Source organism: Tasmannia lanceolata, unplaced genomic scaffold (genome assembly GCF_043159265.1).
Source record: "Tasmannia lanceolata isolate RefF3 unplaced genomic scaffold, GAP_Taslan_0.1 ptg000013l, whole genome shotgun sequence".
Lineage (NCBI taxonomy): Eukaryota > Viridiplantae > Streptophyta > Magnoliopsida > Canellales > Winteraceae > Tasmannia > Tasmannia lanceolata.
This window is the reverse complement of record NW_027518690.1, coordinates 21334773-21478951: the sequence shown is the minus strand read 5'-3', so window position 1 is coordinate 21478951 and position 144179 is coordinate 21334773. Positions and strand designations below refer to the sequence as shown.

The following is a 144179-nucleotide window of genomic DNA, read 5'->3' as shown; positions in this document are numbered from 1 at the left end:
GTTTCTTTCTTTTGGTCCAAATATGATCACTTTTATCCCAAACATAATGCTCAGGGAATTCTCGATGAAGATATTTTTTGCGTCATCATCTACAACATTCATATTAAAATATTCTGTCAGCATAGTATGAGTGAGATGCTCCTGTTCTAGAAGTTGTGGTAGCCTCTGATTTTTCCAATAGGTTACGAGCTGTTGGTTAGGCAAATGAATTTGTAAAGTTATAACTGACGGAGAGATTTTATACAAATCAAATGCATAGATTCTCCAAATAGCTTCAGGCGGAGATACCCATCGAGCATTTTGGAAAGATTAAATCTCGTCAATCATAGCTTCGGCTTCATTCTGTACGATTTGCATTGCCACTTTATCATTAGGGCTGCAACTTGGGTCGGGCGGGTCGGGTTTTGGAGAACCCAACCCTACCCGAGAAATATCTCGAGTCGGGTCGGGTCGGGTTTTTTTTCCGGAAAACCCACAATTCCCAAACCCGGCCCTACCCATGATAAATCTCGGGTCGGGCCGGATCGGGTTTTTTCACGTTGACGCAATTTTTTAAGGAAAATTCTTGTTTGGCAAGGCAACTCAACTCATAGAAGTAGAAATTACACTTGAATCAAACAATGATGTAATTACACTCACATTACACTTGAATCAAACAATGCTGTAATCAAACAATGTTGTAATTACAATCAAACAATGCTGAATCAAACACTTGAATCAACTCGACTCATAGAAGCAGAAATTACACTCACATACAATAACAGTGGGTGCGTGGGTTTTCACTTTTAACTTTTAACTAACAATCGAAAAAAATGTACATACTATAACTTATGTAACTCGGGTCGGGCCCCTTCAAACCCGGCTCGACCCGAGATTCATGTGGGTTTTTGAATGCTCAACCCGGCTCGACTCGAAACCCATGAAACCTGAACCCAACCCAGGCTATTTTCGGGTCGGGTCGATGCGGGTCGGGTAAAACCCGGCTCGAGTTGCAGCCCTATTTATCATGCCCTTTGTATATATATTTATACAAATACTTAACTGCTTCGATGCTCGAACAAATCTCAAATTTATATGGCAATTATAATGCCTAAGCAGATAAGGATTATATGGAATGACCCATCTATTATCCAAATATTGATTTCGAACATATAGTTGTCCATTGCATCTTCTGCGATAAGTAGCATAACCGTCTCCGTCTTGTTTGGTTGTTTCACAAAATGCTCTTGGATAATGAAATTTACATTGCCCATCTACCATACATGGCGAAGTTGGTTTCAAATTCCCACATGGACCGTGCATCATGTGTTTGACAACTATTTCAAACAGTAGAGGTTCAGTATTTTCGTCTGGGAGTTCGGCACATACAATGTTATTGTATTCATCAGGATTTAACATCTTGGTTTCTTTTTGCATTATAAGTAATAGATAAGCATGTGGTAATCCTCTTTTTTGAAATTCAATAACATGTGCATGAGCTATTACGTGATCGAGAGCATGCTTTTCAAATAGCTGTTTATTGGGATCTTCAAATTTTCCTTTAAATACCCTTGTTGTTAGATCAGGTCTATTGTATGCGTTTTTTCCTGCTTTTAAGTGCAACACTATCTACTCCCATTCTGGATTACATGTCATTGTAAGGAAAATATCAGGTTTACCATAGTGTTGAACTAAAGCCATTGAATCTAAGTATCGACACCTCATGTCTTGAGGACCTCCAATAAATGATGCCGGTAACACTATTCTTTTACCAATTTTGCACCCTTTTGTCTCCCCAGCAGCAACACTATCTACAATACCTTGATACAATTATGCACGGATGGTACTTTGATGCTCGTAGAAATAATTTAATCGTCATGTCTCAATTTTTACATATATGTCGCCCACATATTGTTGGAATAATCTGCCACTGTGGATAATATTCCATCTATAGTTATCTCTCATTTGGAACATAAAAGCATAATATTCGCGGCAAGAAACATCCTTTGTGCTGTCTCTTTTGTTGGTGATTGCTGCATAATAATTTGTTACATATTATTATAATGAATAATTTTGTGGAGAATTATTATCATAAAATTGAAAAGATACATGCATACCATTCTCATGGCATAATAATGTTTCAAATTTAGTAAAATTATCACAAGGGACAATTATTGTGCGTCTGCCAATATTTTGCTGATCGGATCTTTTTATGCCTTTATGCCAACCTGTTTCTCCATGTGGGAATAATAATGGATATTGCAATGGATCGTAACATCCAAAGTGAGATTGAATTCTATAAGTACGTCCAGAATGTGATTGAAGGATAATATCTCTTATATGCAAGCTGTCATTGTTGACTCCTTCAATCCATATTGCGGCGACTTGTGACGCTGTAGGAGCATTATATACTCGTTGATCCAATTTACAATCTTTGTTGATGATGATGGTACAATCCTCTGGAGAGTCATGATGTTTTAAGCTACTTAGAAATTGAGAATAAGGATTTATTTCCAGAATTGAAATAAGTTTATCAACGACATCTCGACGAAGATCAAGTATGTGATGTAAACGATTATCACTTTCATGGTCAGTATCATAGAAATATAACTGCAGAAATTTTGGACAACTATCTGTTGGCTGAGCGATGGAATATAGTGGTGCAATTGTCCATGAATTTTGAACGTATATACACCCTTCTTCAAACTTGTCATATTTTTATCCACATGTACTCCCATTGAAGTAAAGGCAAAAGCACTATTATATCAGCGAACAAGTTCTTGAAAATTTTTGCAATCTGCTTCTTGTTCAGTGTATAATCTATACGCTCGTCTGGTATTTCATTAGTATGTAAGAAAACATGTCCCTTTTGACAACAAAATGTTGGAGGCTCTCCTCTGAAGCGCTTTGCTTTACAATAAACACAGTCGACGTCTTCGCTCAACTTATGCACATCCATCAATTCTTTAATGATATAAACTTAAATGAATAATATTAAGAATTTATTCTTATTATGATTAATCATCAATTATGTAATGATTTTTCTTCACCTGGAATCTTCTTCTTCTCATGTCTCTCTTTTTTTATATATGTTCATTTTCTGCATTTTCTGCCTTCCTTTTTAAGTATGCTTCTCTACTTTGTGCTCGTTTCTTATCTTTTTTTTCTTCTGCCCAATTTGCATATTTTTTTACTTTCTTTAGAATTCTTTGACATATTATTTTCTATAATAAATTGTAAACAGTGAAAATTAATATATTGAAAGTCTATATTGAGTAAACAAAATCATAAGATTTTGTATAGAAAACTGAGGGAAAGATAAACCCTAGATCATTAGGAACCAATAAACAAATAAAAACCCACAACAAATACACCATAGATCTCCTAGGAGTGATTAGGTTCACAGATTTTAATTGAAACGAACAACGAGGAATCAAGAAATGGTCCATGGTCATAAAAGGTGGTGAACAAGAACCATCGGCCAGATCCAAGACTGAAATAGTGAAACAAACTCTAATCGGTGATAATAGACCAGAAAACCTCAGTAAAAAGTAGGCCCCGATCTGACAGCCGACAAAACGGATATAAATCCGAGATACTGGAATCATATGATAAAGATGACATGGTAGACCATGATCTGGATGATGACAAAGCAAGAGCAAGGGTCATCGACTAGGTCTGAAAGAATGGTATGACTGAAATAGATACAGAAACTTAGTCGAGAAGATAGGTCTTAATCTAAGAATAATGCACTATACACACACACACACACACACACACACACACACACATATATATATATATATATATATATATATATATATATATATATATATATATATATATATGAGGAAAGTGAAGCTACACCGCCGGTGTAGCTAACTTAGCTACACCGCCGGCTTAAAATACAATGGGCCCACATTGTTTTGGTGATCCAAAGAATTCATTTGATTGTCCCTCACATAGATAGGGTGTCCACCAAAAATCAGCTCCATAGGATCATCCCAACCCTACGATTTGTGGAGGCAAAAATGAACGTGTAAAAACCTTCACAAATTTGTCCATTTTTACCTCCACAGTTTGAAGGGTTGGGATGATCCTATGGAGCTGATTTTTGGTGGACACCCTATCTATGTGAGGACCAATCAAATGAATGGTTTGGATCACCAAAACAATGTGGGCCCATTGTATTTTAAGCCGGCGGTGTAGCTAAGTTAGCTACACCGGCGGTGTAGCTTCACTTTCCTCTATATATATATATATATATATATATACACACATCCTAACCAGGGGCACCAGCCCTAATCTAATCTAGCGGAGTCAAAAAAGTCTTGACTCGTGACAAACTAGTGAGTACTAGGACCGTGTTGTAGCCACGCAATGTGAGCTACAACTGTATAAGCAACACATGTTCGTCCCTATGTGAATGCAATATAGATGTATATAAACACAGGCACTTCCTAGTTGGCTTCACTAAGTCAGTAAGTATATACATAATATATAAAACGAAGTAGGGCTCCGGGCTTAATTGATCGGGCACTATGCATATGATCCATATTTTAGATGTATAACACAAGTGCACCGGGTGTTATACATAGTATGTTCATTGCTCATCGATTGCTGTAAACACAAGTGCACCGAGTGTTTATGGGTGCAGCACTGGGGCATAGCTTGAAAATAGATACAACAGCACCATCAGGGTAGTGACATCACATCTGGTACGCATTGAATCTATCCAGTGGAACCAATAATAATGAAAAATAATGAAAGAAATAAAGAATATGATAATGCATGTTGTGTAGTGTGTGATTTTCTCATTTTATTTACGCACCTATCTGGTGCCCCTCGATTCTAAGCGAAAGAGTTCCCATTTAGCTTGATTTTGGCCTAAATTTCTTCAAAATTAGTAAAAATGACATTTTTACAGAGTTAAGCAATGTTTCAAGAACTCCCCAACAGAGTCGCAGCCTGTGGACCCCGATCCGAGAGAGATGGGGGACGAGCCCCAACGGCCTCTGAATCTCCACATGTAAAGCAGAGCTCTACCAAGGAACTCTCGAAATGGATGCCACCCTCATAGCATAGCACGAGTGGTGATAAATGAGATACCTCTTGATCCAAGGATGAATCATCAAACCAAGATGTACCTAAAATAAACTCATAGTCGCCATCCATGGATAGGCCATAGAACCCCAAGAACAAATATGCTCTGTATACCATGGATAACCAGAAATATATATGGGCTCGTGCCTGATTACGAATGGAGAAGGTCCGAAGAGCACCCCCAAATCGTCTGAGTGCAAGCACTTAGTCTCTTATGCCATTTATTATTAACCTTGAAGAGTTTTGGACGAAAATCATGTAAAATAGGAACGAATATCCCCGAGTGGACGTCTACCTAAACATGCATGACCCGGGGATAAAATAATAAGCATGCACAAAATAAATGGAAGAAGTGTCGCCTAATCACAGCTAGGTTATGAGTGACAAGCCTAACTGGTGTTTAAGTTCTGGTGGACAAACACATGCATGCTACAGCTAAAGGTATATGGTATGTACAAGAAAGTAAGAAAACACAACAAAACATACAACACAACTCAATATCACATACGATACAACAAGACAAATCCCTAAACTCTAAACGTACTCCTCGACTCTTGGATGGTCTGATGTTCATCAAAGCCGCCTACGTATCCCCGCCTCCACGAGAATCAGAATCACGTAGTTCTTCGCACCTATTCTAAACATGATGCGTAAGACATCTAGACCTCTATCCTAGACACGACCTAAAAGACCGGACTAGTTATTAAAGCTTCTTGTGCAATTATTTATATTCCAGTGGATTGTGGATTTTATGACACCCTATATGTCCTGACTAAATGCAGGTTTTTTAACCATAAGCTAATGCAAGTGGTTCTTATATCCTATGTGTAACTAGGATGTACGTCCTAAGGATAACAGTGGGTAGATTAACGCATCCTACTTTAGTCATCAGTCGGCGATGTAGATCGCCAACTGACCGGACGGAGGCGTTCCTTGCTAGGACAAACTCCTAATTCTAACACAAACACAAACCAAACACACAACAATCAAACAACACATCAAGGAGAAATTCCTAACTCTAACACAAACACAAACCAAACACACAACAATCAAACAACACATCAAGGAGAAACTCCTAACTCTAAAACTCTTTATCTAGGACAAGCTCCTAACTTTAGAGGAAGAGCTTTTGAAAAATAAGATTTTAAAGTCGTTTGAATGATCTTTTAAAGATTTATAAAGTTCTATTTACAAAGTTTGGCTGGACCTGAGATAAGAATCTCAAGCTGCACTACGTACCTCGTGGAAAATGATTAAGCCAACGTAGTTCGAAAACAAACTTCCTAACTACACTTCTAATTTTTTTTTAGTTTTAAAATATTCCAATGTTTTTGAACCTTTAAATGTTTTCACTCGTAAAGGGAACACGCAAGTAACACCACAAACTATGGCAAAGCCATAAATCTAAAGGGGAAACTCCGAATAAGCAACTAGCGTCTCAAAGAGACGATCCACAATAAGTAAACAAGTGCCCCAAGAACAAAGAAAACGATCTAAAATCCCAAGTAAACAAAGCTCTATTAAGACTGTGGTAGTCTCTAATAAAGAAGAATGACAACCACTCTAAAGGAGAAACTCCTAGCTACCAACACTAAAGAAGATGTGTAAATGAGTCAATGACTCTCTAATAACGCTACCAAAATGAGAGGGAAAATAAGTCAAAGACTCTCTTTAGAAGAAAGGGGGGTTCTAACATGAGGCTAGGTAGGCCTCCTAAAGGGAAAACTCTCTAAATGAAACAAAGCTTGTCTCCAAATAGGGACTTTATAAATGAGGCAAGACATGCCTCCTATACGCAAAGGTGGGCTCCAAGTAACCTTATCATCGCACTTGCAATGAATAAGTAGAGCTAAGGCAACTAACAGACTAAGTTGGTCTCCAACTAGTAGGGGTGTACAAATTGAGGTATAACTTAGAGAGGGTTCTATTAATCAGGCAAGACATGCCTCCTATATGCTAACTCAATACTAAAATCAGGGTATACTCCCTAAGGGTAGGTCCTAAATGAGGCTTGTCTCCGCAGAAGAATTGCCTCAATGAGACAAAGCGTGTCTCCTAGTGAGGGCTCTAGATAACTCTTTCATTGCACTTGCAGTGAGAGGACAAATTCTAAGAAGGTTTAAAAGATTAAAGAAGTCTACTTTAAAAAGGGGAGTGTTACTAGGACTTGGTAAGTTCCCTAAAGACACGTTTGGGCTAACGCCTTTATCGCCCTTTCTAATGATAAAAGGGCTCTAATTTCTACAGGTGCCTAAAAGACTGAGGCTAGTCTTCTAAAATAAAGAGGGGAGTGTTACTTGGACCGAGCAAGTCCCCTAAGGATGGGCTTCGGCTAACGCCTTTATCACCCTTTCTAATGATTAGCAGGATAGGGCAACTAAAAAGACTAGGTAAATCTTCTAATCTTTAAAAGGGTTCTATAAATGAGGCTAAGGAAGCCTCCTAAAGGTAATTTGCTACAAAGACCAAGGTGGGCTATTAAAGGGGGGACAATCTACCGAGAGAAAAATATGTCTCCTAAAGGGGAAGGCTTCGGCTAATGCCATCATACCTCTAAACCCGACAATGTTCCCAAAATCGACGGAGACCCCAAATGCAAATAAAACCTTTCAGAACGAGCAAAAGATAACCTCGAAGGTGAAGGAACCCTTAAAGCCTTAAAGCTATAGAAAATAGTGACCTCAAAAGAAAGGAAAATCTTGCACCCTATTAAAATCATAAAGAAAAAGAGAGAATTTGAAGGGAAATGGATGGGGGTAGCAGGCAAACCCAAACCAAGTAAGCTATCAATGCTTGAGCCGATTTACGGAACGTAAGTTGATAAACTAAGGCTCAAAAGATTCTACTATGATTATCAATAAAACATAAACATCTTGCTTGGGGGAGTCTACCACACGTTATGCTACAGATTTATCATATTACAAGATCTTTAGTAGAATGGGACTTTGTCTTAAACATCCTTGGTGAGAATCAGCAAGACCAACAGCCAAAGCTGTTCCAAGAGCTTTCTGAGTCTCCGGTATCCTTCTTGCGAAACATCCCCCAACATCCATAGTAAGGCTACCTTGGCCATGGGCTCGTAAACATTTTTACTGTTGGTACTCCCAACAAATAATCTTTTTTCATCTCCAAGAACTAAAGAAATCAGCCGACAATCACATTCACATCATACTGCTTCAGTGCCATCTTTCCTGCAGCTCAAATTGACTCTCTTACGATGAGCAAATTATTATTTCCAGTATATTCACATAAGTCAGTGACAATTTCATAGGTATTACTTTCATTTGCCACAACCATCAATATCTCAAGTTTCAGTTTTCTTAACATATGATGATGAGTTGTACTGACAATAAAAATTCTTAGAATCAGGGCCTGCCGATGAATACCAGCCATAAACATGGTCATATGCAGAAATAACTCGACCATAACTACGATAACAACACCACTTGCATGCTGAAACATGTCCTTTACCATCACAATACACACACACACACACACACACACACACAGACATATATATATATATATATATATATATATATATATATATATATATATATATATATATATATTTAGAACTAAACTACTATCAAAACTGATAATGTAAAAATTTGAAGGAGAACTGAACTATATAGCTCCCTCCCCTTGAGTGCTCCCTAAAGTTGGAGGCATCAATTGATAACCATTCTATAACTAAATAAGGCAAACCCCAAACGCATATGATATATGATAAAACAAGAAGCTGAACAAATGGTGCTCTACGCAGGCTGAAACAAGATAATATTTTAAGCTTGTAAAAAACTCTAAATGGACAAGATCAAAGATTATAGTTCAGATAACCATTATCTGCAACTAAATGGACAACCATAAGCTTTCACCATATGCTAACAATAGTTCCACAATGGCTATCTAAACTGTTACTTTCACATCAATATCCAACAATAATTCAACCAAAAATAAGAATTAACAGACATATTTTAGGTTATCAAAGAAGCTAGACAAGGTAAGGATCAACCTACCAAGGAGAATACACACATACACACACATTCATATACACACTTTCACATACACACGCCCACACGCTCACACACGGACACCTACACTCACATATTTGGACAAAATTAAAGCAATCACTTTTGCTCTTCTTTTAACTTTTTATTATTCCAAGCATCTTAACCATTACCCAATGTAACATTATCTAATTAAAAAAATCATACATGCTTGCATCTACCAAGTCATCACATATTTCCATACTAACTAAATGAGAATGGAAATTATTCCCTCATAATCAGCAAAAAGTTTAATCATATGATCCAAATGAAAACAAATGATAAATCGGACAAGAGAATAACCTATAAGAATATGGAAATATTAACTTAAATAAGCCTAGAGCATTTTAGGATCACCAAAAATCATGAAACTTGATAATTCATACACATTTTTTTTTAAAGAAATCAAGTGAGATCAAAACTATTGATTCACTCCCCGATTATAGAAAAAGATTCTCATGTGAAAATTTCACACAGGAATGGAAAGAGGAACAATCAGCTAGCATTTGGGGGAATAGATGAACTCAAAGAGCTAATATTAAAGGAAAAATCAGAAGATAAAATGGAAATCAGCGGAGAAGACTACAAGCAAGCATTCACAGAAGAAGGAAACACCAAAAACTAAGCCAATAGCAACATTGAATGAATCAAATCCTTACCTCTCTTGTTGTCTCCCGTTCAACTCCTTTTGATTATCTCTAGCACTTCTCTCTCGATTTCTCCTCTATACAAAGACCCTCATTCTCCTTGTCTTTATTAATCTTACTTCACCAAAACCCAAATCAGTGGCGATGGCTAGCTTTAGTAGCAGTTGAAGTGAAATTGAAATAGCAATTGGCAACAATGGATGTAATGGCAATGGAGAAGAGGACAGAAGGTTTTAGATCTAGGTGGTATGGGTTTGAGAAATTCCCAAGAAGCAGAGATAGAGCTGATGTGGTATGTGGTGGCTGAAAAGGGGTTTGTAGGAATGATGGTTGGCCGAGATGGTGACTGTGTTAACTGCGGAGGGGATTCTGCGTGGAATTGACAGTGGCTACGTGGAATTGGCCAGAGGTTTGGGTAAAAATGACGTTGAAGAAGAGATTGAAATGGAAGAGGGTTTGGTGGCTGAAAATGAGAGAGGTTCCGGATGGGTTTGATAATGGGTTTCAATGGGAAGAAAGAGGTTAGAATTAATGGGGTTTGAGAAGATGAGAGTAGGGAGTGGAAAGACTTTAATGGAGGAGATAAGGGTAGAAATGGGTTTTGAAGAGGGGTTTCGAAGTGGGTTTTGGGAACCTGAGAGTTGGAGATTTGTTGGGGAAGATGATGGTGATGGGACGAGGGTGGAGAAGGAGATGGAGTGGGTTTGGAGATGGTTGGTGGGGATGAGGTATTGTAGACACCCCATTTTAACCGAACCCCTAAACCTTCCAAGTTTGAGCAAAACCCTATCAAACCAATGCTTTAGGACCCCAAATTTCGCCGCAAGGTAGGTTAGGGTCCCAGCTAGGTCCTCATAAAATTTCGTCAAAATCCGAGCGCGTTTACCTAACGAACGAGTCAAGCAAAGCCGTACTGTAAACCGAAAAAGGGGTGTGAATTTATCCTGAAAGATGGGTGAATTTATCCTGTGAAAGACGAGCATGGGCCGACAAGACAAAAATGGCGGGCGCGCCATATCAACTTTCCACGCGCCCATCAATCAGTAGTGCCAATATCATCAGCTGAAATACATATAAATACGGATTTAAGCTCATTTAAAAAAAAATCTTTCGTTTTTTCCTTTAGAGAGAGAAAAGAGAGAGAGAAAGCAGATCTGAGCCAAAACCCTAACTCTATCCCTTTCCTTCTCCGGCCAAGATCCGATCGGATTCCGGCAATTCTCCGGCTAGGACTTTCTTCTTCTAGCATTGCTAGCTTTTGTCTTCTTTATTTCTTCTTCTTATAATTAGAAAACTCTAGACTCTACTCCTTTTCCGATCTAAACTCTAACCTTTGATTTTCTCCTATGATCAACTCATCAAAGCTCCGGTGAGCCTATCATCGTCATGTTTTGATGCCTCATTAGTACCTGAAATCTTCATAGCTCTAGATCTGTGTATGCCAAAGCATAGAAACCCTAATTTTTGCAAAACCTTAGATCTGTTCATCAAAACCTTAAGATCTGTTCATATAAGCCTTAAGATCTTAGATCTTGAGTTCAAACCCCTAATCCATCACTTCATCTTCTCCGGCTAACTCTTCCAGTGGCTTTGTCTGAACTCCGGCCAAAAAGCTCCGGCCGGTCAAGATCAGATCATCTTTTCTGAGAAGTCGTTATTCCTACGTCTGAGAATTCAGAATTTTCAAGCTCTAATCATATTCTATTTGATTGAAATCGTCATCAACAGATCTCATCTTCATCTTCTCCAATCGGTCACCGGCCGGATTCCGTAAACTCCGGTCGTTTGTATACCTTTTAGCTGCTGTGTTTCTCCTTCTATGCAAAGTTATCTCTTTGTTTTGAACCCTAGATATCCTTCTTTGCAAATATAAACTCTCATCCTCAATCTCTGAAACCTTAGCCTAAGCTTTAAGACCTCCGATCTAATTTCTAAACCTTAGATTTCACAAAGCAGTAGCTAGAACTGGATGATTTTAATTTCAGGTTTTTAGTGAAGGATTTGCATCTTCTTTTCGGTGAAATTGCAAAGGTGAAAGAAGAAGAATTTTGAGAGCTTAAATTTCATATTGTCAGGTAAGTTCATTTTATACAAAGAATTGTGATTATATGGATATAATTCTTGAAGTTTTTACCTCAATTTCTCTTAATTGTGCTATGGAATAGTGTTAATCTGTGGATCAATTTCTCTGAAATTCATAAAATAGGCGATCTTAGAAATGTAGACACCCCATTTTGACCGAACCCTAATAGCATTGGTGGATTAGAAACCCTGGTGAACAAGTGTTCAAGAGTTCCAAATTGTGCCTCAAGGTAGGTTAGGGTCCCATTTAGATCCCTCTAAAATCTTAGAACAATCCGTCGCGGTTTGCCTAGCGAACAAGCAGGGTAGGTAGTGTTGTATAAATTTAGTGTCGCAGAAGGGGTGTGCATTATCCTGACCAGGAGGTGACCTGGTGGGATTAAAACAGGGGTAATTTGTTGCAGGAGGGTGTCCCTGGGCAATTAAAGGGGCACGAATTTATTCCATCATTTTTTCCTTAAAATTTTTCTGTGGACCACCTAATATTGGCAAGAAACAGTTAAAATACACACATGAGGGTTGTCTAATAAACTAAAGGGGGTTAAAAATTAACCATTTTCTTATAAATAGAAGGTCACCTCTCTCTTTTAGAGACTTTTCATTTTCGTTCTTTTTTTTTCTAGAGAGAGAAGCTGTGAGGATTTTAGAGAGAGAATTTAGATCTAGAAACCCTAACTCCTTTCTCATCTTCTCGGCAAGAATCCAATCGGATTCCAGTCACTTCCCCGCCGTCGGCATACTCTTGTGGCTCTGTTCTACCCTGTTGTTTTCGTTTGACCTTCTTATTTTTCATTTTTTGTTTGATACAAACCCTAGCAAAGCATTTTTAGTGAGAGAGAAATTAGAGAAAATCCTAACTTCATCGTTTCTTTGTCTTCTCCGACCAATTCCTCCTTCTCCGGTGAAAAATCTCGAGTTCCGATCAAGACCTTCTCTGGTCAAATTCCGTTGGTTCTTCTGGCCGAAATTTCGGCAGGGTTACAAGCTTTGACCAAACCTTCTTTTTGTTCAAATGCTTTGTTTGTCTTCCCTAGCTAGCATTATCACTGTTGTTTTCTTCTTCTTTTATTTTTTTTAAACCCTAGATCATAGAAGTTAACCACAAAGTTGAACCTTAAATCATAGATCAATCCTTTTCTTTATATGATCAACTCAAATCTCTCAAAGGTTTGAGGATTGCTCATTAATTTCAGAGATTCGGATTTTACCTTTTTCTTTTCCAACATTTCTCAAGGATTTTTGTTGTGGCTTGAGGGATTTTGATGAAACTCGGTCAATTGCTCGAAGAAAGTTGTTTACACTAGCTCAGAGAAGAAGAAATTGACTCAAATCTTTTCAACAGAGAGAGAAGAAGAATCAAAAGCAAGATTAGAGGTGATAATTGTAGACTTTTGCTTAATCAGGTAATCTTTCTTCCTCCAATTTCTTGGTTCAATGATGCTATTGCTTGCATTTTCTATGTTTGAGATAGACAGACAACTTGCTTTTGGTATTTTGAGTATTCTTGAATAAAATAAAATAAAAATAAAAAGGCTGTTAGATGATGGAAATTTTAGGATTTTTGAAATTCATGTCTTTTTCTTAGAGGAATAACGATTTTACAGAGAATGTAGTAAAATTTTAAGGATTTGGGAAATCTTGGCTGCTATAATAGAGAAGCTTTGTTGAAATTCACATGTTTTGGTAGACGCACATGTCCAGTTTAGTTTTCCATCTTTTATGTGCAATGTTTATGATAGTATTACTCTTTTGGAAATAATTGAAACTGATTACTGTAGAAATTGTCTCATTAGAAGCTTAGAGTTGTTGTCTCACGGGTTTTTATACTCTACAGTTGTGACTTTTGTTTGGTTCAAAGCACCTAGCTGCTGTTCTATAGGTGTGTACATTATCAATCATGATCTTTGTTTGGTTAAAAACATATAGTTGTTGTCCTACAAGCCGTCACATTTTTTTTATAGTGATAGCCCACCCTTTTTTTATAATTGCAGCCCCTAACCCTTTTGATAGAAGACAATACATCTATTTGATTGAAGTCTTTTGTCCTGATAATGACATTTTGTTTATCTCCAGTTTCTATTATTTTTTTTTATGTTCTTTATTCTCCGGTTAAGTTCAAATAATTGTATCAATAGAATTTCGTGCTTCGTTAAGTAATTGGATATTTTACTTGACATTTGATAGTAGAATCAAGGGCATTGTTCTATTATTAGAGTTAATTGTTTTGTCACCTGTCATAGTTGTTAGCTATGTTATAGTCAAAGCTAAGGTAGCATAACTTGGGAAAGGAATGTACATGGGGTATGTGTTCAATTGTTGAGAACAGTATTTGCTCCCCCATATGTAAGGATGAGTTAAATCATAGGGTATTATGAACCTCAATACTCTTCATGATTTTTTTATATATTTTAGTCAGGATACTAATATAAGAATAGTTCAAAATAAATATAGTTTTACTGGTTCATTTTTTTGGATTAAACTGGGTTATGATAGATGTTGAATTGAAATCATTTTTTGATAGCTTTGGAGTAAACGTCAAGGTATCTAGACATCATCTCATGTTTCATATTATTGGATTTTTTTATGAGATATTATAATAATTCAGACAGCACAAAACCTTTAAATTTGTGATCTGTTATGCTTGGGTAATTAGTATTCATTGCAATTGACGTATTAATTAAGTAGTTTGTAATATATGCTCATTTCATTTAGATGTGGGATTTTGTTTAGAGTATAAATCAGTACTAGGTTGTTTTATACTTGTACAGATACACTCGACTATCAGTTCTTTGATTGATACGTATTTTTTCATGATTCTTTAATGAAGAATACAAGGTCATGTAATTGTTCAAAAGGTAATATGATTTCTTGCACTCTTGTATTCAGTGTTAGACTTATATTTGAACTACTTTGAATTCCATCATATACATAGTTGAGCATTTTTATTTTTTTAGCAAAATACTTGAAACTTCATCAGCTTGAAAATATTTGGTGTTCTCATGACTTAACAAAAAGATGCTGAAAGTCATAGATTTCAGTTTTGAAAATGATGATCCCTAATGAAAGTAGAACACCGTTTTAGTCCCAAATTCATCATCTTTTGATTCATATTGTCTATTGAATTCTTTCTTAAGCTATGGATATCATTTACTTTATTCACCATACTAAATGTTGATACATGTTATAAAATATAAGAGGTAGAATTTCGTTCAGAAAAAAATATAAGATTGATGAAATAGTGTCATTATTAAGGATACACATATGTTTTATATATCATATTCATGGCTTATGTTCTTTCCTTTTTTTAGAAATCAGTAAGTGGTTTAAGCTAGACATGTCTAATCATTTATTGATGTAGAATAGTTCTGTTGTAAATTACCAGTTAGCTTCAGTAGGTCATATGTTGAAACATGTTTGTCATGAATGAATTATGAAATAATGTGGATTGTATTCCTGCCATGATTTGTTTTTTTCTGATAAGTGTATTAATATATATATATATATATATATATATATATATATATTTATATTTTTTATTTTTTTTTCTTTTCTGATGAAGCTTAGGGTTCAAGTTTCATTTCTAGTATTTGGGTTGAAAATATTTAATTGGGATATAGGATTGATATTAGGTTTAAATTTGTCCTTTCCTTTTAAAAAAAAAAAGTTTATCATTGCAATGGGCGATGAAGGCGTTAGCCCAAGTCCATCTTTATAGGGACCTAATAGATTAGGGTGGTACCTTTTTTTTTCCTTCTTTTTCTTTAGGTAGAGTTTTCCTAGTCGTGTAAATACCCTTGGTTATTAGTAACCTTTATCATTGCGAGGGTGATGAAGGAGTCATCCCAAGCCCCTCTTTTAGGAGAAATTGTTTAAGTCCTGTATCACCCATTTCTCTTCATTTTAGAAGACTTTCCAAGTCTATCAAATATTCCTTTTAGACATGTTTTATCCGATTGATGTTTCATTTGTTTGTGATCATGCTAGTTTACTTGTTTGTGACCACGCTGGTGTACCTGTTTGTGAGCACGCTTGTTTACTTGTTTGTGAATCGCACCTGTTTACTTGTTTAGTGTCTTTATCTCGGAATATGTTTCGAACTACGTTGGCTTGATCATCTTTCAAGAGGTAAGTAGTGCAGCTTGGGATCCACATCCCCAGGTCCAGCCAAACCTTTAAAAGTAAATTTGTCAAACCTTCCAAAAATACAAAAAACTTCTTCAAAACCTTTTTCAAAAGATCTTCCCCTAGGGTTAGGAGTTTGTCCTAGATATTTGGGGTGTTTTAGAGTTAGGGGGCTGTCTTGATTTGTATTGATATGGTGTGTCCTGTCGTGTGAGTGTCCCTAGAGTTAGGAGGCCTCGAGTCGATCGGTTAGACATTTAGTCGAACTGATGGCTAGACTAGGAAGCATATAGTCAGCTCGTGGTTTTCTTTAGGATGCACAGCTTAGTTACACATAGGATGTAGGGCCCACCTGCATTAGTTTAAGGCTAACCAACTTGCATTAGTTAAGGCATATAGAGAGTCCTAAAAACTACAATTAACTTGAATTTAAGCAATCGTTCAAAAAGCTTTAAAAATTAGTCGAGTCTAGTGGATCGAGTCTAGGATAGCGGTTCTATATGGTTAGGCATTGTAGTTAGAATAGGCCATCGAACTACGTTGACTCCGATTCTTCCCGAGGCCGGGATACGTAGAGCAGCTAGGATGGACGGCCATCTTGGTCCGAGTCAAGTCGCATTAGAGTTAGGATTTGTCTTGTCCTGTCATATATAGGATTGATTTGTGCTTTATGTTTTAATGTGTCTTCTTATTTTTTTGTACTGATACTATACCTTTAGCTGTAGCCTGCATGTGTATGTCCACCAAAACTTAGACACCCATTAGGCATGTCACTCATAACCTAGCTTTGCTTAGGTGACACATTTTTCATTTCATTTTGTGTATGCTTATTTCTTTACCCCAGGAAATGCATGCTTAGGTAGACGATTCCTGAGAATTGTTCCTATTTCATATGATTTTTACCCAAAATTCTTTGGATTTAATAATAAATGGCATAAGAGACCAAGTGCTTGCACTCGGACGAATTGGAGGCGCTCTTCGGACCTTCTCCATTCGTAATCAGGCACGAACCCATTCATTTCTGGTTATCCATGGTATACAGAGCATATTTTTTTAGGGATCCATGGCCGTATACCATGGATGGCGACTCTGAGTTTTATTTTTGTTTCGAGAGTTCCTTGGTAGAGCTCTCCTTCACGTGTGGATGATCCAAAGAGGCCGCTGGGGGCTCGTCCCCCACCTCTCTCCCGGATCGGGGTCCACAAGAAATTCATGCTTTAAAATTCATGTTAAGCATACAACAAATTCTGTTTTGAATAACTTTAGCTTGATTTAACTCTGTAAATTGAATTTGTTTTGTTAATCGAAGTATCAATTAGAGGGTTAAGATTAAGGCATTATTTTCATCTCTGGATCTTCTCTAAGTTTAGTAAATTATGCTATTGTTAAAGGCAGAGAAAGTTCGTATTAGATTTTGTAATTTCATTCTGGTTACAGCATTCTTTGTACATGTGTGTGTTATAGTTCAATTTTGACTCTGATAAAAAGTTTTCAGAATATATGGATAAGGCCTTGATGTATATATGATGATTTTCTGAACTTATTCATAGTTGATATACAGGTATATACATAGTCTCATGCTTAAGGAAACTTTGTTATGAATTATTTTGTGACTTGTCCTTGTTGGGACCTATAAGGATAATCATAGCATTGAACATAGGTCAAATGATTTCGTACAATGAATAAATACAGTGGTGCTCCAGATTGGTTTTTTTTTTCTGTCCTGGCCTTAATATAACGAAAGATAGGCAGTGCAATATAAATCAGTTCATTAGTTTGTGATTAGCCTTACCTAGATTTTACATAGATTTTTGGTCATTGCTAAAATCATGATTATGTTATAACTAGCTTGAAGTTCAGAACAAAGTTGTGATGTGCCCCTTTATATTAATGCTCAATTTGCTTGTGGAATGTCTTCACTTGAAGCATGGTTGTGCCTGCAGATTTTTTTAAGTTGGGGTCATGCTTTAGAAATCCTACAAATATTAAAAGATGATGTGATCTTAGAAGATAACAGAGTAGTCTTTGTACCTTTTTCCCGATTGGATGAATAGTTAATTATCAGATATTTAGATCATTATGTTTATTTTTCTTTATTCTGTGTGTGTCTCTTGTAAGATGGAACAAGCATAATCATGGATCACCATATGTACTATATTATTTGCCTTTGTGTGGAAATGATACTACTGTTGTATATCAAAGTATCCTCCATTATTTAATATGAGTTGAAAGGGAAGTGGGCCTGCTATTGTTGTCCAACCATTTCAGATTTGTGATTCTATTCCCCCGCAAAGCATAGGATGCTGTCCAACCTTTGCGGGATATTAGGAGTCTGTCTTACCCTTATGATGATAAGATTTTGTCATCTTGTGTCAAAAATAACAAAAACACTTGAAAAACATCTGAAAAATCTTGAGTCAATAGGAGTAGTTAGGAAAGTCTGTTCCGAACTACGTTGGCTTGATCCCTCTCAACAGGGTACGTAGTGCAGCTTGGGATTCACATCCCAAGTCCAGCCAAACCTTCAAAAATAAACATTTCAAACCTTCCAAAAATACAAAGCTTCTTTAAAACCTTTTTAAAAAAGATCTTCCCCTAAAGTTAGGAATCTGTCCTAGATATTTGGGGTGTTTTAGAGTTAGGAGGCTGGCCTGATTTGTATTGATATGGTGTGTCATGTCATGTGAGTGTCCTTAGAGTTAGGAGGCCTCGAGTTGATCGGTTAGATATTTAGTCGAACCAATGGCTAGAGTAGGAAGCATATAGTCAGCCCATGATTGTCTTTAGGATGCACAGCCTAGTTACACATAGGATGTAGGGCCCATCTGCATTAGCTTAAGGCTAATCAACTTGCATTAGTTAGGGCATATAGAGAGTCCTAAAAATTACAATTTACTTGAACTTAAATAATCGTACAAAAAGCTTTAAAAACCAGTCAAGTCTAGTGGATCGAGTCTAGGATAGCGGTTCTAGATGGTTAGGCATCGTAATTTAGAATAGGTCATCGAACTACGTCGACTCTGATTCTTCCCGAGGCCGGGATACGTAGAGCAGCTGGGATGGACGGCCATCTTGGTCCGAGTCAAGTCTTGCATTAGAGTTTTAGGATTTGTCTTGTCGAGTCGTGTATAGAGTTGAATTATGTTGTATGTTTTGTTGTGTTTTCTTACTTTCATGTACAGATCCTATACTTTTAGTTGTAGCATGCATGTGTTTGCACACCAGAACTGAGACACCAATTATGTATGACATTCATAACCTAGTTATTCTCAGGTGACACTTCTTTCGTTTCTTTTATGTGTGTTTATTAATCATCTCCGAGACATGCATGATTAGATAGACGTCTTCTTGGAGATATTCGTTCCCATTTCATATGACTTTCGCCCAAAACTCTTTAAAATCAATAAGTAAATGGCATAAGAGACCAAGTGTTTGCACTTGGGCGGATGAGGTGCTCTTCGGACCTTCCAAATTCGTAACCAGGCACGAACCTTCTTTTATATCTCTGGTTATCCATTGCAACAGAGCATAGTATGGGATCCAGGGCCCACTTCCTTGGATGGCGACTCTTCTTTGTTTAAGGTACGCCTCGAATCCAGGCTAGTCCCCGAATCGAGAGGTATCTCCAATTGTATCGCCACTCATGCTGTGAGGGGCACTTCTTTCGAGAGTTCCTTGGTAGAGCTCTCCTTCACGTGGATGATCTGTAGAGAGAGACATCTGTCTTCGTGGGGGCTCGTCCCCCCGCCTCTCTCGAATCGGGGTCCACAGGTATTGGCCGGATTTCGGCGAGAAATGAGGCTGGAGAAGAGGGTTTTCTCCTTCTTCTTCTTCTTCTTCTTCTCTCTCTCTCTCTCTCTCTCTCTCTCTCTCCTTCTATCCAACGAGAATGGGTTTCTCTTCCAAGCCCTCATTTGCTTGGGTTTTGAGCAAAGGGAAAATGATATATTCGTACCCCTATTTTTGCCATGGACAGCCGCCTCATGCGTTAGTGACAACTCTTTTTTATACTATAGGGGCGGCTAAGTAAAAGAAAAGGGTAAATAAAAAGGAAAATGGTATATTGCCTCTTTCTTTTATGGAGAACCCCTCTTAATACATTTGCAACTACTCTTTTACACATGGGAAGGTGGTCTAGGGTAAGAACAAAGGGGAAATTTTTTATAAAAAATATCTCTTTTGAAAATTGATCTCAACTCTCCAAATCCTCTTTATGTTCAATGGTGAGGATTGAAGGCTTTTTAACCACCTTCCTAAAATCCTCCCCTAACTAATCCTAGCGCTAAACCTTCATTAATCTAGATTAGGCTCTAATTGTTACTTGCAAAACAAGAAAGGAATCTTCTTTATTTACAAAACTGTCATGCTCCTGGATAATGCACCATCTAATTATGTAACACATTAATCTGCACGCCTGTATATTCTCCCGGACAACCCTCTATAGTAAACTTGAACTAGCTTTCCAGGTTCAAGCGCACCCCCTTTTCTGGCTAAATCGCCACCCTTCTACCATTACACTACGAATTTTGCCTGATTTATCAAGCAATCCTATTCAGATTTTTCTGAAATTTTGAAGGGGACCTACTAGGGGTCTAAACTATCCTAGGATAAAATTTGGGACTCTAAAACGCTGATTTAGTAGGATTTCTAATCTAACGACGCTATTAGAGTTCAGTCAAAATGGGGTGTCTACAATTAGACAGCACGACGGGTAACCACAGCATGACTTACCTAGGGGTGTCAATGGATCCAGACGGTCCGATGGATCGTCCGAATCCGAACGTTAATGAACGGGATCTAAACACATGAATAGGATCCATGGGCATATTTCGGATAATCAAATCGGGGATCCGAAAAATTTTCGATTGTGTATGGGCACGCCACAGATGCCCATTGGATAGTCACGATCCGAAATAGTTTACAAAAATATCCTCCAAATTTTGTTAATGCTAACCGTTCTATGAAGGGTATTTTGATCAAAACCTCATTTATCACTTAATGACTCAGATCGGAATGCGATTTCACTCATTTCAATCATTTCATTTCATACTTTCAGGAAGAAAAAGTGAGGGGTTTCGTTCTTTATGCATCATATTCTTTGATAATAGTTATATATTATATTTGTGTATGTAATTTTGATTAGTTTTATTGTTTACAAGCATTACTATACACATAGATTAAACATAGATAAAATTTTAATTTAGTTGATGAAAATGCATGGAGACACACTAATAATGGACTACCAATTTATCAATTTTTTTAATAATTAATTATTTACTTAGCTTAGTGGGACATAATAAGACACTCCGATGGACGGTCCGAATTAAAATGGATCGTGATCATGACGTGAAAGGTAGGATCCGAAGAACAATCCGACTCCGACCCAACCGATAAGGAATTTGAATGGATCGTGACTGTGCCATAGGTGGATCCGACTAAAGTAGGGCTCCAGACTCAATCTATCGGGCACTACATATATGAACCATACCTTTGATGTATAACAAAAGCACGCCCAATGTTATACACAATATGCTTTATTGCTCATCGGCTGCTGTAGACAAAAGTACGCCCAATGTCTACGGGGGCAGCACCGGCGCGTAGCTTGGAAATAAATTCAATAGTTTCATCAGGGTAATGACATCCCATCTGGTACGCATTGAATCCATCCCGTGGAACCAATGATATTGAAAAACAATAAAAGAAATGAAAATAAAAACAAGATAATGGATGATGTGCAATGTATGAGTCCCTTGTTTTACGCACCTATTTTGTGCCCCTGGATTTCTAAACGATTAAGTTCCCATTTAACTTGATTTTGGCCCAAATTTCTTCAAAATTAGTAAAAATGGCATATTTACAGAATTAGGCAATGTTTCAAGAACTCTCCAGCAGAGTCGCCAGACTGTGGACCCCGATCCGGAGGAGGCGGCGAGGAAACGGATCCCCCATCAGTCCTTTTGGATCTCCACATGAAGGGAGAAGATGAATATCTAAACTTAATTTCTCAGATCTAGGTATTGCAGAGAAGAGGTACTAAATCTAGGGTTTAGAATGAGAAAACGAGGGTTTCATATGGAAGAATTCAAAAGAGCAAGAATAACTATGGGAGGATTTCATATGGAAGAAAAATAAACGACCGGAATCCAGCCAAAACTATGGCCGGCTGGAATGATCTGAGCTCACTCCCTCTTCCTCTGTTTTCTCTCTCACTCTCTCTATAATCTCCAACGAGAATGAACAGTCCCCCCCATTTTTCTTTCATTGGTTTTATACTAAACAAAGGTTATCGATATTGGCACTCCCCCAATTGATGGGCGCGCGAAATGGGCTTGGGTTCGGACGGGATGATTCACCCCCCTTTTACCCCTTCTATCAACAGTATATATATATAAAATGATATATCCACCCCCCCCCCCCCCCCCCCCCACACACACACACACACACACACACACAAAACTTCACTTGGACAGCCCTCCTTAAGTATTAGTGATTACTCTTTATACACAACAAGGGGTGGTCTAAGTGAAAACAACACTTAAAAATATAAGAGTATATTTGACCCCTTTTCATACCTCTGGACAGCCCCCATAGTGTTTACTTTAACTAGTCTTTTGTACTATAGGGGTGACTCGAGTAAAATAAAGGGATAACATTTTGACTCTTCTTTAGTGTACTTTGGGTTAGTATTAACACACCCCCTGCTAGATATCTCACCCCTCTATTACATTATACTACACTACACTGAGAACTATACTCGCTTATTAGGCAAATGATGATGGATTTGGACAAAATTTTGCGAGGGCCTACTTGGGACCCTAACCTATTCTAGGAAAAAATTTTGGACCCTAAAACATTAGTTTACTAGGGTTTCTAATCGAACTAAGTTATTTGGGGTTCGGTCAAAATGAGGTGTCTACAAAAAGTCATGAACATTAAATGCACATTGGTGATTTATACAATCAATGGAGACCCCCTTCATCCCTTTTCTAGGGCACCTTTCAGTTTTAAGAGATTTTATATAGTGTAAGCCTTTATACACTTCAAAAAGCATTGTACGAACCACATCATAGGATGATCCAAACCGTCCATAAGATGGACCACAATGCAAATAGGTTGTTCCCAGAAAATCACTTCAATAAGTTAATCCTAGCCCTCTGATCTATAGAGGTTTCCATAATAAGTTAATCCTAGCCCTTGGAGGGCTGGGATCATCATATGGAAATGACTTACCATACAGTACTGTTGTAAAAAATGCAGGACTGCAAGGGCTTACGCCATATAAAAACTCCAGTTTCAAACTTCTCTTTGTTTTTTTTGAGGGGCTCCTTTGAGTTTTTCTATGATGTAAGCCCTTATGAACCCTTGTGTTTTTCAAAAAGTACCGTACGGACCACAACATAGGTGGCGGATACCGACTGACGTGAATTTATTATCGCCCAGATGGGATTTTGGCTGGTGGTTTTCTCAGCAAGTAAATAGTACACACGTTTTCAATTTGGAAAGGGCAATGTTAAATTCACACCCCTCTAATTAGGGCTGCAAATGAACCGAGCCGGATAACGAACATGCTTGGGTTCGGCTCATTAAAAGCTTGGCTCGTGCTCGTTTGTTTACTATACGAGCCAAACCCGAGCCCAAAAACTAGGCTCGTCAAATAAACGAGCCGAACTCGAGCTTTGTATAGTTCGGCTTGAAAAAGCTCGTGAACTTTTTAAGCTCGGTTCAAAAAGCCGATTATGTTCGTTACAAACCATATAGAGAGAGGGAAAACAGTTGCTACGCTTGAGCGCACCGAAGTAATATGCGCTAGAGTTGTTATTTTAACTCCTGTTGGCTTACACGCTGGCCCACCTCAAAAGCTTTTGTCGATTGAATTTCAATATTCGAGAAAAGCTATTTCGACTGACTTTCAAAAGCTATTCCGACGTTGTCTTCTCCGAAGCGAAAAAAGAAACCTAGAAGCAAAAAAAACCTTGGGCTGTTGCTCATGCTTCGCTCTTCGGAACCCACTACCACAAGATTCGATTCAGAGAAGATATTCTCAACATCCAGGTCAGTGCATCTTCTTTTATTTTTATTTTTATATATTTAGGGTTTAGGTGTATTTGTTTGATTTATGGATGTTTTCTTCCATTCTCAGCCCGAATCAAGCCCCCTTCTTCCACTTCGGGTTGGTGTTTGGGAGACACATTGAAGCTTCGATTCCATATTCTTTCTTCCTTTGCACGAGATCCAGGTTAGTTAAACCCTAGAGGCTGCTGTGTTCTTTTAGTTTCCTTTCCCCCACTTTTTCGGCATATAGTCCCCTTTTTTGTCCGCGGAAAACTCCAAAAACTGTGTTTCTTTAATTTCTGCGGAAACTTTTATAACTTACGTGGAAATTTATAAAAAATTACGTGGAAAAGGGCTTTCCGCGATTTCACGGAAAGCCCTTTCCCCACCTCATACATCGGAAACCTCTAATATTCCCTGACTTTACCCAGACTCTCTCTCTCTCTCTCTCGCGCGCGCGCAAGACCATTGTCGACGTCTCTCTCTCTCGCAAGACGTCCGTCTGGCAAGTCTCCTTTCTCTCTGTCTCTATCTCTATCTTTCTCTGAATATTTTTGCTGGATATAGGGTTTCGGATAAGGGGTTTGAGGGTTGGGATTCGGATTTACTAGTTAAGGTTTCGTTTTTTGTCTTTTTTCCATTATATTTTGGTATTTAGGGTTTCGGATTTTGGATTTAGGGTTTATGGTTTATGCATTTAGTTTAGGGTTTACAGATTTGGGTTAGGGTTTATGATTATATGGATTTAGGGTTCCAGAAACAAGGTTTATAGATCTTCTGTTACGGTATTTTTTCGTATTTGGGTACATCTGTTGCAAATTTTTTTTTTTTTTTTGTATTTTTTTTGCAAATCAACAAGTTTTGTTACAATATTTTTGGTATTTGTTCCTCATTTTTTCATATTTTGGGTAGATCTAGGGTTGGTATTTGTTCCTCAATTCTTTGTATTTGGTACAATATTTTGCGTATTTGTTCGGACCTGTTCGTATTATTTTTTTGCAAATCAACATGTTTTGTTTGGTATTTATTCTCTTTTGCGGGATATTTATTTTGCTTGGTATTTATTCTCTTGTGCTGGGAAATAGGGTTTAAGGGTTAGGATTAGGGTTTAGGGGTTTAGTGGTTTATGGTAAAGAGATTCACATTTCTGATTTTTTTAATACAGAATTTGGGTTTAATGTATTTGTTACTTAGAATTCTGCATGTTAGTTTGTCACAGTTTCTGTTTAACAGGTTTCTATTGAGTTTCCGTGCAACGAAACGCATATTTCTGTAGTTTTTGTTAAGTTTCTATGAGCTTTCTGTCAGGTTTCTTTGCAACGAAACGTTAATTTTTTGTCAGGTTTCTTTTCCTTCCCTTACCTTTCTGCCACGTCAGTTTCCTTCCCTTTACTTTCCTTTCCCGACGAGAGAACAGAGCATTAGGGTTTCTGTGGTTGCCGACCCCAACTAGTTTGGGAGATTGAGCTAAAAAATGGTTTCTCATGCTATGATATGTTACTTTTTTTTTTCCTTGTCTAACCTAGAGCTGAAAATGGGTTACTTTGTTTCTTTGAAGCATTTTAAAATGTTATGATCTGTTACTTTGGTTTTTTTCTTTCTTTGATGTGTTTACTAAACGAGGTGAACCTGAACCTAACCAAACTTGAGCTTGGCTCGGCTCGGGCTTGTTCGTTTACTACACGAGCCGAGCCGAGCTCGAGCTTTGTTGAATTTTGGTGAGCTGAACACGAGCCCATAAAAAAAAGCTCGTCACGAGCCAAGCCGAAAAACTTAGCGAGCCGAGTGCGAACACCCCAATGTTTGGCTCGGCTCCGCTCGTTTGCAGCCCTAGACTCTAAAGGAAAGTATGGCAGACTAACGGTTTTTTGACGTTAAAAGGGGCGTGAATTATCCTACAGTGGGTGCAAATTTATCATCGCACTTTGGAATTAAGAAGACTCAGTGTATTGGCCCCGCTTTTACCACCATTCGCTCAGTCAAATCCATTGATAACACGATTGATCCTTGGTGATCCATAAAGGGGAGTGATATTTCCCCCCCTCCGACGGATAAAATCCCCCCCTCTAACGTTTTCTGTTAAGTTTTAAAGGCAAATAAAAATGTCAAAATGGGTGAATTTATCCTCCAGCAGAGAACCATTCTCACAGAAACCGTTAAAGGGGGTGATTTTATCCATTTAAGGGGGGGGGGGGATATCATTTCCCTCCATAAAACCTACTTAGGGTTTTTTCCAACAGTAGTCTTTCCCATTTCTCTATACTCTTCCAACCCAAACCCTCTCTCTCTCGATTTTTTGAAGAAAAAAATTCAAGTTAGGCGATTGGGTACCTAGGGTTTTTGGTTTTCCACATCTCCATGCCAAGAAAAAAGATTGATGATTTCTCATTGGTTTTTTTTTAATAAATAGAGGATTTGTCATTGTTAGGTATCTTATCTTCTCCATTTTCATTTGATTGGAACCATGAGGATTTCATGGATATTTGTTTGTCTGTATACCTGCTACATGTGATTTTTCAATGTCATTCTGTTCCTTGTTTCAATTTTTCTCTCTCACTCTCTCTGTTTTACAGTGAAGAACAAAATACTAAACCAACACAACACAAGAAGTGAGGTCTTCTTTCAACCCAAGTCATACAAGAAGAGGAAGTGTAAGAAGGGCAAGAACACGATAGTTTTATGGAAGAGATGGAAGGCAAAGGAAAAGATAAAATGAGATTGAGGAAGAAGGATGAGAGAAAGGAACATCAGAATGAGGTTGAGTTTGAACCAAAAGTTGACAAGATAAGGATGAAGAAGGATAAAAGAAACCATAAAAAGGAGGCAAGTTCATCTTCAGCAGAAATTGTTGCCAGAGCTGTGGATATTGGAAATCAAAGGGTTGGAAAAGATAAAAGGATGGGAAATGATAAGGAAAGCCAGGGAGGGAAGGACTGTGAAAAGGTGGAGGATGTTACTGTAATAAAGAAGGGGAAAAATAAGAGGGACAAGGAGGGCAGTGACGGAAATTCTTTTATAATGGAAAAATTTGATGAAACATATGATCAACGAAAGAAAGGGATTGCAAATGATAAAGCATTTGGAAGAAGTAAGGATCGAACTGATGGAGATAGTAGGGAAATGGTGAATGTAAAGAAGGTGAGGACGAAAGTAACGAAGGATATGGATGAGAAAGATACCGAATCTGGTTTAGCTGAAACCCTGTCCAGAGAACTAATTAATGGAAGAAAGAAGATAATAGAAGAGAAAGAGGTTGCAGGCAATGATGGTCATACCGGTTCAAATAGTAAGAAGAAGAGAAAGAGGGAAGAAGAAGTGGCTGGTCTTGAGCTTGGAAAGGACAGGAAGAAAAAGAGTAAGAAGGTGCCAGATAAAGTACTGGATAGTGGTGAAAAATCAGTAATAGAAAAGGTTGATACAGGTTTATTGAGTACTAAAATGGGGAAGGGAAATTTTGATGATTTTGCGAATGCTCGTAGAGATAGTAGGGAAATGGCAAATGTGAAGAAGGTGAGGACGAAAGTAACAAAGGAAAAGGATGAGAAGGATAGCAGATATGCTTTAGCAGAAACCCTGCCCAGAAAACTAATTAATGGGAGAAAGAAGATAACAGAAGAGAAAGAGGTTGCAGACTATGACAGTTATACCGGTTCAAATAGTAAGAAGAAGAGAAAGAGGGAAAATGAAGTGGTTGATCTTGAGCTGGGAAAGGATGTGAAGAAAAAGAGTAAGAAGGACAAGGTGACCAAACCCGTTGGATACAAAGTTCAAGATAAAGTACCTGATAGCGGTAAAACCTCAATTATAGAAGACAAGGTTGGTAAGGAATCATCGAGTTCTAAAAGAGGGAAGGGAAATCTTGATTCCACGAATGTTAAAGGAAGTAAAAAATCTAAGAGAGTAAGTTTTTCAGGTCAGGTGGAGGTGTTCCCTTTGCCCAATGATATGGAATTTGGGGAAGAGAACAACAAACGACCTTTAGTGCAAGGTAAACGGTTCACACCCGAAGAAGATAAGATGATCAAAGAAGCTGTTTTTAGCTACATAAAGGTCAGTTTGATTAAGATTTGCATATCGATTTAAAATTGTTAGGTTTTGCCTAAAACTTCGTTAGTGTCCAAACGCATATTGTAGTTGCTAATAACCAATGGTGATTAAAATTGTTAATTCTTTTTTATACTATTCATTCTGATGTTTGGGGCCCATCTCTAGTTGTTTTTAGATCTGGTTATCATTACTCTGTATCCTCCATTGATAATTATTCAAATGATATCCAGATTTATCATATGAAGACTAGAGATGAAGTTTCTGCTATCTTTGAAAATTTCCGTTAGATGATTAAAAATCAGTTTGTGACTAATATCATGGCTTCTTCCAAACAATTGTGGTGAGCTAAGTTGTTTATTTCATTTTGTTTCGGCCAAAATGGCCGAAAAGATTTGTTTCATTACGAAAATGGAACATAAATTCATTTTGTTCTGTTTCGTCCCTTGTTTTGCCCGTTTCGTCCTAAATAGGGCGAAATGCCTTTTTTTTTAAACAAAAAATTACAATTTTGTTCTCGTAGAATTGCTACATGGTGGAAGAGGAGATAGAATTGACGAGAGAAAGAAAAAGATAGAGAAAAACGTGAGGAAGAGAATGGCGTGAGTGTGCTGTCACACACTCCACATGAAATATATATATATATATATACACACACACATATAGAGGAAACTGTTAAGCTCACCAAACTTATGGTGTGCTAGCTTGCCCAATCACATGGGTCCCACATTTTGGGGAGTGATCCAAACCATTCATTTGCAAGGCCTTATCATAGATGGGGGGTGTACCAAAAATCAGCTCCATAGGATCATCCTAACCCCTCCATTTGTGGAGGACAAAAATGGGGCAGATTTGTGTCTGTCCATTTTTGTCCTCCACAAATGGAGGGGTTAGGATGATCCTATGGAGCTGATTTTTGGTACACCCCCCATCTATGTAAGGGACTTTCAAATGAATGGTTTGGATCATCCTAACAAAGTGGGCCCCCATGTGATTGGGCAAGCTAGCTCACCATAAGTTTGGTGAGAGTTTCCTCATATATATATATATATATATGTGAGAGAACATTTCCTACACACTTGTGTAGGTAAGTTACCTACACACTACCTTAAAATACAGTGGGGGCCCACATTGTTTGGGTGATCCAAACAATTCATTTGAATGGTCCTCACATAGATAGGGTGTCCACAAAAAAGCAGATCCATAGGATCATCCCAACCCTACGATTTGTGGAGGTAAAATGGACGTGTATAAACCTTCACAAATTAGTCCATTTTTTGCCTCCATAGTTTGAATGGTTAGGATGATCCTATGGATCTGATTTTTTGTGGACACCTTATCTATGTGAGGATCATTCAAATGAATGGTTTGGATCACCCAAACAATGTGGGCCCCCACTGTATTTTAAGGTAGTGTGTAGGTAACTTACCTACACAAGTGTGTAGGAAATGTTCTCTCTCTCTCTCTCTATATATATATATATATTTATATATATATATATATAATATATATTTATATGTTTGTGATACAGTGACAATAATACCCTTTAAGTGGTGCGTCTAACACTCCCCCTCAAGCTGGACTGCATATATCATACATTCCAAGCTTGTTACCAGCATCCTCTAACCTAGCCGCCCCCAAAGGTTTAGTGAACACATCTACAAGCTGATATGTTGAACAAGTGAACATATTGCATATCTCGCCTCTTTGAATTCTCTGACGAATGAAGTGGCAGTCTACCTCAATGGGTTTTGTTCTCTCATGAAAGACTAGGTTGGTGGCTATATAAATCGTAGACTTGTTATCACAATATAATCGTGCCGGATCTGATGATGGAGGACCAATCTCGAATAGAAAAGAGCGTAACCAAATCAGTTCTCCACTAGTGTACTCCACTAGTGTATGACATAGCTCTATATTATGCTTCCGCACTGGAGGACACAATATCTTGCTTCTTGCTTCTCCAAGATACCATATTACTTCCAATGAAGGTGCAATAGCCAGTTGTAGATCTCCTGTCTGCTGGAGATCTTGCCCAATCGGCATTAGTAAACCCTATTATTTCATGACCATTTCTTTTGAAGCACAGTCCTTTCCTTGGTTTATCCTTCAAGTACTTGATGATCAGAACTACTGATGCCCAATGAGATGTGCGAGGAGAATTCATAAATCGACTAACAAATCCCACAATATATGAGATATCGGACGAGTAACTGTCAAATAAATCCACTTCCCAACAAATCTCTTGTATCGTCCTGGATTATCCATTAAATCTCCCAGATCTGGAAGAAGTTTGACATTAGGATCCATAGGTGTAGATGCAAGTTTTACCCCCATAGAACCTATCTTCTTCAATATATCTAAAGTGTACTTCCTCGGTGACAGATAAAGTCCATAACGGGATCGTGCTACCTCTATGCCAAGAAAATACCCGAGAAATCCCAAATCTTTGGTGGAAAACTCTCACTGGAGGAAAGTGTTTAATCTCCATATACCAACTTGGTCATTTTCCGTGATCACAATGTCATCCACGTACACTATCAAGAAGATATACCCGACAATGGACTGATAGTTGAAAACCGAGTGATCAACGGCGCATTGTTTCGTACCAAATTGCAGGACTGCATCACTAAACCTCCCAAACCATGCCCTTGGAGATTGTTTTAGCCCATAAATTGCTTTCCGAAGGCGTCAAACCGAGGAATCCATCTTCCCTTGAGCAACATATGCAGGAGGTTGCTCTATATATACCTCCTCAATCAGATCGCTATGAAGGAAATCATTCTTCACATCTAATTGATATAATGGCCAACCACGATTAACTGCAATCGAGATGAGAACACGCACTGAAGGGATCTTGGCAACAGGAGGTTGCTCCATATATACCTCCCCAATCAGATCGCTATGAAGGAAAGCATTCTTCACATCTAACTGATATAATAGCCAACCACGATTAGTTGCAATCGAGATGAGTACACGCACTGAAGGGATCTTGGCAACATGGGAGAATGTTTCCTGATAATCAACCCCAAATTTCTGAGTATATCCTTTTGCCACTAGACGAGCTTTGAGGCACTTAATGGTTCCATATGGAAGATATTTTATAGCAAAGACCCATTGATGGAGAATATTTCCTGATAATCAACCCCAAAATTTTGAGTATATCCTTTTGCCACTAGACGAGCTTTGAGGCACTCAATGGTTCCATATGGAAGATATTTTATATCAAAGACCCATCGACCCCCAACTGACTTAGCTCCAGAAGGTAAAGGAACAAGTTGCCACGTTTTATTAGAATTGAGTGCAGCCATCTTGACATGCATCGCAGCCCGCCAACCAGGATGAGCAAGAGCATCTGAAACTAACCTAGGCAAATAAACAGAAGAGTAACTTTAAACAAATCAACGAAAAGAAAGTGACAGATGGTCATAAGAAACAAACTGTGATATTGGATGTGCAGTAGTGTGAGATCAGGTGCGAGAAGCAATAGGAGAATGAAGGAGGTGGATTACCTGATGTTGTGATATCTGACTAAGGACGAGGATTAGCGGGTTGTGATGATGGCTTGCCTGTAGGAAGAACAACATGTCGTGGTCTTCGAGTATACACTTTGGGTGTAGGTTTGGAAATATCCACTGTAGTCTCCGTCTCACTTGGCACCACTATAGGGGGCTCGACAGGACTAGACGACAGTGGAAAGCAAAGTGGGTACCTCAACAAGACTCGGAGACCTATCAATAAAATAAGAAGTATCCTAAAAAAATGTCACATCCGCAGAGCTAAATGTTTTCTGCAGACGAGGACCATAACATTTGTATCCTTTTTTAGTATGAGAGTAACCCAACAAGATACATTTTTCCGCATGAAGGTCCAGTTTGTCACGACCAGAACTTAGGTTGTGTACAAAACAGGTACACCCAAAGACATGAGGTGTCAAGGGAAAAGGTTCACCTGAAGTATACAGGACAGATAACTCTGTTCGTCGAAGATGATTCGCTAGAAAACAAGCCGTAAGAGCTGCATAATCTTAGGAACTCTCATCTGAAACATGATTGTACGAGTCATATCTAATAAATATCTCAACTTCCTCGTAGCAACACCATTCTGTTGTGAAGTGTAAGCACATTGAAGACTGATGCAGAATGCCTTGTGAAGCAAGTAATTGAGTAAAACCATAACTGTTAGAGAAGTATTATTTTGCATTATCAATACACAAACAAGTAAATAAACACTTAAACTGATTTGTAATTTCAAAGTAAAATAATTTAAATGCATTGAATACTTCATATCTATCTTTCAATAAAAATAACCATGTAGCACGGGAATAATCGTCAACAGAGATAACAAAGTAGCAAAAGTCGGATAAAGAAATAGTTTGTGCCGTGCCTCAAACATCTGAGTGAACAAGCTCAAATGGGTGCGACGATCTACGACTACCATGCGAAGGGAAGGGCACCGGATGGTGTTTTCTCAAATCACAAGACTCACACGACAACGACTCAACAGAACTAATAAGAAATGGTGATTTGTGAAGCTTCTCTGCAGAAGGATGACCCAACCGACAGTGCCACTGGTAGACATTAGCAGATGTGCGTAGAGCAGCACCAGTTTGGGTCGAATGAAGGCAATACAAGCCACAAATTTCATGGCCCAATCCAATCCTCGCCGTAGTCTTCAAATCCTGAAATAGGCAATAAGAGGGAAAGAAGGTCACATTCAATTTAAAAATTTGGTTAATAGACGTACATATAACAAATTGACAAGAAAAGAAGGAACATGTAGGACTGAAGATAAATGAATAGTATTAGAGATGGACAGGGATTTGGTTCCATATGCTAAGGTAACAGTAGAAGGGAGCCTAAAAAATCTGACTGGAAGGACGAAATAATATGAGACTTACCAGTCATGTGGTGAGATGCCCTTGAATCAATGAGCCATGATCCAGAGGTAGAACAAGAAAGAAAACAGGATGAGTTGCCTGGTTGGCCGAAGGTGGCCATAGACTGCTTGCCTTTATCACGGATGCACATAAGGTCCTCATAGTCAGCCTGACTAACAATCATAGAATCACTGGAAGCCGTTGCAACAGGAGCTGGGTGAGGAGGGTGGGTATCATCATACGTAGCTATCGTCGTAGCAGTAGAATGGCGTGGGCGAAGCTCCGGATGGAGATCATAACAATAATCAATATCCTGCCCATTTATACGACAATAGAGAGATTAAAGAAGGTGGAAGAATGTAGTTGAAGCTTTGATTAGAGAAGAGTTAAGTATAAGAATGTAGTAAATAAAGTTGTAAGAGAAAGTGAATGAGACATTGGTGAGAAAATAAGGGTTAGAGGGGCATATATCAAGGTGTAATAGCTTGCAGATTCGGAAAGACAAAAAATACCCTTCCAACGGCTGTAAAACGGTCATAAACAATAAAAAATGAGGGTAAAAGGGGCAAAATATACTTCCAATGGCTGTAATGTCAGTTTTGTAAATTTTTTAAACCCACAAATGGTTATAATGGTAGTTTTGTAAATTTTCTGTGAAAGAATGCATTTTATTGGAATTCCGGACGAAACAGGGAATTCTGCCAGTTTCGTCCGGAATTACGGTCAAAACTGGAATTCCGTCTAGAATGGCCCAAAGGAATTGAAATTCCCACCGGAATATGAGATATAGGTGTTCCATTTCGGTTTTCGGAGCGGAACGAAAAATCTTGAACAGAACGGAATTCATATCTAGGGTGGTATGTAATGAATTATCAGAGACAATGCATGTCACTAGGTGTTCGATGTTGTTAATCAATATGGATGGTTGTCTTGGTTATCCTAACATTTCATGGAGTTTCACTTTAAAATTCTATCATTTGCATATGTTTCCACGTGTTTTCATAATTTTATATAATTTCCACTGAACTTTGCCAACCTAAACGGAAACATTTCTATTTCTGTGATGACAGAAACCGAAATCGAAATTTAAAGCCTTGTATCACTAATAATATTCTTGTTGTATGCTGTTTTTGTTTTTTATTTATCATGCATTTTTTAGTCACGACTTGAATCATATAAAGTGCATCAAATAGGAGAATCAAAGATTGTTAGTAAAGGAAAACGGGGATAAAGAGAGGTGGAAAAGTTACTTCGATAAGCTGTTTAATGGAGAACTTGTAGCGATTTTGGGAGAACTTTATAATGCTTCTGATGATACAAACCGGAGGTTTGTTCATAGAATTCAAACATAAGAGATAAGAGTAGCTATGAAAAATATGAAATTAGGTAAGGCTATGGGGCATGGCGATTTTCCTATTGAGACTTGGAGATGATTGGGTGATGTAGGTTTTGTTTGGTTAAGTAGATTATTTAATAATATTTTGAAGATTAAGAAGATGACCGATGAGTGGAGGAAGAGTACATTAATACCTATTGATAAGAATAGAGGGCATATTCAGAGTTGCACCAATTATCGGAGAATTAAGCTAATGAGTCACACCATGAAGCTTTGGGAGAGGGTAATTGAGCATAGACTAAGAAAAGAGACTAAGGTGTCAGAAAATCAGTTTGGCTTCATGCCCGGACGATCGACTATGGAAGTTATCTTCTTGATTAGGCGGTTAATGGAGAGATTTAGAGAAAATAAAAAGGACCTTCATATGGTTTTTATTGATTTGGAGGAAGCGTATGATAGGGTTCCCAGGAGTATTATGTGGTGGGTCCTTGAAAGGAAAAAAATGCCTACTAAGTATGTTGATGCGATTAAGAACATGTACGATGGAGCAGTAACTAGTGTGAGAACTATGGATGGCACGTCGAGTGAATTCCCAATTACAATAGGACTGCACCAAGGATTAGCTCTAAGCCCTTATCTTTTTACACTAGTTATGGATGAGCTTACAGAGGGTATTCAGGCTGAGGTGCCGTGGTGTATGTTATTTGCAGATGATATGGTATTAATCAACGAGACCAAAGCAGGAGTTAATGCTGAGTTAGAGTTATAGAGAAGTACCTTGGAATCCAAAGGTTTTAGACTAAGTAGGACTAAGACAGAGTATGTGGAGTGCAACTTTATGGATGAGCTTACAGACGGTATTCAGGATGAGGTGCCGTGGTGTATGTTATCTTCAGATGATATAGTATTAATCGACGAGACCAAAGCAGGAGTTAATGCTAAGTTAGAGTTATGGAGAAGTAACTTAGAATCCAAAGGTTTTAGACTAAGTATGACTAAGACGGAGTATATGGAGTGCAACTTTAGTAATATAAGGAGGCGGGGCGAGGATGTAGTAAATATGACTGAATAGGAGGTACCTAAGAGGGATGTCTTTCGCTATCTTGGTTCAATTCTACATAAGGAAGGAGAGATTGAAGAGGATGTTAACCATAGAATGAGAGCAGGTTGGTTGAAGTGGAAGCTTGCCTCAGGAGTTTTGTGCGACTGTAAAATCCTTACAAAGTTGAAGGGATAGTTTTATAAGATAGCTGTGAGGCTAACCATGTCGTACGGCTCAGAATGTTGGGCCACCAAGAAGCAGCATGTGCATAAGATGAGCGTAGCGGAAATGAGAATGCTTCGATGGATGTGCGGCCACACAAGGTTAGATAGAATTAAAAATGAAGACATTTGTAAAAAGGTGGAGGTGACACCAATTGAGGAGAAGATGAGAGAGCACCGCTTAAGATGGTTTGGACATATCCAACGTAGGCCTTTGGATGCTCTAGTGAGAAGAAGTGACTCATGCCAAGTTGATGGAGTAAAAAGAGGCAGGGGCAGACCGAAAACGACTTGCGTAGAAACAGTGACGAAAGACTTGATGGCTAGGAACATAACAGAGAACATGGCCTTGGATAGGGGAGAATGGAAGAAAATGATCCACGTAGACGAACCCAACTAGGGCTAGGATTAGACTTAGTCAATTTGAGCCGGGTAGGTTCCTTTCACCTTCCTAATGAAATTTTTCTAAAGGATTCATTTAGCCGACCCCAACTAGTTTGGAACAAAGGCTTTGTTGAGTTGAGATGTTTTTTTCTGTCACATTTTGTGCTGCTTTTGTGAAATCTCAATTCTTGACGGCAAGTTGATTTGGAAATTGGTAATTTTGTTTGATATACCAGTTCAGTAACATACAAATTCGAGGAACTCTTATATTGGGCATAGTCCGGTAGTTTCCATTCCCTAGATTTTAAGTTGAGCACTAATAGGAGTAAACATGCTTATATTGGTGAAATCGAGTGTTAACTTTCTATCTGGGCACTGATACCTGGGTATCTTTCTGGGTTGTTTTGCACTGCATTATAATTATATAGTTCTGCAATGAAATGTACTGTGCAAATTGTGCATTTAACTACTTGATACTTAACTGATCGGGCTAGTGACAGGCCATGGGATATCTTATGGACAAATTCGAGGAACTCTTATATTGGGCATAGTCCTGTAGTTTCCATTCCCTAGATTTTAAGTTGAGCACTAATAGGAGTAAACATGCTTATATTGTTGAAATCGAGTGTTAACTTTCTATCTGGGCACTGATACCAGGGTATCTTTCTGGGTTGTTTTGCACTGCGTTATAATTATATAGTTCTGCAATGAAATGTTCTGTGCAAATTGTGCATTTAACTACTTGATACTTAACTGATCGGGCTCGGGCTAGTGACAGACCATGGGATATCTTATGGTTAACTGTTAGAGGATGGAATTTATAGTTAATTCATAACCCATGAAATCTGTGTGTTGGTTCATGTTTTAGGCACGTGGCTTGGGTGAGGAGGGCGTGGATATGGTTCTTCACTGTCATTCTCATCGACATGTTAAAAATTGTTGGAAGGATATTGGTGAGCATCTATGCTAGTTATACGAGTTGGGCTTCCGTGTTTATTTATTGATATTCAGTAACAGTATTGCTTTTTCTAAATTCTGACACTGCATGCTGAACTTTTTTCCGTTTTGAAAATGACTTTTATTACCGAGAATAAGCACCAAGGAACAAGATGTCCCCACTTGCAACAGTTACAAACCCATCAGAATTACAACTAATACATTGAAAAATATATTAATTCCCCACAATATCTGGTGCGATAAAGATAGAAAACGACTCCAGTTGGACCCATTCCTTTGCGAGTCGATCAGCCATCTCATTGGCTGATCTCCTCCTATGCACAATTACTGGATGAATTTGATGGATTAAATCCCTGATTTCGGCAATAAGATTCTGTATTTTCCAAGGTCCTTTGGACTGATTGTTTGCCCATGAAATTGCGTTTGACGAATCACCCTCCACAATAAGCGAACCCAGCCTGTTTTGGGAGAACCATTTGAGACCATATAAAAGAGCTCTAACTTCCGCCTCGTTTGCATCACACACGGTTGTTCCTCTCCTTCCAAATATTCCATATTACAATGTATGGAAGGAGTTTCCACATAGATACACCCGTGTTGCCAAAAGATACTCCAGTCCAACTCAATAGCAACCTTGTAATGGTTTTTGGTGGAACCCATGCCACGCCAAATGGTCTGATACCGTCCACCCAAGCTTTGTATGAGAAAGGACAGTGTAGTAGTAAATGATCTAGGGTTTCCTCCTCATGCATGCACAAGACACATGCTCGCCATATGGAACATCCTGCTTTTAAGTCTACCACATGTATTAATGCTTTTATGTACGACCGTCCACGCAAACGCTACCACTATTGGGGGAACCATTGCTTTCCATACGCTTGCTCGCCTCTTCCCCTTTCTACTGCCACTATTAAGTTCCGAAAAGAAAGATTTAACGGAAAAACTTCCCTCGGGATCTGGCGTCCATATTCTCTTGTCAGATACAAAAGCCGAGCAGTAAAGTGAATTGAGAGTATGAAGCATCGTCGTTAAACTTTCAATTTTTTCATCCTTCAGATCTCTACGTAATCGGATGTCCCAAAAACCTATTCCATTCTCCGCATTTCTCACCAAATATTCGCAGATCTTGGAATCAACATTAATAGCAAGTCCCGACAGACTCGGGTAAGAATTTTGCAGTGTAATCTCTCCCACCCATAGATCCTTCCAGATACGAACCTCGTTTCCTTTCCCAACATTATACCTAACACATGACTCAAACTGGCCTCGTGATGCACATATAGATCGCCATGCTCCCGACCCGTTCCTAGATACCGAATCTCTAGCGTTCCATTCTCCGCACTCATTTCCATATTTATCCTCGATAACTCTATGCCATAGACTTTCCTTTTCTTCCCCGTATCTCCAGATTCTCCACAACCATTTACCAAGCAACGCCTTGTTGCGCAATCTAATTTTACCAATTCCCAACCTCCATGTTTCTTTAGTTTGCTTACGTTCTTCCAATTCATCAGGTGCTTTGTTACCTTAGTTTTGCCCCCTCCTTCCAAAGAAAATCTCTCTGTAGTTTTTCTATCCGTGATGCCACTTTTGCCGGAATCTTATACAAAGACATGAAATAGACAGACATGTTAGCAAGAGCGGCTTTAATCAGTGTGATTCTGCCCCCAAATGAGATATACCTTTTCTTCCATGTTGCTAAGTTCCTCTCTACTCTTTCCACCACTGGGTCCCACCGAGCCGCAGTTTGTACCCCGTAGCCTAGCGGTAATCCTAGATATGTGATCGACAACGACTGTTCTTTGCATCTTATACTCTGAGCGAGTCTTCTCACTTCTGCTTGCTCGACATTAATACCAGCAATCGAACTCTTGGAAAAGTTTACTCTTAAGCCGGATTTTTTTTTTTTTTTGGAAGATGACAATTTTATTGATACTATGGAAGTTACATTGGGGACCAGAGGTCCCAACTTGCAATACATAGAATCAATTAAGGATGGCCAGGAGCATACTCCCAGAGCAGTTAAAACCAAAGGCTAATTCATCCACTACAGTGAGGACCACTCATCCATGCGCTGCCATCCTGTCGAGTAACTAGTTTACCTCCCTACTATGTAGAATCACAGCCTAGAGAGTCTTGACCACTCCCCCAAAACTCCATAGCACTACCCCAAGGCTTCCGAAAGATCGAATCCAACGAAAAGTGCCATATTTGGGGGCCTCTCATGCAAGGCTTTCCTCAAAACAGACTTGTCATCACCATTTAGATAGTCATTTAGTTTGGTGATCTAGGCAAGCCATCAAAACCGGAAGAGACTCAACCATGCTATGCTGAATCTGGGACTCTAGCAGATATACAACCCCGGAAAACGGGATCAGAACTTCCAGAGAGTCGCTGATCGCCAAACCTTCCTCCACCATACGGCAACCCACCTCCTTAATGTGGAATTGTTTTTGTCTCCATCCAATACAAAATCCGATCCCCAAATTCCTAGTGAATTCCCAGAACAAAATAGAGAGGGAGAGCTGACTACTTAGGGAAGCTGGTCTTCCCGGTTCCTCAAGGGAGGTCATTCCTACTGTTTTAAGGATCCTGTCTTCAAAACTAGATGGAGAGGGCCTTTTAATAGCAAAATCAAGGACTATAGAGCCTTGGACCCTCCACTCCTAGGGAGGAGTGCTATGGGTCTGACAATACGTCTCCCTTAAGCCGGGAATTATTTCAAACCAGCGGAAAACTCTTCAGATTTTCAACCGATACTCCATCGTCCTCCAGGAATGCAAGCTTATCGTTTGCAAATTGAAGGTGAGTCACTGTGTCCGAGTTATGACCGGGTTTGAGCCCTCTTATGTAACCTCTTTATTTGGCTCTTGATATCATGAGAGTCAATGCTTCGACAACCATAATAAACAAGTTTGGTGACAGAGGATCTGTCTCAGACCTCTTGAGCTTTTAAAATAACCTTCCGCCGATCCGTTCAAGAGAATCGAGAACTTTGTGATTCACTGCATGCTAAACTTTGTGACTATCATTGTAATTTGTCCATTTTGGTTCAGACCTTTCTCTTTATTCAAATGGGTGTAATTCATAAAGGCACAAATACAACACTCTCAAAGTAAAGGCATAATATATGATTGGAGACCCTCAATTAACCAGTGATTTCCTGTGGACCTTCCCTCTGTATGGATGCATGAAACCATAAAAAGATCATAGGAATGAAGAATTTAAAAATCTTTTCAAATATGCTCATTCCTTCCCTGCCTGGTTTGTTTTTTCTTAACTATTAACCATGTAGTCACCTAACCTTGAAGTCATGGGTTGAATGTCATCGCCATAATCTTTACTACCTCGGTTCTCATAAAAAAATACACAACACTTCTGTGACAATTGAAGATTAGACCTTGCCATTCTCTCATCCCATCTTAAATATCTGGAAGACTGGAAGGTGCATACTCAAAACTTTGGGTTTTATTCAGCTAAACATGGGATTTTGCATCTTATCAATAGTGGGATCAAATAAGATGTGCATGTGTTCAACTACAAGAACATATTTAGAAAATGATTTTCCTTCAAATTTATCGTAGTTCCAATCCAATTATTTTCTGCTTTCCAAGCCAAACAATTTACTCAACCTGTGGATCACGTAAATTATTGATGATTTCAGCAGCTAAAATTTAGGGAAGATGGGAGCTATGGAAACTGACTGTAATTGAGATGATTCTCTGTGGTTTGTTGGTGTCGAGATCATGTGTATGGTTTCCATTTAGGGTGCAACTTGAGCCAGGTTTGGTTGAGCTTTATGTAAAAAAGAATTGGATTTTACACATTCCCGACATGAAATAAAGTGAAAGGTCAACCCAAGGAACTCTGAAAACTTGTACCCATAGCATTATGATACTGACTCACTGTAGTCTAGCTGTATCTGTTATACGCCAGTTGTTAAAGGACCATGCTAACTCTTATTTACAGGAGTCGTCTCATTCTATGTTGCTTCCCAATGATGAGAGTAGGCACAGCGTGGTCCTTAGGCCTTGGGGTAGGCTTTTACTATTCTGATAGGGAAACTGGGATCAACCCACTACCTTTAGGCTGCTATGTTGAGCATCTTCAAGTTCAACTAATGGATCATCCTCAAAAAGTGGTGGAAACCACCCCAAAAAGTAACTGGTGGAAACCATTGTGAAGCTTAATTAAAGGGGGATGCGTAAGCCACTTCAAGTGTATATTTGATGTTGCCGACAAGGCCTGGTGTGCTTCTTCTTTGGTGAAGGGTTCAATCTTTTAATTGTTTTCAACCTAGTTCTCATTCAAATTACGGTCCTTACCAACTTTTCTACCTTAATGCTGTACAATATCTGCTGATAGATGTGTATTAACCCTTATCTGTCCTATAACTTCATTGTTTCTACGGAGTGGTTTAATTATTAGCTCACTGTTCCTTTCTTTCGTAGTAAATTTTATCCACGTATAGATTGATGAGAAAGTGGTCTTGAAAAATAAAATCTGGTTAAGGAAATAACCCAGTAATGAAGGGGTCTACAAGGCTTGTTATCCCATCCTGTATCAATAACTCTTTAAATCGACATGTACTTTGTCTTCTTGTCCTTTAACATCTGCCTTATGGTTTCCTTAGCCTTATCCATGGCCCTATACATATAACCCATGACATGTTTGTTTTGGCGATATACCAAGCGAATTATTCTGACCAAAGGTTCACCGACATTGAGAATGAATCTACAGTTCGACCAGAAAGCATTATTAAATAATATACTAATAATTTGTTGACTAAACATATGTCTGACGTACCTACTAATAGAACACTTGTCAAACACACAAACATCTATTGCAGGTCTTTCATATGCACCACAAGACTCTGTATGATCTGGAAATTTGTCGCAGACCTTTTGTCGCAAACCTTATTCAAGTAGAGAAGAATACAAATCTCTCCGATTTGTAAACTTATTTCTCATCAAGTGCAACAACCCTCCATGGTCATATATAAACTGGGTTATCTTCCTAGATCTCTATTGTGCTTGCAGTAATCGGGAACAATTTCGGCTTGTACAAATTTTCTAGCATAAGACATATGCAGTGGGCCGTATAGAGGTCTAGTAGAAAGTTCCATATTTAATCTCCAACTTCTTTCCCACATCTTTATAAATAGGTTCGTTTGTCAGCTATAAATTGCACCATATTCTGTATACCATCTTCCATAACAATCGAATAAAACAATAGAAAACGAAGCATCAACATTCTTCGATATGCAGATGCATCCATAAATTTAAGAAAATTAACCCTTTTGGAGCAATGGACCAAGAAATTAATTAACATGATTTGTTTTGTGCTTGTCCAACCAATCATCTCCCATAATAGACAGTCAGTGAATTTTTATTAGAATTTGACCCCTCCCAACTATAAGAGTATCTCAACTGTATCAATTCAGTTTCCCCCCCTCCTTGGAGCACTGATCTGCTGAGATTACTGGAAAGTGACAAGAGAGGGATGATTTACTTTCGGAAGCCTCAGTGAATTTGCTGTCTGCACAATCCTCTTTTATGTATATCTCTGTTTAGGATTGGTGATCTCCTGTAGTTTGTATATTGTTGTTTTTCTTTAGCCCTTGGTGGCTTGTAGCAGCATGCTAAGTTAGGTCCTTGGTGGCCCGTTCTCTGTATTTCTCCATTTCTTTTAATATATTTGGTGGGGGTCTTGCCTAACCCCAGCTTGATCATAAAAAAAAAGAAGAGTATTTCATGTACTTTTTTTCAATATTGGCTTCTTGTAGTCATTGAAAGAGGGTGCTTTATACCCCGAGTCAACCACATTAACTGCATCAACAATTGGTTACCAATGTGGAGAATTAACAACTTTGAAAGAGATACACTTGCATCATTGCATAGCATGCGAACTTCCATGTTAGCCTAATCAATCATTTATTTCTTAGCCAAAGCACTTTTTATACCTAGCCGAGCTCCAGTGATTTTTCGCAGCATAAAAAATTCTCTGAGCCAACTTGATTCCTTTTTCCTCTTTCCACTCCCTTTTACGACTTTTTCTTTCCTCACACCCCCCAATCTAGCTACTAGGGGGTTAGTAGTACCACATCCCCGTCTTCTTACCCATCAGCCTTTGTTGGTGTACAATATGGATTACCATTCTCTGCCAGCATTATATTCTTTGTGATTTTTCTTGATATCTTCTTCGCACCTCTTCCTATTGCATCCTATTAGGGGTGCAACTCGGGTCGGCTTGAGGCCAATCCGACCCGACCCAAGGAAACCTTTTTTTTTTTCCAACCCGACCCGATTTCCAACCCAACGACGTTCAACCCGAGGAACCCCTTTTACCAACCCGAACCCGACCTGACCCAATTTCAACCCAACCCAACCCGACCCGACTTTTTAAGCTTACAAAAAAAATTCATAAAAATTACCGGGTTTCATTTGGGTAGGGCAAACCCTCAACCCAAACCCGACCTGAACTCAACCCTGGTTTGGAAAACTCAACCCGAACCCGACCCATCCTTTTTTTTTTTGGGTTGAACCCGTTGGGTTCCGGTTGAACCCAACCTGAGTTGCACCCCTACATCTGATAGAAACTTCTTACATGTTATTACGTCGCCTGAAACACTTGCTATATGTATTTTTAATCAATTAATACCTTCACCCTATAGGACCATATTACAAAATATGCAAATGATTTTATTTCGTTGACCCGAAACCAATGAACCATATGCCCATGTCGATTCATCCGATCTAGCGGGGGCAGAACTAATGGAAGATGGTGAGGATAGAAATGAGGGGTTTTGATGTGCTTATAACCCTTTCATTTGTTTGAGAGAATTAAAAGACGTCAAATGCCCTTTAAACCATCAGTAAATGAGGTTAAAATTGTAAAATGAAAAAATCTGCCTCAAAAATACGAATTGGGATTTTTCTACATTTTTTGCATGGGTTTGTTCGGGAAAAAGTATCTCACCCTGTTTCGACCATGCAAGACAAATCATAACGGAACGGAATGAAGTGCACTGGATCCTTAGTTATCTATATCTTAATCTTTAGTTATCAATATCATTTCATTCGACATTTTGTTTTCGTCAGTGGTACGTTTCAGTGTTTTGGCCGTTTTAGTGTTATGTTCTGGAAAAAATGCGAAGACAGGAGAATTTTTTAAAAAGTTAAAAATTTCAAAAATTGAAAAATGATTAGAAAAATATAAGAAATTGTTATATCAACCAAATTTAACAAAAAAACATATTTTATTACTTAAAACATCAAATTTACTGAGTAATTGGCAGTTTCACATGGTATCAGAGCCAAAGGTCCTAAGTTCAAACCTCCTTGATAGTAAAAAACTAAAAATCCACATGCAATAGCCAAACCCAAAAGAGGGTCCACATGTGCCACGTGTAGGCCAACCTTAAAAAAGAGGGGCCACACGTGAGGGGGCGTGTTAAAGTATAAAAGATTAAATAACGCCTTCTCCAACAGCTTAAGCTTTTGGTGTAATTGGCAGTTCCACACATAAAAATGCTAAGTGTAACTATAAATGTTACAAATAAAATGAAAATTCAATTATTCAAATTTCTCACTACTAACATATCATCTCTAAGACATAAGTTACTCTTTCTATAAGCCAAGTCATTAAATAATACCCCTTGTTATCACTACAAACAGCTCCACTAACATCATCAGGATCGCCATATCTGTAGCAGCAACAGTGTAGGTTCTTCCACTTGTTGCCGACCTAAATCCTCTATGGTCAAAACAATAGTATCATCATTTGTTATCCAATCCATCAAGACATCAAGGTTCTCTTGAGTAATGGAGTCGCTAGTGGGTGATGCCTTACTACATAAATACCTAATGCAAAAATTAATAATTTTTGTTGAGTTTAACTTTAAACTTAAAGTGATTCAGTTGGAAGTGGGAACATTCACTAAAAATATTATGCCTCTGTCGAAACTTCAAATGTAACAGAAATTCACTAAAAATATTATGCCTCTGTCGAAACCAAGGAAGCAGGATTCGTACCTGAAGGTGGGGATTCGCGATTCCCCGAATCGCGAATCGGAATCGCAATTCGATTCGATTCCCCAGAATCGGGGAATCCCGAATCAATTGCATCGGAATCACGAATCCTAATTTGGGAATCGCGATTCTTAAATTTAGGATACGTGTTTTATTATAATAAAATTCGCGGTTTTACGTAATTAGGATTCAGGAATAACAAAAATTAAAACCGCGATTCCCATTACATAAAATCCGTTCTTTAAGTGATGGGAATCGCGAATCCCAACTTTTTGACGTTAAATTACTATTCTGACCATCTTTTTTGTATTAAGGGTGGTATTTTCAGTGGGGTGCTTTTTTTGTAATTTCATTTTAATACCTTAAAATGCTTATAAAACGAGGGTTTTGAGTCAAACCCTAAAAAACCGAAGTCTTTATCTCTTCTCCTCTCTTTCTTTCACCGCCGCCCCTCTCACTCCCCCTTCTCCTCACCGTCCGACCGTCCGCCGGAAAGAAGAAGGAGAAGAAGAAGAAGAAGAAGAAGGAAGAAGAAGGAGAAGAAAAACTTTGCAGGTAATTTTTTTTTTCATTTTTTTGAAAAAACTAAAAAAGCTTTATCCCCTCCCCCCCCTCGCACGGTTTCTGTGGATGGTTTCTCTTAGAAACCATTCTCGCACAGAAACCATTCTCAGTTTCTGTGAAAATGAACCCCCCCCTTTAAACGGTTTGTGTGAAAGGGTTTGGCAGTGGCTTTTGGCTACTGATGTTAGCACTACCATGTTTTAATTATTGCACAATTTTTCTCCATTTAAATTGCCTTTTGACTCTTTTCTAATGTCGTTAAATAATAAAAGCCAAGATGAGCTAGTGCAATTACCAAAACATGGTAGCTCCAATCCAACGTTAGTAGCTTTTGGTTTTTGGGAATTATTAATTTTCTGGAATTTTTATATCAAGTCCAGCATTTTTCAAAAGTACAGTGGAGCCCACTTGATAGGATGATCCAAACCATTCATTTGTCGGGCCATAACGTGTTGTACCCCGATCATCTCTCGATAGGATGACGTAACCCTCTGATCTATAAACTTTTTTATCTACAAATGGTAGGATCATCCTGTGAAAATGATCAATGGGGTACACATTCAGTTGCCCAACAAATGGTTTGGAACTTTGGATCATCCTAAGAAGTTAGCCCCACCGTCCTTTTTAAAAAAAATTATACTTGACACACACTACATGAGATGTAAATTTTGATTCCAAAAGTGTTTACTAAATCAAAAGTGCATTTAGGCCCAATTAAACACACAAGCCCATTATAAGAAGACAAGCTAGGAGAGCATCAGAGTACAAACTCAATTTGTCTCTGACTTAATGAGATAAAAAAGATTGTAGTGATAATATCATTTCCCTAGATATGTGTTGGAAATTATTAAAGGGAAATGATTTTAGCCCAGCCATATTTTGATATTGAATGCTATCCTAGCTTGTCTTTTGAGCTAATAAGATATTGTTTATCATTGGTCATTCGATAATAGTACGAGACTACATACGAGCCTACGTGGGGCCTTTACGAGTATTGGCGAGCGGAATGGCTGAAGTCTCCAACAATGGTTTACTGGCATGGATCAATGGGTTGCAACAAGTGGAAGGCATTAATCTTGGCATGGTGGGCCTATGCAGCTTACGCAATCTTGCCACTGTCTGTGTTGATTGGGGTTTGATTCGTACCGCAATCAGTTGTTGGGATCCAGAGTTGCATGTGTTTCGTTTTGGAATGCAAGAGCTTTGTCCGACTCATGAAGATATTTGCATGATGCTCTGCATTTCTCCTGATCGTCCCTTGTTCAAGCCTTCCTTTAAGGAGGGCTATGATGAGGCATTGAGCCGTCTGATTGGCGTGCCACAGAAGTCCCTAGCTCACTACCGTCAGGCGAGTAGTATCTTCGTGCACAAGCTAGTGCAAGTCTTTTCACCAAGTAGAGAACTGGATAAGGAGTATCGTCGTTGCCGTGAAAATGCTTTGGCACTATGTGCTCATCCAATGTTTCTCTTTCCGGGCCGATTAGAGTCATCAGACTTGATCCCGCTATATTTTGTAGACTTGGTTGATCAAGTTCGCGAAGGTGCAAATCTAGCTCCTACTGTCTTAGCTGAACTTTTTGATAGCCTAGATAGTGCTTGCCGATCTACTGGATCTGACTTCTCGGGAAGTTCTGTCATTCTTTATGTAAGTATTATTAGATGGTTTATTAAAAATGCTTGAATGATGTGCTTGGTTATGGATGGATAGTTATTATTCATAACTTTTATTATTATTTAGGTTTGGTTAGTGGAGAGATTACGAATTTTGGCTCCACCACCTTTGCCAATACGAGCCTGGACGAGGAGTTTTAATACTCGGGAGGTGTTGCTTTCATTCGATGGTCGCGACAGTTGGGCTATATGGCTTGAGGGTCACGAAAGTAAGGACATTGAGTGGACTCTCCCATGGTTGCCCATTTCCTCTGTAGTTTTCGAGACTTCTGGTCAGAAGTGCGTTCGGATAATGGGTTTCCAGAGCACTTCCTTTTACTTGCCTCTGCGGATCCTCCGACAGTACTATGGAGCCCAACATTACATAGCGATGATGGATGTTTCGGTACCGGACTCCTTTCGCCCTCAACCCTTGAAGATGAAGACAGTGAATGCGATTGATAGAGACTGGAATCGGCGAACCATCGTTGTCGTTCAGAACAACCCCACCCCTGCAGAGGTGAACTACTATTTTTGGGAATGGTATGGGACTGGTGAGGCAAGTGGTGCTCCTGAGGCAAGTACTGCTTCTGGGAGCGGTGCAAGGGGGTGATTTATTTGTATTTTGATGATGTATTTTGTTGGACGGGTATCAGATCTATGTAATAGTTAATTAGTTGATTACTATTTTGTATTCTCAATAGTGCTTATGTAATGGGTAGTTAACTTTATTGTGCAATTATTGCTTAATGTTATTTCTTATCTTTGTAATGTTTCATGTAGTTTTATATTTGATGGAAGATAACTATTATACACTCTCTCAAGTACAACGTACCTGCAAAATAGTGAATACCCCCTGGAATTCCCACGTAAGACGGTTTGTTGGATAAATCCAATGGATTCGACACTGCGCCACGAGAAACCCAACCCTGACCCTACCCCCTACCACTGCAAAATAGTGAATATCCTCAGGAATTCCCACGTAAGACGGTCTGTTGGATAAATCCAATGGATTCGACACTGCGCCACGGGAAACCCAACCCTCACCCTACGCCTGCATAGCCTTGCATGCATGCATGTAAGACACTTACAGAATAAAATATCTATCATACTTATCCAAATATTTTACAATTTGATTTTCTCAGAGGCAATTGAGAGAAGATGGACGAGACTGTCGACCAAGAATTTCAAGGCCAAGGAGGTGTTGGTGATGATGACGTGGTTTTTGAAGGGGACTTAGAATACCACTATGATGAAGACTATGTGGAAGAAGATTATGATGAGGACATAGTGTTGAGTCTGAACGCAAAGTCAGCGACAGTTTTATGGTCACACGTAGTCAAAGGAAGGAAAGCTGGCGAAGGACATGGGGGAACCAAAAAGTGAAAATGCAAGCACTGTAAGAAGGTTTACACTGGGACTTATACAAGGGTGCACGCACACCTTGTGAAAGCACCAAGAGGTCAAGGTCAAGGAATAGCATATTGCAGTGTAGTTGCAAAAGACAGAGAATTACAAGAGCATATCAAAAGCCAAGTCCAACGAGCAGAGAATTTACCCGGGAGAGTGCCATTGAAGAAATCACGGATAGACGTGCTTGGCAAGTCTTCTAGCTCTGGTCCGACTTCTTCAAGTAAGGTTGTTGAATCACAAATTGGCATGTCTTTTAGAGCAAAGGATAGAGACGATGTTGATCATAAAGTGCTGCGATTTTTGTCTGCCAATAGGATTCCCTTTAACGTCTTCCGATCTCCATATTTTCAAGAGATGATAACTACTGCCAATTCTGTGCCTGGATACAAGTTGCCTTATGAGAAAGCAAGAACAACTTTATTGGACCATGAGAAAGAGAATGTAACTAGAGATCTAGGTGTTCTAAGAGAAAAATGGCCTGAACATGGGCTTTCTATTGTCTCTGATGGATGGACAAACGTGAAGAACAAAGCCCTGATTAATGTACTGGCATTGAGTATGTTCGGTTCTATGTTTCTCTATACGCACGACTTCTTTGTCGTGGAGAAATCAGGAAAAACATTGCAAACTTTTTGTTGGATGCCATTAAAGAAGTAGAGCCTTTTAATGTTGTGCAAGTGGTGACAGATAATGTAGCTAATTTCAAGCTTGCTGGGACAGAGGTTAATAAAGTTTATCCCCACATATTTTGGTCTCCTTGTGTGGTTCACACATTAAATCTGATATTCAAAGACTTGACCAAGCATAAGCACCTAGGTTGGATTGGAGAGACTTACCGTTCCTGCAAGGATGTCGTCAAATATATTACCAATCATTCGCAGGCTCTTGCTATATTTAGAAGCAATTCGAAGTTTGAGTTGCTGAAGGTTGCGAAGACTAGATTTGCAACTCATTATACTACACTTGAGAGACTTCTTGATATAAGGGAGGCGTTGCAGATGACAGTATTGACAGATGCCTGGAAAGATTGGTTGAATGCTTGCACCGACAAAGTGATGATAGAGAGGGGCGAGATGACAACTACTTGTATAGTCTCTGATGAATTTTGGACGAACATAAGATTGACATTATTAATTACGAAGCCCATCTATAAAATGCTTAAGTTCACTGATCAGGAAGGCTGTCTAATATTAGAAGTGTACGAAGGCATGGACAATATGTTAGGACAAATAAAAGATAACTTGAAAGATGTGCCTGACATGTACAATCATATTCATGGTATTGTGGTGGAACGATGGGGGAAGATGAATGTTCGAATGCATGCCTTGGCTCATGTACTCACTCCAAAATACTATGATCCTGCATATCTCAATATTCCAGCACCAGGCGGTGGTAAATGAGTCACCCCAGGTATGTAATTGTTTCTCGTATTGTGAATTTTCATAATGTAATTGTATTTATATTCATTTATGTTGCCGATTGATTAATTATTTAATTTTATTTTCAGATAAAGACCCTGAAATCATGGATGCTGTTTATGAAGCAATTAAGGATATCTCCCCTGATGATGAGATGAGTGGTATGATTAGACGTCAATTATATGATTTCATAGGAAGGGTTGGAAGGTTTTCCAGTAAATTTGCCTGGGAGGATGCGAAAGATCCCATGGTGTCTGTGACCAAATGGTGGAACTTTCATGGAAGTCATGTACCGGAGTTACAGTCAGTGGCCATCAAAATTCTCTCACAGCCTATCAGCATATCTTCTGCAGAGAGTGTGGAGCACGTATAGCTTCATTCACAACGTAAAGCGTAATTGCTTAAATTCACATCGTGCTGATACCCTTGTGTACATCCACTCAAATCTTCGACTCCTATCCAGGTTTAAGTTCTTTGTTTCATTTTTGCATGTAATAATTGTTTTTCATTACTTTTCAGATTATTTATTTAATTTGGAATCTATTATTTAGATGTAATGCGGCTGCATACAAAGAAGGACCAAATAGGAAATGGGACATCAACACAGAGCTCCCAGTTATGGATGACTCCTCTATCAGAATGGAGGATATGCGATGACAGGATCTCGATGATGATTTCCTTAGACCTTCTACATTTCGTGCGTCATCTCAGGCATTACCTTCAAGTCCTTCACTCACTATTTGTGACTTAGACGATAGTGACGAAGCTGCAGGATCTGGGACTCCAAGAGTGGTCAGCAGCTCGGAACCTGAAATTAGACGACCATCCAACACTCAAGGTCGTATTACTAGTTTCCTGGGGCGTGGAGAACGTACATGGGACGTACAATTTCACACTTGAAGAAAAATATTCAAAATTTTTAACACTTTCAATTTCCCAGTGAAGATATTAGTCTTATAAATATTAATTCATTTATTTAAACTTTTCCTTTACAGAAAATGTAGAAGGAAGATGAGAAGGAAGACGACGAACTGATCTTGTTTATTCAAAGGGAAAGAGAAAAGCCTAACTTTATTTCTTTTTATTTGAAAATACTGCAGAAATTCTGTAATAATTTTGATATTCGGCTTTTTGGAAACCGAATTTTTTGTTTAATGGTGGAGTCCTGGGCCTCCTGGCTCTTGAATGAAATTTTTTTATAATTTCGGTATTTGGAGAATCATGTTTATGTTTAATGGTGTACAGTTGAATGCTTAGATTTTGATTTTCAAGTATTTTTCCTTAAATGTTATCATTTATTAATTTTTTATCGTTCTCCGGTGACTTCCCGGCGAAAAATCGAATCCCGCTTTCGAATCCCGAATCGAATCCCGCCCTGGCAACCTTGGTCGAAACTTCAAATGTAATAGAAAAACATGTGTTAGAGTGTACTAAAGTGTCTTTCACTTGTTCAATGGGTTTGATTAAGAATCCTAACTTTGTAGTTCTAGTATGCTATTATCAAATTGCGTCCAACATGTGATTGTAATTGTCAAACAATAATGAGTTAGGCAGTTAATAGAGCATTATTAATGGTTGAAAATTGAATTGAAATGAACTTCATAAAAGAAAATTACTTTACCAGGACCCAACTTACTCCAGTTGCGGATTGTCATCACTATGCGGAAGTATCATAAAGCTTTGTGATACTTCTCAACGGAACAATGATGATGTCTTGTGTACCTTCGTCTGGTACCAATCTACTTGGGCAACCCATAGGGCTTTTTGTGACCTGATTGTGCTTGGAGGTGGGACTGAAAAACAAATATGGGCTTAGGAAGTATCTCGTTGCATGAAGGGACTATGATATTTAATATCTTACTTCTTACAGATTCATAAGTAGGTTCACCATCTATTGTAAACTGCACGATATTATTCGAACCTGTTGAGAAAAGAATGAGAAGAGAATTAGTGAGTTGGAGAAGAATCCCCCACTTATGTTTTTATATAAAGGGAAGAAAAGTACAATGGCAATTATGCCCTTAGGCAAATACACTATATCCAACACTCCCCCTCAAGCTGGAATGTAGATATTATACATTCCCAGCTTGCTACAAATATCATTTAACTTCTACTTAGGCAAGGATTTGGTAAAAATATATGCTAACTGGTCCACAGATCGAGTGAAGGAAACATGTATCTCGCCCCTATGGATTCTCTGGCCAATAAAATGGCAATCAACCTCTATATGCTTGGTTCTCTCGTGGAAGATAGGATTGGTGGCTATGTGAATCGCAGCCTTATTATCACAATAAAGCTGAGCTGGAGAGGAAGAAGAAAAATCAATCTCTGACATGAGGGAACGTAACCAAATAAGCTCCCCACTCATATGGGACATAGCTCGGTACTCTGCCTCGGCGCTGGACTTCGAAACTATCTCCTGTTTCTTACTTTTCTTCGACACTAGATTGTCGCCAACAAAAGTGCAGTAATCCGTGGTGGATCTCCTGCCCAATTTGCATCACAAAATCCTTCCATGCTGACATGTCCATGTTTCTTGAATGGCAAACCTTTCCTTGGTGCCCCTTTCAAATAGCGGAGAATCTGAACCAATGCTGCCCAGTGAGAGGTACGTGGATCACTCATAAATTGGCTAGCTACCCCAACTGCATAGGAGATATCTGGGCGAGTAACAGTGAGATAAATAAGTTTCCCAACCAGACGACGGTACTTGGCAAGATGATCCATCAAGTCTCCCTCTTCTGAAAGCAACTTGGTGTTTGGATCCATGGGAACACCAGCAGGGTTCGCCCCCACAAATCCAGTTTCCTCTACAGATCTAGCACATATTTTCGTTGGGAAAGGGAGAGACTGCTGCCAGAATAAGCTACCTCAATCCCTAGAAAATACCGTAGGCGACCAAGGTCCGAACTCTGTCTGCAGGAAGGTCTTCAGTCTCTGTATGCCAACTGTATCATTGCCTGTAATAATAATGTCATCCACATAGACTATAAGGAGTGACAGGAATATGAGGAGAAGAATGAGGCAAGGAGGGAGACTCAACAGGAGAAGGAATAACAGGAGGAAGGGGAGAAGGAGGATCATGAAGAAGAGGCTCAGTCGCAGCAGGAACCGAAAAGAAGGAAGCCAACTCAAAGAAGACATCGTCCGAGGTGAATAGCCTGCTCAGCCAAGGGCTACAACATCGATAGCCCTTCTAGGTACGGAAGTAGCCTAGAATGGCACACCTTTCCGCCCGAGGATCAAGCTTATCCAGGCCGGGAGAGAGGTTGTGGACAAAACAGACACAACCAAAAACCCGGGGGATAAGAGGGAAGGGATCACCCTTAGGATGGAGAATCGAGAACGGTGAGGAGCCATCCAACAAAGAGGATGGAAGGCAATTGGCAAAGAAGCAGTCTGTAAGAACCGCATCACTCCAATAGGACTTAGGAACGCAGAGGACATAAGATAAGGTAAAACCAGAGTGTGGAGACAGAGTACCAATACCAGTGATGGGTGTAGAGGTCCCATCAGCTAAAGTGACAGAGTGAGAAACATAAGGAAATGGGCTAAAAGAACTAAGGGAAGTTGCATTACCAGTCAGATGGTTCGAGGCCCCTGAATTAATAATCTAGGAGCTGGAGCTAGTAAGAAGGGAGGTCGGTGAACTCCCTAGTTGGGCAAAACCTGTAGTAGGCGGGCAGCTGCTGAGACGGAGATGCTGCAACTTGTCGTAGTCCTCCCTGAATATAGTAAAAGTATCACTCGGAGGGGCGGAAGGAGCGATGCCCAAAATGGACGGTGTGGCTGGGCATCAAGAGGATCAACAACAGAAAGGTGGGCCGAGCGAGAGGGACGGAGCTCTGGGTGAAGATTATAGCAAATATCAACTTGATGACCATCTCGCCGACAGTGAGTACAATAGGAACGGACACTGCCACCAGCACCGCGACCACCACCAAAATTGCGGTTGCTGCCAAAGTCACGGCCGGTACCTCCATGACCACCACGACCCTTTCTATGGCATCTGTAGGAAGTTCAGTGGTGTTGAAGCATTGAGTTGATTGAAGGATTAGGGGAGATTTGGAAGGTCTAGGTCAGGAACGTGGGCAATTGATAGTTCTTGAAATAAGTCCACCTAGTCAGGCTTTTTAATGTTTTATATGGTACCCATTATAGTTATTTTTATATTCAAATCAACATTACAAATCCTAAGTTTAAGAAAGGGACTTTTAGTAAATAAGTCTATAGTCTATGACATTTACAACGTTCTCTCTTGCCATGTTTGTGTAGTGACTAGTGATAGAAAATGACGATTTAACCCTTTTACCCAAGTCACCTGTTTTCTTCCGTAAACAAAGGCAACCTTTCTTAGTCTCAAAACTTTTTAGATACCCCCAAGTTATTTTGTTCTCTATCCAAGAAAGGTTGGCCTTTTTTGGACAACAATTCAAACTACTGCCATGATATTGATTTACCACGACGGCCAGAACGGAAGCCGCCGTCATAGGCGGCAAGGGTGGAGCCCTCGGCGGGAAGAATAGTAGAAGAGGCATCCGAGTAACACTGCTGAGCACGTGAATAAATCTCTGTGATAGATGGAAGCGAACCAGAGCTGAGGAGCTGCTGATGAAACGGTAAAAACTCCGGCCCAAGGGACTCTAGAAAGTGAACAACACGGAACTGATCATGCTGCCGAGTAAGAACAGTTAGATCAGTGGTTACGGGCATGTAGGCGTCGAGCTGCTGAAAGAGGGAGGTAAAGCGGCTGTAGTGATTAGATAGAGAGGCATCACCACGCTGAAGACGTATCCACTCAGAATACGTGGAGCAGAGAAGATGTCAGCAAGAGAAGGGCTGACTGGAGGAGGATCCGTAACACCTGGGGGATCCATGTCAAAAGACAAAAGAATGACGAGAGATATGAGAGGCTCTCAAGCTCACTGGCAAACCAAGATAGAGAAAAAGAAAAGGGAAAGTAAGTCAAATCTGCGATCTCGAGAAAAGAGCGCGGCCACGATATAGGAAAAAAGGATGGGGCCGAGAAAGGTGAGCCATAGAGAAACAAGGAGAGGCAAGGAATAGAATCGGAGACGTGAAAAAGCCGAGAATAAATCCAAAGGAGTTTAGATCATGAGGAAGATAAAGAAAGGGACTAAGGGTTTAGACGAAGGTGGGAGGGAGGAAAAGAGAATATGCTTAGAGTTAAAGCTTTGGAGAAGAGAGAGGAAGCACGAGGAGAGGGGTTAGAGTGGGGAATATGGGAGGGTGGAGAAGGGTTAACGGGAGAGGGGAGGTGTGTACGGGGGTTGGGGAGAGTTAACGGGGGGTGGGGAGGGGGGATACGTACGGGGAGAGCGGAGGGGAGGTATCGTACTGGATAGGGGAGGGGGTATACCTACGGGGAAGGGGGGTATCATACTGGAGAGGGTAGGGGGGGAAGGGGTATTGGGGGATACGGGGTGGAGTTACAAGGGGTTGGCGGGGAGGGGAGGGGGGGGGGTTACGGTAGGGAATCAGAGTGGGATGGAGAGATGGGGGAGGTTGGGGAGGAGATTGATGATGCTAGGGTTTAGGGTTTGAATGGAGAAAAGGGTGAGGCCAATGGTTGTCCCTAGGGATCACAACCCTAGGGCTCTGATACCATGTTGAGAAAAGAATGAGAAAAGAATTAGTGAGTTGTAGAAGACTCCCCCTCACTTATGTATTTATATAAAGGGAAGAAATGTACAATGACAACTATGCCCTTAGGCAAATACACTATATCCAACAGAACCAACTTCTAAAACTATGGAATCAGAAAAAGAAAATAATGTATCGACATTTTTTACTGTGAAAATAATGTCAGAAATGTATCTGACATTCTTGACTGTGCAAGGTGCATTGATAGATTTAAGGAAAACTAATCCTTTCGGGAAATAAACTATGATATAGATTAATGAACATTGTTTCCTGTCTATCCCTCCAACGACTATAATACTTCAGGCAGTGAATTTTCATGGCAACTTGGCATGAACCTAGTAATTGTGTATCTCATGCACAATTTTCTTTAATATTGGCTCGCTTAAGTCATGTTAAGAGGGTACCCTATAAACCCACTATAACTCCTGTTGTATCAAACAATTGTTGCCAGTATGAGGAATGGGTATCATTAAAAGGGAGGTTTGAATCATAACAAAGCTCCCAACCACCATAGCTCGATCAAGGGTTTCTTTCCTTGCCTATGTACTTTTTATGCTTGGTTGCGCTCCCGGGTTTTGTTCGTGGTGCAAAATTTTGTTTCAACCCTCTATTTTTCCTTTTCCTCTCTCTAATCCTCTCTTTTGCAATTTCATTTCCCTTACTTACCAATAGGGGTGGGAGCGGATCCAATTCGAATCAGATCTACCTATGTCCTGGTTACGATCCATTCAAATTCATTATCAGTCGGATAGGATTCAGAGTGCTCTTCGGATCCTACTTTCCATGTCCCGGTCACGATCCATTTCAAATCGGATCATCCATCGGAGAGTCTTACCAGGTCCTACTTTAGTGTTTTTTTCTTTTTTTTTTGAATGGTCCTACTTATATAGTGTGCACTGATAATTTTTTTAAAAGAAGTTAGAATGTTCAGTCTATTATTAGTGTGCATCTATGCTTTGTATTCAAGTTAATTAATTATTTATCTACAACTAAAAGACAATTCATCATGAATTATAACTTAAGTTTCTATTAATCAACGGTAAGACCGTACGATTAGAATTTAGAGAAATTTCCAAAGTTGTTTTCAACTCAAACAAATAGTAATATACTATAGTAAATATATTATTCATTAGTATGAATGAAAATGATTATTTCATTAATTGAACAATGATGTCAAAATGCCAACCTATTGAAAGTTTGCATCATCACCATTCTCTCTAGTGAAAATCCCAAACGGACGAGAACTCACAATCAGTTCTCCATTTACTCCCAAACGAGCAAGCAGATCATATTCTCAAATTCAGAAACAAAATTGGGGCACAAAAACGAGATGCGAGACAGTGGAATGAGGGCTGAGGGGTTGGGGTTTATACAAATTCATATATTAACGACAATGCCCAAGATAGCAATGAGTGCAGAGTTGCCGCAAAGTCGAACAAATGTTTAGCCTTCTTTGTTTCTTTCCGATTACCGCGGCTGCAACACGTGCAATACGAGGATGTTGGAAGGCCATATAGGAAATTTGTGTGGTAATTCTGAAATCTATTTAATAAAGGTGGATTAAGCCTATTTGAATTTTCAGACCAGAAAGGTGTGAATTTCTGCAAAACCTTGAATAAAAAAAAAACCCAAAAAGCAGAAGCAATTTCTGCAAAACCTAGAATAAAAAACTCCAAAAAACCAGAACCAACTTTCAATGTCTAGTGGCGTGAAAACCAGAAAACCAGAAGCAACTTTCTGGTTTTGATTGGAACAAAACCAGAAAACGATTTGGGTGAGTTGGTCTAAACAATAGTGGCGTGGTTGGATGCCTACCTCGAAAGCGTACAAGAGTGGTTGTGATGGGAGTGTTGTGCATATGTCTTTTATTCTGGCATGATACAGGACCTTGACACAGACTATTGTGTGCGACGCACACGTGGGTCGAGCTACGCGGTTAGCTCGCTGGGTGTGCCTATCTCGATAAATTTCTCCATGCAGTGGCGTTGATGTATTATAAGTCACATGTTAGGGTTATGGGATTAGGTTTTTCTTTTGTGTTTTCTTGGCCAAGAAGAAGAGAGTTTGTAACTCTAGACCGAAATAGTGAATATCTTCCCCCGTGGGCGTAGGTAGAGCCGGACCAAGTAAATCTTGTGTTTCTTGGTGATTGCGTTTCTTTGCATCGTTCTTTTGGTGTTTTGTTTCACATCATTGTCGATCCTTGTCGAGAAGGTATTTCTCTGTTTTTCTACACGGAGGGTAAGTGGCGAGCGACACGATGTAAATGTATTAGCCGAATGGGTTAGGGGTTACGGGAAGAAACGTTAGATGAAGAGGAAGAGATGATTCGTCCGACTTAAAGGAGAAACCGGAAGGTGAATTCAAAATTGCCGAAATGTAAAATCCTTATGGGTTCAAATTTATGAAAATACCTTACACAAAACATATGCTACTACATATTTTTTGAGGGTATTTTAGTAAAAAAACTATCGGATTGTGACTTCGACAGATTTTCTCTGCGTGCCATGATCCGATCCGAAAAATTTTCCTATCCAATGACAGGGATCCGAAACACGTCCAAGGATCCGTTTGATATGCATAGATCACGTCCATTAAAAGTCGGATTCAGACGATGCGTCGGAGTGTCTGGGTCCATTGACAACCCTACACACCAATGTTGCTATTGGGTGCTACTAATACCAACAATGTCTTCTTCACCTTCAACTTCTTGTGGTGTTCCATATGGATTACCAACCTCGGTCATAACTATATTGTTTCTAGGTTTGAAATTCTCCATGTACTGCATGTAAGGTCTGATGGGACCTTACATGCTGTCACTTTGCCCATAACATGCTATAGATATTCTTTTAATCGGGTAATACCTTCACTCTATATAGGTTTATTACAAAATATGCAAAGTATTTTTTTTTATTACCCGACACCATTATACCATAAGCCCATGCTGGATCATTGGATCTAGTGGGAGCGGAATCAATAGATAATGCTATTCCAGAAGGTCCCGAACTTATCTTGTTCTTTAAATTTAATTGAAATTGGAAAGAAACACGAATACAACTAAAAGAAACCCAAAATGATACAAATAAAACCAAAATGGAGTACATATTGTGTATACGAGTTACCTCTTCCGAACATATCGTTTTGAAGAAAGAAAAATACTCCACAACTTCCAAGCACCTCCCTCGTGTAAAGTTAAAAAATTAGAATACAATGGAAGTAGAAAATCACTCTTTGGAAGTAGAGGAAACACAAAAATATTGCAAATAAATAAAGTATTATGACAATAGAGACGAGTAGAAGGATTTGAGAAATAAATGTGGAAGGAGTGAAGAAAATGAGGATTCAACGGACGTTTATTGGCTTTTTTTGTGGGCAAGTAAAAAGATGTAAAATACCCTTCAAACGGCTATCAAATGGTAAAAAAAAAAATGGGAAAATGGTTAAAATAAAAAAAAGTGATCCATTAGGGGCATTTTATATTTTTAGACGAAACATGGCCTTTTCCTTATTTTGTTCTGCATTGTCTGAAATAAACGAATCAGAACAATAGCCCGATACAGAACGATATCTGGGCTGGGGTGTTTCGTTCTAGTGTTTTGTATCTGTTTCCTTACTGATATGAATCGTTTCGTCCCTCTCGGACAAAAAGAAACGAAATAGATAAGTAGGACTGGATCAGACCAAATTCTGAACGAAATGTTTCATTTGGTTTGTTGTTTTCTTTTTCGAAATAGAACAAAGTCTCATCCCTTTTGTACGAAACAAATCGGAATTCATGGCTATACTTTTGATTTTTTGGTGTTATTGATTGCAGGAGCTTCCTTACCTTGGAGACCTTGTGCAAGTGTATATCATCGAGCACATTCACTATTTGAAAGGGCTGAGGAGCGTAAATGGGAGCCTGAAGAGCTTGATCTTATCCGAAGGTACTGTAAATCATTGAGTTAGGACATGGTTTATGTAGTTTCCTCTTTATTTTTACATGATGAGTGTTCGTTCCCTTTTAATATGATTTCCTTACTGATATATAGTAATATGACAATTCAAACTCTAGCCACCATGCAATACATGGCCCAGATTGGAAAACGCTTGCCGTCACTCTTGGCAAAAATAGGACCCATGTGAAAGACACATGGCGCAGGATAAAATTGCCCAGGAAGAAAGCAGGTACGACATATTATCAATGCCTTAATGTATTGAATTATGGATAAAAGCCACATTTCATAAAGGTGGGAATACATCATTGCTTAGAATGGCTTACATGTTCCATTGTGTGTGCAATGCCTGGCTTTCTCATTGTCAAATATGAGTTTTGGAGTTTTTGAATGAATTTTGTTCTTCCAAAAGATCTGATGTAAAATACACCTTTAGTTTTTTCTTCAAGTGGGAGTTTATGTTTTTCCATTAAATATACTAGCTACTACTGTGCAATGTTTCTATCCTTTTCTCTGTCAAATAATAAATGAGTTTTCTGACTGGTTGTATGAACAAGCTTTGTTCTTCGAATTAATTTCGGAATGTAAAGGATACCTTTACATTCTCATCAAATGGGAGTGTATGGATTTTGCATTAAATTGATCTACAATTTGGCCTTTGTCCAGTTTCGTTTAAAGCATACTATTTGATCCTGCAACTTAATTTGCAACCGATGTATCAATTAATTTTTCTTAGGACAGGTCTTTGAAATCTTTGATACTAATATGATATTTCTTGTTATTGGCTTATTTTTTTGAGGAAGAGACTCTCTCTCTACAATAATCTTTATTCAGACCAGCATTGGCCAACTAATCCACGATTGTCGTGGCCTTCCTAGGTACATGAATAAAAGAAAATGCACTTCTCTCATTATTTGCTTATGGAGAATCATCAATTTTTTTGGTGGTTTCTTTCCTGGAATCTACGAGACTGAGTGAATCCCTTTTCCCCATTCAGTGGCATGTATTCCTCACATCCACAGGGCTCCCTAGTGTCACCGGGAAACAATTCAGATCCCCGATCCCGCTTGTTGCCCCCTAACTATAGATCAGATCCACCGGACGAGAAACTCAATTCCGCACTGCTGCTGAGTCGCTCTCGTTGCGTCTTGGCACCAACTCGCCTCGTCTCGTTGCTTCTTGTGAAGTAGTCGCTAAGAGCGCCTTTGGTTGGCACTCCTGGTTGAGTGGGTTGGTTGGCTAAACTCTTTAGGGGGAGTTGGCCCCATAACATGCTGACTCCTCCCCGATAGGCATAGCAGGTGTAGGTTGGAACCTTAGCTGTTTGCTTGTGGGTTGTAAGAGGACTTGCGTGTGCATGTGAGGCACACAACGGGAAATCATATTGCAGCTCATGTGCATGCCCTAAGGGAGATTTGGTTTCGAACTTTGAGTTTTCCAAATGGATGCTCCAGCTTCTTTGGTCGAGGATGGGGGCAAAAGACAATGCATGTTGGGTTGGGTTCCCACTTGCATTGCGCGTACGGACTGGTGCAGGGGGCTTGCTATATTACTTTGCCTTTTGCATTGCGGTATGCCTTGTGGTTAGGCCTATCTCTAGGTCTTCCATGAGTTCACACTGGGATGACCTTTCGTGCTGAGGTGACCTCGGTTGCCCTCGCAAGGTGCATACGTTGCGGATAAGTCCATGGGGCATCTTGCTTCGTGGATGACCAAGCCTTTGCACTTGGCGGATTGGGATGTGGCACACCGCCTCATTCCTTGGTGGGCTTCGACTATCCAGATGGTCCCTTGATGTGGTTGTGTGAGCGCCTAAGTCTTTAGGCCTAATGGAGTAGAGCGTGGATGGACCTGACCTCGCTTCAAGAAGGTTGGAGTTGCCTTGCGGGACTTTGGTCCATGTGTATTGATTCATGGCATAGGTCCGTGCCTTGAATTCCTTGGTCATAGGACTTGGCGGATTATTGCGTAGCATCATCATGCCTCATACGGGATGGGCTTTGCATTGGGCTTGAAGGCCTGATGTTCGATATACTCGTGATGCAGGCTGATCATGAGAGTGGGTTCAGAGTTGGCCTCGGCAAGTCTAAGCTCAGTAGCATGTTGAAAGGTTTAGTCGCCGTGAGCAAAATATCTAGAGGTGCATGTCAAGATCTTAGCCTAGTAGCGCAATGAACAACTCATAAATTGTGTGCACATATGAAGCATCAGGAAGTGTTTGGCATGTGGGGCCTTCATAGCCTTGCACGGGTAAAGGCTGGCCTTAGCATATGTGTATGTGATGTGTGCACGGGTTATTCCGCTAAAACAAAATGCCCGTGACAGTATGGAGGAAATGAAAATGATGCATTTGCTAGTGTTGGAATGAATTGTACTTCCCTTAGAACTAGGAGTCTATTGTTCAATTATTATATATTAAGTGGGTGATATGTAAATTTCTTATATAAATAATTTTTGCTTACATTTGATTGATAAAAGGACAGTGAAATATATTTTTTGATAGCTTTGGATACATTACCATGCAATTAAATAACGTAAGTGATGCTTTTGGATATCTGTGGATAAAACTATGAAATTTTGGTTTTCTCTACTGGTTTTGATAGGATTTTGGTCTCAAGACGAGTACGACACTTTATTTGATCTTGTAAACAAGGATTTGCAGATGAAAGCCTTTGAAGAAAAGAAATCCAAGCACGGCATGGTTCGTGAATTCTTCTGGCTATGATTTCAATTAGTGTAGAATGCTTCTTGTTTTTATTTTAGTGCAGGAGGATTATTACCATGATTTTGGAACCTGGTTCATATTTTATGCTTATAGCCATCTTCTACTTAGAGTATGTCCTATTTACTGAATTTCATTTTCTCTTTTTGGGTAGCTGCGAGATAACATTGCCTGGGAAGCGATTAGTGATAAGTTGGGCACTCGAACCAATATGACGTGCTGCAGGAAGTGGTATGCATTTTATTTCATTAAAGTTACTGATATTAAATTTCTTTGTTTTGGTATACAATAGTTTTTAAATGTGGTGTTCTTGTCTCCCCCCCCCCCCAACACACACACACACACACACACACACACACATATATATATATATATATATATATATATATATATATATATAAATAATACTATAAAGAGGAAGAGGGGTTTTACTGTTCACGGATATATACACACACACACTAGTAAAAAACCCCGTGAGATGCACGGGCTGACAAAGAACTGTACGGACCACATCATAGGTTGATCCAAACCGTCCATGTGATGGAACACAACATCAATAGGTCGTGCCCGCAAAATCATTTCCATAGGCTGAGCCTAGCCCTCCAATCTATAGAGGTTTCCATAATTAAAATTTTTTATGGGTTATTCTCATCCTATCAGGGCACGTGAATTTGTGGATTTTAGTTGCTGCTGTAGCTGTTTTTGAGTCATTTAGAATGTATAATTTGTGTATTTCTAACAATTGGGTTTTGGAGGGTACCAATCTATATCTATGCAGAAATTTCTTTATCTATGAGAAGATTAAAAGTTCAGTAATCACACCCCCTCAACCAAAAGAGAAAATGAAATTGGAAAAGAAGAAATTATTAGCGTGACAGATAGTTGGTTTCTTTTTTGTTCTCTCTCTCTCTCTCTTTTATGTTGGGAAAAGTATGGACCAAGCCATGCATGTAGAAGGCTTTGCAAGACCGGACATGTCAAATGAAAATGGGAGCCAATCAGCCATGTCCATGTGATCTTCATTTGCCTTTTTAGAAAGGAAAAGGGGTGGCAATACCCTTATAACCAATCATAGATTGACACCAAGTTTCGTGGTATCACATTTGGAAATAAAGGAACAATTGTCCTATTTGACAGAAATTGCCTCCCATTCGCTGATGGAATTGTTTTTCTGTAGAAGTTGGTTATTTTCATGCATATATCTTATTATATTCGAATAAATTGTGCCTTTTATGGTATGATTGTTGGTTTATAAATAAACATCTTCAAAAGATCACTTCTTTAAACTGTAACCTTCACAAATAAATAAAATGGGGCAAAATAAAGTTGTATCATTTTATCTCTACATTAGGTGATTTAAATTGCAACTGATTGACTTGGCTTGGTATGGAATACCAACCAAGTTTAAAAGCAGTGAATGGAGTGTAATACATCTATGAAAGGAGTCATATGGTTACATAAAACTAAATTTAAAACATACTATTATTTTTTTTGAAAAGCGACATAGATTCCATTAATATAGAAGGTAGACGGGACCAAGAGTCCCATTCTATAGTACAAAATATTAAGGAAGATTGGGACGGGCATACCCGAAACCAAGATAATGGGAACCAAAAAAATTTATAAGAACATTAAAGCAAAAACAATACTGGTCAGACTTCATCCTAATTCCTTTTAGCTATCCCCAAACTTTTTGATACTGCAATTGGATGGGCTACTTCTAAGGCAGACCTGATGACTCTTCAACTCTCTACCTACGAAGATTGAAATCTACCGAATTTACCAACACTGCCTCCAGACTTGCATGGTTGTAAAAAGAGATAGAGCGAATCTACGGAAACGCCTAAGCAAAGGAGCAACTCCCTCAGCTATGGCTAAAGGCAAGTAACCATAACTGAATAGCTGAAAACAAAACACACTGCTAATAGAATAATGTCTTGCAAGATTTCACTATCCCTAACTTTCCATTCCATTTTCCTTTTCCTTTTCAAATGAAAATTGGCCATCTGAGTTTGGGACTCTTAGAACTTAGTACCTAATAACAGAACTCCTCTTCCGAACCACTTATACCCCTAAAAAACAGTAGGACGACCGCCATACTTCACCCCTACCAAGTGTTCCTTCTGTCCTTAAACAAGGATAAATATTCTCCCCTTCTTGTCCGATGATTGAGATCGAAGATGATTTGTAATCTGCCTTAACCAATAAACTTATTCCAACTGAGTACTGATTTTTAACTTATGACCCTTTATTCCTGGTTCCCTTGGTCAAGACCAACCTCCTCGATTCTTTTCTTCTTGTTCAATAATGTATTAGGTTAGTTTATGCATTACTTGTATTAGTTAGGGGTATTGTAGTCATTGTATGTTGTTGCCCTAGTTTGGGCCTATAGATACATCATATTCATGAGGAGCTCCCAAGTGGAGACTCTCCATCCTTCACTCATCTTCTTCTTCCTCTCTTCTAACCCTAATCTCATTTCTAACATGGTATCAGAGCCAATGGGCTGATCCTTCAAGAAGGAAAGAAGAAGAGTATCTCCCTCCATGCCATCATCCCTTTCTCTCGTATCTCATTTTCCTCTCTTTATCTCTCTATAGTTTCTCCCTCAATTCTTCTCCTCGCTCGTGTCCTTCCCTCCTCCTCCTCCTCCTCCCACTGCCCCTCTTCCCTTTCCCCTAACCCCTCCATTCCCTGCTACAGTAAGCCACTACAATAACTGCTACAGTAACCCGCTACAGTATTGCTACAGTACGCTACAGTACCTGCTACAATACCCAAATAATAAAAAAAAAAAAACCATTTCTATACCTTAAAAATCTCACTCTTTCTCTTTCATTTCGTCAAACACATTTCGTTTTTAACCCATTTTTCCTCTATCGTATATCTCAAAACAAAACAAAAATAATGTTTGTATTACTTGTGTAAACCCATTTTGGGTTCTCCTCCACTCCAAAGCTCTCCTTATTTTCTCTTCTCTATAGCTTTTTTGGCCTATGGCCTTTGTCTTTCTCATCTCATCTTCAAGGTGCACCCCAAGTGTTTGATGAAATGTCTCAAAGGGATTTTGTGCCTTGAAAGTGTTCTTTTTTGTTTCAAGTTGAAGGCCTTTGGCCTCAACTTGAGGGGGAGTGTTGTCTTGTATTGTTTCTTGTTGTTCTCTTGTGCTTGTCTTGTTGTTGTCTTCTTATCATCTCTTTCTTTCTATTACCTTCTATGTTTTTTATGTAGTTCTTCAAGGCGCGCACCAAGTATTTGATAAAATGTCTAAGAGAGGTGTGGTGCCTTGTTTGTCATCTTTCCTTTGTCTTCTTCTCTACGGCGCACACCAAGTGTTTGATCAAATGTCCGAAAGCGGTGTAGTGCCTTATTTGTCTTCTTTTCGTTGTAAGTTGAAGGTATTTGACCTTCAACTTGAGGAGGAGTGTTTTTCATTTAGTTCTTTATGTTTTTTCTTAGGAGTGTTGTCCACTTTGTTGTCTTTTCTTGAGGGGGAGTGTTGTTAGTGTTGTCTTTGTCTTCTTGAGGGAGTGTTGTCTTGTTTTCATGTCTTGTTTTTCATGTCTCTTCGTGTTGTTCGGTTTTTTGCCTTATCCCTTCATGTTATCTTCTTCCTCCTTTTCCGGGCGATGGCTTCCATATCCATCGTTGGTCGGCTCTCTTACAGGCGACTGTCTTTTCCCGTCGACCTCTCCTTTCCGGGCGATGGTTTCCCCATCGTTGGTATGCTCTTTTCAGGCGACGATGTTCATGCCGTCGACTTTGTCTCCAGGCGATGATGTCTCCATCGTTGGTTGGTTATCTTCCTCTTCTTATCTTCAGGCGACGATGTTCATGCCGTCGACGTTGTCACCAGACGATGGTTTCCCCATCGCTGGTTGGTTATCCTCTTCCTATCTTCTTATCTTTTCAGGTGACGATGTTCATGCCGTCGACCTAGTCTCCAGATGATGGTTTCCCCATCGTTGGTTGGTTATCCTCTTTCTCTCTATCCCTTCTCTCCAGGCAACAGTTTCCCTGTCGACCTTGTCTTCGATGATTTCCTCATCAGTTGCTATCCTCTCCACTTGGCGTTGTGCTGCTTCGCCAATGTTCGTTGTATGCACCTTTGGTGTGCCTCTTTTGCTTGCTGAATTGTAGCTGTTCTTGCCATGGCGCCTCCATTGCCCTCGATATGCGGATATGTTCGTTGTGCTCTCATTCAGGGAGAGGCCCTATTTGATCGCTCTCGTTATTGTGCTACTTCAGGGGAGCTACTCTTTTGATGGACATTGATCTCGATGCTGTTCATGGTGGCCTTTGTTTTTTTGTTTATGTTTTTCACCAGCTTGAGGATGAGTGTTATACCAAGCTGGATGTGCATGAGCTTCTTATACTTTTTTAGTTGTTGACGTAGTTCTTTGTAGCAAGCTGGAGCTTCATAGTATATACATTCCAGCTTGAGGGGGAGTGTTGAATAATGTATTAGGTTAGTTTAGACATTACTTGTATTAGTTAGGGGTATTGTAGTCATTGTATGTTGTTGCCCTAGTTTGGGCCTATATATACATCATATTCACGAGGAGCTCCCAAGTGGAGACTCTCCATCCTTCACTCCTCTTCTTCTTCCTCTCTTCTAACCCTAATCTCATTTCTAACACTTCTTTCCTTGGCTGATCCTAGCCCTCCAATCTATAGAGGTTTCCATAGGTTGTGCCCGTAAGATCATTTCCATAGGCTGATCCTAGCCCTTCAATCTATAGAGGTTTCCATAATTAAAAAAGCATAAAGGGGGAGGGGGGGGGGGTAGGATTGAAATTATGTGGCTTTAATGGGTGCCTTTCTTAAAAAGCATAAAGGAGGGTGTAGGATTGAAAATATGTGGGCTGAATGGGTGCCTTTGTTAAAAAAAGTCAAAAAAAAGTGATGTGTAATTCTCATAGAATTTTGGGAGAAATTCAAATAATTCTCTCATTTTCTCTTCTGCTATATATATATATGGATTCAAGTGTCCATTGAAACATGTCTTTTTCACATGCACCGACATGAAACTCTAATGGATATGCAGTCGAAACATACATGTTTCCACCGAAATTGTTGAAATACTACAGAAAAACTTTGCTTTATAGATCCTGTGATTATCATATTGTTGATTTTTTTCCTAAAAATAAAAAAAATGTAAATAAAAAATCAATAGAAATACCTCAAATGATGCCTATAAGGTCGTTGCCTTGCATTAATGGATTGTTTTTCTTCGTTTTCATCTTATCATTTTTGCTATTCCTCGGATCTCCCACCATCGTGAGCATTGTCTTATCGCTCCTCACGGCACGGGCCGCTGCCAAGCCTCTATAATCAACACGAAAAACCCATAAGGTAACGCTTTCTTCTTCTTCGATTAGAAACTCACATTCTCTTCATCATTTGGTAAAAGTAAGGTGAAAGAAAACTGTCATGCCTCCAACTCAGCAGCACAATATGGGGACTTGGCAGCGACTGCATGCCTATGACCTTAACCTCGTAAGCATGCATGACATCAATTTGAAATTAAAACTTCATAATAAAGCCATTCTATATAACATCAATGATTATTAAATAAACTTAATTTTCATAAATTTGTCAAAGTCATCAGTAAATCCATAAATCTCATAATACTGCTCAATGAAGAATGAAGTGTGGGCCTCCAAAATATTTTGTATTATAAGATTTCCTCCATGTACTTCCACCAATCTCGAAATGAATTGACTTGGTTGACTATCTAAAATACGATAAATACAGAGTGAGATAGACAACTAAGTAATCACTAGCCTTAACTAGCCGTAGATCAAATATTTCAAGATTGAGAATTTTCAAGAAAATACACCGATTTGTACAATTTCATAAAACAATGAGAATTTTGAAATCTTCAATGCAAGTGGCCAGGCTTCTGCGGGGTCAACGAGTCAAAATGAGCTGGCTAGGGATTTCGTGTCCCATCGGGATAGGCTGGAAAATAGGTGGAATTGATCACTTTTGAGAAGTGGCCTGCTGGTGGAATCTCGACTGTTGAATTACCTTGACAGATCTGATTCCTCCTGGCCTTTATGTGGGCTCTCTCAAGTAACAAGTGGCCGTTGTATGAGCCCAGGTCTTATGGGCTTTGGCCAACTGGGCTGGTTGGTGTGGACCTGGAATGGAGGCCTTCCGAGCTCAAGTAGGGCCCTCTTTTTCTTTTTGAAAGATGACATTCTCATTAATATTCTAAAAATTACATTGGGGAATAGGAGTCCCTCCTGTCATTACATAGTAATAGACAAAGCTGGCTAGGACATACCCCGGGTCAAAAGTCGAACAAACACAATAGGACTCAAGACCCTTTCTTCCTGCACCAAGCTATGGGCAGACCTTACACCACCCCTAGACCAAAGACTCAATTCCTTTTCAAAACCCTAAGAAAGATTGTCTTCTCCTAGCAACAAACCCCTTCTAAAGCCTTTAGAAACCTCAACAAGATCCTTAATTCCTTGAGATCCTGCTCCCATTTCTACGAATCAGGAGGGGGGCATGACATTCATCAAAACAGACTTGTCATCACCATCAAGATAGTCATTCAGTTTGTACTTTTAGACAAGTCGCTTAAGCCGAACACTTTTCCAACTCCTCCATAATATGTTGGATTTGGAAATCCGGCATATCAAGAAAGAGAGCCTCCGTAGCTTGATAAAAAAATCTAGGATTTTTTCTGCTCGCAATCCTTTCTTCCACTAGCCGGATACCCACCGCCTTATTAGCTTCCCAGTTTTGTCTCCTCGCAACCCTTTTCTTCAATCAAGAGTAGTTTAAAGAAAGGGTGTTTGTACAACGGTGAATGGGTATCTTTGGCCGTAGCAAACCCATATAGGTTATACCAAGTGAAGAGCTTGTCTTGAGACTCTAACTTGAATAGTTTCCATTGCCCGCGAAGAAGATCTCCCGACAACTCTTTGTGAGTTGAGGCGTTGATGGAAGCCCTCTCTTCATTATAGATCATCGTTCGCATCCTCTTAAGGATATTTTCTAATACCATGATTTCCATGAACAGCCGTCTGCAGCGCCCTCCAGAGCAAGAGGAAGATTCTCCTGTATTAACGAGATTTTCCATTCCTCCTTTGTTGATGGTGAGGACAAATAATATCAGGAAAATCCGATGGAGTCTTCCCTGTGGTTTTTGTGCCTCTTCAAGATATTGAACTAGAGAAACGTTTTAATACCAATCTCAAACCCTAAAAACTTCCGCTCCTAGAAAAGAGTGCTAAAATAGAGAAGAACTCAAAAACGCGTGTTGAATAAATAGGAGCTATAACCCACTTCCCAACAACCAAGAAGCGATAAGATAGAGGATACATCAGCATTTTCGTTAATAAGTAAGACCTCCCGTCTAAGGAAAGAACTGAAGAAAGGGTCTCTCCAACTCCAAAAAGCCAATATCTACAATCGAATGGGGGCAAAGGCTAATGATTTACCCGTAAACGGATCCATAATGATTTACCCGTAAACGGATCCATAATGATTTACCCGTAAACGGATCCATTCCTGGCTGATTTGGAATAAATTTTTAGCAGATTTGAAAAACCTGCTGCTCTTTTTTCTTGACCCTAAATTTGCGACATTCTCCAAAATATTAATAAGGAGATTTTCTTTTGGTCTTGGTACCATGGCCAAGAGATTTAAACCATGATGACAGCCACCAGGGGCCCGATAATCGGAGGTGTGCCTTTTGAGTGGAGGCCACCTGTCTTGATATTCTTAATGGGCAGATCCAGCCAGGCAACTTTCTGCCTAGGGGCAAGAGGTTTTGGCTTGACTGACTCAGGACGTCCCAAAGACGGACGGGATTGACCTGGGTTGCTATTTTCAGGTTCTACCACACCTTTTCCGAGTCCTAGCTTAGGTCCATCCTTGGGCGGCACAACCGGAAGATTTGATTGTTTAGGTTTGAAATTTGAATTTATCAAGGGATCCGAAAGCTCACCGGAAAGCCTCCTCTGAATCACCAGGGATCTTGCAGCTGACGAACGGATACACAAACCAGAAGGGCCCGAGGTAGAGGACTCATGGATGGATGAACAAACACAATTTGTAGTTTCGGGAAGATCAACCCCGATGGTATAGATCCGATCTAAAATCCTGATTTTAATACAGGAACTGGGAAAATGCCAACGGGGGGCTAAGATTTTGGCCGAGACAAAACTCATAATTTTGGTGGTTACCTTCCATCTTGGTTTTCACAGCCTTACCAAAGAGACTTCCTATAGCCTCCACAGTTGGAACAACCCAAGCATGCAATGGGATGCCATAAAAATTAACCCAATGAGCTTCCTCACCTTGAAGAAACTCCTTTTCCACGGAGAGAGAGAGAGAGAGAGAGAGAGAGAGAGAGAGAGAGAGAGAGAGAGAGAGAGAGAGAGTGATTACCCAAAGCCTCAGGTCCCTTATCGAGAATCTGTGATGCCTGCATTTCTGTTTCAATCATAAAAAGAATCTCGTTCTCCACCAAAATAGAAGGGCATTGTAAAGATGGAATGTCCCAAGACTTTTGTGCCCAACTCCAGAGCTCCTGTAGGGTCTCATTATGTCTTTCTTTTTGCCTATCAGGTAGGCTTTTAGGGTATCCATTCGTACATCCACTTCCCTAGCCGAGATAGATAAAGAAGGGCTCCCTGAACTCCTATGAGGGAAAATTTTGCTAGAGTCAGGCCAACGATCGTCTTCACCACAATCAACCTTTAGCCGAGGGGTTGAGTTAGCACGGGATACCCATTTTGAAGAGTTTTTGGCACGTTGACACTAACGGTATTTATCTCGCCATCTGAAGTTAAGGTATTTACGGGGAGAACAAGACCAGACTCGTGGCTTAGGTTTCCTTTTGGATCCCCCCTCCCCCCAAAAAAAATAGCGTAACAGGTGAGGGGGTCGATTTCACTCTGACTTGCGAGCACCTTCTGCATCTTTTCCACCATCCGAAATTGTGATAGAGGTAATGGGGGCACTGCCAATCCTCAGGCCATGTAGTTGAAATCTTTTCCATAGCCTCCATTAACTTTTGAGATATTAATTATCGCACGTTGTGCCCAGTCAGTTCAACACCATTTCCTCCAGCCATTTTTTGCACCGAAAGATAGGGCCCTCCTCTTTTAGCGGACAATTTTATTGCGAGTCCATCCTCTGTTCGTATTTCTTTCATTCCTTCTCCTGGTTCTATAGTCAATGATGTTTTTCTGGTACCCCTCGATATTTCGGGGTCTTGCTCTTCAGGAGTCTGTCAGTGGAGGCAGCCGATAGAGTTTGTGGTTGATCGGAGTTCTGCAGACGGGCCAATACCAGGGTTAGTTCCAAGATCGACGGCTAGCCCCTCTTTATCTATCAATTTGTTAGAGGATCAATTTGTTAGAGGCCTTCTTAGAAGCGGCTAATAACTCAGGAGAGGATCCTTCGAGGAAGGTTTATCAGGTAGAATCTAGCAGTTCAATCTAGGCGATGCCGTGCGTCTTTAAGGAGACTTTCGGCCAAAGGAACTTGAGAAGAATCTGTCAGCTAAGTAAGCTGAGAGAGCATCCCTAGTTCCCCTACTCACCAGGTACCAAAGCAAATTTTTTGTATAATACATTTGCTTCTTTCTTCTGTGGATTGTAGGGAGCAGGGCATGGTTCTACTACTCTTTTAATTACTGACAGTGATACACCAGTAGCCTCTCCAGTCCTATCCTCGGGGATTCCATCTGTTCTTACCTCGCATTTATCAGAGGAGGTAGAGGATAACACTAGGGGGGATGAGATCATCTTTCAGGAGGAGGAAAATAGTTGTAATAATTTTGATAGCTTCGATTCTGCACCGATCCTACAGCAGGAGGTATCTTTCACCCCAATTTCGTGGGTGGATCCAAAAGATGAAATTCTGGAAATATTCATGAACCTTGTTCTATCTACTAGCAAGTCTTTGGGTTTGGTTTTTTCTAGACCTTCCAACGATCTGAAATGTATGTTCAGAATTGTGGTGAAGAGAGAGTTAGATTTTAAAGATTTCTCGGTTGCTCTGTTAAAATCTGATATAAGATACGATGAGCCAGCCAGGAGAACAATATTGAGCAGGGGCAGGTCTGGTGGCATAAGAAGTGGCCGCAAGGGAAGAGTTCTTAGTTGTTCTAATTCCTCATGAAGATTCTATCATGGAATGTTAATGGGCCCTGCCCCCTAGACCAGTGGGCTCAGGTGAAGGAATTGTTTAGGATTAAAGGCTTAGGAGGGCAAGCTCGTTGGAATTTTATATCATTGGATGCAGTAGATCTGCAGGTGGCATCCTGATTTGGGACCAATCTAAATGGGTGAGACAAGACCATTGGATTGGAAGTTTCTCGGTTTTGGTAGTCCTTAGCAAAGTTGGGGAAAATATAAGGGTGACCTTTACAGGTGTTTATGGGCCAATTATCAGGGCAGACATACATTTGTTGTGGGAGGAACTTGTGGTAGTCAGAGGAAAGTGGGCACATCCTTGGTGCATTGGGGTTTGACTTTAATGAGATTCGATGTACCTCGGAAAGATTTGGGTGTAGGAGCAGAAGTCAAAATATGGTGGTTTTTGCAGACTTCATTGCTGAAAACGAGATGATTGATCTGCCTCTGGCTGGGGCTCAATTTACCTGGGCTGGGAATAGTAGCCGAAGTCGGATTGATCGGTTCCTTATATGCCCCCAGTGGCTTTCTCTCTTCCCTGAGGTCCTTCAAAAGGCGCTTGTTCACTCCGTGTCGGATCACTGCCCCCTTCTCTTAAACCCAAGACTGGAATCTTGAGGTCCTTCCCCGTTTAGATTTGACTTGGCTTGGCCAGAACAACCTCGTTTTGACGAGATGTTGGGGAATTGGTAGGGGAGCCATATGGTCAGTGACCCTGCTGATAAGGTCGTTGGGGAAAAATTGTGGTATGTCAAGAAAAGAATAAAGATAGAATTAAATCCTTAACAGAGAGGAAGTCTTGGCTAATGCAAAGAATCAGGGTCTTAAAATCAGCTGAAGAAAAGTGGTACTGCTACCAACGAGGAGAGAGAAGAGTTTGGAAAAATTAAAGAGGGACATAAACGGGTTATACTGTAGGAGGAAATTTCTTTGCGCTAGAAATCAAGGGTAAAATAGTTGAAAGAGGGGGTAAAAATATAGCGTATTTCCATGGAATGGCAAGCACGAGAAGAAGGGGAAACAGAATCGAGGCCATTGAGCTTGAAGGTAGAATCTCTCATAAAAAAGAAGAGCTATTTGAACTTTCATAGGGAATTATACTCATCGGATCGGGTAGAGCGCCTTACTCTTGAGGCAATTAACTTTGATGTGCTTGAAGAGTCGGGTAGAATTGCCCTGGAGAAACCATTTGTGGAATAGGACGTTGAGAAAGGAGTTTTCTCTCATGCTCGAGACAGAGCGCCTAGACCGGATGGTTTTTGTCTTGCTTTGTTTCAAATTTGTTGGGGTTATGTGAAGGAAGACATTATGAGATTTTTTTTTCAAATTTTTTTGAAGGGTTGGAGTTAGATAGGAGTACCGGTGAAACTTTTATAGCCCTGATTCCTAAAGTGGATGGTGCTTTGAAGGTGTCTGATTTTAGGCCTATTGGTGTTGTGGGATGCTTGTATAAAGTTTTGGCGAAGGTTTTGGCAGAGGGGTGCTTCCCGAAGTTATTTCGGCTTTCCAATGTGCTTTTGTTAATCAAAGGCGGATCCTAGCTTGCTTGTTAATTGCTACTGAAGCGGTGGATTACTTTTAGAAAATTGGAGAGGGGGGAATAATTTGCAAATTGGACATGGAAAAAGCTTATGATCGGGTGGAGTGGCAAAGCTTAGACTATCTGCTAGCAAGGATGGGGTTTGGTTTGAAGTGGAGAGGGTGGATGAGATGTTGTGTTTCCTCGGCGTGGTTTTCCGTTCTCATAAATGGGTCCCCTAAAGGTTTTTTAAGTCACCCAGAGGGTTACGTCAGGGCGATCCTCTTTCTCCCTTCTTGTTTGTCATTGTGGCTGAGACTTTGAACTGCCTTATGGAAAATGGGAGATCGTTGGGCTTGATTGAGGCATTTAAAGTGGGCAAGGATAGGATTGAGGTGTCACATATCCAATTTGCTGATGATACATTGTTTTTTTGCCCACCACAAAGTTTGAAGGTTATGAATATAAAGGCTATTCTTAGATTCTATGAAATGGTTACAGGCCAAAGATCGAATTTCAACAAATCTCGCTTGTTTACTGTTAATGTTGATGAGCCAGTGGCGCTTGACTTGGCTAGTATTATTGGATGCCCTTTGGAAAGCTTCCAACTACGTATCTTCGTCTTCCTTTGGGGAAAGGGAGACTTAATAAATCGGTTTGGGACCCTGTAGTGGATAGAATTGACAAGAGATTGGATACATGGAAAATGAATCTGGTATCAAGGGGTGGCAGAATCATGCTAATCAAGGCTGTTTTGCAAAACATTTCTATTTATCTGTTGTCTTTATTTAAATGCCCTGACAGTGTAGCACAACGTATTTAACTTATTCAGCAGAGATTTTTTGGGGTGGTTAAAGGGGATACCTCTGGTGGCTTGGGAGGATGTATGTAAATCCATTAAGGGAGGAGGTTTGGGAATCAAGAAAATCAAGAAAGTTAATCATTCTCTCTTTGGTAAGTGGTTGCGGCGCTTTGGGGAGGAGCAACCCCAACTGTGAGCCAGGGTGATAGCAAGCAAATATGGTACTGAACCGGGACATTGGGAACCTAAAAACCTATTCAGAAAACCAAGGTTCACAGTTTGGAGAGACATTACGAGTATGCGCCATAAATTCAACCAGAGGATTCGGTTTAGAGTTTATTTGGGTGACAAAATCAACTCTTGGCTTGCGAACTGGTGTTCTTCTTCGTTAAAAGTCTTGTTCCCATCTTTATATACAGTTGCTTTGAATAAAGATGCTTTAGTGAAGGACTGTTTTGAGAGAAGTGGGGACATGGTGGTTTGGAATCCAGCTTTCAGAAGGATTTTTTTGATAGAGAACTCCCTTTAGTTATGAGGTTGTTTGAGCTGTTAGAAAGTTGGTATATTCGTCGGTTTGGTGTGGACAAGAGGGTGTGGATCTAGGATTCTAATTGTGTAATCACTGTCAAATCTTTTTACAAAAGTATGGTGCCGTGTCCTGCTTCCCCTATTGAAGCAAAAGTGTGAAAGTTTGAAGCTCCTCCACGGTTTGTACTTTCGGTTGGGCGGCCCTTCGGGATCGAATCCAAATGATAGACTAAGGAAGCGCAAAATGCTAATTGTTGATCATTGCACTATGTGCATACCGGCTGGGGAGTCGGTGAACCATTTATTTATCCACTGTGCAGTTGCTAAAGAGGTATGGAGCATGATGCTTTCGAGGTTTGGCATTGCCTGGTTCTTCCCTCTTCAATCTTAAATTTCCTTGAAGGGGCTGGTCTATGGTTCCGTGGAAGAGAAAGGGGAAGGTGCTTTGGTCTGTCTTTCCTAGCAACCCTATGGGTTATTTGGAAAGAAAGGAATGCAACGGTTTTTGGTGGGGTTTCCAAATCCTCCTATTATCTCTTCATCAAAGTATTAGTTTTGATCATAGCTTGGGCAAAATGCCTTCTTTTTTTTGGTTTTGTTTTGGCTTCTGACTTATGGGAAGGTTGGATGGAGATTTGTCTCAGTGAGGAACCTCGTCCCTCTATTGTGCAAGCTTGGGAGCCCCCTCCTCGTGATTTGATGAAACTCAATTTTGATGCTCCAGTTTAGGGAATCCAGGTCCGGGAGGTATAGGAGGGTTCATAAGAAACCAAAGTGTAGTAGTAGTATGGGCGTATTCAGGACTAATTGGAGTCGCCGGGGCTAGTGTAGCGGAGGTTTGAAGCTACTCCGGGTCTCGCTGGTTTGGGTCTTTCGGTAGTACCACCGTTTGAAGGCCTTCTGGTGTTGCAGGGCAAGCTCTCCGGTGAACCTTTGGAATCCACTATAAATTCAAATTTTAATTCTGACCAATCAAATTCTAAAGGCACGTTGCTCAAGAATGGACCTGTGGAAGGTGCGTTGGGATCTGGGAACAAGAGATTTGGTCAAACTTGCTCGGTACCTGCTGGGTCCGGCTCTAAATCAAATGACCTACTCGCCCTAAAAGAAAAGCTGGACGGATGGATCCTCCTACCAAGAAGAGGATCTGAATTGGTCCTATTCCAAAATTTAGGAATTTTCAGGAATCTCTTAAATCTCAGGCTTCTAGTTTGAACCAGTTTGGATTAAAACTCAAGGCCCGGAAGGCTAGTTCTAAAGGAAAGCTTCTTAAAAGGAAATTTGAGAAACCTTCGGAATCTATTCCAGTAGGGATAAAGAAGAAATCTTTTAGCCGGATTCCAAAATTTCATAAAACATTTTCCCATCTGCCCAGGGATGTACTGCCTATGGATAAGTAATCAATGGCCTCCCCCTAGCTTAGATGAAGTTTTTGGGCTTGGGGGAGCGGGGGCCCAGTTCATAGTCTTTTCACTAGGGTTTGGGCTAAAGATACTTAAAGCGTACTACAGAAGTTTCCGTGATCTCATTTTTTTTGGGTGTTGGGGAGAGGGCTGCAATCCTTAGCTATGTAACATTTTGGTGTGAAAACAAGCATCCTGTCAGGATTAGGTTATCATTTCTCATCTTGCCTTCGCGTGTTGAGCATAATTCTCTACATAGCTCTATTATTGAAGAGAGAGAAGTTGTCAAGGTTATGGTATTGGGTTAGAGGGTATTACAAATCCCGTATTTTGAAAGCAAGTATTTATACGCAATAATGGAGAAGGGGGACGGTCATTGGGCGGTGACCCTTATATAAAGGGGGAAGGAGAGACCAATGGAATCCCTTTGGAGAGTTGGGTGATCTGTTCTCATCTTCAAACAAGCAGGAATGGACAGTCAAAATAATTCGCAGCACGACTCACCTTCATGCTCCGGGGGTTGGAACAGGAAGTTATTTATGGAGATTTTGGTTTTGGAAAAGATTCTTTACAGGATGAGAACGATGATTTATGATGAAGAGAGGGCCTCCATAAACGACCTGACCCATAAAGAGGTTTCGGGAGATCTTCTTAGGAAGCAATGGAAATTATTTAAGAAAGAGGCTTAAGATTGTCCTTGGATATTCCATAGTCTCTGTGGGACAGCCACGTTTAAAGATACTCACACGCCCTTGCATAAACATTCTGTCTTCAAATTAATTTTGAACGATGAAAGGGTGCGAGGAAGCGGCAATGGGAAGCTAACAAGGCGGTGGGCATCCGGCTGGTGGAAGAAAGGATTGAAGGTAGAAAGAGTCATGGCTTCTTGGAAATGAATCCAGAGGACCTTCTCACAGACATGCCGGTCTTTCAAATCGAGCACCTTCTGGATGAGTTGGAGAAGTGCTCTTCCTAGGTGAGCAAATTTGTGCTGAGGTGCCCCAGGGAATTTTGTGGAAGGAGGGTGGTCTTCATAGCTTTCCGGATGATTCTAGAATATATGACCTTTTGGTGGTCTCTATACAAATGGCGTTAGAGGCAATATGGTCGGCATGGGACTGGGTTTGGAATAGAGGGATTTTTTGGGAATCTGGTGTCACGTCCCAAGTCATCTTTTGTTTGTTTCTTTTTTGGGACTCCTAGTTCCAGTTCGTTGTAAAGTTGCTTGAAATCTAATTATAATTTGTCATTTTTCAAAAAAAGTGTAACGGAGGTTAGAGCCGTCCATCAAGGAATTCTTCGGTTGGAGGAGAATCTCTCGATAAGGTGATACTAGAGGGCGGTTCGCTAGATCCCATTCGATGGTTAAAGGGATCCTCGGTTCCGCCTCGGAGGTTTGCTCATTTTTTGAGGAGATTTTTGACAAGATTGAGGGGCCCTCTATCACTTTTAACCATGTCAGGAGATTCGCTAATAGTGTGGCGGATCATTTGGCTAAGGAGTAGATAGGTTGGCGTTGAAGTGGTTTGAATCTTTGGTTTTCTACCTCCTTAGTCGGGCCGTGGTCTATATTTTCTTTTCTTATCCTTTTTTTTGTGTATGTTTGCTCTGTACTCTTCGGGTTGACTCTCTATCGCCTTTTTTCTTATTAATGAATTCTTGCTACAGTTCAAAAAAAAAAAATGTTTTCATGTTTTTTTTTGCAAAGCACATTTGCATAAAACAGTTCGCAAATTTAAACACTTGCAGAAATCCATAGCCTTTGCGACTACGTCCACATATTACCCTTGTGACAGGGTTGAAAACCACATATTATCCATGTGGCAGGGTCGAAAATAATACCCCATATCATCCCTGAGACAGGGTAAACAATAATATCACGTGGAATAGAGAATATGATCATTTTACTAATGTTTAACCCCCAATTGACAGGATTAGATCATAGTCAGGCTGATTGTCCATAACAAATACAGAATAAAATCTTTCCAAAATTTAATAAAGTAATTTTAGAGCATAATAATCACAATGCAAAATATGTTCACAATCTTGAGTATCAAAATCCAAGAAATTTCAAGTGATTCATGATGCAGGTGCATTCTTGCTACTTTGTTGCTGTCCTATTTTCAAGGTGATTTTTGGACTATTAGATGGAAGAATCTGGAAAAATGATAAACTAGGAAGTTGTAGCCCTTTTTGACTTGTTTCCAACGAGTATAGGTGTAACCTTGTGAGTGACTTAACTAGTTAATGGGCTAGCTTGATCGTTTTTTCTTCTTGTATTATTCTATTAAAAGTGCAGCTAGTGTAAAGAAGATTTTGTAGAAGAATTTTCTAAGTATTTTGGTAAGAATTTCACTTCTTGTTCTTCCTCCACAACCCTAAGGATTGAGTTCGTCGATCCTAACGGTATCAAAGTCGTATCAGAGCATCTAGGTGTAACCTTGTGACGGTGATCGTGAGGCGATCCTACGTTAGTGCTTACTAACGGGAAATTTGCACTAGTTCGTATTTCTCAATGGCCAACCGACGCCGCCGAGGTTCGATTGAAACAGAGGCTCCCAACCGAGAGAGGGATCTCCGTGATATCGAAATTGAAGAGTTAAAGGGTCACGTCCAAACCCTCACCGAGAGGTTAGCTCTTCAAGAGCCTCAAGATGAGGTGGAGGAAAGTAATGGATCGGAGTCGGACGTCAACCTTTTTGTTCAGCCACGCCAACGCCAATGAGAGAGTGACGGTTCTTCTTCGAGACGTCCCCTTTTCGTCCACGTCACCGACGTACACGTGGAGGTTCCTAAGTTTGAAGGAAAGATGCAACCGGATGTCTTCATAGAATGGCTTACTGCCGTTGAACAAATTTTTTATTACAAAGAAGTTCCTGACGAGCACAAAGTGAAGATCACATCAATCAAACTTCGCAAGCATGCCTCAATATTGTGGGAACGACTAAAATTTCATCGAGAAAAGACTGGAAAATCAAAGATCAGATCATGGGAGAAAATGAAGAAAGAGCTTTGTAAGAAGTATTTGATGGAAAATTATCTACAACATGCTTTCATGGACATATACCAATTCCAACAAGGGGCTCGTTCCTTAGATGAATACCCTGAAGAGTTGACAATATGATTGTGCGATGTGGAGTTGCCGAACCCGAAGAACAAACTATTGCTTGTTATCTAGGTGGGTTGAGGCATATTATCAAAGAAAACTTGCAACTCCAACCTTATTGGTCCTTAAATGATGTTCATCGTTTGGCTAACAAAGTGAAACAACAACTCCGGCTACGACAACATCAATGGCCAATGCGTTCTTTTAGCACTCATAATCAAGGTCATGAGTCTACTCCAAACCGGGGGATTACGTCTCATTCTTGTCCCTCTAATAATGTCTCTCGACCACCCAAACGTGATGCGGCCCCGGTTTATAAACGGGCTAATCCTTCGTCGCCCCAATGTTTCAAATGCCAAGGATATGGTCATATCGCATCGGAGTGCCTCAATCGCAAAGTTGTCACTCTTGTGAATGGTGAAATACAAGAGCTCGATGATGACGAACCAACAACCGGGCCTCAAGAAGATGAATAGGAGGTCACTCATAGCGATCAAGGCGAGCTCCTTGAGGTCCGAAGAGCTATGAACATGGACCGCTCTAAAGAAGACAACGATTGGCTTCGCCGCAATATTTTTCGTACCCGTTGTACTTCTCATGGCATGGTTTGCAATTTTATCATCAACCTGGGTAGTTGTGATAACATTGTCGCAATTGTGATGGTGGAGAAATTTTTCCTCAAGACCGAACCTCATCCTATCTTGGGTTAATCATAGAAATTAGGCGAAGGTGTTTAAGTGTTCCCTTGTTCCTTTCTCCATTGGCACTATGTACCGAGATGAAATTTGGTGTGACATACTACCTATGGATGCATGCCATTTACTTTTGGGGCGGTGCCCTTGGGAGTTCGACCACAAGGCCATCCATGATGGTTTCAAGAATACCTACTCTTTTGTTAAGGATGAAGTTAAGGTAACTTTGGCTCCCTCTAGGATGGAAAAAGGACTCAAACCCGCAAGGGGGGAGAGTAATTTTTTTTCTTTCCAAGACCGAATTTGATCAAGAGACCAAGGAAAATGGCATATCCTATGCTCTACTTGTTGTTGAGGCTAATAAGGAGCATGATTCTTTCCCTAGGGACCTTGCACCAATCCTTGAGGAGTTCCAAGATGTTTTGCCAAATGAAATCCCTCCCGGGCTACCTCCTATGAGAACTTTAGATTCCTATAGAACAACCAGCCCTTCTCATATAATCTAACTTGAGTTTAGACCCATCCAGAGATAAGGGTTCTTGATTTTTTGAGTTTATGTCACTGACCCAAAATGTAGCATGAGTAATGCAGTTTGGTACCTGCGCTTTTAGAGTGTGGAATGTCTTGACATTTATGCATCATTGCTGAGGCATCTACTCGAGGCGACCTCTGTTGTTAGTTGTTGCTAAACCAGCATCACAAAATGTAATAATCATTTTGACATACTTTCAGGGTTCAATTTTAGTTAAGGGACTATGAGAATGTTGGTTTTTTCTTTCTAATCAGGGCTGGTTTTGCAATCTTCTTCTGGTTGAGCATATATGGTTTTCTAGAATTTTATAAAAGGTCTCTTTATATGCAAGAAAGTGGTATGAAATATGAACTACTTTATCAGATTCAATAGTTCAAACCTGCATGAATTTTTTGGAATGAGCAGTAAAACTGTGATTATAGGGGGGTTGTTCTTTTTTTCCATTTCATCTTTTGCTGAAATGATTGACATTTGCTTTGTTTTTTAGGTATCATTCATTAGCATCATCCATGGTAGCTAAAGGGTTATGGGACAATGCAGATGATTATCGATTGCTTGAAGCGTAAGGCTCTCGGTTCTTGGAATCTCTTTAGTGGAGTTGACATATTAATTGTTTTCTCTTTATTGATGCCTAGATTTGCTGTTTAGCATGCAACAAAAACACTCCATTCTGAAAAGAATGCTCATTTTTCAGACATATGTAGAATTGTAGAATGTAGACACATATAGCTCAATGAGCTTTGGAATTGCCTCATCTTATCTTTTCTGTTGGTTTTGGTATTATTTCTAAACCATGTATATGCTTACTATTAGTTTTCTATTTGTCTAGACACGTTTCTGTAGCTTTGACGAACTCCTATAGTTGTCTAGCATATGACACAAGATTTTTTTCCGAAAAGGTACAAATAACCCATCTATATTGGGTTCTAGTAGATGGATGGTTTGAATAATTGAATAGATAGTTCCACCTGTTGATTTTTGTCAGCTAGTAAATTTACAGGGAAATGCATATGCACTTACCATAGAGCGGTTCATTTATCAAGTGGTAGCCTAATGTTTCCACGCCCTTGTTTTGGTACCTTTCATCTTCTCTATTTTAAACTCCTTCATTGCTTCTCACTGGGACTTGAAATAACCAGTGTGAGTCTAAAATAGAGAAGGGAGGAAGCCAAAACGAAGGGTTGGAAATATCAGCTTCATTTTCAATATGGTCATATGTATGGAAACCAAAACAAAGGGCTGGAAATATCCTCTACATTTTCAATATTGTCATATGTATGGACATGTTAACATGTCAGGCACTTTAAGGTATACATTTTTGACACTTGGGGGCCATTTGGATACGCAGATTTTAGAATCCGGGATTTCTTCAAAATTGTAGCTAAGAGACGAGAAGAAGCAGACCAGCTGTCGTTTTTGACTCGTTTTTGACTTCTTGCCCTTCTTTCCGACAGCAAGAGAGTTGGCGATCGTCCCATGTTTCCAGGTTTTAGAAATCGCAGGATGCGGGAGAGATTTCTAATACCTGGTTTTCTCACTTAAAATCCAAGAAACGCTGCCAGGACAGCATACCAGCAGCTTGATCATGACCCTCTTTTACACTGTTTTCAAACTAAAAAACTGGATTCTAAAATCCGTGTATCCAAACGGCCCCTTGGTGTCTATGTACAGCACCAGTGCTACATATGACAATATTTCTGGTGACATATGTTCTGGATCTGGATTGAAAATATTTCTTGGCAGTAGTATTGGTGAGAGTAGTAAAATTTTAGTCCAGTTGGCTTCTGTAAGAATTTTCCATACGACTTTGGAGAGCTGGATCTCAACTCAACTCAACAAAGCCTTTGTCCCAAACTAGTTGGGGTCGGCTTTGGAGAACTGGATAATGTCCATAATTTTAAGAGATGTTAGGCCTTTTATACTCATATTTCTTATATCTTTAGAAAAAAGAAAGTTGGCACTGTGACTTATTCACGCTCAATACCAATGCAGACTTTTGATTTTGAATGCTTGCTGTGTGGAGGACATCGACTGGGACTGTCTTCTTGACGACAGGTAAGTAACTACCTACGATATTGAATGATATCGGTGCATGTGGTCTTAACTGTTTCACAGAGATAATGATAGAGCATGGGGGCAAGGTTCACATTTTCTGTAGACCCTTAATTTTTAAGCAGACTTATGGAAAACCTAGCCGCCTGTGTCCCCATGTTTTTTTTCTTGGTGGGTTATTTATCCCAAATTTGCCCATGATTGTGCTCAATGACGTCAGAATTGATCCAAGTTGTTCATTAGCAATCCCACATTTGCTGTTATTCATCTGTGTATTTATCATTTGTGAGGTTTTAGTTTCTTCTAACCTATCCTTAATCCTGGAATCTGTTATCATCACCCATTCACAGCATTAGCTCTCTCCCGTGTTCCTCACAACTTCTGATTCTCCAATCATTTTGCTCAATGGATTGGCCAAACAGTATAAAATCCAATGGCTTGGAGAATCAAAAGTTGTGAGGAACATTGGATTTTATACTGTTTGGAACTTTGGCCAACCCGTTGGATTTTGTAGTGTTTGCCAATCCATTTTAAGGGTTTGCTTGCCATTGCTCCATTGCAGATCAGAAATGTCTTCTCTACTTTGCCATTCACCGAAAAAAAAAAAAAAACTGTCTTCTTGACTTTTTGACTTTTGATCAAGCTGTGCAGCCTTCTTGATGCTGGTGATTTAATTTTTTTCTCTTTCAGGCCTGGCGAAGTCTGTCTGAAACGTTGGAAGCAAATGACCAAACACATCGGCGGCTATAAGGACAAGCCATTTGTGGAACAAGTAGAATTGCTTGCAAAACGGTATTGCCCGAATATACTTGAACAGGAAAGCTGATAGCTTTTGGATTCAGTTTTTTCTCTCCCTGAGGACTAAAGGCAAGAAAAGAGAAAGTGAAGGAAATTCAAGTTGTGAATCTCGTGAGTGTATTAAGGGGATCATTATGTGAAACCTTGTCCTGGATGATCAGTCAGTGTGCTTTGTAGACCAACCACCTACCAAAAATCAAAGCTTGTTTTGAGAAGATTTTAAAAAATGAATATATTTTTTGTTATTTCAGGTGATAACTGTAGCAAGATTCTCTCTCTCAGTGAAATTATATGGTGTTTGCCCTTGAACAAAATCTCTGAAAACATTCAAAGCAAGGAACCTTATGGACATCCAAATTGGGAAGGGAATGACTACTCATCCGCCAACGTCGTGATTGGGCTAACTTGAAGAATCAAAAGGGAGTACTTATCACATAAAAATTCTTTTAAAAAGGGAGTACTTGAAAAGGGAAGACCTAGAGCAAATGCAAGTTTCCAACCAAAGTAAGCCTGCCATCTTATTAGCAAGATCCCCAATAGGAAACTTGAGTCATCAAGGCCATGTTGGGCGGTCATGAAAAAATATTCCGTGGAATATTGGTGGGGCCAGTTGTGAGAGATGGGCTGAGAGGGAGAGAGTTGAGAGGGTGGGAGTGATGGGTGCATGAAAACCCCCGAAAAAACAGGGAAAGAGAAAACCCATTTTTAAGAGGGTAGATTTTTCACCATTTTTAGGGATTTTTATGCTTTCTCCATTTGTGTCCCCTCAAGTCTCTCCTCTGGTTTCCTCTAAGTATCTCCATCTCTCTTCTTCCCAACTCTTTCACAATTGGGTACACTAATATTCCCGGGAATAATTTTTCATGGTTGCCAAACATGCCCTAAATCATTGGTGCAACAAAATGTTAGCTGATGTAAGACACAGAAATCGTTATAGGATAAACTCAGTTCAAAAGAAAAAGAAAAGAAAATAGATATCATGAAAGCTCGAAACCTCTCTAATAGACTTGCTTGCCACCAAAATCATAAAATCAAAATAAAAGGAGACGTTTTCCATTTCCTAGCATTATTTGGCTTCCATTTACTAGTCATGCACAGTTCTTGTACTAAGCTGTAAATTTTCCAAATGCTGTAAATTTTCCAAATGCAAGTTGTTTTTGTACTGTTTGACATTCCTCTCAATGTAAGAGAAAAAATAAAATAAAGAAATGGGAATATATTTTCCTTTCCTTTCCTTGTACTTCAATTTTACAAGCATAAAAAAACAGACAATTTAGATAAGATGCATTGCATAGGAAATATTGTTAGATTTTGATTTTCAAAATCTGATTTTTTGGTCAGAAGAAAGTGTTTGGAAAATGTTTTCTAAGTGTATTTTGGAAAAGAAAAAACTTTTCTTTGGAAAGATTTACTTTTTGCAAGAGAAAGAGAGAAATGCAAAAGTAGTGTGAAAAAGATAGTCCCGTACCGACTCATAAGAAAAGAAAAATTGGGCTTATAAAGCTTTACCCTTTTCTCTTCTTTATTATGGTGCACAATGGTCTTAGCCTTCGGTTGAACTGCGGGACGGTGCAATGCACCGTTCGCACACGCGCGTGCGCGGCGTGGGCAATGGGCTATAGGGCACATAGTGGCGCTTTATTGGCACTTTTTTAGGCGCACTTTGTACTTCAAACGCCGTCAAGTGGGTAGACCGAATGGTTCGGTCGGGTTGGGCCTGAGTTGGGCCCAACGGTTGTCCCAGCAGGCTTAAGGGCTCCAATGGATAGTGCGTGAGCGGGTGCGATCCGAACCGTCGGATCGTGGTGTAATAGCAAGTGGATGATGACCATTGGATTGTGTCTCTTCTACACAACGGTCAAGTTCCAAAAGGGTGCAATCTGCACCGTGGATGGGAGATCTAGCGGTTACGGAGTTGGAAGGGTTTTTACATAAGCCAACGGTCACTTAAGGATTGATCTGATCTATAGAGTCGCGATTAGATGCGATCTAACGGTTAGAATTCAAACCCGCAGAAAGGGTGTTTTCCAACGGGAAAAGCCACCACAAGCTCCATAAAAACAGTAGAAAATCTCATTCTAAAAAAAAATCGGATTTCTACTTTGGCATACCCAGAAATACTATTTCCAGCACAATTCTCTCTCTCTAAACCCCTACAAAGTTACTGTTTTACTGTTTTTATAAATCCTTTCAAATATTCTGTTTTCTGTAGAAACAGAACTCTTGTGTCTAAAATACTTGCAAAATTCAAAGGTGATTCAGGCTTGATTCCGTTCAGTGCAGAACGTCGTCAAGCAATCGGTTTGGAACCGAGCTTCATTGTATCTTGGAGGCGAGTTCGTGGTCCCCTTTGCACACTACCGGTGGGGGCGAATATCGTCTTAAGGAGAGCGTGTACGTGCCTTGAAGCATCTTCTCATTTCATTCTCAACCACTACATAGATTTTCTCCAACAATCTTAAGACGATATTCATCTGTTGGAGATCTTCATGGCGCAGTCAATGAAGCAAATGATGCAAGATTTTGTCAAGTTAGAATGATTTAACAAGGGGAACTTCAAAAGATGGCAGAAGAAAGTACATTTCATTCTCACCACTCTCAAAGTGGTATATGTACTGACTTCACCCAAACCGGCAGAAGTTGAAAACGAGACACTTGCGCAAGCCCGTAGAAGGAGGAAGTGGGAACAAGACGATTATCTGTGCAAAGGACACATCCTCAATGCTATGACAGATGATCTGTTTGACATCTACCATAGCATGGGTTCGGTGGGACAACTTTGGACGGCTTTGGAGACGAAGTACCTATCAAAAAATGGCGGCGCCAAAAAGTTTGTTGTAAGTCACTTTTTAAATTTCAAGATGACTGATGATAAGTTGGTAGTGGATCAAGTTCAAGAGATCCAACATATCATTGGTCAAGTTCACCAACAAGGGGTGAACCTTGATGACACAGTCATTATACCCTCTATCATTGACAAATTACCACCATCTTGGAAAGACTTTAGAAAAAGTCTTAAACATAAAAAAGAGGAAATGACACTCGAATATTTGATTCAAACCCTCCAAGTTGAGGAAGAATCAAGGCTTCGAGATAATAAAGATGATATAGCAAATCAGTCCTCTAAAGTCCATGTGGTGGAAGTTGCCAATGTAACAGATTCAAACCCCCTACTAAACCTTGGAAAGGTAATCGGAAGAGGAAGCATCAAAATGGCAACGGTTCTGATAAGAACAAGAAGCGCAAAGGCGCTTGTTTCCAGTGTGGCAAAATGGGCCACTACAAAAAGGACTGTTGATCTAAAAAGTCGAACGGTCAAGGAAACAAAGATGAAAACAAGGAAAAGTTTGTTGCCATGATATCCGAGGTTAATTTCCTCGAAGGAGAAGATGCTTGGTGGATCAATTCGGGCGCTACCAAACATGTTTGCAAAGACAGAAGCGCTTTCTTGACATATGCTCCAGTCGAAGACGGAAATGTTCTCTACATGGGAAATTCCTCAACTGTAGAAGTTAAGGGAAAAGGCAAAGTGGAACTCGAATTCACTTCTGGAAAGATCCTAACTCTTACTGATGTATACCATGTCCCAGATGTTAGGAAGAATCTAGTTTCTGGTAGCATTCTTAATAAGAATGGCTTTAAACTTGTATTCGAATCTAACAAGTTTGTACTATCCAAGGGTTGGACATTTGTAGGGAAGGGTTATGTGTATGAGGGCATGTTCAAGATGAATATTAATAAAGTTAATGTTTCTGTTTACATGCTTGACTCTATTTCTTTATGGCATAATAGATTAGGACATGTAAATCTTAGGAAAATGCATGATATGGTAAAATTAGAACTAATTCCTAAATATGATGAAAATCTGGTAGATAAATGTAAGATATGCATGCAAACTAAGATAACTTCAAAACCATTTCCTAGTGTAGAAAGATCTACTACTTTATTACAGTTGATACATAGCGATGTATATGATTTACATGGTACTCCAACGAGAGGAGGCAAAAAATATTTTGTAACATTCATTGATGATTTTTCAAAATATTGCTATGTATATCTGTTAGGACAAAAAGATGAAGTGTTAGATAAATTTAAGACTTATAAGACAGAAGTAGAAAACCAATGTGAAATTAAGATCAAGTATATTAGATCAGATAGAGGAGGAAAATACCAATTTTCTGAATTTTGTGAAAATGAGGGAATAATACATGAGTTTTCCGCCCCTTATACACCACAACAGAATGGTGTTGCGGAAAGAAAGAATATGACTATTATGGAAATGGTAAATTCCATGCTAGTCAATTCTGGTTTAAATAAGGGTTTTTGGGTAAAGCCTTATTAATTGCTTGTCACATCCTAAATAGAATTCATAATAAGAAAACCCATGTAACCCCCTATGAACTTTGGAAAAAGAGAAAACGCAACCTAAGCTACCTTAAAGTTTGGGGTTGTAGAGCTATTGTTCAAGTACCCAAACCTAAGAAAAGAAAGTTAGGTGAAAGAGGCATAGAATGCATATTCCTTGGATATGCAAATCATAGTAAAGCCTATAGGTTCTTAGTTATAGAACCTAATGACTTTTTAGAAATGAATACCATTATTGAGTCTAGGGATGCCACTTTCTGTGAAAACAGGTTCTCATCCATTCCTAGATTAATGGATTCAAACCCTCCTATAGAGTCTTCATTAGAGCCTCAAGAGGAAACAAATGTGGTACCTAATGGAATTAGGAGAAGTAAAAGAGATAGAAAAGAAAAAACCTATGGTCCTGATTTTGTAGTCTTTCTTGTAGAAGGATCAAGAGATAAGGTCTCTACTTCTACTATGATAAATATAAAAGTAGAACTTGATCCAAAGACCCATGAAGAAGCCATTAAAATCTCAAGATGCTGCCTTTCGGAAAGAGGCCATCAATGATGAAATGGATTCAATAATGGGTAATAAAACCTGGAAATTAGTTGACTTACCACCTGGGTCTAAACCCATAGGTTGTAAGTGGATCTTCAAGAAGAAGATGAAAGTAGATGGAACCATAGAAATGTTTAAGGCAAGATTGGTTGCCAAAGGCTTTACACAAAAAGCCGGAATAGATTACTTATGCCCCTGTTGCTAGGATCTCAACCATTAGAGTCTTAATTGCTCTTGCATCCATATATAAGCTTCACATTCACCAAATGGATGTTAAAACAACATTCTTGAATGGTGAACTTGATGAAGAAGTATATATGGATCAACCTGAAGGTTTTGTTATACCTGGTCAAGAGCGTAAAGTATGTAAGTTAGTTAAGTCTTTATATGAGCTTAAACAAGCCCCTAAACAGTGGCATGAGAGATTTGACAAGGTTTTAGTGTCAAATGGTTTTAAGATACATGAATCTGACAAATGTGTATATAGTAAGTATAAAGGTGGAAAATGTGTCATCATATGTTTATATGTAGATGACATGTTAATCTTTGGTAGTGATATGGATAGTATCACAAGGACCAAAGAGTTTCTGTCATTGAATTTTGATCTTAAAGACATGGGTGTTGCAGATGTGATTCTAGGTATTAGGATAATAAGAAAAGATAGTAACCTTATTCTTACCCAATCACATTATATTGAAAAAGTACTTAGGAAATTTGATCACTTTGATTGCACACCAGTTTCTACACCTTTTGATTCAAGTTTAAGATTATATCCTAATACTGGTAGGTCTATATCTCAATTAAAGTATGCTAGTGTCATAGGTAATTTAATGTATGCTATGACATGTACTAGACCTGACATAGCATTCACAGTTGGAAAACTAAGTAGATTTACTAGCAATCCTAGTAATGTTCATTGGAATGCTATAAATAGGATATTAAAGTATCTGAAAGGCACTATAGACTATGGATTGTCATATAGTGGGTATCCTGTAGTGTTAGAAGGATTTACAGATGCCAGTTGGTTAAATGAGCATGTTGATCATTCATCAATGAGTGGGTGGATATTCACTCTTGGTGGGGGAGCTACCTCATGGGCTTCGAAGAAGCAGACATGCATAACTACTCCCACCATGGAAGCTGAGTTTATTGCATTGGCCTCATGTTGTAAAGAGGCGGAGTGGCTGAGGAATTTGCTAATAGAAATTTCTATTTGGCCTAAACCTATGCCATCGTTATATGTGCATTGTGATAGTCAGGCCACACTATCAAGAGCATATAACCATGTGTACAATGGTAAGTCCAGGCATATTGGACTTAGGCGTAGTGTTATTAGGCAGTTACTTACTGATGGAGTAATAACTATAGATTATGTGAGATCAAGCCAGAACTTGGCTGATCCATTAACAAAAGGTCTTGCAAGAGATATGGTGTTAAAGACATCAATGGGGATGGGTCTAAAGCCAATAACCAATGATCACCAATGATGAAAACTCAACTCAACGCTTGAAGAGACATTAAGTCTTGAGTTCAATGAGCCCAAGTACATCATATGGAGTGATTGCAAGCACTGTACATTATATAAATGCCATCCCAAGGGAAAGTGCTTGGTAACTGTAATGTGACAGAGGAGGTTGAGCATTTGGGCCCTTAATAGGCTTATAACCAGGTTGTTAGGGTGCTATAGTTACAGGGGCACTCGTAAGCCTACCTATGTGAGTGTGGAAGTGGTGCCGCTTCCTATGAGACTTGTCTAGTCTCTAGAGCACTCATGACACCGAGATACAGACACATGGCCAATACACGTGTCGGCTTATAAGAATCACCTGAGGAGAAGAATTTCTTATGTGTGAAACGTATCCGGTTGGCCGTATAGAATAGCTAGTTCAAAGACACGTCTACTATGCAATTCGGGTCAACTTTGATGTGTTCTCACCAAGTGAAGGTTCAAATCGTAAGATACCTTCTTTTATGCGTAAGAGTTCCAAGTATGATGAGACATTTTTTTATTTTGAAAATGGTGGGGGATTGTTAGATTTTGCTTTTCAAAATCTGATTTTTTACTCAAAAGAAAGTGTTTGGAAAATGTTTTCTAAGTGTGTTTTGAAAAAGGAAAAACTTTTCTTTGGAAAGATTTGCTTTTTGCAAGAGAAAGAGAGAAATGCAAAAGTAGTGTGAAAAAGATAGTCCCGTACCGACTCATAAGAAAAGAAAAATTGGGCTTATAAAGCTTTACCTTTTTCTCTTCTTTATTATGGTGCACAATGGTCTTAGCCTTGGGTTGAACCGCGGGACGGTGTAACGCACCGTTCGCACACGCGCACGCACGCGCGCGGCGTGGGCAATGGGCTATAGGGCTGTAGACACCCCATTTTGACCGGACCCTAATAGAGTCGTTAGGATAGAAACCCTATCAAACTAGTGTTTTAATGTCCAAAATTTGTTTTTAGAATAGGTTAGGGTCTCATTTAGGTCCTCGTAAAATTTCGTCCGAATCTATCGTGATTTGCCTAGTAAACGGACGAGGTTTGTATTGTAGTGTAGGAATAAGGGTGGCGATTTAGCCAGAAAAGGGGGTGCGCTGGAACCTGAAAAGCCAGTTCAAATTCGCTGTGGTGGGCTGTCCAGGGAGATATAGGGGTATGCGGATTAGTGTGTAACTTAATTAGGGGGTGTATTATCCTGAACCAGGGCAATTTCATAAATAGTGAAGATGCCTTGCTTCCCCTCCAAGTCACCATTAGGCCCTAAGCTAGGTTAGTGAAAGGGTTAAAGCTAGGTTAGTCAAGAAAGAATCTTAGGAGGCTTCCTTGAAGCTTCCTAGGTGGTTAAAATTTCTTTGATCTTAACCCTTGACACATAAAGGCAATTTGAAGAGTTGCGATCAAAAGGGTGAGAAGATATTTTGCAAAGATTTTTTTTCTCCCCGTTTTCTACTTGGGCCACCCCTGCAGGTTAAAGGTTGTCAAGGATTACACTAATGTTGGTTGTCCAAGGAAGGAGGGAGGAGTGCAAATATATAAATTTCATTGCCACAGGTTTTTACCCAGGCCCCCCCCGCCCATAGAATTAAATGGTAGTCAAATGCATTACATAGGGCTGTCTAGGTAGGGAGGAGGGGGTGTGAATACACCATTTTCCTCTTTATATAAAAAAAACAAAACCTATTCTCGTAAAAGAGGGGAGAAGAGAAAAAAATCCAGCAAAGAGAGAGAGAGAGAGAGAGAGAGAGAGAGAGAGAGAGAGAGAGAGGAAGAAGAAGAAGAAGAAGGAGGAATCCAGCCACCCTTGCCGGAATCCGACCACCCTACCACTATAATCATCATCTTCTCCCCCTTTCACCTCTATCCCACCACCTCAACCACCTCCATACCCATTTTCCCTTATACCTCTAACCCTATCCTATATTCTCCATCCACCACCACCATACTCCGGCCAACTCCATTGAACCCGCCCCCATCCACAACCTCTGATCGAGCTTTCACCCAAACCCACCACCATCAGCCACCTCCCATCATCCATACCCCTAAACCCATTTTCATTGATTCCGACCGACCAAAACCCATCTCATCTCCATCTTCTTCTCCTCACCTATTTCAGATCCTGCCCTTCAAAACCCACATAGAAACCCACTTCTAAACCCATCTTCTGTCAATTTCATCCCCAAACCCTATAATTTCATATGAGATCCATCGAATCCGGCAAATCTAAGTCATCACCGGCCATCTTCTTCCACCTCAGAGTTCTGCCATTTTCAGATTTGAGTGCCACCTTAACTCTACCATTATCTAAGCCTTAAAGAAATCAGAGAAGAAGAGAATTGCAGGTTTCAAAGCTTAGAGAGGTTTCTCTTTATTCAAAGAGAAAAGAAGGGGATCTGAGGCTCATGCATTGCAGAGAAAGATCTAGAGAAGGGTAGAGAGAGAGAGAGATTTTCTAATTTTTAGGGTTGTATAAACCTTAATTCAGAGAGGAGGAATAGAATCAGGTCAAGAAAAGTTGGGCAGAAAGAGAAGAGAATGCTCGGCCATTGATTCCGGCCATTCTCTGTAGCTATCATCGGTTGGGGATCTCAACTTCTATCTCCAATTTGTCACGTCCGATCAGAGTTCTACTGTCAATTTCTTTTCTGTCATTCCCGGTGCTAATTCTGAAGCTCCAGCGAGCATTGGATAATTGCAATCTCACACTATACAGGTAATATTCAAATCTTCTTTGAAGGTTCTTTTCCTCATGATCTTTTGGATAAAGTGTTTATAGCATAATTAGACTGCGGATGTTTAAATTGTTGCTAAAAGATTTTCGGTATGAGCTTAGGGTATAATGAAATTGATTTTAATCTTTGCCTCCCTGTTACTAAGGTTACCCTCTGAACTGTGTGGGTATGATTTCATAAGGTTTGAGCTCATAATTTTCTTAAATTTTGTTCATTTTTATACATTTAACATGTAGTTGTTGATTAAGATACTAGAAGATGTGTGAGTAAGTATGTGCATACATGTGTGGACTGTTCGCGGCAGATTTATAGGGAGGTCACATTATTTGGACGTCATTTCTTCCCCTACTGGTTTAACCCTTGTGGCAACCCCTGTTTGCCTTAGCCTTTGTGTCAACCCTTCGCTTCGCACAATACAAGTCCAATAAATCAGCCCCCTGTTTTGCGCAGGTTACACCCACATTTCAGCCCCAGTTTTTTAAGCCCAATGCAGCCCATATTTGGTCCCATTTTTAAGCAATTCAGCCCTGTTTTTGCACAGATTAAGCCCATAAATCTGTCTCATTTTTGCTATTAAAATCTGCCCACCAATCTGTCCAATTCACACTAAAATCTGTCCCAGTTTTGGCACAATTCTGTCCATATATTTGGCCTTGCTTAGCACAATGCAATTCATGTTTATGCTCTTTGTTTGGGTACAATATAGTCTATGTCTTACCACCAATCTGATTCTAGTTTTTCTTACATTATGTGTGGGATGACATTGGATTAGCCATGTCTTGATAGTTGTATGCTTTACTTGTTTTTGTTCTCGTCAATTGGTTTGTGAACATGTTACTGCCCATGCTATTTCTGAATTCAGCTTGTAAGGATTCTTCTTAGGAAATGACAATGAGTACTGCCATTCCTCTAAATTACCAATGAGGAGTTAAAATTCACATTGCCATGCTCTAAATGACAGTATAATTGTATTGTTTGTCTTTTCATTGATTTATCTTTTAATCGTAAGTTCCTGCTCAACATCAGTTTATATTGGAATAATGCCCAGTTCTCATCATGATATACTTTAGGTTCCTGGTTTATAGTTGATTATAATTTAGGCAAGTTTTTTTTTAGGTTAATTAAATGTAGTTTGTTTGCAAGAATTCCAAAGATTGAATTTCTTACGCTGTGGATGTGGGACATAGTTATATGCTACTTTGATTACACAACTGATTATTCTAAAATCATAGTCATTATATGCTTAAATTATTTTCTATCTACTCCCTTGGTTATTCGAGACTAGTTAGGTGTCATTGATGTTATTCTTCCCGTCATTGTAAGGGTGATGAAGTCGTTAGCCCAAGCCCATCCTTAGGGGACTTGCTCAGTCCTAGTTGAGTCTCCCCTCTTTACTTAGTGGACTTTCCAAGTCTTTTAGACACCTTTAGATAGATTTTTTTTCTCATTTAGGAAACCATTGTGGTCTCATTAGCAAGTTACACTAGGAGACATACTCTGTCTCATTAAGGTAGTTCTCATTTGGAGACAAGCCTTGTAGTTTAGAGCTTATCCCTTAGGAAATATGCCTTGGTTTTGTATAGAGAGCTAGTTCATAGGAGGCGTGCCTTGCCTCATTTATGGAACATTTTCCAAGTTGTATCCTAACTTGTTCCCCCCTGTTAGTAGGAGGCCAACTCGGTCTGGTAGTAGTCTAACATTCTTGTAAGAGACAGGCTTTGTCTCATTAGGGAGTTTCCTTTTTAGGAGGCTTATCTAGCCTCATGTTAGAGTACCTTTCTTTTGGAGCGAGTCTTTGACTCGTTTGTCTTTTTAATGATATTATTAGAGAGTCTTTGACTCATTTGTCTTTCTCATTGGTCCTTATTGGAGAGTCTTTGACTCATTTGTTCTTTTAACGGTTTTATTAGAGTGTCTTTGACTCATTTGTCTTTTAGCAGTATTATTAGAGAGTCTTTGACTCGTTTGCCCTTCTGGTAGTGTTATTAGAGAGTCTTTGACTCATTCTTCCATCTCTTTTGATAGTGGTATTAGAGAGTCTTTAACTCATTTATCTTTTGGTGGCGTTATTAGAGAGTCTTTGACTCACTTGTTCTTTTGGTAGTATTATTAGAGTCTCTAACTCATTTGTACTCCCTCTTTAGTATTGTCAATTAGGAGTTTCTCCTTAGTGATTGTCGTTGCCTTTCTTCTTTGAAGACTAGCGTTCTCATTAGAGCTTCGCCCTTTGGAATCTTAGATCATTTTCTTGTCTTTGACATTAGTTTACCCGGTTTAGGGGTTTCCCCTTTTAGCCTTAGGGTTTGGCCCTAGGGTTTTGCTTTGTGTATTCCCTTAGCTCTTTGACCAAAAGGGTGAAAACAATTTAAAATCCAAGAACATTGGAGTATTTGAAAACTCAAAAAATCAGAAACTGAAAACATAAAAAATCTTAATAAATTTAAAGTGTTGAGTAGTTTTAGGAGTGTAGTAGGAGAGTTCAGTTCGAACTACGTTGGCTTGATCCTCTTCCACTAGGTACGTAGTGCAGCTTGGGATCCATATCCCAAGTCCAGCCAAACTTTTGCAAATAGCGTTTTAAACCTTTTTGAATAAACGACACATTGTTTTCAAAAAGATCTTCCTCTAGAGTTAGGACTTTATCCTATATAGAGAGTTTTAGAGTTAGGATTTAGTCTTTAATTTATTGTGTGCTTGTTTGTGCTTGTTTTAGACTTAGGAGTTTGTCCTAGAGTTATAGGAGCGTCTCCGTCCGGTCAGTTGGCGATCCACATCGCCGATTGATGACTAGAATAGGATGCGTTAGTCAACCCTTTATTTTCCTTAGGAAACGCAGCCTAGTTACACATAGGTTGTAGGAGCCACCTACATTAGCTTAGGGCTAACCTGCATTTAGTTAGGGCATATAGGGTGTCCTAAAATCCACAATTCACTGGAATCTAAGTAATCGCTCAAGAAGCTTTAATAACTAGTCCGGTCTTTTAGGTCGAGTATAGGATAGAGGTCTAGGTGTCTTAGGCATCCTAGCTTGGAATATGTGCGAAGAACTACGTTGCTCTGATTCTCGTGGAGGCGGGGATACGTAGGCTTCTTTGGATGAACATCAGTCTATCTAAAGACTCGGGCTCGATCGTTAGAGTCTTAGGAGTTGTCGTGTTGTGTATTTTGGTGTGTTCTCTTTCTTTCATGCGCATACCTTATACCTTTAACTGTAGCATGCATGTGTTTGTCCTCTAGAACTTAGACACCATTTAGGCATGTCACTCATAACCTAGCTGTGCTTAGGCGACACATCTTTTATTTTATTTTGTATGTGCTTATTATTTCATCCCCGAGTCATGCATGTTTAGGTAGACGTCTACTCGGGGATATTTGTTCTCATTTAACATGATTTTCGCCCGAAACTCTTCGAGGTTAATGATAAATGGCATAAGAGACCAAGTGCTTGCACTCAGACGAATTGGACGTGCTCTTCGGACCTTCTCCATTCGTAATTAGGCACGGACCTTTTGTATCTCTGGTTATCCGTTGCAGACAGAGTATTTGTTTTGGTTCCATGGCGTATCCATGGATGACGACTCTGAGTTATTTTTAGGTATATCTTGGTTTCGAGCCTTGGCTCCGGATCAAGATGTATCTCATTTGTTAAGTATTGCCACTCATGCTATGCTGTGAGAGTGACACTTATTTTGAGAGTTCCTTGGTAGAGCTCTTCTTCACATGTGGAGATCCTTGAGGATTGCAGGAGGATCTCGCGTCCCTCCTCGCACTCGTCCTCTCAGGATCGGGGTCCACAAGGGCGCATATTGGCGCTTTGTAGGCGCACTTTGCACTTCGCACGCCGCATCGTAGCGAGGAGCGATTGGAGCCTTTCATTTTTCCCGATTTGATCCTGACTGTTGGATCAAGATCGACTTGGATCGGTCAAGTGGGTAGACCGAATGGTTCGGTTGGGTTGGGCCTGAGTTCGGGCCCAACGGTTGGCCCAGCAGGCCTAAGGGCTCCAATGGATAGTGCGTGAGCGGGTACGATCCGAACCGTTGGATCGTGGTGTAACAGCTAGTGGATGACGACCATTGGATTGTGTCTCTTCTACACAATGGTCAAGTTCCTAAAGGGTGCAATCTGCACCGTGGATGGGAGATCTAGTGGTTACGGAGTTGGAAAGGTTTTTACATAAGCCAACGGTCACTCCAGGATTGATCTGATCTGTAGAGTCGCGATTAGATGCGATCTAAAGGTCAGAATTCAAATCCGCTGAAAGGATGCGTAGAAAGGGTATTTTCCAACGGGAAAAGCCACCACAAGCTCTATAAAAACAGTAGAAAATCTCATTCTAAAAAAAAATTCGGATTTCTACTTTGGCATACTCAAAAATACTATTTCCAGCACAATTCTTTCTCTATAAACCCCTACAAAGTTACTGTTTTACTGTTTTTAGAAATCCTTTCAAGTATTCTGTTTTCTGCAGAAACAGAACTCTTGTGTCTCAAATACTTGCAAAATTCAAAGGTGATTCAGGCTTGATTCCGTTCAGTGCAGAACGTCGTCAAGCAATCGGTTTGGAACCGGGCTTCATTGTATCTTGGAGGCGAGTTCGTGGTCCCATTTGCACACTACTGGTGGGGGCGAATATCGTCTTAAGGAGAGCGTTTACGCGCCTCGAAGCATCTTCTCATTTCATTCTCAACCACTACACAGATTTTCTCCAACAAATATAACATCAATTCACATGTTTAGAGGTTAATAAATTTGAAAATTTGCAACCACATAACCTAAAACTGCATAAGATACTAATGTCTTCCGTTGGGCTCCCTTACACTATTTTAAGGTTGAAAATTTCAAGCAAGCATGAATTTCCATTTCAATTTGAGCCTTCTACATCAATCAGGGAATCCCTTGAGATTACATGTTTCATGCAAAAAATATTTTAAGGCAATCCATCATATCTCCATTCATACGCATACACATTCCACAATAGAGTACTTAAAGGAAGCAATACACGGACACCACCAACTTATCAGTATGCAATAAAAGCATCCCAATATGGCCAATAGAGAATACACCTCAAGAACTCGTAATTAGAACTCAAAAATGTCCAAAAAAACCATCAAAAGAGGGTCCTGCATGCACTTTAAGGTTTATATTCCAATAAAACAGGAGCATTGTTGAAGGGTAAGGGAGGTCAAGAGGATCCCGAACCGGTCGCACCTGGGTGAGAACCAACCGGAATGTGGCCGAACTGACCCCAAAACCATCAACATATATCAGGGGGCCGGTTCGGTCAAAACCAACCTCTGAAAATTTCCAGCCATCGAATCATCCTCAAATTTCATGGTGTGGTCCGTCGGGTGGAGGGGAACGCAATGGCACCAACCACTTGTTGGAAAACCAATGCGGCCGCCCACGGCAATGGATTTGGATTTTCCGACGACTTGCCATACTTGTAAGTTTTTCAAGAAAATCTCTATTTTCTGCCTCCAACTACAACCTCTTATACCAAATGTTAAATTAACTTTACATGAATCGATCCCTTGGATCTTTGGCATTCAAATCAATGAAAACTCCTCCTCATACGAGAGAGATTTATACCTTGTGCCATTGTTGTTGTTAGCTTGCTTCAATCCAGTTTAGAACCAGCTCTCCCGATGATTTGGAAACACCCCTTACTCTTTTCTATCTTGCACTTACTTGGTCAATGGGGGCCCTTTGCCTATAGACGTGAATTCTCTCTCTTATGGAGGTGCAAAATTTTAAAGAGTGAGGAATATGGACCAAGAGCCATATAAATAAGTGAAGTGAAGAAGCTGCTATCAAGCTTTCTAAACTTTGCCAATTTAGTTTGGTTCGCGGGGCTAACTTTAGCAACATACTAAAGCAAAACATTAAGCCCAAGAAATTTTCCAAAACCAGTAACCTAAAGCATGCTTACTCTAGCCAGTAATCTTTGACATTAAGGCCAAGTATTTTAGCCAAGATTTTGTTTCCTTTTTTTTTATCATCATAGATTGGTGTCCAGGTGGTGAGAGAGGGGTAGCCGGGTAGGGCAATGGGAGGAGAAAGATTTGAGAGGGCAGCTGAGCTTGAGAAGTGGGTAAAAATGATGAAAAAGTCGATCCTATTTTCTTAAGTAAGCTGGGGTGAGGCAGACCCCTACCAGATATCATAAATGAGAAGGAGGAAATACAAAGCTATGGGGGCTCAAAGGCCAATAGATGGGGAACAAGCTCCCAGCAAATACAAAAAAGGAAAAAAAGACAAACAAACATAGGAGAAACTAGATCTATGTCCTTTTGTAGGGCACTCCAGAGGAGTCGAATGCAATGATATCCAGAAGGGAGGTAGGGGTTTTTTGAAGACGGATGTCTTCACCTTTGCAAGGGCAGTCTTCTTTGGAGAGGAAATCAGCTGCAGTTGTGAGTGCTCCTCCAATCTTCGAAAGAATTCAGCTGATGGTGGATGAGGTCAAGGAGAGTGAGAGCTTTCCAAGGGCAGATAGACTTTGAGTTGATGATGTTTACTGCATTTTGATTCTGGAAATGAAAGCCATCCACCTTGGAATCTGCTTAGCTTCAAAGAAGTTCATCACTTGAGAGTTGCGACACTAGTTTTTCTCATTTTCGTTTCCTTATTTTTAGCCCCATCACTCTCCCCTCTACTTGGAGACACCGATATATCACCCAAAAAAATAATGTAGCCCAACATGCCCTAAAAGTGAATTTAAATGTTAAAGAGTATGAATGGAGAATGCTGGGGGGTGGGGGCGAATTCATCAGCACTCCAAATAAGGGAAGTGATATTTACGCCCCTTTTGATCGGGACACCCGGCGCCAGTGTATCAATGACTAAAGGGGGGCAAATGTACTTGACGTCAGAAAAATTAGGGCTGCAACTCGGGCGGGCTCAATCCGAACCCGGCGGGTTCAACCCGGGAAAAACTCAGGTTGGGTTGAGTTCGGGTTCGGGTTTGGGTTGGGTTTTCTCAACCCGGGTTGAGTTCGGGTTGAGGGCTTGGGCAACCCGATCCGAGTTCAACCCGAAATCTTTAATAATTTTTTTATTTTTTAAGCTTAAAATCTCGGGTTGGGTCGGGTTTGGGTTGGCAAAAAGGGGAACTCGGGTCGGGTCAGGTTGGCCTCAACCCGAACCCGACCGGCCCTAGTTGCACCCCTAAGAAAAATCTAGTGGTTTTGATTGCCACTTACACTAGCACTGGGTGTCCATGGTGATCAAAAGGGGCGTAAATATCACTTCCTCCGAGTTAAGGTATCAACATTTTCAGTTCGGTAAATATTTAGAAAATGGTGCCTGCTGATCCATAAACCCCTTATTTAGGGAGCCAACAGCAGTCCTTCCCAATTACATCTACGCCTATAAACAACATTGCTGCATTTCTAAAGGGAAATGACATATTCGCCCCTTTCCTTTTCCGGCTCCACAGGACCACAGTCCACCCCTGTAGTCTATTTAAAAATTAAGACATGGCGCTGATAAATTTGCCCCGGCCAGAACCTATTCGTCCCTTTCTTACCGCGTTGTAAGCCGCCGTTTCATGGGCATTTTGGTAATTTCTGTGAAGTTCTATAAAACTAGCCATTGTAGCGTAACGGGTAGTTTTCCAACCAGTCCGGTCGACTGGTCCAGTAGCTGGACTACTTGCTGTTTCCAACAACATGCAACCTCTCACAGCAAATTTGTCCAATCTCTCTCTCTCTCTTTCTCTCTCCAACTCCTTGGTAGGGCCCACTAATCAAATGTTTTAGATAAGGAAATGATATATTCACCCCCTCTAGTGGAAAATACAAGTCATAAATATATTAGAGGGGCTATCCCAAATAAAAAAAAAAAGGTGCAAATATCAGTTCTTTTTAGATCTATGAAAAGTTGGACCCAACCATAGTTTAAAAAAATGTGTACATGCGGAAACTGTATACTTGGGCCCACTTTGTTCGAAATCCAAACTAAATTTGTTGGGCCCATCATCTCCATATAGGGCTGGCAACGGGGCGGGTCGGGGCCGGATGTTGGGGTCCCCTACTCCTTCCCCTCTGCGGGGAATTTTCCCCCTCCCCTTCCCCTCCCCACTACGGGGATGGTGGGGAATCCCCCTCCTCTCCTCGCGGGGAATATCTAATCCCCATCCCCGCCCCGCATCCTTCGGAGACAATCACTTTACTTTCTCACTTTACTTTGTTAAATGTTAGGTTTAAAACTAAAGATTTGCTAGGAACAATCACTTCAGGCATGTTGCGGCTTGGCTATTGCATGTGAGAGTAGCCACACAACCCACATAGGCTAAGATTTTGTCTTATTCATTTTATTAACTTGGGGACAAAGGTGGTTGCTCTCAGATTCATTTAATTGATCAATAGTCCCTAGTAGATCCCTAATTCCCAATCCCACTTGCCAAAAAGTACTGTACGTGCCACACCATAGGAAGATCCAAACCGTCCATTTGATGGGCACACCATACTACCATAGGCATAGGATGATCCAAACCTTCCACTTGATGGGCACACCATACTACCACAGGCATAGGATGATCCAAACCTTCCACTTGATGGGCACATTGTAGGATGATCCAAACTGTCCATTTGATGGGCCGCAACATAAATAGGTTGTGGCCCAAAAATCATTTCCATAGGATAATCCCAACCCTCTGATCTATAGAGGAATTGCATATTATGGTACCTTCTATAGATCGGAGGGTTGCAATCATCCTATGGAAATGATTTTTGGGCCGCAATCTATTTACGTTGTGGCCCATCAAATGGACGGTTTGGATGATCTATGGTGTGGCCTGTAAAGTACTTTTAAATTGTAGCCTATCAAATGGACGGTTTGGATCATCCTATGGTGTAGCCCATACATTACTTTTTGAAAAATAATGGACTATACGAGCGCACACCATATAAAATCTCATCACTCATCAGAGAGATGTTGCCTTTATTTGGGGGAGGGAGATTTTCAAAGAATTTAATGTTGTCTTATAGTGATGGTTCGATGGAGAGATTTTAGGGATTTCTAAGGGTAATATACTAATATAATGAGGGATAATGCCCAATGGATTATGGGTAAAAGAAAACATAAAAAACTATTTCAGGGACAAAACTGTACTAATGGAAATTATAAAAATTTTGGGGGAATTTTGTAGATATGTTTTGATCCAAGGGATTTCTAGTAGTTTTCCCAAAAAAAAAAAAACACTTAAAAAAATACAAGAAAAAAATGGCATTAATGAGGTGTGGGGAGGGGCGGGGCCAACTCCATCCCCTTCTCCTCCCCTTCCCCGCACCGGGGAATTTTTTAAATCCCCTTCCCCTTCCTCACTCAAATCGGGGAATTCCCTCCCCAAGCTGGGCCGGGCGGGGCAGATCCCCGCTTTCCCGCGTGAAATTGCCAGCCCTATCTCCATAGGATCGTCCTAACCCTCCAATCTATTGATGGACGACACCATTAAGAAAACTTATTGAAGAGTTTGGGTCATCCTATGGAGATGAAAAGGCATATATTTCCACCGGGGCCCAACAAATGAATGTTTAGATCTTCGAACAAGGTGGGCCCAATGAATTTTCTAATAAATACACATTATATAGTGCCCGTACAGATGTGTACATTCGTTTTTAAAAATAGAGTGGAGCCCACCTTGTTCAAATCCCTAAACAATTTAGGCCAGTGTAAATAGACCGTATCTATAAATCACATCCATAGAATGATCCTAACCTTCCAATCTGTAGAGTTTTCTAATGATATCCCAAATTTTTGATCTTCGAACAAAGTGGGCCCAATTGATTTTTTTTTATCAAAATACGTACAGCTACATATGGTCACCATTTAATGCATATTTATTAGAAAATTTATTGGGGCTCACATTGTTCAAAGATCTAAACCTTTCATTTGCTAGGCTTGCCCCAAAAAATTATCTCTACGGGATGATTCCAACTCTTCAATCTGTTATACAGTGTCTTCCGGTTATAGATCGGATGGTTAGGATCATCCTTTGGAGATGAATTTTTGTTTGGGGGAAAGCTTATTTACATCAAGGCCCAACAAATGAATGGTTTGGATCTTCGAAGAAGTTGGGCCCCAACAAATGAATGATTTAAAAAAAAAAGAATACTCTTTATGTGGTACAATGGGCCCTCATTGTGTGGGTGATCCAAACCATTCATTTATTGGGCCCTGATGTAGATAGGGTGTGCCCCTAAATATCTTCTCTGCAGGATGATCCTAACCCTCAGATCTGTGGAGGTTTAAACTTGACGGCACATATAGAAATTTCGATGGATCAGAGGGTTAGGATCATCCTATGGAGAAGATTTTTAGGGCGCATCCTATCTACGTCAAGGCCCAACAAATGAGTCGTTTGGATCATCCAAAAAATGAGGGGCCCATTATATTTTTGGGTTGCACGTGCATGCACGGTCGCCCCACCTTGTATAATCTTTTCCACATATAGCCTATTTTGTTTGAGAGAGAGAGAGAGAGAGAGAGAGAGAGAGAGAGAGAGTTTGCCGTTTAACTGGTAACTAAAGAGACGGAAAAAGAAGCTCTTGCGTTTTCTCGGAATATAAAAGTAGCTCTTTTTTTCGTTTCGATATTAAAGAAAGATGTTAAGAAGAAGAATAAGAAGATGAAGGAGGAGGAGAGTGAGAAGAAATTCCGAGGCAGTGATAGTGGAGTCTTTAAGAATATTCTAGATAGAGAGGCTGTTAATGAAAAAGATTGTGAGAAATTGGGGAGTGGGAATGCAAACTTTGGATTGAGTAATGGTGAGAGGAAGGAGCATCAGGGTGAGATTGAGTTTGGACCAAAAGTTGAGAAGATAAAGATGAAGAAGGAAAAGAGAAACAAGAAAAAGGAAGCAGGTTCAACTTCAGCAGAAATCGTTGTGGGAGTGGTAGATATTGGAAATCAAAGGGTTGAGAAAGATAAGAGGGTGGGAAATAATAAGGAAAGCCAGGGAGGGAAGGACTGTGAAAAGTGGAGGATGTTACTGAAATAAAGAAGGGGGAAAATAAGAGGGACAAGGAGGGCAGTGACAGAAGTTCCTTTATAATGGAAAAGTTTGATAAAACATATGATCAACGAAAGAAGTGGATTGCAAACGATAAAGATTTGGGAAGAAATAAGGATCAAACTGATGGAGATAGTAGGGAAATGGTGAATGTGAAGAAGGTGAGGAAGAAAGTAATGAAGGATAAGGATACCGAATCTGGTTTAACTGAAACCCTGCCCAAAGAACTAATTAATGGGAGAATGAACATAGCAGAAGAGAAAGACGTTGCAGACAATGATGGTCATATTGGTTCAAATAGTGAGAAGAAGAGAGAGAGAGAAAAAGAAGTGGTTGTTATTGAGCTTGGAAAGGATGGGAAGAAAAAGAAGAAGAATGACAAGGTGACGAAACCCATAGGAGATGGAGTTCCAGATGAAGTGCTGAATAGCGGTGAAATTTCAGTTATAGAAGACACGCTTGGTAAGGGTTCATCGAGTACTAAAAGGGGGAAGGGAAATCTTGATGATTTTACAAATGCTGCTGGAGATAGTAGGGAAATGGCGAATGTGAAGAAGGTCAGGAAGAAAGTACTGTAGGAAAAGGATGAGAAGGATACAAACTGGGAAATTGCAGACAGCGATGGTCGTACTGATTCAGATAGTAAGAAGAAGAGAGGAGGGAAAAAGAAGTGGTTGATCATGAGCCGGGAAAGGATGGGAAGAAAAAGGGTAAGAAGGACAAGGTGACCACAACCGTTGGAGACAAAGTTTGTAACGACCCAATTTCCGCATTGAGTGGCTACGGGAAAAGGGACAAATAAAACACAAGGAATTTTTTTTTATAACTCACACAAAAGACCAATTCTAAGATAATAGTAAAGATGAGCAATCTTATTCCAAAACTTAAGAATCCTATTACATACATTCAAATCTCAATTAAAATTTGTAACAACCAAAATCCATAACTACTAACTATCTGCGGAAGCTAAAAAATAACTAAAAATGAACTCTAACTCTTTGGGATGACATCATTCCCCAAACTACGATCGCTCAATCCCCATCCTATGTTGTTTAAATTTGCTCGTTTGCAAAAGCTCCCTCACCAATCTCCACATCACATGTGGGAGGAAAATAGGTCAAGCAAGTTGTACACATCTATAGTGGACTCATATAATAAAAGACATATAATGAAATTGCATTACAATAACATTCTAAACGTATCACGACTATGAAAACTAGAAACAAATAAGTAAGAAGAGATGAGTACCTTTCATGAGAGAGTGAAGAATAATTAAAAGTACCCAAGCATGAACAACAAAAATGTCAATAGACTATAGAAGTCAAACAATGTAACATCCCAAGACATGGAGAAGTTCAACGGTAAGTATCTATAGGTAACTAGTACGTCATGTGTAAAGAATTTTGGTTTCATATCGAGGCGTCATATGTCCATACAAGGCAACCACATTCCATTACATGTGGCTCAAGGTCTTCATATATATATATATATATATATATATATATATATACACACACACTTTGTATACATATATGGGTCATATAAGAGTACCATACTAAATCATCAAGTATGTACATATTTGGCCTAAACGATTGTAAAACAGTTATTTTTTTCAAGATAATTTTTGTAGTTCTAAACCAAATGTTAAAGGTATACAAGAATATGATAATAAAGAACAAAATTGTAATAACAATATCATTAAAATATCCGTTATCATAAGAGTCGACTACACTTGCCTTGCTTTTCTTGGTGAGTGTAAATCGATACCGGTAGATCTCTACAAGTCAGCAGCAAGGTGCCCTGAACAAATTTCATATTAGGAGTGTCAAAATTATATTTCTATTAGCCCGTTCATCATCCTAAGTCCATTTGTTAATTTATATTTTATCAAAATGTTAAAATTTCGTCCATAACTTTCCTCATCTATTGTATTTTTGCAGGTCATAAGTTCTGGAGAAAAAAAAACATGGGTTGAATTTAGAAGTTTCGGAGACGATGGTCAAAGTGGCTAAGGATGCGAGGCTAGAGAAAAGGGTTTGAGTATGGATTTAATGTGGTTGTGGGTCTTTATATATTTTTATATGTTTGAAGTTCTGTATATGTTAAGAATGGTTACACGGCTCACTCTATATAACGATCCAACTGTCCAATTAATGGGTTAATTTATCCATAGTCGGACACAAGATGGGGAAACTACTTGGAGTTAAATATCCATATACCTTCATATATACTCTCAGTACTATAACCCAATGAAAAGCAGAAAGGAAAGACTGGAGTGTAAAATCATTAAACATGGCAGTGTCAATATCAAAAGTAGGAATAATATATTTACCCACTGTTTCTAACCGCGCCACCCCCTTGTAATGGAATACATTAAAGGAAGGTGGTCCAAGGAAGAAAAAGGGGCTGATATATCACTATCCTTTTATACCTATCTTTTTTTTTTCTTAAGGAAAATGACAAAAAGCTGTTTTTTGGACTATTATTGAAAAAGGAATTCAAAAAGAGAAGGGTAAAAGATGTACCGCCCAGATGTACCAAAGCTCGCACATGGACTTCGTCGCTCCTCGCGACAGCAAGTCCATCTCTCTGATCAGGAAGGCGTAAGCTACTCCTCCCCAGTCGTAGTCTGCCAGTCTGTCAATGTAGAGAACCACGCTCAAAAAGTCCCTACGGACTGTGTTGCCTGTCCCGCTGAACAGGCTCTATCCCAGAAGGGACATCACAAAACTCATCACCATCTGCCGATAGTACCTCTCATCTAGCTCATCTGGTCTCTCTGGCTAGTGGTCCAACCTGGTCATCCGCAACATTGGCCTGGAGGCGTGAGGAGGCTCCTCTGGCCGATCCCTACTATCATGCTCTGGCACCCCCATAGTCTCTCTGAAATCTTCCTCTTTAACCGGAGTCAGATTGATGGGAATCTATCCCATCCGAAGCCCCGTCAGCGCAGAGAAAGCAAACGGAGTCGTCCCAACTTCCCCGATCGGGAAGTGGAAAGTATGGGTCGTATCCCACCAGCGCTCTGCTAGGGCCATCACGAAGCCTAGCCCCGCCCCCTCTGACTCCAGATCAATAACTATGTGGAGCCCCGACCTCTAAACGTAAGCCCGAGCTCTGGGATACTTGTGCAAGTAGTGCGCGCGCACCCGCACAAACATTTGCGCGATGGATGTGACTTGATATGGTGCACTAGACAATATTGGCAAGCTCCTGGCTCGGTTGTGCCTCGAGAGAAGGGGTTTTCCTTGGACACTTTTTTTTGATGTAAAATGGGTGTAAAACAAATTTAATGCCCTTATCCATATAGATACAGTGTTTCTTTTCGATGAAAAAAAGAATTTTATGACCTGTATCTCGTAAAATTTTCAAAACAGCATCAAACAAATGCAATATATTTTTTATACCCAAATTAAAAGTTATTTTTTTTCCGACAAAATCTGATTGGGTGATCAACCCCTCTTCTCGAACTAATTATTTTTAATTTTTTTCCAACAAAGTCAACAAATCTTCTTTGTCAAGATTGGCAAAGACTTTGGATTGAAGAAGTCAATAGCAATGGACGAAATTGTCAAACCTTGGGTTATGTGTGAATCCACCAACAACAATTGGTGAATTAAATTAATAAATGAATTTTCATATCAGCTGACAAATATGACAATTATGGTTTCCATACGTCCAGTCAATGACGTCATTATCTTCAGAGATACTATTGGAGTTCCACGTAAAAGCAATAGTCCCACATCGGACATGTCACATGTGAGATGGATGTGGATGGGTTATAAGGGAATGGGCACCTCCCTCTAACAGTTTGACTCCCAGTAGCTTTTAGGGGCGAGTTCTACCCGGTTTGATTCCCAGTAGATATGTATTCACAATGAGATTTTTGATCATAAAGGTACGCATACAGGTGTGGACGGAACAATGAAATCTAAAAACACAAAAAACAAAACGAATATGCATAATGACATAAAAAGGATGTAAAAAGACAAACAACTTGGGTTGTGCATTTGAATGCATTCACATCTAGATTGAAGGAGCAAGGAAAATCTAAAAGAGTATTATATAGAGAAATATAAACAAGAAAAGAAGAAATCAAAGCAAGATATTTGATAAAAAGGCAGTTACTAAATAAAAAGAAGATGAATAGTTGCCCATTGCTTGAATCATAGCAAGATACATGGTTTTGGATCATATGGACATCCCCTAGCAGAGACTGCAATGGGGCATTGACTCAACACATATGGGGCATTGACAAAGAAGATGAATAGCTGCCCATTGCTTGAATCATAGCAAGATACATGGTTTTGTATCATACGAACATCCCCTAGCAGAGACTGCAATGGGGCATTGACTCAACACATGAAATGAATGCATTCACATCTAGACTGAAGGAGCAAGGAGAATCTAAAAGTATTATATAGAGAAGTATAAACCAGAAAAGAAGAAATCAAAGCAAGATATTTCATAAAAAGGCAGTTACTAAATAAAAGGAAGATGAATAGTTGCCCATTGCTTGAATCATAGCAAGATACATGGTTTTGGATCATATGAACATCTCCTAGTAGAGACTGCAATGGGGCATTGACCCAACACATGAAACATGCAAAACCTATGGTCATGAATCAGATCCCATGGTAGCACGTATGAAGTATACTGAAAAGAAGAAGGAAGAAAAGCAACAGCCATTCTCAAATGTAAGTTCACGAGTCAGTCATCTTAAAATTTGTTCAAAACCTAAAGAAAATCGACCCTTGAAACTCCCATCTCAGTCCCATAAAAATTAAACCACCTCTTCTCAATGATTTACCCACCGAAAACTTCTGTTCTTAATAATCCTCTTGCCACCCGAAAGACATCTTTATACGGTCTATTAAACATTCCCAACCTCCATATTCTCCTTTCCCTTTAAACAGCCAAGAACTTCAGCCAACACCCAAACCATTTTCCATCACATCTTTAACCAATTAACCGATTAGCCACCTCACTCCTTACGTTAAACCAACCCAAGAATACTTACACCTTTGTTAATTGAAACCTATCCAAATTCGTTCCCATTTTTATTAAACTGAATTCAATTCCCGATATCTTTAACCTCCTAACAACTTTTCGTGATTCTTTTAAAAACCTTCTTATTAGTTTACCCATAGGATTCCCTACACAACAGCTTCCCTTTAATAAAATTAGTTTTGACCCCATTTTCTCCTTTTCTAGCCCTTTCCCCATCCCTTTTCCTTTTCTCACATAACTTTTCCTTTCCTATTCCTTAGTTTTTCCTATTTCCCTTTCTTTCTCTCAAGAAATTAAAACTTCTGCCACGAGATTGTGCATCAGGTAGCAAAGCTTCTGTTACTATGCTACCCTGCGCCAATTGGTATCAACGCTTCCACATCGATACCCTACTATGAATTAGTAAAATTAATTGAAAAACTTATGCACATTTTATGCCTGGTTTTATGATGCACAAAAACAATTTAATCTAGAAAAGTTGCATAAAATCGATCGCTACACGTATTGCTCGATTACATTGTGACCTCTGATTAATTAGATCCAGTCTTGGTTGTTCATTAGGTTGATTGCCGATGACAATAGGGGTTTTAATGGACCCAAACAGTCAGATGGGCTCTATGATCCGAACTTGGATGGACAGTGGCATTTGTAGTCACATTATGATCCTCATCATAGGATCCCAAATGTTTTTTGATTGGATTTAGAAAACTCCATAGAATCTGTTGGATAGTTCCATATCCGTTTAGAATATGCCGATTTGCCAAAGTACCATCATTTTTTTTGGGAAAAGATTTCTGAACTCCAATGTTTTGATATAATTAAGGCGCTTCAATTTTTATCGTGTAGTATTTAAAGGACAGTCAGAGGAATATTATGGTTTTCAAAAAGCTCTTAAAGACCTTTAAATACTACACGACAAACAAGTTGAGCGCATGCTTACCAAAACAATGGAGCGCTGAAATCATTTCCCTTTTTTTTTTTACATTAATTATTTTTCCGAAGGGTTCTTTTGTAAAAGTAAACCTTATAGTATACTAAAACACCCTTAACATCAAGTCTCTCTCTCTCTCTCTCTCCTTTTCCATCTTCCCACCTCTTCTCTCGTCGCCATTTTCTACCTCCTCACAGAGCTTGCCACTCGTTGAAAATACCTTGAAATAATGTATTTAAAAGCGTTGTATTGCTTCTTGGAATATTCACCTTAAGGCATATTGCATCATTTAAATCGGCTAGTTTTTGAAATGAGTGGATGAGATTGCTTTAGGATATTGAAGAGGGAACAACTTATCATTATTTTTATCAACCCCCTTTGGATGTCGACGAAATTGGCAGCCATGTGTGAACAAAATGAGGTATTTGTAGATGACCTTATTTGGTAGTATCTGAAACAACCGAATGTCGAAGCAAATTGACGATAAAATGTTGGCACCTGACAGACAATTAGAGTCTAGAATTCAGATTTTTTCAAATACCTAGAGACCACAGTCATAAAACTATGTAGGGATTTGAGGATGATGTATATAGATTTCGTTCTCTCGGGGATTCCTAAGCCTAGAAGGATTTTACGTTCACCGCACTATTTAATTACCTTAATTATTGTAAATCTATCTTTATGTTTCAAATAATGTATATAACTAAAAGAGATTGTTTAAATACCTTATAAATGTATTTTTTTCTATAAATATTAAATACCATATCCAAAAATCTATATACTATTAGGAACGATAGCATAGTGTGGTGTAAATGAATGCAACTAAAAGGAAAAAGGAAAAGGGAAAGTGGCCCTAGGCCGATGTCTCATGTTTATAGCCAGATTCATTGATATGATGAACAACAATGAGCCATGCCATTGTTAAAGAATTTTTCAAAATCAAGTGTTTTGTGGTCAAAACAAATTTTGGAAAATATATTCTTTTAGTTGTTTTCGGAAAGGAAAAACTATTTTTTGAAAAAGTTGCTTTTTGCTTTTGCTTTTGGAAAGAGTCTAGAAGTGCATTGAAAAGATAGTTCCACATTGCTCCGGAGAAAAGTTGGTGATGGGCATATATTATTTCACCCATTTCTTTCTCTTGTTTGTGGGCACGTGGGGTCTTAGCCATGGGTCGAAGCACGAACGCACCGTCCACGCTCGCGCCCGCGCGGCGTGGGCAATGGGCTATAGGACGCATAGTGGCGCTTTATTGGCACTTTTTTAGGCGCACTTTGCACTTTGACACTATTCAGGGGTGCTTTTCACACTGAAAAGTCACCAGAGGCTCAATAAAAAGTGCACAACCCAGCCATTTCAAGATAGAAACGAATTCACTTATTTTTGGGGCAATTCTCAACACTTCCAGTGCAATTATGCTCTCTTTTCTCACTCCCACCAAATTTGTTTTACATACTGTTTTCATTATTGTTTATCTAATTACCGTTATACTGCAGTAACAGTAATTAGGCTGATTCTCTAAGGCTTGTTATTCTCTAGGGGCATTTCGGATTTGACTCCGCTTGTGCATAGCGTCGTCAAATATAGTAGGACATTCCTACTAGCTTCATTGTATCTTGGAGGCAGTTCGCGGATCCCCTTTGCTCACTTTTAGTGGGGGCGAAATCTGTCTTAAGGAAATAGATTTTACGCCTTGAAGCAAACCGATTACTATTCTTTCTTCTCCAACAGATACAAATTATCCCCAACAATCTTAAGACAGATTTATCTTTGCTTCAATGGCGTTGTTTTCAATCCGACAAATGTCCAAAGACTTTGTCAAACTAGAAAGATTTGATAAAGGGAATTTCAAGCTATGGCAAAAGAAGGTACATTTCATCCTTACTTCGCTCAAAGTTGTTCGAGTTCTCACAACCCCAAAGCCGACAGCAGTTGAAAATGAGACATTAGCGCAGGCTCGTGCAAGAATGAAATGGGAACAAGAAGATTACATCTGCAAAGGGCACATCCTCAACGCTATGTCGGATACTCTATTCGACATATATCAGGGAATGGGATCGGCAAGCGAGATTTGAATTGCACTCGAAGCAAAATACATGGTGGAGGATGCAAGCAGCAAAATGTTCTCTATGAGTCGTTTACTGAATTATCGCATGGTAGATGATAGACCTGTTATTGATCAATTGCATGAAATGCAACAAATGGTGAGTCAAATTCATTTGCAAGGTATTTTACTTGATGATTCTTTTATAATTCCGTCGGTTATTAACAAACTTCTGCCAAGTTGGAAAGACTATAGAAAAAGTCTTAAACACAAGAAAGAGGAGATTTCTTTTGATGACTTGGCTCAATGCCTCAGGATTGAGGAAGAGTCAAGAATTAGAGATCATAAAGAAGATCATGACAATTCTTCCTCTAAGATACACTTGGTGAAAAATGTCAATAAAGCCAACCAACAAGGGAAAGGCAATCGGAAGAGAAACAAACACCCTGAAAAGAAGAATAATAAGAATAAGAAAAAGAAGGGTACTTGTTTCAATTGTGGCAAACCAGGCCACTACAAGAGTGAATGTCGACTTCTCAAAGATAAGAAGTCGGGAACACCATCACACAACAACAAGGTTGTGGCCATGATTTCAGAGGCGAATATCCTTGAAGATGGCAATGATTGGTGGATTGACTCGGGTGCGACGAGGCATGTCTGCAAAGTCAGGAATCTGTTTTTCACCAATGAAACGGTTGAAGATGGAAGTGTCCTTTACATGGGCAATTCGTCGATGACAGAAGTCAAAGGAAGAGGCAAAGTAGAACTGGAATTTACTTCCGGCAAGTTCCTCACTCTTACCGATGTCTTTGATGTACCTGAAGTAAGAAAGAATCTAGTTTTTGGAAGCATTCTTAACAAGAATGGTTTCAAGCTTGTATTTGAATCTGAAAAATTCATTCTTTCTAAGGGGGGTACCTTTGTTGGAAAGGGATATATGTATGAATGGATGTTTAAACTCAACATTTGTAAAGTGAATGTCTTTGCTTATGTTGTTAACTCTTTATCTTTATGGCATAATCGTTTAGGACATATTAATACTAGGAAAATGAATGATATGGTTAAGTTAGATTTAATTCCAAAATATGAAATTGATTTAGTAGATAAATGGAAAATATGTATGCAAACTAAATTAATTACTAAACCATTTCCTATAGTAGATAGAACTACTAATATTTTAGACCTAGTACATAGCGATGTATGTGATATACATAGTGTTCCTACCAAGAGAGGTAAAAAGTATTTTGTTACTTTTATAGATGATTATTCTAAGTTTTGCTATGTATATTTACTTAGTCATAAAGATGAAGTGTTGGAAAAGCTTAAGGTTTATAAAACAGAAGTAGAAAACCAGTGTGAAACAACAGTTAAATGCCTTAGATCAGATAGGGGTGGTGAATACCATTTTCCTCTTTTCTGTGAAATAGTGGGCATAGTTCATGAAACTTCTGCCCCTTATACACCACAACAAACTAGTGTAGCAGAAAGAAAAAATAGAGCTTTAACTGAAATGGTTAATGCTATGCTTGTAAATTCTGGTTTGAATAAAAGTTTTTGGGGTGAAGCATTACTTATTGCTTGGTACATATTGAATAGGGTACTAAGTAAAAAGTCTAATGTATCCTTTTATGAGTTATGGAAGAAAAGAAAACCAAACTTGAATTATCTTAAAGTTTGGGGTTGTAGGGCCATAGTTAAAGTTCCTAAACCTAAATTAAGGAAATTAGATGAGAAAGGTATAGAGTGTATCTTCTTAGGATATGCTAACCATAGTAAGGCCTATAGGTTTCTAGTTATAGAACCTAATGATTTTCTAGAAATGAATACAATAATTGAATCTAGAGATGCCTTTTTCTATGAAACTACGTTCACTTCAATTCCGAAAGAAGTTCAACCTAGTACTTCTGTAGAACCACAAACAGAAGTTGGTGAACCTCGTGAAATTCGAAGAAGTAAAAGAGACATAAGGGAAAAAAGTTTTGTTCCTGACTTTGTTACATACCTAGTAGAAGGTACAAGAGAAAAACTCAAATCTTCTATAATGTTAGATTTAAATGTAGAAAGTGACCCTAAAACCTATGAGGAAGCCATAAAGTTTCAGGATGCCGCTTTTTGGAAAGAAGCCATTAATGATGAAATGGATTCTATCATGGGTAATAAGACTTGGTATTTGGTTGATCTACCACCTGGATCTAAACCTATAGGGTGTAAGTGGATCTTCAAAAAGAAGATCAAAGTAGATGGAACCATAGAAAAGTATAAAGCTAGGTTAGTTGCCAAAGGGTTTTTACTCAAAAACCCGGAATTGATTATTTTGACAAATATGCACCAGTTGCTAGGATTTCTACCATTAGAGTCTTGATTGCTCTTGGTTCCATATACAAACTTCACATTCACCAAATGAATGTTAAAACAACATTCTTAAATTGTGAAGTTGATGAAGAAGTGTACATGTAACAACCTGATGGTTTTATTTTACCTGGTCAAGAGCATAAAGTCTGTAAGTTAGTCAAATCTTTATATGGCCTAAAGCAAGCTCCTAAGCAGTGACGTGAAAGATTTGATAAGGTATTAGTTTCTAATGGTTATAGAATACATTAGTCAGATAAATGTGTATATAGTAACTTTAACGGTGGCAAATTTGTCATTATATGTTTATATGTTGATGATATGTTAATTTTTAGTACAGATATTGAATATATTCAAAGTACTAAATTATTTTTATCTCAAAACTTTGATATGAAAGATATGGGTGAAGCAGATGTGCTCTTGGGTATATAATCATGTTTATAATGGTAAGTCCAGACATATAGGACTTAAGCACAGTACTGTGAGAGAGTTACTTTCTAATGGAGTAGTAACTATGGATTATGTGAGATCAAGCCACAATTTGGCTGATCCATTCACTAAAGCTCTTACGAGAGATCTGGTGTGTAAAACATCATTAGGGATGGGGTCAAACCCATTACCAGCTAGTCACCAATGATGGAACCTCGACTCAATACTTGAATAAATATCAAGTCTTGAGTTCAATGAGTCAAAGTACATCATATGGAGTGATTGCAAGCACTATAATACATTACATTTCCATCCCAAGGTAAAGTGCTTGGTACCTGTAATGTATAAAAAGGGAAAGGCTGAGCATTTGAGCTCTTAATAGACTTATAACAAAGTGTTGGAGTGTTATAGTTACATGGGCACTCTTGATAAGTCTACCTATATGAGTGTGGGAGTGGTGCCACTTCTTATGAGACCTGGCTAGTCTCTAGAGCGCTCATGAAACCAAGATATAGACACAAGGCCAATATATGTGTTGGTTTTTTAGAAATTGCCAAAATAGATGAATTCTTATGTGTGAGATGTGTCCGGTTAATCAAATAGAATCACTAGTTCAAAGATATGTCTACTATTCAATTTTGGTTAACTTTGATGTGTTTTCACTAAGTAAAGGTTCAAATCGAGAGATACCTTTATTTATGCATAAAAATTCCAAGCCTGATGTGAAAACTTTCTTTGATTTTTAAAATGGTGGGGGGATTGTTAAAGAATTTTTCAAAATCAAGTGTTTTGTGGTCAAAACAAAATTTGGAAAATATTTTCTTTTAGTTGTTTTGGGAAAGGAAAAACTATCCTTTGAAAAAGTTGCTTTTTGGTTTTGCTTTTGGAAAGAGTGTAGAAGTGTATTGAAAAGATAGTTCCACATTGCTTTGGAGAAAAGTTGGAGATGGGCATATATTAGTTCACCCATTCCTTTCTCTTGTTTGTGTGCACGTGGGGTCTTAGCCATGGGTCGAACCACTGGATGGTGCAACGCATCGTCTGCGCACGCGCGGCGTGGGCAATGGGCTATAGGGCGCATAGTGGCGCTTCCAGTGCAATTATACTCTCTTTTCTCACTCCCACCAAATTCTTAAGAACCCTATAGGCAGGGACGGAGCCAGGAATTTGCTTCACGGGGGGCAAAGAGTGGCGTTATAGCATGTTGGAGCCCACCATTTTAAACTTCAATTTTTTATTGGTGGGCCCACCATCTCCCCCTATCCCATGCATAAGGTGGAGCCCAAAATTTAAACCTCATATTTTGATATAATAGGGCCCAATATTTACACATGTTATGATGGACAGAGCCTTCTAATTTACACGCATGCATAGCATAGCCCAAGAAAAAAAAGATCTCTTTCTGGTATGAAAATCCAAATAATTCTCCAAATTTTATATGATGCCCACACATGTAGTCCAATATTTTTCAAAAAGTACTGAGTCCACTTCATTGGATGATCCAAACAGTTCATTTGTCGGGCCACAACATAAATGGACTGCAACGCATTTGTCGGGCCACAACATAAATGGGCTGCTAATTTTTAACGCCGTTTTTGCAACGAAAGGAAGTCATAATCTTCCCCATTGCAGTCAATGATACTTGTGCAAGTAGTGCGCGCGCACCCGCACGAACATTTGCGCGATGGGTGTGACTTGATATGGTGCACTAGACAATATTGGCAAGCTCCTGCCTCGGCTGTGCCTCGAGAGAAGGGGTTTTCCTTGGACACTTTCTTTCGATGTAAAATGGCTGTAAAACAAATTTTATGCCCTTATACATATAGATACAGTGTTTCTTTTTTATGAAAAAAAGAATTTTATGACTTGTATCACGTAAAATTTTCAAAACAGCATCAAACAAATGCAATATATTTTTTATACCCAAATTAAAAGTTATTTTTTTCCAACAAAATCTGATCGGGTGATCAACCCCTCTTCTCGAACTAATTATTTTTAATTTTTTTTCCAATAAAGTCAAAATATCTTCTTCGTGAAGATTGGCAAAGACTTTGGCTTGAAGAAGTCAATAGGAATGTACGAAATTGTCAAACCTTGGGTTGTATGTGAATCCACCAACAACAATTGGTGAATTAAATTAATAAATGAATTTTCATATCAGCTGACAAATATGACAATTATAGTTTCCATACGTCCAGTCAATGACGTCATTATATCCTTAGATACTGTTGGAGTTCCACGCAAGAGCAATAGTCCCACATCGGACATGTCAGATGTGAGATGGATGTGGACGGGGTTATAAGGGAATGGGCACCCTCCCTCTAACGGTTTGATTCCCAGTAGCTTTTAGGGGCGAGTTCTACCCGGTTGGATTCCCAGTAGATACGTATTCACAATGAGATTTTTTATCATAAAGGTATGCATACAGGTGTGGACGGAACAATGAAATCTAAAAAAACAAAAAAACAAAAAGAATATGCATAATGACATAAAAAGGATGTAAAAAGACAAACAACCTGGGTTCTGCATTCTAACAGTTGCTTTAGAGGAAGGAAAAATAGAATAAAAACCGGGATTCAGTTTATTTACCTACCGAAGACCTGCCGAAGGGTATCTCGAAGCGTAAGCAAGGGTGTGCCGTTGAAAAGCGGATAAAACTAAGATATCCAAAAAAAAGCAAAATTTCTTTATAACCAAAATCTTGTCCTTCTTTCAAGAGTGAACAAGGAAATAGAAAGACTGTCACAAGTATTGTGAGGGGCGCAGGCTCTGTGGGAAGTTTTGTATGAGCTACATGCCAGACCTTCAAAGGGTTGCACATGAAATAGCGAATGAAACCCATTATATGTCACCCGAGGCCCTATCCCTTTCAGGATCGGCCTAGGACTGCACTAGCCACCTAGCCTCAACCAAAGGCTATAAGAAGGGACTGACCCTTTACCGAAGATCCCATTTTGCTTTTCTTTGGACCCTTCGCGCCATGCCCTGTATCTCTTTCGATCGATAAACTGGGTTTCTATCAGGAGTTTTGTTTGTCGATCGATGTGAAAGGGTCGAAAACTCTCGCTTTATGCTTTGCTTGAGAAACAGCCAGGATTTGAATGCATTCACATCTAGACTGAAGGAGCAAGGAGAATAAAAAAGAGTAATATATAGAGAAATATAAACCAGAAAAGAAGGAATCAAAGCAAGATATTTGATAAAAAGGCAATTACTAAATAAAAAAGAAGATGAATAGTTGCCCATTGCTTGAATCAGAGCAAGATACACGGTTTTGGATCATATGGACATCCCCTAGCAGAGACTGCAATTGGGCACTGACTCAACACATATGGGGCATTGACAAAGAAGATGAATAGTTGCCCATTGCTTGAATCATAGCAAGATACATGGTTTTGTATCATATGAACATCCCCTAGCAGAGACTGCAATGGGGCATTGACTCAACACATGAAATGAATGCATTCACATCTAGACTGAAGGAGCAAGGAGAATCTAAAAATATAGAGAAATATAAACTAGAAAAGAAGAAATCAAAGCAAGATATTTGATAAAAAGGCAGTTACTAAATAAAAGGAAGATGAATAGTTGCCCATTGCTTGAATCATAGTAAGATACATGGTTTTGGATCATATGAACATCCCCTAGTAGAGACTGCAATGGGGGATTGACCCAACACATGAAACATGCAAAACCTATGGTCATGGATCAGATCCCATGGTAGCACGTATGAAGTATACTGAAAAGAAGAAGGAAGCAAAGCAACAGCTATTCTCAAATGTAAGTTCAAGAATCAGTTATCTTAGAATTTGTTCAAAACCTAAAGAAAATCGACCCTTGAAACTCCCACCTTAGCCACATTAAAATTAAACCACCTCTCTTCTCCCCATATTTTAGGCTATGTTTACACTGTCTTCTCAACGATTTACCCACCCAAAACTTCTGTTCTTAGTAATCCTCTTGCCACCTGAAAGACATCTTTATACGGTCTATTAAACATTCTCAACCTCCATATTCTCCTTTCCCTTTAAACAGCCAAGAACTTCAGCCAACAGCCAAACCATTTTCCATCACATCTTTAACCAATTAACCGATTAGCCACCTCACTCCTTACGTTAAACCAACCCAAGAATATGAAATAAACAAGAGGGGGGGGGGGTGAATTGATTTTAACAACAATTTATACCTTTTTAAATTTAAGTATTGAACCTAATTTGATTTTTCTTTTCTTGATTAGATTTTGGTTAGTTCAACTAAGATTAATTCAAAAGGAAATACCAAACCAAAATAAGAATGAAAATGCAAGACAAGGAAGGAACACACCGATGTATAGTGGTTCGAGCAAAGCCCTACTCCACTCTTCTTAAGATCGTCCTTAAGGATATCCACTATGTGAGACCTCCACGATGCCCGGCTCCGAGGTGACTACACTTCCAAGGGGTGTTAAATGAGGATGCCCTTGACACCTTTACACTGACTCTCCTTCTTTGCCGAGTTCTAAGCGATACTTCCTAGGGTATTAAAATAGGATGCCCTAGCCACCTTTACAATGAATGGAAGATGAATTGCTTGGCTTCTCTTGAAAGCTTGATGCACGAGTAGTCCCCTTGAGTGCTCTCCACAATTCATTGCAAGTGAAAGCCCTAGATCCAAACTCAAAAATGATTTGCAAGTTCAAGGCAAGTTTGGGGAGAAGAAAAACAAAATCTCAAGCCAAAGGAATTTGTAAGTTCTTTGAAATGCTTAAGGATGTTTTTCAAAATAGTTCAAGAGAGGAAGATAATCCTCTTGAATGTGTTTTATAGCCCTTAGAAAAGATATGACCGTTTGGGGGTGTAAATATCAAAAACCAAATTTTAATTCAAATCCCAACGGCTCTTTTCTGTGCTGTCGCGACGTTCTCGGAGTTCCGAGAACCATTCTCGGAGTTCCAAGAGAACGTCCAGAATATGAAAAATACTACTGGTCCATTTCTCAGAGTTCCGAGCTCGGAGCTCTGAGAAAAATCTCAGAGTTCCGAGAAGCCTAAAATCAGCATGACTTTTCTGTTTTTGTTGCTATTTGATTTTGGGCTTTTGGAACTCAATTCCTATGATAATTTGGAATGTTTATGAGGGTCCCAACATGTTGGTCCACCACATAACCATTCACTTAACCGTTTAAGTTCTTAAGTGGTTTTGGAAACTATTTTGAAAACCTTGCCTTGACTTAGAAATCTAAAGAGAAAAAAATGTACAATGAAATCTAGGTAACTCTCAACTTCTCTTTAGCCTTGGTCTTCAATTGGTCTTCCATTTTGTGTATGCTTGCTTGAGAGATAATGTGAGCTCCACTTAGCTCCATTGACTCTTGTGTGGTACATCTTCAAGCATGACCATGTGGTGTGTTAGTTCCTTCAATGATCAACCTATCTTAACACAACACTTCAAGGCAAATTGATTAGTATTCAAGAACATAATCAATTATGTTTAGAATCATCAAAACAAGATAGGAGAGTAGACCCTTGGGCTTACAATCTCCCCGTTCTTTATGATGACAAACAAAATTGATTATGAGGTGTGTGTGGAGTGACATGATAGGCAAGTGAATGCAGGAACTCCCCCTCAATATATGCACAATGATAAACGATAACAATTAAAAGCATATAGTGCATATAGGCAAGTGAATGGATAATCAATTTCAAACTTCTCCCCCTTTTGTCATCGACAGAAAGGGCGATCTAAAATGTATAACAATTAAGAGTGAATGAAGATTGAGTTAGGTACTTCCCCTAAATCAATGCTTATGGTATGAAATATGTAGCCAAGTAATGCACATATACCTGTTCATGATCGAGATGTTGACATATTGTCAAATTGTTAGGTATTTTAATTAAGGTGAATGTACCTCTCCATCTTAGAGAACTAAGAAGGCTAAGAGTACCAATTGAGTGATTTTAAAGATTAATGTTTGACATATCATTCATGCAGATACTACCAAACATGGATGATATATATATATACACTTTATAGATAAGCTGGTGAAAGGCACAAAGTATTTATCTGGCAATTTCTTTGACTTGATACGCACTCCAAATGTTCAAGGCACTTCGGATATAACATATTCTATCATCACTAAGGGGTTTTGTAAAGATATCAGCCAATTCTTCCTCAGTGTTGATATATTTTAAGCAAATATCCTTTTTGTGAGTGATCTCTAATGAAGTGGTGCCTAATCTCAATATGTTTGGTTCTAGAGTGTTGTATGGGGTTCTTTATCAAGTTTATAGCACTAGTATTGTCACATTGGATGAGAATATTTTCTATTTTAATTTCATAGTCCATCAATGTGCTTTTCATCCATAGAACTTGTGCACAGCAAGCTCCAGCTGCCACATATTCTGCTTCTGTTGTGGATAGAGCTACTGAATTTTGTTTCTTGCTAAACCATGAAACAAGTGATTTGCCCAAGAATTGACAAGTCCCACTAGTGCTTTTCCTATCCACTCTACATCCAGCAAAGTCTGCATCTGAATATCTAATGAAAGTGAAGGTAGTAGATCTTTCATACCATAGTTCCAGGCTTTGGGTTCCTCTTAAGTACTTGAAGATCTTCTTGACTGCCGATAGGTGGGACTCCTTTGGATCCGATTGAAATCGAGCACAGAGATAGACAGTAAACATAATGTCTGGTCTGCTGGCTGTCAAATAGAGTAGGCTACCTATCATACCCCTATACATCTTTTGCTTTACAGATTTGCCAAATTCGTCCTTTTCTAACTTAGCAGTTGTACTCATGGGAATTCTTGATGTCTTATTGCTATCCATACCATACTTCTTTAATAACTCCTTTGTATATTTTTCTTGATTTACAAATATCCCATTTTGGTATTGTTTGATTTGGAGTGCTAAGAAGTAGGTTAACTAACCCATCATGCTCATTTCAAATTCATTTTCATTAGAGTTGCAAATTCATCACACATTTTTTGATTAGTCGAGCCACATATGGTGTCATCCACATAAATATGGACAAGGAGGATATCTTGATTTTCTCTTTTGATAAATAATGTTTTATCCACCTTTCCCATCTCAAAACCTTTTTCCACTAGAAAGGTGCAAAGCCTCTCATACCAAGCTCTAGGAGCTTGCTTCAACTCATATAAAGCCTTATCAAGCTTGAAGACATGATTTGGATGTTTGTAGTTTTTAAAACCTGGAGGTTGCTCAACATACACTTCCTCTTGGATATAGCCATTTAGGAAGGCACTTTTGACATCCATTTGATATAGTTTAAATCCTTTATGAGATGCATATGCCAAGAGTATCCTAATAGCTTCCATACGGGCAACATGAGCAAATGTCTCATCATAGTCTATTCCTTCCTCCTGATTGTACCCTTGGGCTACAAGCCTAGCTTTATTTCTAGTGATAATTTCATTTTCATCCATTTTGTTTCTATACACCCATCTTGTGCCAATGACTGGATGATCACTAGGCCTAGGCACTAGCCTCCACACCTTATTCCTTTCGAATTGACTCAACTCTTCTTGCATAGCCATCAACCAATATTCATCCTTTTCGGCTTTCTTGATGGACTTAGGTTCTAATTCGGATAGGAACGCCAAGTTGTTACTCACACTTCGATAGTATGATCTAGTTCTTACCGGCGATGTGGCATCACCTAAGATTTGGGATTCAGGATGATCTACCAATATTCTCCTATCCCTAGGTAATGAGTCATCATCTACACTCTCAACTTCCTCACTAGGTAATGTATTACTTGTAGATGCATGGGGAGGAGCATTTGTCTTAGGTAAGAGGTGTTCAATAGGTTCATCCTCATCATGTGGCATTTCTTGAGGTGTTGGCTCTCTTTCATCAAATGTAACATGCATGGATTCTTCTACAACTAGGGTTCTTCTATTAAATACTCTATATGCCCTGCTATGTGTAGAGTACCCTAAGAATATGCCATCATCCGACTTCTTATCAAATTTGTGTAAGTTATCTTTAATGTTCAAGATGTAGCATTTACAACCAAATACTCTAAAGTAGCTTATATTTGGTTTCAAGTTTTTCCAAAGCTCGTAAGGTATTTTCTTAGACATTGGCCTCACATATACCCTATTTATGATATAGCAAGCGGTGCTAACCGTCTCCGCCCAAAAGTATCTAGGGAGATCATTCTCATGTAACATGGTTCCAGCCATTTCTTGGAGGGTTCAGTTCTTTCTTTCTACAACCCCATTTTGTTGAGGTGTCCTAGGTGCCAAAAAGTTGTGTTTGATGCCATGTTCATTACAGTAAGTGTCAAAGTGTATATTTTCAAATTACGTTCCATGGTCACTCCTAATGTAAGATATGGCAATACCTTTCTCATTTTGGACTTGATTACACAACTTAAGAAAATTTTCATAGGTTTCATCTTTATGTGCTAAAAATATGACCCATGTAAATTGTGAGAAGTCATCTACAACGACAAACACGTACCTCTTTCCACCTAGGCTACTTGTCTTCATTGGTCCAAAAAGATCCATATGAAGTAGTTGCAAGGGGTAAGTGGTTGGGATCATATTTTTAGGGGCAAATGAGCTCTTCAATTGTTTGCCTAATTGACAAGTTCTACAAATGTGATCTTTGGTGTACTTGAACTTAGGCAATCCTCTAACAATGTCTTTTGAGGAGAGGGTTGAAATGAGATCCATTCCGGCATGACCCAACCTCTTATGCCATAATCAAGAATCTTCACTAATGGCATTAAGACAAGTTACATTTTGGAGTCTAAGATCATCTAGCCCAATAGTGTAAATGTTATTGTCTCTAGAACCTATGAATTGCACTTTTTCATCTATCTTATTCTTACCAATGCATTTGTCAGGATTGAAGACTACTTCAAAACCATTGTCACACAATTGACTAATGCTAATAAGATTATGAGATAAGCCATCAACATAAAGTACATCATGTATGGGAGAGGTTAGGGCCGCAACTCGAGCCGGGTTTTACCCGACCCGCATCGACCCGACCCGAAAATAGCTTGGGTTGGCTTCAGGTTTCATGGGTTTCGGGTCGAGCCGGGTTGAGCATTCAAAAGCCCGCATGAATCTCGGGTCGATCCGGGTTTGAAGGGGCCCGACTCGACCCGACCCGAGTTACATAAGTTATAGTATGTACATTTTTTTCTATTGTTAGTTAAAAGTTAAAAGTGAAAACCCACGCACCCACTGTTATTGTATGTGAGTGTAATTTCTACTTCTATGAGTTGAGTTGATTCAAGTGTTTGATTCAGCATTGTTTGATTGTAATTACAACATTGTTTGATTACAGCATTGTTTGATTCAAGTGTAATGTGATTGTAATTACATCATTGTTTGATTCAAGTATAATGTGAGTGTAAATTTTGCTGTTATGAGTTGAGTTGCCTTGCCAAACAAGAATTTTCCTTAAAAAATTGCGTCAACGTGAAAAAACCCGACCCGAGATTTATCATAGGTAGGGCCGGGTTTGGGAATCGTGGGTTTTTCGAAAAAAAACCCGACCCGAGATATTTCTCGGGTAGGGTTGGGTTCTCCAAAACCCGACCCGCCCGACCCGAGTTGCAGCCTTAGGAGAGGTAGAGTTACCTATGGTGCCTTCTCCTTTAACTTTTCCTTTCTTATCATCTCCAAAGGTAACATCTCCACCATCCTTGAGTGATAGGGATGCAAATTGAGTGAGGTCTCCGGTCATGTGTTTAGAGCATCCACTATCAAGGTACCATGTGTTCTTCTTGTTATGGCTTTTAAGGAATACCTACATATGAATAGGCAAGTGAGATCCCTTTCGTACTAAAATCTTCCTAGTCTTGCTAAATTCATTTATTTTTACTTTAGCGTTCAATTTGATTTTATCTGGTTTAGCATACATGCAAGCAACCTTATATTGTCCTTCTAGACCATAATAAAAGCAAGTTTTAGTACCACTAGAAGAAGCCTTTACAAATTTATTTTTATAGTTTGACATTGTAGTATTCCATTTATGTCAAAGTCCACTTTTATCATGTGACAATCTTTGAATATTAACAAGCCTATCCAATTTTAGTGAACCATGTTCAAAATTTTCATAGAGTTTCTTTAACTCATCATATTCATGAGATAGTTTACTATTTTCATGCTTTAGCTTGTTGTTTTTAATAGATAGTTCTTGTCGATTTTCATTTAAAATCTTGATGGTAGCATTTAAGTCATGAATTTCAACTTTATATTTTTCATTTTTCTCATCTAAAAATTCATAATCTTTCTTTAACCAACCAAATTCTTTTGTCATGCTAGAAAGAGAATTTTCAAGTGATGTATTTTTGTCAAGTTCAATTTCAAGTTCATCATGTGCACTTTGCAAGGAATCAAGAACTTCTTTTAAAATAATGACATCATTTAAAGTACTTACCTCTTGATTGTCATTTGTTGAGGCCATGAAGCAAACATTTTTTGCTATCAAGCAATCTTCTTCATCATTTGGTTCACCTTCACTTTCATTGTCCTCATCTCATGTGGCGGTCATTCCCTTCTTGCATTCTCTTCTCTTGAAACGATTGTTTGAAGTAGGCTCATTGTTGAGTGGACAATCCGGGCGAATGTGTCCAAGTTTTTTGCATCCGTAGGATCGGGGTTGAGATGATCCGTCACCGAGCTCTTTTTTCTTCTTGAATGGAGGATTGGCCCTTCTATTTCTCATGCCTCCCATATTCCTTGGCAAGAACTTGATCATTCTTGTTAGGAGGGCTATTTCATCTTCCATATCTCCCTTTGCCTCTTCATCATCACCTAAATTGCAAGCAAAAGCAACACCTTTTCCTTTTTCAATTTTATTTTCGATTTCGGGTGCTTTTGTTTTGAAAATCATCTCATGGGTTATCAAGGACCCTATTAGTTCATCTAGGTTTAATGTGTTCATGTCCTTGGTTTCGGTGATTGCGGAGCTTTTAGATTCCCATGATAAAGGTAGGGATCTAAGGATTTTGGTCACTAAATCTCTATTTGAAAATTATTTTCCAAGTCCCCTTAGTCCATTTACTAGGTTAGTGAATCTAGTGTACATGTCAGCAATAGTTTCATCGGGTGTCATTTGAAAAAGTTCATATTGCCTAAATAGATGATTCATTTTAGATTCCTTAACTTGGTTGGTTCCCTCATGGGTAACTTCTAAGGTGTCCCAAATTTCCTTAGCCGAATTCAAGTTGGAAACTCTATTGAATTCTCCGGGTGACAAAGCACAAATTAAAGAATTCATGGCTTTGGCATTGTAGTTTGAGGCTTGTTGTTCGGCTTCGGTCCATTCATTTAGATTTCTAATGGGCAAGGTATATCCATTATGAATGGCTCTCCACATTTGGTAATCTTGGGTTAAAAAGATTTTCATTTTGGTTTTCCAAAATCCATAATTTGTTCCATCAAAATAAGGTGGCCAAGTGTTTGAGCATCCTTCATGGTGTTGAGGGTAGTTTGCCATTTTTAGAATCTTTTCTCTAGATCAGTTAGGGTTTTAAACAAAGTAGAGACGAGGCTCTGATACCAATTGAAATAAACAAGATGGGGGGTGAATTGATTTTAACAACAATTTATACCTTTTTAAATTTAAGTATTGAACCTAATTTGATTTTTCTTTTCTTGATTAGATTTTGGTTAGTTCAACAAAGATTAAATCAAAAGGAAATACCAAACCAAAATAAGAATGAAAATGCAAGACAAGGAAGGAACACATCGATGTATAGTGGTTCGGGCAAAGCCCTACTCCACTCTTCTTAAGATCGTCCTTAAGGATATCCACCATGTGAGACCTCCACGATGCCTGGCTCCGAGGCGATTACACTTCCAAGGGGTATTAAATGAGGATGCCCTTGACACCTTTACACCGACTCTCCTTCTTCGCTGAGTTCTAAGCGATACTCCCTAGGGTATTAAAATAGGATGCCCTAGCCACCTTTACAATGAATGGAAGATGAATTGCTTGGCTTCTCTTGAAGCTTGATGCACGATGTAGTCCCCTTGAGTGCTCTCCACAATTGATTGCAAGTGAAAGCCCTAGATCTAAACTCAAAGATTTGCAAGTGCAAGGCAAGTTTGGGGAGAAGAAAAACAAAATCTCAAGCCAAAGGAATTTGCAAGTTCTTTGAAATGCTTAAGGATATTTTTCAAAATAGTTCAAGAGAGGAAGATAATCCTCTTGAATGTGTTTTTATAGCCCTTAGAAAAGTTATGACCGTTTGGGGGTGTAAATATCAAAAACTAAATTTTAATTCAAATCTCAACGGCTCTTTTCTGTGCTGTCGCGACGTTCTCGGAGTTTCGAGAGAACGGCCAGAATATGAAAAATACTACTGGTCTCGGAGCTCCGAGAAAAATCTCGGAGTTCCGAGAAGCCTAAAATCAGCATGACTTTTCTGTTTTTGTTACTATTTGATTTTGGGCTTTTGGAACTCAATTCCTATGATAATTTGGAATGTTTATGAGGGTCCCAACATGTTGGTCCACCACACAACCATTCATTTAACCATTTAAGTTCTTAAGTGGTTTTGGAAACTATTTTGAAAACCTTGCCTTGACTCAGAAATCTAAAGAGAAAAAGATGTACAATGAAATCTAGTTAACTCTCAACTTCTCTTTAGCCTTGGTCTTCAATTGGTCTTCCATTTTGTGTATGCTTGCTTGAGAGATAATGTGAGCTCCACTTAGCTCCATTGACTCCTGTGTGGTACATCTTCAAGTATGACCATGTGGTGTGTTAGTTCCTTCAATGATCAACCTATCTTAACACAACACTTCAAGGCAAATTGATTAGTATTCAAGAACATAATCAATTATATTTAGAATCATCAAAACAAGATAGGAGAGTAGACCCTTGGGCTTACAGAGTACTTACACCTTTGTTAATTGAAACCTATCCAAATTCGTTCCCATTTTTAGTTAACTGAATTCAATTCTTGATATCTTTAACCTCCTAACAACTTTTCGTGATTCTTTTAAAAACCTTCTTATTAGTTTACCCATTGGATTCCCTACACAACAGCTTCCCTTTAATAACATTAGTTTTGACCCTATTTTCTCCTTTTCTAGCCCTTTCCCCATCCCTTTTCCTTTTCTGACATAACTTTTCCTTCCCTATTCCTTAGTTTTTCCTATTTCCCTTTCTTTATCTCAAGAAATTTAAACTTCTACCACGAGATTGTGCATCAGGTAGCAGAGCTTTTGTTACTATGCTACCCTGCGCCAATTGGTATCAACGCTTCTGCATCGATACCCTACTATGAATTAGTAAAATTAATTGAAAAACTTATGCACATTTTATGCCTGGTTTTATGATGCACAAAAACAATTTAATCTAGAAAAGTTGCATAAAATCGATCGCTACACGTATTGCTCGATTACATTGTGATCTCTGATTAATTCGATCCAGTTTTGGCTGTTCATTAGGTTGATTGCCGATGACAATAGGGGTTTTAATGGACCCAAACAGTCAGATGGGCTCTATGACCCGACCGTGGATGGACAGTGGCACATCAGTGGCATTTGTAGTCACATTATGATCCTCATCATAGGATCCCAAATGTTTTTGGATTGGATTTAGAAAACTCCATAGAATCTGTTGGATAGTTCCATATCCGATTAGAATATGCCGATTTGCCAAAGTACCATCATTTTTTTTGGGAAATGATTTCTGAACTCCAATGTTTTGATATAATTAAGGTGCTTCAATTTTTATCGTGTAGTATTGAAAGGGCTGTCAGAGGAATTTTATGGTTTTCAAAAAGCTCTTAAAGACCTTTAAATACTACAGGACAAACAAGTGGAGCGCATGCTTACCAAAACAATGGAGCGCTGAAATCATTTCCCTTTTTATTTACATTAATTATTTTTTCGAAGGGTTCTTTTGTAAAAGTAAACCTTATAGTATACTAAAACACCCTTAACATCAAGTCTCCCTCTCCCTCTCGCCCCTTTTCTATCTTCCCTCCTCCTCTCTCGTCGCTATTTTCTACCTCCTCACAGAGCTTGCCACTCGTTGAAAATACCTTGAAATAATGTATTTAAAAGCTTTGTATTGCTTCTTGGAATATTCACCTGAAGGCATATTGCATCATTTAAATAGGCTAGTTTTTGAAATGAGTTGATGAGATTGCTTTAGGATATTGAAGAGGGAACAACTGATCATTATTTTTATAAACTCCCTTTGGATGTCGACGAAATTGGCAGCCATGTGTGAATAAAATGAGATATTTGCAGATGACCTTATTTAGTAGTATCTGAAACAAACGAATGTCGAAGCAAATAGACGATAAAATGTTGGCACCTGACAGACAATTAGAGTCTAGAATTCAGATTTTTTCAAATATAGTAACTTCAAAGGTGGCAAATGTGTCATTATATATTTATATGTTGATGATATGTTAATTTTTAGTACCGATATTGAATGTATTCAAAGTACTAAATTATTTTTATCTCAAAACTTTGATATGAAAGATATGGGTGAAGCAGATGTGATCTTGGGTATAAGAATCATAAGACATAACAACAGTTTGATTCTGACCCAGTCACATTATATTGAAAAAGTTCTTAGAAAGTTTAATCATTTTGATTATTCACCTGCTTCAACCCTTTTTGATCCTGGTGGGAGGTTATATCTTAATTCTGGAAGGAGTATTTCTCAACTAGGGTATGCTAGTGTGATTGGTAGCATTATGTATGCTATGACTTGTACTAGGCCAGACATAGCATTTGCTATGGATAAGCTTAGTAGGTTTACCTGTAGTCCAAATTTCTCTCATTGGAATGCAGTCTATAGAGTATTAAATTATTTAAAGAAAACTACAGACTATGGTTTAGGTTATAGTGGGTATCCCACTGTTATAGAAGGATACACTTACGCTAGTTGGATAACTGAGTGTATGGATCATACATCAACCAATGGGTGGATTTTCACCCTTGGTGGGGGAGCAATCTCCTGGACCTCTAAGAAACAGACATGCATAACAACTTCAACTATGGAAGCAGAGTTTATAGCTTTGGCAGCATGTTGTAAAGAGGCGGAATGGCTTCATAATTTGTTACTGGAAATTCTGTTATGGCCTAAACCTATGCCATCGATTTATGTCTATTGTGCCATCGATTTATGTCCACTATGATAGTTACGCCACATTATCTAGGACATATAATCATGTTTGTAATGGTAAGTCCAGATATATAGGACTTAGGCACAGTACTGTGAGAGAGTTACTTACTAATGGAGTAGTAACTATTGATTATGTGAGATAAATCCATAATTTGGTTGATCCATTCACTAAAGCTCTTGCGAGAGATCTGGTGTGTAAAACATCATTAGGGATGGGGTTAAAGCCAATACCAGCTAGTCACCAATGATGGAACCTCGACTCAATACTTGAATAAATATCAAGTCTTGAGTTCAATGAGTCAAAGCACATCATATGGAGTGATTGCAAGCACTATAATATATTATATTTTCATCCCAAGGTAAAGTGCTTGGTACCTGTAATGTATAAAAAGGAAAAGCTGAGCATTTGAGCTCTTAATAGACTTATAACAAAGTGTTGGAGTGTTATAGTTACAGGGGCACTCTTGATAAGTCTACCTATGTGAGTGTGGGAGCGGTGCTGCTTCTTATGAGACCTGGCTAGTCTCTAGAGCGCTCATGAAACCAAGATATATACACAAGGCCAATATATGTGTCGGTTTTTTAGAAATTGCCAAAAGAGATGAATTCTTATGTGAGACGTGTTCGGTTAACCAAATAGAATCGCTAGTTCAAAGACATGTCTACTATGCAATTCTGGTTAACTTTGATGTATTTTCACTAAGTAAATGTTCAAATCGAGAGATACCTTTATTTATACGTAAAAATTCCAAGCCTGATGTGAAAACTTTCTTTGATTTTAAATATGGTGGGGGATTGTTAAAGAATTTTTCAAAATCAAGTGTTTTGTGGTCAAAACAAAACTTGGAAAATATTTTCTTTTAGTTGTTTTGGGAAAGGAAAAACTATTCTTTGAAAAAGTTGCTCTTTGCTTTTGTTTTTGGAAAGAGTGTAGAAATGCAATTAAAAGATAGTTCCACATTGCTTCGGAGAAAAGTTGGAGATGGGCATATATTAGTTCACCCATTCCTTTCTCTTGTTTGTGTGCACGTGGGGTATTAGCCATGGGTCGAACCACGGGACGGTGCAACGCACCGTCCGTGCTCGCGTACGCTCATGCGCTTCGTGAGCAATGGGCTATAGGGCACATAGTGGCGCTTCCAGTGCAATTATACTCTCTTTTCTCACTCCCACCAAATTCTTAAGAACCCTATAGGTAGGGACAGAGCCAAGAATTTGCTTCACAGGGGGCAAAGAATGGCGTTATAGCATGTTGGAGCCCACCATATTAGACTTGAAAATTTTATTGGTGGGCCCACCATCTCCCCCTATCCCATGCATAAGGTGGAGCCCAAAATTTAAACCTCATATTTTGATATAATAGGGCCCAGTTTTTACACCTCATGTCATGATGGACAGAGCGTACTAATTTACACGCATGCATAACATAGCCCAAGAAAAAAATATCTCTTTCTGCTATGAAAATCCAAATAATTCTCCAAATTTTATATGTTGCCCACACATGCAGTCCAATATTTTTCAAAAAGTACTGTGTCCACTTCAAAGGATGATCCAAACCGTTCATTTGTCGGGCCACAACATAAATGGGCTGCAATGCATAAATAATCTCCATAAGATGATCCTATGAAGGAATCACATTGTAGATCAAAGCTTTAGTATCATCCTATGGAGAAGATTCAAGGAGTGAAGCCTATTACATTGTGGCCTAACAAATAAATTATTTGAATCATTCTATGAAGTGGGCCACAGTGCTACTAGTTTTTGAAAAACATTGGACTTCACTTGCAGACAACATATAAAATTTCATTAATTACCTATCTCAGTTATGAGTTTTGTGTTGGGATGAATGGTCCACCATTTAACAAAAAGGATTGTACAGCCCACTTCATGGAATGATCCAAAACTGTTCATTTGTTGGGCTCAACCATAGATAGGTTGTGCCCCAAAACTCATTTCCATATGATGATCCTTACCTTCTGATCTGTAGAGGTTGTCCCTTTTAGATCGGAGGGTTAGGATCATCCTATGAAAATGATTTATGGGGCACAAACTATTTACATTGTGGCCAAACAAATGAACGATTTGGATCATCCCATGAAATTGGGTACAGTCCTTTTTGAAAACACATACCGTCACACAATATAAAATCTCAATTATTTCCGCTTTTGGCCCTCAAATTTCTACGATATTTTGTTGTTAGGGGGGGTTTAGAGGACGTTGTTGAATTTTTGCTTTTGGCGACCCCCCCCCCCCCCCCCCCCCCGTCCCCCCGCGTCTCACTACGCAAAAGGGGGGTTCAGAGGACTACTAAAACGAAGAGAGTTGAATAAAACGGCCATGAATTGAATTATTTTCTTAGGAAAACTATGGGTCTGATCACAAGGCTTCTCATGACGTCTTCTACTGATTTTTTTAGGTTCGTACATGAGGAAAGCGAAAAAAAATCTGAAAATCCTATTCGGAAGCATGACTCGAAAAGCTCGTTTCCATGGTTTCTCCTTTTTGGGAAACTAAATAATGGGATTCAACAGAGAGATTTAGAGTCATCTCTGCAGATTCTCAATAATCCCCGTGTATTATATATGGAAAAAACATCTTCTTAATAGGGAATGAAATCTTATTAATTATGAGATGACATCTAATGAGAATCCCTTAATAGTGGGATTCAACAGAGAGATTTAGAGTCATCTCTGCAGATTCTCAATAATCCCCGTGTGTTATATATGGAAAAAAAATCTTCTTAATAGGGAATGAAATCTTATTAATTATGAGATGACATCTAATGAGAATCCCTTAATAGGGCCTACTATTGTATGATCTTGTCCACTCATCGAATGGCCCCACCAAAGCAATGACATACCTTTACTAATTACACATGTTGCACATCCCATTTTAATATTTAGGTATAAATATTCTGCCCCTTTTATTGTACTAATTCTATTGCAAGATAGCAATAGGACAAGACCAGGTGCCTCGGACGAACTTGGAGCATATGCTTCAACTATTCACAATGAGCAAGTCGACTGGGGGGATTGAGAGAATGGAGTATTTATTTGGCCCGAAATGGCGGGGGGCAACATGTTGGGGGTAAAATCCGAGTCAACCTAAATGCTTGGCCGACCACCAACATTGATCGAGAATACTCCATCATTGGCCGAACACTATCGACTGAGCATCTATGGCCAAGAACCAGTGGCTGAACACCGTCGCGCGACTCCATATGGCCGAGCACAATTGGCCTAGACCAGATGTCCGAGCACCATTGGTCGTGCACCATTGGCCGAGCACGTGGCGCTCAGGAATATATTCTCAGTTGAGTATCATTCTATAAACAATTACATATTTATGGACATCACAATTATAGAATCCCCTGATTAGGAAAAATCAAATAAAGAGAATATTAGCCTAACTAAGTAATAATCTAAAGATGGAATATGGGAAACTGGCAACAAGCAATACAAGGCAATATGCTATACAAGGAAATCTATCCTTTGCTTGCCGTTAATACATACAACCCTCCTGGCTCAGCTTGACCACAAAAGTGACTTTTTCCATACTAGGCCGGGTTTTCAAGCTTTGATATTTAGGCATGAGCCCTACGTGGGGCTGTTTATTCGGGGTTTCCATATGTCTCAGTTCACCTTTTAAGTAGGGGTGTCAACCGATCTAGTTAGGATCGGATCCACCTATGTCTTAGTCACGATTTGTTAAGATCCCATATCGGTCGAATCCTTTTCGAGGTGCTTTTCGGATCTTACTTTTTTGTGTCTGGGTCACAATACATTTCGATTAGGACCCTCTACCAGAGTGTCCTAAGTCCTACTTAAGTTGTACACAATTAGGACTTAAGCTTAAAGTAGAGAATGTAGGAGAATCATCATCAAAACAAAAGGCGTTTGTTTTGAGTTGGGTATTCTAATGTTAGAACCCAACCCTTATGACCAAACATAAATGAACAAAATATGAAGGGTATTTTTTGTACCTTGGTCTCCATTCGGATCTACGACGCTCCATTAGATTTTGAGGCTACTTTGGATCAGGATCCAACCTTAGGATATTGATTCCTTGAATACATTCGAATCCAACTGCTTTGACCGAATATGGACCCATTGGGCTGTTTGGTTTGGGTTCCCATTGACAACCTATATTCTTCCCTTTTTCTTCGCTAGGCACCCTCGTGTAGTGTAAAAGAGCGTGGAGGGGGCTGGACCAGGGAACAAAAGGGGATAGATATATTAACAAACCGACTTCTAACATCTATTTATATGCCAAACTACAAGTTCATTTTTGGCGATTAGGGTTTTGGATTTCCAAGGATGGGAAACCCTAGTTTCGTAGGTATGTGGAAGACGAGGTGTAGAAGAGAAGAAAAAGGGCGAGCAGGTTCGTTTAGCAAAACCCTCTTCGTAGTTTGTTAATCTCCTCATATTCTTCTTATCGGTGTTTCTCATCCAGTTTTTGGTAGTAGGGTTTCATGTTATATCTCTTTCTATCTAGGGTTTCATGTTATATCTCTTTTTCTCTCCTCTCTCTCTGTACAAAACCCTAATCCGTGTACATGCATGCTACGAAACTTTGCTAACCCTATTTTGTATTCGAAACTCCATGTCTCAAATCGTGAGAGACCGGATATAAGAGAGGGAGGAGGAAGCGAGAGGTTATATTTGTTTCTGAATACATCTATAAGTTTCTTTCTCGATTTGTGGTTTTTGTGTGTGTGTGTGTGTGTGTGAGAGAGAGAGAGAGAGAGAGAGAGAGAGAGAGAGAGAGAGAGAGAGAGAGAGAGAGAGAGAGAGAGAGAGAGAGAGCTTTTGGTTATCCTTGTTTCGACGTACCTCTGTATGGGTTTCTTTCGTTTTCTGGTTTAGGTCAGTTACCTATCCAATATGGTCTATTCTTTGTTTTTTTTTTTTAACATTTATCTCTCTCCCCCTCTCTCGTGTTTTGCTCAATAATAATTTTCTATTTTATCTGGATTGTTATTTTCACTTTGGCTGTTCTTTTTTCATTGATGTATGTGGAGCATCTACTCTGTCTTTGCTTCTTCATACCCCTCTCTCGCATTGTGTATTAAGTCGATTTTCTGTTCTACTTAGGTTTTTTGGAAGATTAATGTGTTTAGAACAATTTAAACGATGAAGCTCACAAGATTGTAATGTTTTCGATGTTCTAACAAACAGGTACACAAGATTATAGGCCTGCAAAGTCATGTATGCCAAGAGTGAAAATGGAGCAGGTGCAATTGCTCTATCAATGGAATAGGTGCAATTGTTCCATCAATGGGATGGGTGATATAGGAAAAAATAAAGGTAAATTCCTAAATAAGATTGTAATGTAACATTTAATAAACTCGATTTTGCAGTTATTTTACGGGCTTTGTCTTTTATATGTTTTTTTTAAACTCATGCTTAAATAATTAAAGTTGACACAAATTGCCCATCTATTGTGTATGTGTACATCTATAATATATATACTAAATAGCTAACTTTCCATGTATCATTCATTTTTTCGAAGAACAGTTTTTTCTGTAAAAGTTATCCTCTTGAAATTCGGTAGAAGTATTTAATTAGTCGGTTTTTGAATTCAACTTCATTGAGTTAAATCAGTAGTTACGTGCGAGAAAATCTCACCCCTTAGTCAGTTTTTAAATTTTTTCCTGCATGGCTGGATTGAAATGGGAAGAAAAATATCAAGAGAACAAATCTCCTGAAATCTCATTGATATTTTTAAGTTTGAGCAGTTACGTGAGAGAAAATCTCACCCCTTAGTGGGGTTTTTAAAATTCTCCCGTGGTTGAGTTGAAATGCAAAAAATCTCCCCATATATTAGTTATTACTATTTTTAGGTCTCTCTCTCTCTCTCCCATTTATTTGACTACTAATTTCTCATACCATTAGTCATTGCGATATTTATTGCGAAGAATATATATTTTTTGGAAACTTTTTTCCTAAAAACTCACTCACTGCTAATTCTGCTTTGTTCTACTAATTTATCTTGCCCTTAATTACATGATTTATTGCCCCACTAATTTTACATGCCATTATTCACGGGATTTATTGTGAGACATCCTTACCTTACCTTCCATGCTTTTTGGCATTTTGGCCATATCAAATTGTCACCTTCCTTCAAAATTGTCCTATTCCACTTCTTTTTCCCGCTCCCAACAAAAGCACACCATCTCTAACGATCCAAAAACCCGAAACTTAGAAGATGTAAAACTGCTAAGAAAAATGATGGGCAAACTTTAAAGCTTAGGTTTGAGTTCTAGGTTTGCTCTCTTCTTTTGTTGTGATATTTTATATTCCTATCTATAGGTTTGCACTCTTGTTTTGATGTGATTTTTTATATTCCTGTCTATAATCTAGAGACATCTTTTTTTTTGAATGAATAATCTTGAGACATCTCTCTCTTTCTCCTTCCAAAAGAGAGGGTCTTTTGCTTTTAAATTTTTTTTGACAGATAAGAAATAGAATATTTGTAGGGTGTGTTTATTCGAATATAAATGAATTGGTGGGTTAAGGCTATGATTTAGCTGACACTTTGAATTTATTGCAGACACACGTGTCCTGTCATATGCCCGACATGACACACGTGTCCACAAGTGTCTGCACTCCTTTGGACACTTTTAAATGCACTGTTAGGAGTGTTCTTAATGTGGGAGTGTACACACACTTTTGTTCCGTGTCAAGTATGGCATTCTATTTTATTATTGGATTTTGTGTTTACCTTCATTTATAATTAACTCTTCTTTAACTAATATTTGTTATATCCCCTCCCCTAAACTTAAAACCCTAAACAAACTCTTATTCCAATGCTATATTCATTGTATCATATTCGTCTCCCTTTCTTGCTATATATTGTAGACAAAAGAGAACTAGGTTAAATTGGTAAATGCATTGTTATTTGATTATCTCATTTTGTTTTAGATTATAGTTGATTAATGCTAAACTTTATTAGTTTAATAAATGCATAGGATATTTATATTGTTTCGTATTATGATAGTAATGAATAGTTTTATCCATATGCACATGTCACCATTTCTAGATTTTTAAATGTTGCCATATTATTATATTAGACAACTCATATCCGTGTTGAAACTCGACATGAATCCGTATTGACAAGTTATGATTATATATACTTTCTATTTTATCTGTGTCCCCGTTTCTAAAATTTGGGGGGTTACTGTGTCTGACACTCCTTGTCAGTGTCGACACGCGATACTCAGGTCCGTGTCCACATCATAGGGTTAAGCACTTAGGTTTTCAATAGGAGTAGATGATTAACGGAGAGAGAGAGAGAGAGAGAGAGAGAGAGAGAGAGAGAGAGAGAGAGAGAGAGAGAGAGAGAGAGAGAGAGAGAGAGAGAGATGGAAGGCCTCTTTTTATGTGTTTTCTTCCTCTCACTATTTTTTTACTTTCAAATCCGATATATTTTGTGGGTCCCACCATTGTACACCATGATTTGATTGGGGAGGGTCCCACCAACTTCACTTAACACATCGGGTGGGGCATACCATTTTAACCTAATGCTTTCAAAAGATGGGGCCTATAATTTTACACCCATGCATAGCATGGGTCAAGAATGCCAGTAAATATTATATATGGTGAGTGGTGATTTGGGCAACTAAGTTTGTCTAAAAAAACAATTTAAAGCAAAAAACGTGTTACCGAATAGAAATAAGAACTGTATACCTTTGGATTGAGTGTGTGCCTTTAGATTGCGTGTTTAAAGCCATAGGAAAGAAGAATTTCTAGCAGAGATTTCATTCATGCCCCTCACCCTTTGCAGTGAAAGGTTATAATTAAAAAAAGAAAACGAAACATAACAAAAAAGCCCAGAATTAAATGAAAAGGTTTGTATAGTTTCAAGACTAGTTATAGCATCACAATATGGGCAATTAAATAGATGAAAATTTTGAAGAGAAAAAAACAAATAATCACTTGCTTGAGAATGGGTATTTTCCACTTTCCAAAGCTGCTTTAAGACGAAATTTTTAAGAAAGTATAGTAGGAAAGAAAAGTAGAATCAAATGTTGGAAAAATGGTTTAGATCCAACAACATGGTATGGATTGGCCAATAGGGTAAAAAATCCGATAGAACAGGCGACCTTCATATCCTTTGTAACTAACAAGTAAAAACCATCATGACCTTCTGTACAAAAAATGCACCACCTTTCTCCCTTAATCATGGTTTTTAATTTCGGCTACCTTACCGATACGCCAAAAGCTCCAGAGCTGATGGAACGCGTTAGGCAAGGCGCTTTAAACCTATTCCATACCAGACTGGGTCCCACCCAGTCCCATACCTAGGCGGGCCCCCACTTAGGACCGTAACATACCACCACGCTTCCGAATCCGCAGTCCTCGGTGGCCCACTCTGTGACGGCTTTCACTCTGGCCTTTCCAGGTAGCCCTTTTCACAGGTCGCCCCTTCCGTGACTCGAACACGGGACGTGGTGGTTGCTCTGATACCAAATGTTAGGTACCTTACCGATATGCGAAAAGCTCCAGAGGTGATGGAACGCGTTAGGCAAGGTGCTTTAAACCTTTGCCATACCAGGCTGGGTCCCACCCAGTCCCATACCTAGGCGGGCCCCCACTTAAGACCGTAACATACCTAGATAGATGGGTCCCACTTAGAGTTGAATAAATTAGGATTTAGCAATTTTTAAACAGGAAAAGGATTGTACAATCGAGCGTACCAAGCTTATGGTACGCTCGAGTGCCCAATCACATGGGTCTCACATTTTTTGTGGTGATCCAAAGCATTCATTTGCAAGGCCCTACCATAGATAGGGTGTGTACCAAAAATCAGCTCCATTGAATCATCCTAACCCCTCCAAAAGTGGAGGGCAAAAATAGGCAGATTTGTGGACAAACAGTGTCTGTCCATTTTGACCTCCACAAATGGATGGGTTAGGATGATCCTGTGGAGCTGATTTTTGGTACACATCCCATCTATGTAAGGGCCTTTCAAATGAATGCTTTGGATCATCCTAACAAAGTGGGCCCACATGTGATTGGGCACTCGAGCGTACCATAAGCTTGGTACACTCGAGCGTACAGTCCTTTTCCTCTATTTAAATTGGCTTTTAATATTAATGTGGCTGCTATCAATATTTTTAGCACTTATTTATATTTAGTAGGATATGGAGATTTGATATAACACTTAGTATATTGGCTACTCTTAGAATAGAAAGCTCTTTTTTAATTAGGAAGTAGATCTGGGTAGGATTCTTATTAAGTAGGAAAGTTGAATAGGATCTATAGGTTATAAATAAGTTGTAATCTTCTATTTCATCAATGAAGAAATTATTCTAGAAATTGTGTTTCTGCACAAAGGAGGACCGATCCTTCCCTCGAAGTGGATCAAGAGGCTGATCTTCCCTTTAAGAAGATCGAATCACGTTACGAACTGATCTAGGTTCGTAACAATTGGTATCAGAGTGGCACGATCTGTTATCATGTCGAAGCAAATCGAAAGAGCACTGGATCAAAGGGATGAGAATATAAGAAAGATCCTAAGGCATGTAGCTTCTATGAAGGCCAACTTCAACGAGATAGTATTATCGTTTGGTGTGAAGTCAAAAGAACCTCCATGTCTGATGTAAGAGTTGAGCGAGTGAGAGGGCTTGGACAATTAAAAGGAAAGACAGAACAGAAAAAGGAGAAAAAAGAAAAGGAGAGACCGGAAGAAGAGAGAAGAAAAGACAAAGAAGCCACAAAACAAAGGTTCTCGTCGAAGAGTCTACCGTTCCACTCAACCTATCCAACGCCAAATTGAAATCTGGTTGGTTTTGAAAATATGTAAGATTCCACCAAAAATTTTGAGAATTTGTCCGAAATTTCAAGATTTAGTCTGAAACACGTAAAATTTCAGTTTAAAAACCGAAGTTTCTAATGAAATGTCGACAGTTCGATAGAAACCCTTACAAAAATCAACTCCACCTGCAGAAAAGACAAGAACAACGAGATTCCTTTATGGGTACATTTGGCTCCGAATATTAGCTTATCCAATGGTGGAGGCTAGGAGAGGGTCTGAGTGAGGAGGGTCGTCGCCTGAAAAACAAGGAAACAAAAAAAACTCTCCCCAAAATATGATCTGATTTCCCTTGTCTTTTAGTCACTTCTCACCCTATACTCATTCGTGCCCTCTCAAGTACCTCCTCCCACCCACACTACGCCTCTCTGACCACATTGAAAGATAATTTATTATGAAAGATGATTCATGGTTGCTAGACATGGCCTAAGTTATTTCTAAAAAAAGACTAAAAATAAAAAGAAAAACTAACGGTGAAAAAACTTACCAAAATTGCAGCCATGATTTTGTATCGAAATGTTTCCATAATTTTATAAGATTTCGGTCGAAATTTTGTACAGAAATTGAAATGTTTCCATTTCGTTGACGATCGAAACTGAAAGTGAAAGTGAATCTGAAACCGAAATTTAGAACCTTGCCTTTTCTGCGACATGCCAGAACACCTGAAACAACTATAGCCACTCAATTGTTTGCATTTCAAGAGAATAGTCAAAAGGTGGAATTAATTTTACCCTTTCTTTTCGCCGAATTCCTGTGTCCCGTGATGAGCATCTGAATAGCTATTTGCTTTTATTGCTGGCAAAGGAGATAATATCAGAAAGCGGAAGCCCATGTGAATTCGCAAAAGAGTGTGAGAGGTTCTGAAAGAACATGGAAACGGGCTTTGAAAATATTAGTCTCCTAAAACAACAATATGGATTGAGCAAGGAGGATGCAAATGAAGTACAGGTTACAAAATCTCAAAAGAGGGCCTGCAGACCATGTCGTTGGAGAGCGCAATGGAAAAACACATTTATTCTGTTTGATAGCTTATTGGAAGCGACTTTCATTGTTGCTTATGTTTGTTTCCTTCTTACTTCAACCCGTCATTTTCAGAGATCGTTTCACATGAACTTCCAAACACAATGAAAGAAAATAAAAATCACTAACTAGAATGGTGGAAGATGGAGAAATGAAGTACTTTCACAGTAAATCCCACGAAAAACATAAATTGTAGATATATTTTCAATTTTTAGGTTCCAATTGATAAATCAACCTTAGAAAAGCTGGAATCTGAGACGCGTATAACGACAAGGGAGGGGGGAGCTCTATTTTTTATAGAGATTAATTAACTTGATTCAGTTGAACAATTTGGCGTGCAATTGCAGTTATGTGGGCCAAGCTATTCTAGCAAATCCCCTCTGCATCGTATATTCAAAGTAGTTGGATTTGCATTTTTTTCTATTTATCATGTGTCAAATTCTTGAGCTTGTGTTAGTGGTAAATTGATGGTTTGCTTGTTTAGGCATTAATGTGTATTTATAGGAAATGGAAGGTTGGCCAAGCATTTGATTTAGTATGCAAGGTGGTTAACATATCTATGTGACTTCTTATGCACTTGACAATTGGCATTTATATTGAAAGGAATGAATAGACAAATCTAATAATGATCTTTGCATGGAATGGGTTATAGTCTTATAAGTTTACAAGTATTAGTTAATTTGATGTTCTTTTTTGTAATCATTATATCATTTGTAGAAATCAAACCATGATTCAATCATACTTGTACATGCATGTTTGAAATTGTAAATTAAATAATTATGTGCACCAACATATTTTTTTGTCATATCTATGCATGCATCTTTGATGTGAGGTTTGGACTTGGAGTCTAGCCATTTCTTTTTGAGTGAGTTACTCAATTTCTGCTCCAATTATACCCTGGTGCATTCATATTTTCATGAGTGGGAGAGGTAATGCCAAAAAACATAATTAGTCACTAAAAAGGTTAGTATTTTGAAAACTAATTTCTAAAGCATCCTTAGAGTCAACTTTTGTAAAGTATCTTTGCTCTTATTTTTGAAATGAAAATATTACCCTTACGTTAAAAACTTGAACTTGCTTTTCTTACCATATCGAACTTACAAGTCACACCTCGACTTTCTGTCTTCTCATAAGATTTAGTATTCAAAATCTTTAAAAGTCACTTTGTCCTTATTATTGTGTTGTTTTTTTTATTATAGCCAAAAGCTTAGGATGTCTACTATTCTGGAAACTCAATCTTTTAAATTTTTGGGATATATGAAACTAGGGATTTGCTAAGGACCATTGCAGAAGGCATTTCACTGACTGACTGTTGCAGGAGACAGCAGCCACATAGGCTTAATGTTCAACAGATTCTGTCTTATTTCATTTAATTCATCTGATGTGGCTGCTCTCAAGCAACAACCGGTCCACAAAATGCCCTCTACGATGATCCCTAGCAAATCCCATGAAACTATATATTGTTTGAAGTCTTTAACCTCCTAATTTTCCACGGAGAGGATTCCCTCTATGTATGAAACTATAGATTGTTATTTTTGTGTTTGGCTAGTTTGGCTTTTGGAACACACGAGCATCATCTGCATGGTGCACACGTTTTGATTTGTTGGGCTATGTTAGTTGACCCGAACCCAATTGATATTCTCAATGAAAAAAAATCAATCATCTCTTTATAACATCTTTTTACTAGGTTCACATATTAGATGCATAAGTAACCCAAGAGGGCTACTTGAGCTTTAAAGCCTGAAATCTTCCTCTGATGGAGCAAAAGCCCGAGCATCAGTAGAATCATTTTTACCGCCTTCGTCAAATTCAATGTATAATCGTGTAGACTGACAGAGTTGTTGAATGTTGTGGACTTGCAGGAATTGACTGGGGTTCAAGTTCCAGAAGAGTGAAAAAAGAGGTGACATCAGAAAGGACACCGCAAGGTGATGAAAGTGATGTTGCCTAAGGGTGAAAGTCTCACCCTAAAAGGTAGGTGGAAAGGTGAAGATGTTGCCTAAGGGTCAGAGCTCACAATGGTGATGATTCAAGGTGAAGATGTTGCCTTAAGGTTGGAAAAGGTGATGAGGCAGTACTATGTTTTAATAGTTGTACAAATTTAAATGTAATAACTTTAAATAATAAAACACAAAAAGATGAGTTAGTGTAATTATCCAAATATGGTTCTGCCAATATCATTTGCCTAAAAAAGCAGATTTTTGTTTTGTTTTTGATTTTGCATGCAAGTGCAAACAGTAAATTGTTGATTTTATGGAATAACGTGAGCGTATGTATTGATCCCCCAAATCCAAGTTAAATAAAAGCAAAGTCAAATGGAATTGAGTGGAGTTTTAGTGAGTAGGGTGTGTTTCCTTGCATGCCAATGTCACCGTATATCTTTATAAATTGTTATTAATATCAAAATTTATTTGGGTCAAATTTCCACTTCTAAAATATTGCCTCCTTATGGAAAATCATGTGCAGCCCCAAAAGTATAGCAAAATTGGGAACACAGTCAAAATGAGTTAGATCTGTTTTGAAATTCTCTCTCTGTCTCTCTGTCTCTCTCTCCATATGTTGCCATCCCCATTCTAGACCTTCCCCTCCCCTTACTCGTCTTCTAGTTCTCCCATGTCCAAGAATGCTTTAAACACATTGTTGCTTTTGTTTAACTTGAGCACTTCCCCATTTTCCACTTGGGCTCCGTTTCTTTAAATATAAAATGGGCTTAAAACAAATTAACAAAATTTACGTCCAATTTTGAACTTAAAAGTTAGTGAGAAATTTTTAACGCCGTTTTTGCAACAAAAGGGAGTCTTAATCTTCTCCATTGCAGTCAATGATACTTGTGCTAGTAGTGCGCATGCACCCGCACGAACATTTGCGCGATGGATGTGACTTGATATGGTGCACTAGACAATATTGGCAAGCTCCTGGCTTGGCTGTGCCTCGAGAGAAGGGGTTTTCTTTGGACACTTTCTTTTGATATAAAATGGGTGTAAAACAAATTTTATGCCCTTATCCATATAGATACAGTGTTTCTTTTCGATCAAAAAAAGAATTTTATGACCTGTATCTCGTAAAATTTTCAAAACAGCATCAAACAAATGCAATATATTTTTTATACCCAAATTAAAAGTTATTTTTTTCCAACAAAATCTGATCGGGTGATCAACCCCTCTTCTCGAACTAATTATTTTTAATTTTTTTCCAACAAAGTCAACATATCTTCTTCGTGAAGATTGGCAAAGACTTTGGATTGAAGAAGTCAATAGCAATGTACGAAATTGTCAAACCTTGGGTTGTATGTGAATCCACCAACAACAATTGGTGAATTAAATTAATAAATGAATTTTCATATCAGCTGACAAATATGACAATTATGGTTTCCATACGTCCAGTCAATGACTTCATTATCTCCAGAGATACTGTTGGAGTTCCACG

The 144179-nt window shown here is 39.1% G+C and overlaps 2 protein-coding genes across 4 annotated transcripts; both read left to right on the top strand.

The window, feature by feature from the left end:
* The first annotated feature begins 23896 nt into the window (after positions 1-23896).
* On the top strand, positions 23897-84149 carry LOC143889942 (myb family transcription factor). Of its 3 annotated transcripts, none has more exons than XM_077394354.1 (11): positions 23991-24034; positions 24123-24218; positions 26608-28084; positions 36809-36893; positions 59451-59562; positions 59691-59803; positions 62175-62272; positions 62448-62524; positions 81529-81603; positions 83034-83096; positions 83784-84149. In XM_077394354.1, exons 3-11 carry the CDS (start codon positions 26714-26716, stop codon positions 83917-83919), a joined length of 2130 nt encoding a protein of 709 aa, XP_077250469.1. In that variant the 5' UTR covers positions 23991-24034; positions 24123-24218; positions 26608-26713; the 3' UTR covers positions 83920-84149. The 3 variants fall into 3 exon arrangements, with proteins under 3 accessions (XP_077250471.1, XP_077250469.1, XP_077250470.1); XM_077394355.1 differs by lacking the exon at positions 23991-24034 and adding an exon at positions 24466-24539 and having other exon boundaries at positions 24156-24218; XM_077394356.1 differs by lacking the exon at positions 24123-24218 and having other exon boundaries at positions 23897-24034.
* Positions 46414-55198, top strand: LOC143889941 (serine/threonine-protein phosphatase 7 long form homolog). The gene is made up of 4 exons (XM_077394353.1): positions 46414-47136; positions 47230-49964; positions 50062-50435; positions 50524-55198. The coding sequence occupies exons 1-2, from the start codon at positions 46498-46500 to the stop codon at positions 47752-47754; spliced, it is 1164 nt and encodes a 387-aa protein (XP_077250468.1). The 5' UTR covers positions 46414-46497; the 3' UTR covers positions 47755-49964; positions 50062-50435; positions 50524-55198.
* Positions 84150-144179: the final 60030 nt, after the last annotated feature.

Bases quoted from the DNA above. Each gene is read 5' to 3' on its own strand.
- LOC143889942 (XM_077394356.1), top strand. From the start codon at position 26,714: ATGGAAGAGATGGAAGGCAAAGGAAAAGATAAAATGAGATTGAGGAAG. The intron at 62,273-62,447 runs GTTCGTGAATTC...CTTTTTGGGTAG, and splicing joins AGAAATCCAAGCACGGCATG to CTGCGAGATAACATTGCCTG. The intron at 62,525-81,528 runs GTATGCATTTTA...TTTGTTTTTTAG, and splicing joins ATGACGTGCTGCAGGAAGTG to GTATCATTCATTAGCATCAT.
- LOC143889941 (XM_077394353.1), top strand. From the start codon at position 46,498: ATGGCTGAAGTCTCCAACAATGGTTTACTGGCATGGATCAATGGGTTG. The intron at 47,137-47,229 runs GTAAGTATTATT...ATTATTATTTAG, and splicing joins GAAGTTCTGTCATTCTTTAT to GTTTGGTTAGTGGAGAGATT.